We start from the raw sequence: 130,773 nt of genomic DNA on the forward strand, positions 1-130,773 counted from the left end.
CTGTATGCTCTAGGAAGGATTATACATCTTCTAATATGCTTTACACAAGTATATTTTATAGGTGTACATACTTTCTAACAAATAAACCAAAGCCAAATGAGAAATAAAATTTCCTTAGAAAAGTAACATGGGTGCCTATGGTGCAGTCGGTTGAGGGTCCCACTCTTGGTTTCAGCTCAGGTCGTGATCTCCGAGTCGTGGGATTGAGCCCCATGCTTACTGAGGAGTCTGCTTGCGATTCTCTCCCCCTCTGCCCCTCCTGCTCTGCTCTCTCTCTCTCTCCCTCAAATAAATAAATAAATAAATAAATACTAAAAAAAAAAAAACCTCACTCTCCTGTCTGGATCTTAAATGACAATTTCCAGCTTCTAGTTACCAGTTCTAAGATATTCACAGAGTTAATGCTGCCTGATGTAGGGATGAAAGCTATCTCGTGCTGCATGGTGCAGGGAGGGAGGGGCGTGGAGGAGGGCTGAGGATTTATCCAATATTATTTAAAGAGCCCAAAGACAGTCTGAAAAATCTCTTTGATCCTACCACTGTCCTTGTGTCCCTGGGACATCTTTTCTTTTTTAAGAAAAATGAAATACCAATTAACCAGAAATATTTTTTGTCAGCCTAAGCTATAAAAATGTCATGCACAGAAATTGACAAAACAGCGAAAACAACCACCTTACATATTTTAGGCATATTTATTTAATAAATAACTTCAGTAAACAGCATGTAAAAAGTGAACTGTTAAAATTAAAAGGCACTTAACACAAGAATGTGACTAGGATGAAACAAAACGGGCAAATGGGGAGAAGAGAATATACAGTGGTCTGTTACAGCGCAGGATGGACAGGGGACGTGCGTAAGTGAGGGCTGAGGACTCCACATGTTCACTGAAAAGGCAAATTTACAGCTGAAATGTCAAAGAAAAGTACTGGTAAAAAAAAGTCTCACCCCCAATTGCAAACAAATACATTAAATGATTAGAAGAGGTGATAAAAAGCACCAGGCTTTAAACAAAATACAATGAATAAAATAAATTCACTCAAAGGTCCTCAATTCAGCAAATATTATGTAAATTAAGGCCATTACGTAAATGATGCTAAATTAAGAACTTTTTTGCAGAAAATTTCCCGATCCTTTTATCCAAGGCTTGAATTTCTAAAGAGAAGGCAAAGAGTTACCAAGATTAAGTAACTCTTAAAATGGCACACAGGTTTTCAACTATGTTTTCCCTTCCTAACTCTCTTTTTCCCATGGCCTCCCATAGATCAAATATTTCAAAAACTATCTTACACCAGTAATTCCCAATATACTCGATCTTTCAGATATGTCATCAGTCTTGTCTAATAGGCAAAGAGCAAAATAAATTTAAAACAATCCTAAACCTAGCTACGTAGGACATTTACTTGGATTCTGTAAAACTAAAACCTGACATATCTGTAAAGCTAAAAATCAATTTTAATACTTATTAAGAGAAACTCTCAGCATACTTGTTACTTTAACTACTGCCCTTTCAATCATTCTACAAATATCATTCAATCCCCAGTAAGAGCCTGATTTCAATAGTCCAGGAGGAAAAGGTCAAAAAGGCACACGGTGACCTTAGCTGACGAGGATAACCATCCTGTCTCAAGTTTTTTGTCAGTCCCTGGCATTGATTATAACATTATTTTCAAAATAATAAAAAAATTTTTAAATTATACATATTGTACATTTTTAAAAACTGCACACGAGAGAACATGGTGATATTGCCCTAAAGCTACCTTACTGTGACTATGAAAATTACTACTCTGCATTCGGTGTGGTGAATCTGCATGGCAGCGCTCACTTTCCCTCGTACTTCGGATTGACAACCGTTGTCACGGCACTCTTATAAATCGGATTTTCACCCTAAAAAAAAAGTGAGAAAAATTATCACTCTACTAAAATCACACAGTATTACTTTATAAGACAATACTGAAAATGAATGGTCATTTTCAGAAGTTGTTTCCATTCCTATCTGTCTGGACACAGATTCCTATCACACTCAATTTTTTAAAAAGGCATTCATCAAAGTTTACACAGAAATGAAACATGAAAGCTTCGCTCTACAAGTCGAAAGGCGGCCCTGTAGTCTGGCATGATTTCATTCCTGAGTCCTCCCTACATGGCAGGATTAAGAATGTCCTCCACAGCAGAGAATGTGCAGTTATGGCTTCTCTCCTTTCAACCAGTTTGGAATGCCTATCTTAAATAAGAATTAACCCTCCTGCCATTAACTGCCTGATTCTTAGCCCTTTATTGTGGTTAAGAAGGTTCTTGATAATTAATGGGAATCCTTTACTACCATCTCTGTGAGGGAAGCATTCTCCTGAGGCTCCTCCACCACAGAAGTTATTGATACAGAGAGTCCTGGGATAAGGTTGTCATAGGATTGCTGAGGGCACTGTACCTCCACAAGCCGTCACATTGCCAAATTTGCTTAGAATGTTAACAAAAATAATACCATTCTTCATGAAATAATCGTTATTCTTTGATATCATACTGGTAAAATGTTTTATTTTTATTTTATATGGTAAAGAGTACTGAAATCAAGCCCAGCAAATGACTCCAAGCCATAAATAAACACAAGAGCTCTTTCAAGATCCAAAAATATACAGGCATTGATGTTTTAAGCAGGCAAACAACATACACTCCCACACTACCATTTTCTTAAAAAAAAAAAAAAATCTTTTATGCTAAGTGATACATTTAAATATCTACTATAGCATTTTCTTTCTCCTATCCTGACAAACTGAAAGTAGGCTTAAAAGCCAACTGAGAAGTACAGCCAAATAATCCTCTTTCAGAGGAAATTACAGTGAGCACAAATCAATAAATGTTAAATACTAGGGAAAAATTAAGACTTTGAAATGCTGTTTGGTTTTATATGGTACCATTGAACCATTTGTGGTGATTTTTTAAAATATTTATAGAAAGCATCTAAACAGTCATTTTTGTTTTTAAATTTTATTTACACTTCACTGCAGATTATATTTAGAAACAGCTTTTATTGCCACAATTTTTGCCCTCTAGGAGCGTACAGTCTGGTGGATGACAAACATGCAAATAACTTAAGGTACTTTGATACAGTACAAAATAGAACTATGTACACAATATGGGAGCAGTAAAAGAAAAAAGGGACTTTGAGAAGATTAGGGGTATTTTCACAAAGAAACTGACTATAGATAAAATATTAAAAGATAAATAGAAACACATGCAAAGTCAAAGTTCATATGCAACATCAAGGTCTAGGGAAAAGAATTTCTACATTTGTGTAGAAATATATACAGTTTAGAAGTTTTTAAGAGTGTACGTGTGAGTGTGTGTATGTTCTGAGGTGTGAGCAAGGGAGAGGAAACAAGGAAGAAGACAGCGCCAAATCCTGAAGGTCCTGTATGCCATGCTAAAAAGACTGAATTCTATCCCATAGATGGGAAATCATTGAGGAAAAGTATAGCGTGTAAAGCTGGGTGGTCCTGAAACACACCAAATAAACCACTACAGCTTCAGCTCAGCAGATGGTCTGAATTCCTATTAAGACAGGACAATATGCCTTAGCCCGACCCCAACCTCACCCCACAAACTACAACTTGACCAGTCATTTCAGAAACATGGACTCAGGATCCCTCAGAGACAAACATTATGTAATCTGGATGATAAAAAAACATACAGGATATCAATTTCTTATCTCTTATCCAACTGAAGCTAATACATTACTATACAGACATTATAGCAGACATTTCATAAGGAGACAGGAAACTGGATCCTGCCAACTACATTCTTAGCAAGTTATATAGCACAAATAAGTTATACTCTTTATTTCCATCTTCCTATTCAGCATATGAGGCTAGAACTAGATTCTTCCAAATATACTTAGAAAACAAATCACCATTTTTCTTTAAAATAATACATTAGATCAATCTAATATTTCATACTTGAGAATTATAAGGGAGGTAAACACATGCACAAAACCAAAACAAACAAACAAAAACCCAAAAAAAACAAAAAACCCAGAAAACAAAACAAAACAATACCCAAATTATTGATGAGTCCAAAGTACATAAGGCAGAAACTTACCTTTGGAGAAAAGTCTGCCTTTTTATATACACAAACATTTATATATTTATTATTACATCCAAACAAAAGTTTAACATGCAAGGTTAGAGGTAAAATTAAACTATCTGTGTTAGGCATCATTTTAAATGGAGGTACACTAAAATAAACCAGATTAGTTTCCATTGTTCAGAGTGCAACCCCACCCCTATCTTGAGAAAAAAAATCAAAAGCAAATTTAAATCAAGGGAACAGGGTTATATTCAAAAGTGAAGTCCTCTGTACTCAGGAAGTGCTCACACTGGAATGACTGACAGTGGTGGCTACAGAATCATCTCTGTAATATAACATATTAGATATACAATACACAACTGTGAGAGATTAGGAATCTACATTTAAATTTGCATAACAGCAGGGAGGATAGACAATTTTTTAATCCACTTAAAAATTATACAGTTGATAATTTGATTTTTTAAATGTACCTACATCACAGTCTTATGCAGTAAAGTAATTACAGTGCCTGCTCATTGTCTGAAATATGTTAATGACATAATTCATTGATTGGCAAACTCTGGTCCCATATCAGAAAAGTGTTTCACAAGCCATAATTTATTTTCATTTCTTAATGCTCATTAATTTCTAATGTTTATTTCTACTTTAATTTTTCGTGAGAAAACATCTCAGAAAAACCTGTAGCCATTAATTTGCCTGGATTCTACTAATGAATAACAAAATTTTAACCAAACTTTTACTTCTTGAGTTATCCAAAAGGCTTATTTTGGCTGAAGAAGTAAAATTTTAGCCAAAAATTAATGATATAAACATTAAGTTTCACTATTATCAATAATTTCCTTCAAAGTACAATTTAATGTGTAGTAAAGGTGGAAATTACACCTTTTAATAGGATACACAGAAATTTATCTCATTTGAGAAGTAACCATATGGAATTGTCAATATTTGACTGTTTTTGACCTACCAAAAAAAAAGAAAAAAGGAAGAAAGAAAAAATTGAGCAAATCAGTTGCCTTCTAAAAATTCTCTGTGGAAAGGATTAGGAAAAAGAAGAACACACCGAGCCTAGACTAATACAAAAATATACCAGCCTGCCCATATATGAATGTGACTGCAATCTTCTGCCATCAAATTTAATTTTGCCATTGCAAAGGTCTTAAAATCTGCTGAGAAATAAAATAAAAATCTGACAAGTAATGGTTTCTAATGTTCCTGGGCCTTCCTACATCTTAAAAATATTAAGCATTCCTGTATTTTCAGTACACTCTCAGTAAATAAGCAAAAAAACAGTGTTGGTTTCTATGTCATAAAGTGGTATGTCTATTACAATGTTTGTCCAATGCAGTAATGCTACTCTAAGTTACTACAAATGTCAAAAAGCTGTAATTCTCTATAAAGAATGATCTACCTCTTCTGAACCAGGTAACAGTCTCCTGAAGATGAGTGACTGCTGCCTGGACATTGTAGAGGGTAAGAATACAGACCCTGGGGTCCAAACTGCCTGGGTCTGAATCTGAGCTCTTCCACTAACTAGTCATGTGTGAACCTGGTCAAGTTACCTAACCCTTCTGTGCCTCCGTTTTCTAATATGTGAAATAAAAAAAAAAGTCCTTGGGAAAGGAAAGAGGAATTCTAGACCACCAGCCAGGAGAATCTGCTCTTATTATAATGTTTTAAATCAGTTTTAGGGACTTACATGATTATATTAAAATATACTAGAAGCATTTCATGAAAATTCAGATATAAGGAAATCCTGACCACTACTAATAAAAGAAAAAATAATAAGTTTTCATTCAGGTAAAATGTACACTCACCAAAATAGATTACCCTATGTAATCAGTGAATAGGAAAAGCAAGCCTTATTGCAACCTTGAAATTTTCAACTAAATTTTTATTTAAAACTGTAAATAGGACTTTCTCTTTAAAGTCTATGTTGCTGTCTTTTTTTTAAAAAAAGTTCAGGGGCGCCTGGGTGGCTCAGATGGTTAAACGTCTGCCTTCAGCTCAGGTCATGATCCCAGGGTCCTGGGATTGAGCCCCATGTCCGGCTCCTGGCTCAGCAGGGAGCCTGCTTCTCCCTCTCCCTCTCCCCCTGCTCACGCTCTCTCTCTCTCTGTATCTCTGTGTCTCGAATGAATAAATAAAATCTTAAAAATAATAAAACAAAGTAAAAAATAAAAAAAGTTCAATGTTAGATTTGAATATTAGAATCATTCAATAACCAGAAAAAAATATATATAAATAAAAGGTCTTCTGGTTTTTAATGGAATTTCAACTTAACAACTAAAGAATCTCCAAATAGTTCTAGAACCAATAACAATGATACTGTAGTTCCATATTATACAAATGTTTCAGCAGGTTACATTTATTTTTCTGTTTTGCAATTTAGATTTCACTTTTACTTTTCACTATTTCACCCTGAAATCTACATATAGTGATTTATATGTAAGGATAATGCCATCTAAAGCACAGAAGTGTAGTGAAGATTATAAGTGACAGGCTAATACCACAAAATACAGTTCATTAGCCAGACACCCACACCCACACAATAGAGGTTATTAATGGCTCCCTGTTAAAGACGTGACAACTAAGCTCTGAACAGCGAAGTAGCTCAATGCTATTGAAGGGCTGGGATCTGACCCGAGGTCTGTCTGACCACAAAGCACGTCCTCGTCCTTTTTTTACCTCAACCCAGCTGCTGCTTCTGTACCATAAAGCTTGTTTTAAAGCCCTTCGAAACACTAAACACTTCATTAACTCTAAATTAACACACACACCAAAAAAAGCCACAATATAGCCATATAAATAAAGCCAGACTTTAAAAAAAAAAAACAGCAGTAGTGATAAAGCACACTCAGTGCAGTAAAAAAGAATAAAAGTTCACATGCAAAGACAGAAAATGAAAGAAAATACGAACGGCAACTTAGAGACCAGCTTTACGTCCATAGTTTGGATTCTTGAAATTATTAATAGGACTCTTGTAAATCGGATTTTCTTGCTAAAGTAAAAGAAATAGTTTCTAATGATTTCATCAGAAAAAAAAATTGACATGTATAGTGTTTAACCACCATAAGAGAATTTTCACTATTTTATAAATTTTACTTTTACACTTCTGAATATCATTTAAAAAAAAAAAAACCCAAACTGCAGTAAAATGCAAATGACTAAAATTCATTTATAATTTAAAATTACCTAAGATTGCCTTCTTGTGTCAAAAGATAAATACATGAAGGCCAACATTTGGCCACCCCACCCTCGGACTTCATATTTCAAAGCACATTACATGCTAGTACATTTCACTCACTTTCAGCTTTTAAAAATTTTTACAAAGTTTATTGAGTTATAATTTGCAGAAAGTTAAATATACCCCTTTTAAGTAGAGTTGTATATACATACCCACAATCAAGATCATCCCAAGAAGATCCCTCATGCCCTCTTCCCCCCACTCCAGCCTCTGGAAACCACTGATTTAGTTCTGCCCCCATAGTTCTGCCTTTTCCAGAATGTCATATAAGTGGGATCATATAATATGTAGCCTTTTGAGTCTGGCTGCTTTCAATTAAGGTTCTTCTTCGGAAAAAAAGGAGAGAGAGAGAAACTTTCCACTGAATATCTTGCTACACAGATAACATTATTTAGAATTCTATTTTACATGAGATGAAAAGGCAGAAGAACAGATTTAAGATCAAAATTAGGAAATAAAAACACTGACCACGGTATCCAGAAGATACTTTCTTACGTTTTGTTTTAATAGGATATATTTAAGATGTTGTCTGTTTTTCACTAAATGCAAGTTCTCTGAGTGATGAACTTCTGGGGAAATAAAATACTTAAAGAGGACTTTAATAATCAGTTTTAGAGTTAATAGACAAAGTCTTAGAAGTGTTACATTTACTTTGTAAACCTCCTTACATTTTAGATGTTCTGCAACTTACCGTATCCCATTTGGCATTCATTTTTTCCTTTTCGAATTTGGCAAATTCCCTTCTGTCATGAATTATCATTAAAAGCTTCCAAATCAGCAGCAATGCAAGGCCAATAAGAACAATTCCAGCAACCACGCCAGCTACAATTGGAATGATGTCTGGACCGGTGGGGCACTCTGTAAAGTAAAAAGGAAAGAATGAGCACACAAGGGATGTTATATGCAAAGTAGGGCCCAAACTACAAAGACCTGGTTAGTCTCTTATCAAAAACATACAGGAGTAAAAACCCAAGATAAGTCAATGAAAAGAATTCCAAAGAAACTATAAAAAAGATACTAGAACTATTGTTGACATTGCTGCTATGAACTGAGATACCCTTCAACAGACGAATGGATAAAGAAGATGTGGTTCATATACACTATGGAATATTACTCAGCCATCAGAAAGGATGAATACCCAACTTTTACATCCACATGGATGGAACTGGAGGAAATTATGCTAAGTGAAATAAGTCAAGCAGAGAGGTCATTTATCACATGGTTTCACTAATTTGTGGAACATCAGGAATAGCACGGAGGACATTAGGAGAAGGAAGGGAAAAATGAAGGGGGGAAAATCAGAAGGGGAGACGAACCATGAGAGACTATGGACTCTGAGAAACAAACTGAGGGTTTTAGAGGGGAGGGGGGTGGGGGGATGTGTTAGCCCGGTGATGGGTATTAAGGAGGGCACATACTGCATGGAGCACTGGGTGTTATACGAAAACAATGAATCATGGAACACATCAAAAACTAATGATGTACTGTATGGTGACTAACATAACATAATAAAAAAAATTATGAAAAAAAAAGATACTAGAACTAACAATTGACTGGCCATAGGATACATGATCAATAAACAAAAATCATAGGTATTTCTATATATTGTATAGAAGTTTATTTCTACATATTGGAAATTGAAATTTAGAAAATAACATCTTCTACAACAGCATTGAAAATCATGAAGTACTTATGTAAACATCCAACAAAATATGTCCAAGATTTGCATGTGAAAAATTACTAAGCACTGATAAAATCAAACTAAATCAAAGAAGACCTGAATAAATAATGTTAAGATGCCAATTCTCCCCCAATTCAATCTACATAAACTCAATGCAATCCCAATCAAATTCCTGGCAGGAGTTTTGTAGGTATCAGCAAGTTAATTCTACAATGTACAAGGAAGGCAGAGAACTAGGAAAGTGTTTCAAAAACACTTTGGAAAAGAACAAAGTTGGATATCTCACATTACCAGATTGTAAGACTAGCTATAAAGTAACAGTAATTGAGATAGTGTGGTATATTGGCTAAAGGTTGGATGCACAGATTAATGGAGCAGAATAAAGAATTAGAAATAGGCCAACATACATAAGATCATCTGATTTTTCAACAAAGGTAGAGAAGGGTCAGTCTTTCCAACAAATGGTGCGAGAAATACTAGACATCCATATACAAAAAACTGAATCTCACTCCATATACTAAGATTAACTCAAAATGGGTTATAGACCTAAATGGAAAACCAGAAACTATAAACCTTCTATAAGAAAACATAGGAGAAAAATCCTTATGAGCCTGAGTTAGGCAAGGAGTGCTAGATATAATAGTAAAAGCAAGATCCATAAAGAAAAACTTGGCAAATTGTAGTTCATCAAAATTAAAGCTTCTGGTCTTTTTAAAAAACACTATTAAAGAGGAGAAAAGATAAGGAAGCATTAACTGGTAAACAATATTTGCCAAACACATATCTAGAAATGCGAAACAATACAGTTTGGCTATTTCTTACAATGTTAAACATATGCTCACCATATGCCCCCAAATCCATCCCAACTATACATCCAAAAGAAATGAAAACTTACGTTCCCACAAAAACCTGTACACAAATGTAGACAATTTCAAAGAATATACAAAAACGTGCCTATAAAAATCAAAATAAAAAATATTTCATGTTCCTCAGAACATGAACTGAACAAATTCACGTTTTATAATATCCTTTAACAAATTATCTTTCCCGGTAGTACCCAAACCTAAATCAAGCTCAAACTTAAGCATCATCAATAATGATCTAAGTCCTAGTGCGTTCCTGGTTAAATAAGTGTCAGGCCGTATGCTGAGGGTTTTATGTGGATTCACGCATTTAGTCTTCCAACTCCCCCCTCAAAACCCTTAAGACTTGCTTTCTCTTTTCCTTATCTCATATAGTTAACAATCCTATTTTAAAGCTTTGAGATTAAAAATGCCCTAACTTGAACCTAAAATAATCCAGCTGGAGGCCATTACTGTGTGTTAAGGAAAATGCCAAGAGGCCTAAGTAGTAGGAGAAAGAAGACAAAAGAAAATGAAAAGAATTTTGAAATGATCCGATTTTTACCTGGAGTCTCTACAACATGAACAATGGCCTCATTGTTTCCATTCACTGAATATGTGAAATAGAACCAGCAATCATCAACATCCTTCTCCTTACAATGGGACAGGGGATCAACCTGGCCTGGTTGCGGTAATTTGTCCCGATTTTCAACCTTGGTAATGTTGAAATGTGAACATTCCTGTGCGCATGTGTCTTTCTTTTCTCCTTTATTGAAGGCTCTGCACTGAACACACTCTCTGTGAAAATACAAATTATATTAAAAATTTATTTAAAATTTAAAATAAGTATTTGCTTAAAAACCATTTCGTGTGAATAAATGGAGAGGCACAGGACAATTCTAGACGGAAAAACTAAATATAAAGATGCTAGTTTCCCCAGTGAAATTATATAGTACAGTTCAAACTAAAATCCAAGAAGAGAAAAAAGTAGTAAAATAAAACTAGCCTTATCAGACATTATAAATATGTAACACAAAACCAAAATGATTTAAACAATGTGTTGTTGATAAAACAACAGTTCTTCAAAAGGCAAAAACCTTCAATTTTGCTTAGTTTAGTCAAGAGATAGTAATTAAACAACTGGAAATACTAATTCACAAAGGTTACCACGTGGATTTAATTACACAGCCAGTTCAGACCAAAACGATGGCCCCAGCTGCTCTCCTATGACACACTTAAGTATCATGTGACAAACGCCAGCGACTGAGAAAGGATTTTTAAGACTCAGAGTGGGCCACCGTGTGTCAGATACTGTATGTCCAGGGTGCCCGAATATCGGTGCTGTTCTGGTTCAAGCGCTAATACCACACAGTCAGGCCAACTGTTTCCAGCCCCTCGGAAATACCTACTTGTGTTCCGCACAGACGCCGAGGCAGGTCTGACACATCTCACAGGTCGGCCCTTGGAACTTGGGGTCGGTGCACTTACAGGCGCCGCACTCGCACACGCCCCGGCCGTTGCAGATCTGTCCATTCGTGGCCAGGCACGAAGTCGTGTCCAGAGAACAGTCACAGGCACTGCCAGTGTAGTTGGGGTTGCACTCGCACACACGACACTTGCACACGCCATTTCCTGGGATGAAAAATACCATTTCTCGTAACGATGGTAAAGACATCCGAGCCGGCACCGACTCAGAAGGCAACATAAGCAGCAGTGTGGGAGAACACGTAGCTAAGGATGGACTGACCCATCAGTGCTGCCCTTCCTCCACCTATTCACCAAGCAAACTCCTAATGGTTTTTACTGTATGCGACAGAATCACATTTTAGAACCATTTTCAGAACCCCTTTCTCACCTCCACAGATTAAGCCATTGGATCTATCGCAGTTGAAATTATCACACTCGCAAAATTTGCCAGAATAAATTTCATTTGTATTATCCCTCTTCCTACAAACACATTGTCCACAGACACACTCTCCGTTGTTACTACAGATCTCCGAACTGTTTTCTTTCCTGCAGTAAGCATCCATATCTTCACTGTTCACTTCATCTGTGCTACATTCACAATGTCTACCAACACGTCCCTCGTTGCACCTGAAGAAAGAATCCAAAATTTCAATCACATAAAATAAAAATAATTTAAAATAACAAGTCATATTGTGAGAAAGACTGGGAGAGGAAATAAGACTGTGAACAGTATCTTCAAAATACAATTATATTACATGGGAGTGTTCACACCACACATCACAGACAAGTGTACCTAAGTGTTCAAAAGTGTTCATATGGATACACACGTGCGTGTGTGCACCGGCCAAGTGCATATGGAATATAGGCAAGAGCCTAGGGAAAAAAATCTGTCTTCAGGAAAATAACCATTTTGATCAAGATAAAAATATCATCTAGCAGTGAACAGCTAAACAAAACATTTGGAAATACTGGATCAACTTACTTTTAAAGAGTATATTAGTTCTGTTCTCAAATGATATGCTATTATATTTGGTATTATAGATGAAGCATCTCTAAATTTAAAGCAATGGTCCAACTGTTAATCTAAAAAAAGGTACTATAAACACACCCCAAAAAGTGCAGAGAAGTTGAAGAAAAACATATTGAGCATATCATTTAAAAATATACTATTTAAAAATAGGTATATCCTATGGGTCCAGACTTCTCAGACACACTCTATTTTTAGAACACCCAAGGCTTATAGACACTGGAAATACACTAATTCTGTATCTGGTGAATATGTAAAGGGAAGAAAGGCAAAATTTTTTTTTTAAAGATGTATTTATTTATTTGAGAGAGAGAGAGAGCATGCGCACACACCAGCAAGCTGTGGGAGGGGCAGAAGGAGAGGGAGAGGGAGAGAGAGAAAGAGAAAGAATCCTTAAGCAGACTCCCCACTGAGTATGGATCCAACGCCCATGGGGCTCAATCCCACAACCCTGAGATTATGACCAGAGCTGAAATCAAGAGCCGGTCGCTTAACCGACTGAGCCATCCAGCCGTCCCAGGAAGACAAAATATTTTTAAGATCTTTTCAGTTAATGAATTTTACTAAAAATAGATCTACATGACTCAATCAGGATACATACAACATAAATAAGTAAAATATAACATTTAAATTGTTATTTAGAATAGACAACTAGTAACTGATGGTGAAATCCAGCCATTTATTTTTCTCATGATTAAAAACCCTTCAAAGCCTACTCCTTTGGGGCTGACATTTAGATCAAAATACTCTCCCCTTCCTCCTATCTTTCAAGGAGAAAGTTATATTCAGAGTATATTCAATTTTAATTTTTAATTAAAAGGTAACCACCACAGTATAAAAAAATTATAAATCATTCGATTACAGTTTTGTTAAGTAGATTCTATGTTCAGAAAATACTATTTTCTTTTTACTTTCACAAAATATATTTTTTTAAAAAATTATTCCAACAATGCAGAAGTACATGCACAAGGTGAATACCCTTTATTGCTTCCTAGTTCCACTTCCAAGATAAAACCATTATAAGTTTGATACACCTTCCTAAAATGCTTTTCCGTGAATGTATTTTATATAAGCTTATTTAGCTCTAGAAAATTCAGGTTGCTATTATTTGAGGGAAAAACCCAAAAGCTACCTTAACAATTTGTTTAATATATGTCTTAGATGGCTATAAAACCTTTTATTTCAAAGAACATCTCTTAAGCAAAAAAAAAAAAAAAAAAAAGGCAGGGAAGAACTTTCTGTACATACCACACAAGATCATCAAATTGATCTCGGGTGAGCAACAGCAGTTGGAAGAAAGAATTTACTTACTCTAAACAGATTTTTTTCTGGATTTGTCAAAAGAGCCTGCCCAGAACTTTCTAAACCTAATATACCTCTCTGTTATGCTCCAACAACCTCAGCTCACCTGCAAGCTCCACACTCGAACGTCCCATTTCCTTCATGACACTTTGGACTGCTAGGGATGCCTTCACTTTGGCATTCACATTCACAGATGAACTGAAGAATAACTTCTACTTCTTCAGTAAAGCCCAGAGGCTTAATTTTAATGGTTTCAGAATTCTTAGTTGGACATTTATTTGAAGTTATGCTAATTTCAAATTGAACCTTGAAGGAAAAAAACAATTAAATTAACAACTAGCTAAGCAATTTAAATCTGCTAAAAAGTATTTCAAAAAGCTCCTCATTTCTTTTACTGTTTCTCAAACTATAAACTAAATTTGCTTATAAGCAAGCAATTTTTTCTTTTCTTCATAAAATGCTTATATAGCATACCTCATCTCCAATGGAAATATTGGAACATTTTCTTCCATTCTCCCCTGTTCCGTTCACCCCATTCTTACAGTAAGATTTGTAATTTATTGTTACTCCTTCTGGCAATTTGCTGTTTTCCAAAATGACTTCTGAGGAAAGGGACTAAAAGAAAGACTAATCACACACAGGAAAGGCAAACAAAATGCTATTATAAAGTACACCGAATGCATAAAACCAATGGGCAAAATGAACTATTAAGAAAACAGTTATTATTTAAATAAAAGATTTGGAGCCAAATTCTGAGTGGCCAGAAAACACAGACCCCAGAGAAACAGGCTCAAATTAAAATTCTTCAAAATACTGCACATGGGGCGCCTGGGTGGCTCAGTTGGTTAAGCGACTGCCTTCGGCTCAGGTCATGATCCTGGAGTCCCTGGATCGAGTCCCACATCGGGCTCCCTGCTCGGCGGGGAGTCTGCTTCTCCCTCTGACCCTCCCCCCTCTCATGTGCTCTCTCTCATTCTCTCTCTCTCAAAATAAATAAATAAAAATCTTTAAAAAAAAAAAAAACAAAAAAAAAACAAAATACTGCACATGATTAAAAAGATGGGGCACCTGGGTGGCTCAGTCGGTTAAAGGGTCTGCCTTCGGCTCAAGTCATGATCGCAGGGTCCTGGGATTGAGCCCCACATCAGACTCCCTGCTCATCGGGGAGTCTGCTTGTCCCTTTCCCTCTCCCCTCACCCATGCTCGTGGTCTCTCTCTCTCTCACTATGCTCTCTCTCGCTCAAATAAATAAAATCTTTAAAAAAAAAAAAAAAGAGTATTTGTGCTTTAATTATTGATGATCAAAAGTGCAGAAAAGGCCTGATATTAAATATGAGGAGTCCTAAGAACTCAGAACAAACATTTTCTGTCCTCATTGGCAATATGGCTCTCCTCTGGCCCTACCACTTCCAGCCAACTAAGGACTCAGGTAAACAATTGATTATATAGTCTGGGAACAAATCTGCTTAGGAGCCATTATGGACCAGGCCAAAAAAAAAAAAAAAGAAAAAGAAACCAAAAACCAAAAACCCACACACACACACAAAAACAAAAAACAAACAAACAAAAAAACCAACAACAAACAAACCCAAAACTGCAAGTACAAAGGATTCAAAGCCAGTGCATTTTTTTTAGAATATCAGATCGCTTGAGACAAATGGAGAAGGCTCAGTGGCAAGCTGTCTCTTGTTCACACACCTACATGCATGCAATTTAGGAAAATATTACAATGTCCTGTTAGGGTGGAGAACAACTATAGGGAAGACATGGAACAACTGGGAGTCTTGAAAATCTTTGTAATACAAAACCTCTCTCAGTAGGGTCTCTTTGAGTAGGGTCTTTCCAAAACGTTTTGGGAAACCCTGGCATGAGGTAAAAAGTATCTAAAATTCCACCTGTCAAAAGGTTACCACAATGGTTACCATATTACAAATGTCTTCTGACTACTTAAAATGATTATTCACTAATGCTTAACGAGCATCACTAAGCGTACTCTGGATTAGAGCTCTAGACAATTCAACTTCCTTCCATGTGCAGGGGGAAAAAAAACAGCTTTTTAAAACAGCTAAGTCATATATATATTTACATATGTACATGTTTTATGGCACATGTATACCTGAGTGCCTGTGTATCTCTTGAGAATAGAAAAGTACATCTCTGAATACATGGCAAGAGAAGAACTGGCAAAAAAGCTTTTCCAGAATAATTCATCAAAAGAGATGAATCTATAAAAGATACTGGGGGGGGTGGAGATTGAGGTAATCTTGTAAATCTAAATGTAAGTTATGTTTCACCTGTTTTCCAACAAGGAAACCTATTCAATGACATCAGACATTTAAAAACCTTCCCCACATGCCTTTATCATATTTTTGCTCTGTTTAGGTTACTTAAATAATTCTGCTTTTGTAAGAGAATATAAAAGGTTTTTCCTCCAGATACACAAAATATCAGTTTTATGTTGTCCTCTGGGTTGCTAAATTGTGTACAAAGGGAGATTTACTTTCCTTGGGCAAAGTACTCTCAACAGGGTATTGTCTAAAAGAGATCTTATTTAGAATGTACTTACATTGTAGGCATCAATAATCAACTGAATTACGTTGCTGGAATTTGCAGATAATGTTCCTACTGCTGACTTAGGGATCAAATTTTTCAGTTCCTGAAGTTAAAAGATAAAACATGTGAGATACAAATACTATTCATTCAACCAATTAGCATTGACGGAGTATATAAAATACTTAAGTACAAGCACCCTAGCCATTTCCTAAATAACTTAAGGAGTCAAACCTGAAAAAAACTTTTATATGTGATTAAAAATTAATATAAATCACTACTGTAAAATCTAGTCTGTCTGGCTAGTAACACCTTCCCACATTTCAATCAGACATATGATTTTGCTTCTAACGACTAGACACAAAGGGTCTGGAAATTGGTTCCTCTTTTTATCCCATACATATATATTTACCTTGTAAACAGGCTGAAATTCTTCCGTAACTGCAAAAATTGTCTGAATGTTATTTTCACTTAGTTTCTGGACAAGGTGAGCAATAGAAGGATAATCCTAAGAAATTAAATAAAATTTAGTATGTAATTACATCCAATGTATTCCAGTTTTTCAATACTTTTTGAAAATAATGATTTGCACATATAACTGGATTGCTTACACAAGACTGCTTGAAATAACACAAATAATTGCTGAAGTGGGAGGTGTGTACATGTGGGTCTCCAATCTTCTATTTTTCTACATACATATACATATAAACTTCCATAATAAAAAGGTTTTAAAAAGCAAGATCTATGTTTATTAAATGTTAGAACAATGAAATTAAAGAACTGCCAATAACTACAGGTTCTATCATAAATCACCAAAATTCACCCAAGTTTAGATTTCTTCTAGAACTTGAATAATTTGCCAATCTTTGTTTTCAGTAAAAGCAGAGTGCCTACTTCCCAAAATCTTATATAAGCAAGATGAAGAGTATAGGACTATACAAAGCATCTGTTTAGAAACAGTATCAAATTTGCTACGAAATGATGTGTGCAAGGCAGAGGAGACACAAGGGATGGGCTGAGGCACTGAGTGAGGGCGTCCAAGCAGCTCCTTTCACCGACTGAGGTCCTTATCTCCGCAGAGGAAGCAAGCACAAAACCACATCTTCAGACACAGCAATACTAGCTTCCTTGCACATTAGGTTAGGGCCTGTACTTAAAATAACAAACCCACAAACCAGGTACCCACAATACTCTTAGTATTAAACACCACAATTCCACGGGAATCCATTCACTATGTAAGGAATTCAGCACTTACATAATAATGGCTCATTGTGTACACATCATTTTCCAGGTGACACTGTCCATCATTTGGTAAAACAATGCCACCAAGTTTGCCGTCTCCAGCAAAGTGAAACCCAGCATCCGTGGAAAACACCAGCAGCCGTGTGACATTCCTCCAGCCAATCAATGACTTGAAAAGAAAAAGATTTCAATTTATAAATACTATCCACCATCACTGTACATAAAGCTGTCACCCTCACACAGGCTCCCACCGCACTTTTCACCTCATTCTAGACCTTCTCTTTAGCTTGTCTTTTTGCAGTGCTAATACTCCTACTGATACCTACACAGAGTCCACAGCACAAGGCTCCCCGACCCTCCAGGAAAACTGTGTCTTGCCTGGTTGTCCATTTCTCTCAGTATCTTTTAGAATCAATGTCTCCCTCCCCAAGTGGAGGGTAAGCTCAATCCATGTGGGGCAGGGACCACACCTGGTTCTGCTCATCGTCATACCTCCAGGAGCACAGTGCTCGGCACACAGCAGGTGTTCAATGGGTAAATAAAACGTCTCGGCCCGTTCCGTACTTTACCCTACTGCTGCTGTCTGGTTCCCACCCATCCTGCCATCCTGATCTTAGCTTCTAAGGTATATACCTCCTCTATCAAACCTCCACATTAGGGGCCTTCTTTTTTTTATAACTACGGAAGAAATTACCTCCTCCAAAGACCTGCCCTGCTTAATTCCACCCAGTCTACCTCAAGGGTACTATTTATTTGTTCACGTTATTTTATTCTCCTCATTCAACAAGGGATTTAAAGTAGCAATAAAGGGGAACCTGGCTGGCTCAGTTGGTGGAACACGTGACTCTTGATTTGGGGTTGTAAGCCCCACTTTGGGAGTCGAGATTACTTAAAAAATAAAATCTTCAAAAACAGTAATAAAGTAGCAATAAAATCCTCTTCTCTCTATGGTAAATTTGTAATTATATTTGTCTAAATTGACTCAACATATCTGTGTATCTCCCCATAAAACTGTGAACTCCTTGAAGGCAGGGCTTGAGTGTGCTGACGCCGGCCACCCAAGCACAGTACACTGCACCTAGAGAAGAAGGTGGGACAGTCACTCTCGGTCAGCGGGATAAACATGGAAAGACGGCAGTGGCCACGGGGGCTAGGGCTTGCTTTAATCCCACAGACTGAGGCACTGAGGGAGGCAGCCCAGAGAATGTTCTCTCCACACTGAGCTGCTAACAGGATCATGAATCAATAGCTGCAAGAGAAGGGTGGCAGGCTAGGCACTACCTGGGATATTAGTCTTTCTTCCCCTTTAAAAGCAGAGACTACCCTTAAATGACAACCGCCCGCCCCAGGGAGAAATCAAAAGTAACAATAATATAGAACTTAATATTTGCTGAGAGCTTCCTGGCACTCTACATGCATTACTGTATTTAAGCTTCGTAACAATCCTATCAGGTAGATCTAATCCCATCCCTTCTTATGGAGAGGGAAACGGCCCTCTAGCGTGGCTAACTGAGGTGTCCAGACTTGGTGGCGATGGGGCAATGTGAAACAGTGTCCTAACAGTCTGAAGACTGTTGGCTCAACCACTATACCATATTGCTGTCCCACATCATTATCTCGGATATAGTTAAGCATCTTAGCAAAAACTGGTTGAGAAATAACCATTAAGAAGCATCTGGAATCAAGGAAGGTCTTCTAGGGAACAGGGGTACTATAAGGAAAAAAAGGGGGGAAAATGAGACAGAAGTAGGTACTTCAGACAAACCCTATTTACCTCACAGTGCTCTCTAGTTTCAGCTGCAGCCCGGTCCTGAAAAGGTCACCTCACAATCTTCAGCTGCTAAATGGGTCATAAAATTCTATCACTAGTCTAATGGAGATGAGCTTGCCACTACTAAAAATCTTCCAATTAAAATTATTAATATGCTATGACTTCTCAAAATATACGTTCTCATACAGCTTACAAAGTAGGACGTAAAAAGTTCCTGCTTTTTGAGTCACCAAGACGGGGAAGACATCCTCCACAGATGGCAGGCAGAGCATAGGCCACCAAAGGGAAAAGGCATCTGAGACGCCGCTCCAGCTGAGCTCTCTCAACGCTCCTGGTGACACCTCGGCCAAGTGCATTTCCATCTCGGGCACAAGCCAGAGAGTCAGGACACCTGCGCCTCTTCTAAAAACCTAGAACACCAGCTAAAGAAGAGCGACACTGTCCCAGTTTCAAATGGTGAGCAATCTGGCTTTTAAGATCCTGTATAAATGAAGTAGCTGCCCAGTTTAAATAGGGACATAATGATTAAATATGCTTTTGCAAAACACGTGTGTAGCTGGAGGGAACTTAAGGGATCAAATTCTGTACTCCTCTGGGATCATGAAGTAGGATTTGGTAAGTAGGTAGTTTTTCTGTACTAACTGATAGTAAAATCACACTTAAAATTCACACAGGTAATGTCCCTTTGTAGGAAATGAATGCACTTACTCCACAAACCGCAACTTGCATGATTGCATCGAAGCCGCCTTCGGGAGAATCCAAATTTCCAGATATGCGCTGTTTGCCAACAAGTTCATTAAATACTTCCCCTTTATCAGTAAGACTGAGCACATTTTTGTAGCTAAATGGGCTGGTGCAGTTCTGTTCACTTGTGCAAGGGTTCCTGAGCTTAGCTGGTGTTGTACTAATGTAAGGCATCACGGTTTTCTCCACAAATGAGCCAAATCCTATGAAGGAAAAATGCATAGAGAGATGGCTAGATGGATGGACAGACAAACTTGCATTAAAAAGAATAAAGTTATGTTACCACATATAAAGTCAATCTTTCATAAGAAAGAAGATTTTAATAATAAAGTTTGGAAAGAAGATCATTATAATATGAAAAATCCAGGTGTGAAGTGAGATTAGGCTGTACAGACAGGTGTGGTCATATTAATTAGTAATGAAATAGAACTGGACTACTCAACATGCTTATAAAATAATTCAACAAATGAATGAATACATTCCTGTGAAAACAAGCTTGTATTTCCTTATCTCCGTGGTATAATCTGTGTTAAGTAACAGGAGAGCATAAAGTAACAGAGGAACAAGGAGGCACAAAAATTACTAGATATGTGACAGGAATATTAGTTTTCCCTCAGAAAGAAAAGGCTAAAAACTGGCCTATGTATCTCACAAGTATATGGTGAAGAACAGAACTGCCAGGACTTATACAAATGAAAATTATTAATTTTCTCAATAATCTTACCAATTCGGAAGTCTGAAGTAATCCTTCTCATTTCATTCATGAGATCCGTTCCGAGACTTTTAACATTCTCCAAATCATCTTTCATAGAGTAAGAGAGGTCCATAAGGTAGTAGAGATCGATAGGATAGTCTTCAGCTCTCTTGAATTTTAATGTAAATGTCTGTGGCTCCCCTAATTAAACAGAGATTAGAAAATGAAGTAGTTGCCAGCAATCAAAAGCAAATGAGAAAAATCAAGTTTGGATTTACAGAATAAACACTATAAAACGAAATGTATTATTGCCATAATTTTTACAAAACCCTGGGAAGTCCACTGGCTAACTAAATGGGTGTGTACTCAATCTCAACAAACACTCACCACGCCAAACCCTGGGCATGCCGGATGAAAAAGACAATACTCCACAGTGGGCAAGACAAACAGACGGTCGATGCAGAACTATGACCAACGGCCACAAGTAGATGGAAGAGTGTACGTCAGACTGGGGTGGGTAAGGCCGGGCGTGTTACAGCGTACACCTGACTTTTTAGACACTGAAGTTCTAAGACACTCTATTCTCTGTTTATATGTAAGCAAATAATATCATCTGATTTTTACTTTCAAAAACCTGGCCAAAAAGTTTTAAAAAGGAATTACAGACGACCATGAGAGACTATGGACTCTGAGAAACAAACTGAGGGTTCTAGAAGGGAGGCGGGATGGGGGGGTGGGTCAGCCTGGTGATGGGTATTAAAGAGGGCATGTACTGAATGGAGCACTGGGTGTTATATGCAAACAATGAATCATGGAACACTACATCAAAAACTAATGATGTACTGTATGGTAATTAACATAACATAATAAAATTAAAAAAAAAAAAGGAATTACAGAGACAAAGAGACTTGTTGAGAAACTACTGCAAAATCTTAGAGGAAGACAGGAAGATCTGAACCAAAACCATGAGGAATACGAAGGGGAGAGAGACACAAGAGGCGTTAAGGTATAATTCGCTCAGGAAATAGAGGAGAAAGAGAATGTTTGGGTGAAAAATCATTACATGTTAACTTGTAGATATTCTCTATACAGATTTCTAGTAGGCAGCTGGGTAAATGGGCTTGGGGCTTAAGAAAAAAAGGCTTTGTTACAGCACACAGATGGTTTTAAAGCCAGGAGAGAAAAGCCAACATTTAAGCCAACTGCAAAGAGGAAGGAAGTAAAAAGACACCAAAAGGAGACTGGAAAGCAATGTTAAGAGATAAGAAGAAAAACCAGGAGTGACATCGTAGAAGCCAAGAGGGGAGCATTTCAAGAAGTTCAGAGGTGTTACTTGGTACAGAAAGGTTAAAAGGAAAAAAAAAAAAAAGGGCCCTGACACGGGTCCCCTAGGTTTGCTGGTTCAAGGTGAAGGCAGAGCTTTGTCAGAACAGTTTGAGATGCAGGCTGAAAAGTGGTCTAGAGGGGAACTCCTGGAGACAATGAGTGTGCACCATTCTTTTGAGAGAAAAGGGATGGAAACTGGAAAAAGTAGGAAAAGGGCTGTTTTCTTTTCACGACTGTCACAGATTCTTATAAAAGCTTAATATGTTAAAGACATTAAACAAATACAAAGGAAAAACATGGGTTAGAATGGTGTGTTTATATTACATAATTACACCACAGGATGGACACTTTATTTTTAAAACCCATCAAACCTAATACTTTCTCTTTCACAGAATTTCCTTTGGACATTAGGCAACCTTTATTATTTCAAGTATATGTGTCTTACAAATTGTGCTTCCTGCAAAAAATTTCTAAAATTTGACATATTCCACATTTCTGTTTGAGTGCCGGTCCATAGGTGAAAATGAACCCCCGAAGGAAAACTCTAAAGAGGCTTATATAAAGTCATCAAAAAGCTCGAGCTGAAACAAAGGTATTCATACAATTAGATTTCTGTACCTGATCGTAATTGCAAAACCAACTGCTGAGGTTGGATCTGAGTAATATCTTCTGGCTGGAGCTTCTCCGCTGTTCCTTTGCTACGGTTGGTTACATTTTTATTTTTCTTTATATCTTTGGAGCCTCTGGGATTTTCTATGTCATCTGGATGGCAACCTTTCTTTTTTAAAGCTTCTAAATCATCACACCGTGCAGAAGTAGGCATTCCTTCTTGTAAAAATGTCTAAGTGACACACAAAATATAGGTATGAATAATAAGTATAATGGTCAAACATTCTGCGTAATCATAATTGCATATGTGCAATTGAAATGCAAAAATCAAGTGATACAACTAACGTACTTAATTTCTCGTTTTTAAACAAAACACTCCCTTCACCCAAATCATATGCTCTTGTTTAAAAACAAATGAACTCATTCTCTAGAAGAGTAATTCCTTTATAATTACTATATTACTAGTAATGTATTACTTGAGTAATACTTAGGACTGACCTAAGCGTACATTTTATCACCCTCAAAGTATCTAAATCAAAAAAATCTCTTCAGTGAAAATCACATATTCAGCATGCTTAATGGCCACTAATAAGTAATGTATTTACCCAAATACCGGACAAATATTTTTCCCCCAAAACTTCCCTTAAGAAGTCCTATGTAAGTCCCTCGTATTATGTAGCATTCTCCTCACATTATTTTGAACAACTCAACGTTTAGGGAAAACATATTAGCCTGAAGGTGTCTCAATGAATGATGCAATTTTTAAAAAGGAGACCGAGAAATTTAACAGAGTTAGTAAGTATACCTGGAGATATGAAAAAATTTCAAGTATTGGCTATTAAATAAGGCTTTTAAAATTCATTTTGAAAAACAATAATCACAGCGGTGATTACATGACAATACAAAACAATAATCACCGTAAAATCTGATCACGTGACAAGGTCATGAGCATATATTTCCATAGGGTGCATTTTAAAAATATAAAAATAAAAAAGGTCTGAATGGTATATAAATGCTACTTGTGGCTGGAGGTAAAATTTCCAGTAGTGATATGATTTCAAAATGTTTATACATCCAACAACTTGGATGGAAATAAAAATTTTATCAGATGACTGAAGAAGTATCTTAGTGAAAGCAAAAACACTGCTGTTAAGATGTATGTAAATCTGTGAATAAAAGTTTTTCATGAAATGTGAGAGTGGAGAAAAACAATGACATTAGTGTGTGGGTATGTGTCACTTTAAAATGTGTACCTATAATAACCAATTATTATAATAGACATTTGAGTATTTCACATATACTCCTAAAAATTGTATATAGTTAAAATTTTAAGCCAAAGATTCTTTTTTTTTTAAATCTTCACGTTGGGAAAATGAGGAAACGCCTTTTCTTTCAGGTCACTTTACATTCAATTTTATATGGTATTTGTTTCATGGTGTTGCATAAGTGAGGATATTTAAATACACAAAGAATACACAATGGTTTTAATCAGTTATTTTTAAGGGAAACATAACACTAATGAGAGCATTTATGTAATTAGAAAAACAACTGGAAGGGAATACAAAAGGTCAGATAGTTCAAAGCTGAACTACTTTTACGTATCATCAAACCTAAAATACTACCAAAGCACAGGAGCCTAGTGTGGAAACTTTAAGATGGTAACTCAAACAGAATTTCACTGAACACATTGCAAAATCACGCCACAAATTTTAATGGCTAAACTATTAAAAGTACAGTTTGGCAAGTAAGCCCTGCCTGAGACAAACTGAATTCCAGAATACCATTTTTAGGAGAACATAAAGTATCACTAGAAAAATTTTGAAGTAACAAAACAAAACCCTCTGATTTTGTCTTTCATACAGTCAAACCATACGAAGTATCTGTATTTAACCAGTTCAGTCACACCTACAAAACAGACAGCTGAAATGTGCAGAGTCAGATGCCTGAGTAAAAACAAACAATAAACCTTTGACCTTCTGAAATTATTCACTCTATGAATAAATTATATATCCTCAAATGACTTCCCTATACTTCCTGTTCTGACATTCATGCACACATTTATTTATTCATTTAACATTTAGTAGGCTTTGTGAAAGGTATCAAGTTAAGCAATGTACACAGATGACAAAAATGAATAAAATTTAAACCCTAACCTCAATGGGTTTTTATTGGGATGCAAATCAATTCTATATTAGTTCTAACTCAAATATAATTAGGAAGGTTAGCTTATACCTCTCCTGCCAAAAAAAGAGAAAAATCTAGAACAGTCAAATTAAATGGCTAGGGATTTGGGGAAAGCTATTCAATAGAAATATAATGCATGCCACAAAGGTGAGCTATATATGTATTTTAAAATTATCTAGTAGCTACACTAAAAGAAAAAAAATAAACGGGAAATTAATTTTAACAATATATACAAAATATTACCATTTCAACATTATTAATGATTTTTTTTTTTTCTAATCATTAAGTCTTCAAACTTTGGGATGTATCTGAGGCTTATAGCAATTCTCAACTTGGACCAATTTGGAGCATGTTTCAAGTGCTCAACAGTTACATGGGCCTAGCGGCTACTGTATAAAACAGCACACCTCTAGACCATCACATAGTATTAGACACAGAGTTGATACTTATTCAATAAACATTGATTTAAGTGAAAATTCATATCTAACATTTCCCAAGGATACAATATTGGGTCACAGTAAATGACTACAGAGTAAATGGAAAGGCCTTGAGCAATTTTACTTACTGAATTTGTACACCATCCACAATTTGGCCCTGCTTGTATACATTCTCCACATGATTTGGCATTTGCTTTTAAACATCTATTTTCATCTGTCAGAACAAACAAAGAATAGACAACTTTACTTGAAGTTTAGGAGAGAAAATAATGAAAAATGAATACAATGACAAATAATACAACACATATAAACCTTAAATATGAATAACACAACATACAATGTCATATATTGTTACATGTTATATATTACAAATATATATTATATTACATAACATATAACAATTGTTACTACACCGATCCAGACCTACCCCAAAGAGGTGATGTTAGATTACCTTGGCATAGAGAGCCATGAAAAGATAGTTAGCTTTCTTGTCTTCTAATAGCAAAGACTACGTACCAGTACTCTATACATTCATCCTTTTCTTCAAAGGCATAATTTCAGGATCTATTATGTTGGATGGTCATAATTATCAGGAGTTTTCTTACAACTGGGTAAAATACTATTTTTTTTCATTTAGCTCATACTACCACACCCATACCCATAAAAGCATCTGCAAATGCTTTCCCTTCATGTTTAGTATGTTAAATACTTGAAAAACCCATATTCATCCAGTCCACAATCCCATGATTTTTCAGGCTCTCTGTTCAAAGTATGTCTCACATTTCTTTGAATCCACCTAAGGATCAGCATGCCTTTCATGTGGTGAGCACTAACATGGACTGTCTCCAATGTGTCTTCTCCAATTATAAATCTAACATATATTCATAATAGAAAATTTGGAAAATACATAAAAGCATAAAGAACAAACTCAAAATCACCCATAACCCACTAAGAGATAACTACTGTTAACATTTTTGTATATTTCTTTCCAGTCTTTTTTCTATGAAGATAGATAAAAAAAATAGCAAGGAAGCACACATATAGACATTATTTAAATAGAGAATATACATTTGGCATACTACTTTTTATACTTTATCCTAATATATACTTTATCCAAATTCTTTAAAAATATGGCTTTTAATGATTATATTTTATTATATTAATATGACTACTTAATGTTGGACAAATTTAGATTGTTTTCAATTGCATGTGTGCATAGTTTCCACACACTTGCTCACATACACACACGAACCCTCCAAATACATGTACATGTATGTGCGTATATATGCACCCATTCTGAGGACCAGTCTCACAATGTAAAACTCTGATCATTTCCTTAGCACAAATTAAAAAAGAAAATATTGAGTGGGACAGCATTCATGTTTTTAATATTCTCAGTATATACTAATTTCTATCCAGAAGTAATAAGCAAATTTATAATCCTACAAGCAGTATACAAATACCATTTTCACCAGACCTTCAACAAACACCAAGTACTTTTTTAATATAAAAAATCTTTTACTCATTTAACACATATAAATTAGAGTATCAATTCTACTGTCAGTTATTTAAGGTTTCATTTTTATCATATTTTACTGGCCATTTCTTTTGTACATTTTCTGTTTATATCCTTTGCAAATTTTTCTTCTATCATGTTCATCTGTTTTTACTGGATCTCAACACATGCTAATGAAATTAAACCTTTGTTTAGTTTCTCATCTTGTTGATGGTGTTCTGACATCCAGACACTTTGGGTTTTTATGTTGTTGTTGGTTTTAGGTAATCAACTGTATCAATAATTTCCTTTAAGGTTTTTCTTCATTTTTCCATGTAGTAAGTCCTTCCTGTTCTAAGATCAAATAATTGTCCTATGCAATGAATTTTCTGAGATCTGGAGAAGAGAACTGCACATCCATTATTGCGGATGTGGATGCACCATGGTTTGTAAGAGGATTAAATATATTTTTTGCTTTATGTTTCATTCCTCTTCTAGATAATGCCAACATTCTGCAATACTTTTTGATCAAGAGTAAGAACATCTTCTAGAAAGGCGGTTATTCCTGGTTTCATTTTTTCAGATGGTAATAGTTTATTCATAATCCACCATTCTACACATTCACTTTATTTTCTTCTAAATGTATCACACACCTTTGTTTTCTCTATGCTCACTTAAACACTCTATTACAGTCTTAAAAGACCTTGCTGTGGTGTTCTGTATTCCTATCACTTCAGCATTTCCTTAGCCAACCCGCCCTGTCACTGTTCTGGGAGGCAGCAGTGAGGGTCTGGATGATGAAGGGTCTCGCAGGCCACTCTAAGAACCTTTACCCCGAGTGAGATGCGGCCCTTGCACAGCTTTTAGAAGGAGCAGCATGATGTGGTTTAGATTTGCTCAAGAATCTAATTGGTCAAAAAGTAATACAAGACACTGAAATGAAAAGACAACTAGAAAACTTTTTTTTTTTTTTTTTACTTACCTGCTTGACCAAACACACAGCAAATTGAACTGATCAGCCCAATCCAGAAAATCAGTTGTAAATTCATCTGAAATATAAAATGTACATTGCTAAATATTAAGAAAATAACAAAAACAGATAATACATGAAACACAAAACATTCCCACTCACCTTATCTTCTGTTGATTTTATAAACATAATCCCTCTCAAACCATTTCTTCTCCAATCCCTTTTACCCTCCTCCTCCCCTTCCCGGTTACCTCACTGTCACTTACATTAAAATAATGTCCATACCGGATCTCTAGAATCCATTCTCACCTTCCTCCATAAAAAATATATTTTAACATCTAATTAATAATGCTCAACAAAGTGTCAAGTATTCCCAAACACCATAAAAGCCGTAAAAGGCTCAGTTGGTTAAGCAGTCTTTGTTCCATGGAATCTCTACGTCTATCACCTCCTGTGGCCCCTAGGGGGCCACACAGCCATATCCAGATGCTTCAGTTACCTCAGTACGGCAGGTCAGTTTGGAGTGAACTTGTCAAAATCCAGATGGCTCACCCCCTTGCTTACAACTTTTCAATAATGTCTATTTCTCCTCAGACCAAGACCAACATCCTGCACAAGGCCTGATTTAATTTTTAAGGTTGAGCTCCTGTAATTAGTTATCTGTTTTTAATAAAATAACTTCTATGCATGGGATTTGTAAAATATTTAGTTCAATTTCCTGTCATTTCCAGATCTACAAACTAGACCAGAAGAAAAGAAAGAAAGAAAGAAAGAAAGAAAGAAAGAAAGAAAGAAAGAAAGAAAGAAAGAAAGAAAGAAGGAAAGAAGGAAAGAAAAAGAAAGGGAGGGAGGGAGGGAGGGAGGGAGGAAGGAAGGAAGGAAGGAAGGAAGGAAGGAAGGAAGGAAGGAAGGAAAAGTGCAGGAAGGGAGCCTAAAAAGACCTGACAGGGGTTTGAGTGTCTTCCAGAATCGCTAAAGAAAAATTAAGTAATCTCCTGCATATTATTCAGAATTACCCCAACCTGCACCCATCAGGTATAGGACAATTTTCCGTGAATCAGTTTTCACAATATTGATCTATACTTTAGCAGAGTTGGTCAAAGACAGCTCCAGCCACAGCTCACTAACCTTCTCCTTTAACTATTTACTGCCCTTGGACTAGCAGCCAATTATGTATAAATATCTGCCTTTCCCACAAGAATACAAAAAAACAAACAAACAAAAACAAATACGGTAAAGTCCCAAAAAGTTAGCTTTACTAGTTACCAAAGAAGTATGAATTAAAGCAATATTAGGTAAACCAGCAAGAAAAAAAAGGGGGGGGGGAGTTTTAACCCAATAAAGCTATTGCAGATGGCTGAGAGAAACCAGAGATGGCTCTATAAACTGGTATAATTTTTTGGGAAATAATTTAACCTATACCAAAAACCATAAAAAATGTTTCTACCTTCTGACTTAGCAATCTAGCTATTAGATATTCATCCTAAGGAAATAGTTAAAAATATAAAACGTGATACACACACACAACTCGTTTATTTACAATAGGCAAAAACACAAACGTCCTCTACCCAGTAACAAGGAATCAGCTAACTGCGTCAACCAAATGGACTATTAGAGTCATAAAGATAAAATGTAGTAACAACAAAAGGTTTTTAGAATAATTTTGGATGCAAAGTACATATTAAGATGACAAGTATGTAAAAATGACAGTACATGCACGTATAAAGTAACCAAGGAGACCTAGTGATGACAGAGACATATGCGTAATATAAAGACAATGTTGGGGGTGCCTGGGTGGCTCAGTCAGTGAAGAATCTAACTGGATTTCGGCTCAGGTCATGATCTCAGGGTCCTGGGATGGAGCCCTGTGTGGGGCTCTGCACTCAGTGGGGAGTCTGCTTGTCCCTCTCCCTCTGCCCCTCCCCCTTGCTCGCACACGCACTAAATCTTTATTAAAAAAAGACAATGGGTTTGTTTTTAAATTGTCACAGTGTTTTCTTCTTTTCACTTTCTTAATAAAAACAATGATGGCAGAGTAACTGTGTGGGATTTTCTTCTTTCTTGGTACATTTCCTTTAGTAAGAAAAAAATATTTCTTAAAAAAAAAAAACAAAAACAAAACCTGGCTTCAAAAGCTTCCATTCTAAGATGCTAATCCCACAAGTCCCGAAGAGTGCTTCAAAGTTGTGCTCAGAGCACCCCAGATCCCTGTGTCTCTTCTGCTGTTAAATGCTGTTTAAGCTTTCTCTGTTGGCTTCCCAGAGAAGAGCAGTGAGAGTAACTTACGTAACCACACGCTCTACATTGTGCTCAGAAAAGCAAGTCCTGCTATGCGGCGAGCGTACAGTTTTGCTTACACATCACTTATAACTGCATCCAAAAGACTGTAACTGGGGCACCTGGGTGGCTCAGTTGGTTAAGCAGCTGCCTTCCGCTCGGATCATGGTCCCAGGGTCCTGGGATCGAGTCCCGCGTCCAGCTCCCTGATCGGTGGGGAGCCTGCTTCTCCCTCTCCCTCTTGCCCCTCACCATGCTGTGCTCTCTCTCTCTCTCGCTCACTCTCTCTCTCTCAAATAAATAAATAAAATCTAAAAAAAAAAGGCTGTAACTGTGCGGAGTGTCACAGAAGTGGGACATGCCTACAGTTTGCCTTCTATGGCCTCCCCAATAGGTTTATGTGCAATAAATCCATCAGACTAAAATTCTAAGCAATTCAAATAATGTTATCAATTCCAAAGTTATGACAAAAAGGCCCTGGAACATTAAGACTGTGATGAATGGACCATCTGGGCAGTTTCTACACAAAGTCAACAGAATAAATATTTGTTCCATATATGGGCTGATACGTGTTTCTTCAGGATACTCCTCAGGCTACTTCAAGGACCACTAGACTGCTTTGAAAAACGTTTTAAAATACTACACAATTCAGAGAATCACCATGAAGATAAAGTTATGAGGTAACAGAAACACTGTTTTAGGCAGCCTCACATCCTTAGGCTACCCACCTTTAAAATATTACTTTAAATGCCCTGTCCTTCTCCTTCTGTAAACCCTGACAAGTCAAAGATTAGCCTTCTGAAACTCTCTTGCTCTGGAAGAGCTCCAAACCCACAAGCAGGCAAAACAAGGCTTTAGTGTTGAAGAGCAGCTGAGAGAACAGGACAGCAGCTGAGAACAGTTCAAGGATACTTGTCAACTCTCCTGTAACTGGTCAGCGCACTGGCAAGAAACAGAGAGGCACCATCATTGGCTGGGGAACATGTAAAAGGCCAGGCTCTCCCTCAGGAAACAGAGAAGCCCCCAGAGACAGAAGAAGACAGCAAAGAAGACTACAGAGCGGTGAGGAATAGGCTGAGAAGAAACTGGTTTAGCAGTGGCTGAGGAGAGGAGAGCAGGCAGTGCAGAGGACGTGGCACAGAAGACCCAGCAGCCTCTCCGTCAATCTGGACAGTCCTTGAAGGTACTGGATGCTCCTCCAGCATGTGGGGGTGGGAAGGAGGACGCACCAAGAGCTTCCGCAGCATTTCCTCCTAAGGCAGCTCTTTCCAAGTGTGGTCTAGGCAACATCCGCATCAGATTTACCTGGATGCCCACCTGGGCCTAAAACCCACACGCTCACTGGGCGGGGCCTGTGAGTCCCGAGCTAAGGAGTTCCCTACCAAGGGCATTCCTTGCAGAACACTTCATCCTGAGGGGAGGGGCCGGCAGGGAGAGATGCCTCCAGGCATTATCCTGATCCTCTCTTCAAAGATTGTCTACACTGTTGGAGTTGTCTACACTGTTCTCCATTTTATAATCTCCTACTCCCTCCTCAACCGGCTGTTATTGGTGTCCACTTCTTACCATGCATGTGAAACTGCTCTTGCAAAAAAGAGCCTTCCAGGCCTTCTCTTACTCTCTGCATTCATTCATTCATTCATTCATTCATTCATTCAAAATTTCTTGACTGCCTACAATAGGTACTTGGGGAGATACATCCATTTACCACCCACAGATTTTACAGGCAGCACTTAATCCATTTCACCATTCTTTCTTAACCCACTCTGTTCCCTCGGGCTTTACTGGTTTCTCCCCCACCTCTCTGGAAGTTCTTCCTCAGCCAACTTTGTCAGGTTTTGTGCCCTATCTGGAGACACAAAAATCGCTGTCTCAAGGAATTTTCTGTTCAGACAAAAATACAAATGATTACAATATGATGTGATGGTTTCTGTAATGAAAATAAGGACAAAGTGCACTGAGGACACCAAAATCTGCCTGGCCAAGTTCAGCGGCTTCATGGATTTGGCAAAACAGGCAGGCAGATGGGAGAGAAATGTTCCAGGCAAGAGGTTTGTACGTGCAAAGCCGTGGAGTCCTACGAAGAATTACAGTAACTTCTTTCCAATCTCATTTCTAAACATACATGTTTGGGTGACTCCCCCCTCACCACCCAATTGGGACTGTCTCACTCTATCTGTACAGAAAAAAGATTAGAAAAAATATATCCAGGGGCGCCTGGGTAGCTCAGTCGGTTAGGCGTCTGCCTTCGACTCGGGTTGTGATCCCAGGGTCCTGGGATTGCGTCCCATCGGGCTCCCTGCTCAGTGGGGAGCCTGCTTCTCCCTCTGCCCCTCCCCCTGTTTGTGCTCTCTCACTCTCTCCTGTCAAATAAGTAAATAAAATCTTAAAAAATTATATATATATATGTTATTTATAGTTAAATCTGGTCTGTGGGATGAATGATTATTTTGTCCCTGTAATTTTTTACAATAAGTAAAAATTGTTACTATAATCTTAAAATAAATTAAAAAAATCTTAAAATCATAAAAGCCAAAAAGAATCTTAACGTACTTAAGCATTTCTGAGACTTCAAGGCCATCCATGCTCAAAGGGTTTAGATTCTATTCTATGTATAGCAGGGAAACTGGAAAAAAAAAGGGGGCAGGGTAGCATATGACACATACATGGCAAAAAATCCATGAGACAGAGGATGAGCGTCAAGGTGAGAGCTACAAAACCAGCACTGCTTTCACTGCTGGGGCTCAGCAAACATCTGAAGGCACAGAGCAGCACTGGGCAATGATGAGAAGACAACTGTGGGATTAGGAGTAGCACAGTGGGGATCTGCTAGTTGCTTGGAAAAGGAATCACCACTTTCAAACAAAGAAGGCAGAAGGAGAATGACGTCAGAGGAGCAAACCATGCCTTTGTTTTAAAACTGTGGAAGGTGAGATGCCTGAGGGACTTCTAGGGAGGCTACCTACCTACGGGGAAGGCAAGAGACAGGTCTCGATCTCAGGAGATAAGTCAGGGTTAGAGAGGACGGATTACCCCAGAGTGGCTGCCACAGAGGCAGCAACCGAAACTATGAAAATAGGAGGCTGTGGGTGCCTGGGTGGCTCAGTTGGTTAAGCGACTGCCTTCGGCTCAGGTCATGATCCTGGAGTCCCTGGATCGAGTCCCGCATCGGGGTCCCTGCTCGGCAGGGAGTCTGCTTCTCCCTCTGACCCTCACCCCTCTCATGTGCTCTCTCTCTCATTCTCTCTCTCAAATAAATAAGTAAAAAATCTTTAAAAAAAAAAAAAAAAAAAGAAAATAGGAGGCTGTGAAGGAAAGAATACTCAGGAAAAGAGGCAAGTTGACGAGGTGAGGACCCAGGAGAGAATAACTGATGGAGCCCAGCGTCCTTGGAGCAGAGAGGACAGCATCCAGCACACAAGGGAGTGTGCAAGCCTGAAGAGAGGTGCTTCTCAGTCAGCTCAGGGCAAGACAGCCTAGGTTTGCTCTGAAAGCAGAGCAAGGACAACTGCTGGGAGAGGAGGAGGTGGGGCTCAAGGGGGGAGGGTACTAGAACAGGTGGGGCATTACACAGCAGCGCTCAGAGCCCTGACTTAAAAGGCACATCCACTCCTCTCACTCTGAACGACCTGTTCACACCCATCTTTCCTGACGGGTTCCAGGCTCCAAGAAGACAGGGCCTTGGCACGTCTTATTCAACGACAGCAAGCACCAGAACCACTTGGCACAAAGTCAGTGCTCAAAAATTTTTGCTGAACTATATTAAACTTTATGACATTTTCTCTGACATTACTCAGAAGCCCAGGAAAGAAGAGTTTGTCAGAATTAATGTGCAGACTCCCTTTAAATAGAAAACAGTTACTATAGACACCCTAGTAATACCAATTTTCAATTCATTTAGGTATGTACAGCCAACTTAAAGCTAGACGTAAAATGCTTCATGGTCCTGGCTCTTATACATTATGAACCAAGATTAATTTACACATACAAATAAAACTCGGCACCAAAATAATGATGACTCAGCTATAAGGTAGTTGACCAGATAATCCAGATGTTGGTTGCTTATTACTATAATTATTAGCACAAAAGCACAACATTTTTTTACCAATTCTTGTAGCTCAAATCACTGAGACTATCTCGCATGGATCGTCAGACTCCCACTGGAAATCACTGAATTAATCCATTGGTTTCTAGGGCAAGTGCGGGTGGGTGGGGAGGAGGCACTGGCCGTGCTCACAGTTAACAACACAGAAGAGGACAAAGTCAAAGGACTAGAGATCACAAGAGGTAGGTGAGAAGAAAGGGGCTCCTGTACACAGGGGAGGGAAGAGAGCTAGAAAGGAAGGACAGGTTTAACATTTCAAAGACAGGTAGTCTTGGGTAAAAGGTTCTAAGTGGGGATATAGCTACAGGCAATTGTTTGAGCCAGAGTTCCTTCCAAAAGCAGAGGCTGAGACAAAAACAGGATTGCAGGCAATTATTATACAAAGGTGACCCCAGGGAAAGACAGAGATACGGAAGACAGTGAACCAAGACAGCCAATTCAGGAGACTTCTTTGCCATGTGGGTGCCTGGGGGCTTGACCTGGCTGAGAAGTTTTGAGAAGTGTACAGAAAGTCTGTCCAGAGGAGGGTCAATGTGGAGAAGTACATTAATTCCAGTCCCCATAGGTAAAAGTTTGCTCCAAGGAGCATTCACTTCCCCGACACTTCCAAGAACTACGGCGCATCTGCGCAGAAGGCTGCAGCAGCTTCTCGCCCCACAATCACACAAGAGAAGTCCCAGGAGGAACCTGAGGGCAAGATGCAGTCAGCCAAAAGTGAGTCATAACACTGTTCCCAGCAGCAGTGGCTGGAATCAGAGAAGAGGCCAGGAGGAGGTGAGAAGGACAAAAGAGGTCTCTCATACAGTGCGCGAAGGCCACCGGAGTTGAAAAAGTCAAGAAAACTGCCAGACCAGAGTGTGAGAGGTATTACCTGCAGTACTCTTGAAGATCCCAATAACGGCAAGAACTGGGGAGGTGATTTAAGTCAGGTGACTTAAGTCAGATACATAATCAAATATAAACAATCTTTGTTTTAAAAAATTTAGTATTTAAGATACAAGTAGCTCTTACCCATCTACTACAGATGTGTGAAGCTGACTTGTCTTAGGAACTGCCATCTCATCCCTAGAAGTCACTGCTTGGTGTTCTCTCTATATCGAGCATAGTATCTTACTATTTAATAAAGAAACTAAAGATAAAGGTAACTGAAAATATTCTGAGGTATCCAAGAAACAACAAAAACAAAAGCAGTAAGCTTAAGGAGGGCAAGCAGTGTACAATAACACGTGAGCACAGAGTTAAGGGCACCCACTTGGAGCCAGAATACCTGGATGCAAATCTCTGAAGTGACTTAGTTTAAAGGTTTTGATTTTTTTCAATCATAATCATACCAGAAAATTTTGGATTGATCCCCATTAGGGGAGAAATAAGATAAAGAAGAAAGGATATGGGTTAGAAATAAAACAACTGTAAACAAGATTAATGCTCATTGTTACAGCCATTCAGATACTTATTTGGATACAATATCAAAACCTTATTATAGGGACGCCTGGGTGGCTCAGTCGTTAAGGGACTTCCTTCGGCTCAGGTCGTGATCCCAGGGTCCTGGGACCAAGCCCCTCATCGGGCTCCCTGCTAAGTGGGGAGCCTGCTTCTCCCTCTCCCACTCCCCCTGCTTGTGTTCCCTCTCTTGCTGTGTCTCTCTGTCAAATACATAAAATCTTTAAAAAAAAAAACAACCTTATTATACTGTATAACAATGAGGTTTAATCAGATGCTATTATATTAGATACCAATTACATTAATAATATAACTAGACGCATATTTTAGGTTCCACATCTAAGAAGGATTATTCTACTTAATGTGCTTTCTAACAATTAGATTCCTAACCATTTGTATGTAAAAATAATAAGAGCAGCAAAATCTCAGTGTTTTATATTACTACATTAGACAAAATACAGATATTTCTGAACATGAGTATCACAGACTACCTTAAAAAAAGATCAGGGTGGGAGATAACATAACTAATAGAAATACGGGAGAGTGACTCGAGGCTTCTTCTGTCTAGAGGAAGTAAACCCAGGAGAGGCTAAAAGGAAGGCAACTTCTCTGAAAAGACATTTTACTACTAGAAACGTGAATCCCAGTACTGTGTACCAGTGGGATTTCCCGCATGGACTGCTGCCCACTGAAGACTACAAACACAGAGGAAGATTGGTACACCTAAGCATACAGCAGGCACAGACAAAAATAACACACTGAGTTTGGAGGATTTAGGGTAATTTGTAACAAAAAGTCATCGCACTTTTATTTCAACACTTTCAAATGACTGCAATAATGACAATAATGATAAAAATAATAACAGCGATCTCCTCCAAGTACCTCTACGCGGTTGGGAATGATACTATCTTTGGTTTACAGATGAGGAAAGCAAACCACAGAGAGGTAAAATAACCTTTCCAGGGTCACACAGACGGAGTGGAAATCACACTGTCTGAATTACATACCAGCTACCACCACCCGGTCTGCACTTCATTAAACTATAATTTTTTGAAGGCCTACTCAAGTCATTATTAAAAAAAAAGAACACCCTTCCAGTGTGAGAACAGACTCAAAGAAGAGAAGTTGAAAGGATTTATAATGTCCTGTGAGTTTATTTCTTAGTCCTTCAAACTAAGGGGAGGCCAACAAAAGTTAATTTAATTGGCAAATTTCATGAGTGTACCCACGGGTTTTGTGCCTCGATTTCTACAAAGGCATTTTACCCTAGTATTACTTCTTACCATATTCAAGTTTATCTAAGGGGTCACAATTCATTCCTTAAACAATAAATCATCTTAAGCACCTCCTCCAAACAATTTCATTTTAGTGGTTAACACCCTGAATTGTGTGCATTGTTTCCATTGTCAAAAATTGTACATAATTATTTTAATCTCCACTCCAAACTCACCTTTATTCACCAAAGTGTAGTTTTATGTCCTATTCAAAACTCCTAAATACACACGTATTTAATATTTTTATTATTGTCACAAGTAACTCATGTGGTATTTCCTTTTACATTTACAGATAAAATCTTTAGAAACTTTTTAAGTACTATATTTGTAGAAATTGAACAATTATATTTTAGAGAAAAATTACTTAAAAAAATGTGGTGAGTTACATTTCTTTCTTTTTTTTTTTTTTAAAGATTTTATTTATTTTTTCAACAGAGAGAGAGAGAGACAGAGAGAGAGGGAACACAAGCTGGGAGAGTGGGTGAGGGAGAAGCAGGCTTCCTGCTGAGCAGGGAGCCCGATGTGGGACTCGATCCCAGAATCCTGGGATCATGACCCGAGCCGAAGGCAGACGCTTAACGACTGAGCCACCCAGGCGCCCTACATTTATTTCAAATTTTAAAATAAGGTACCGAAAAGTCAACCAGTACCAAAAGAAGTCAACCACAAAAAATTTCTTCCTATCAAATCCTTGCAAAAGCATACATTTTTATTTAACACAACCAATTAAATTCAAGTCAGCAAATATTGATTGCAAATCTACTGTGCAGACAAAGCCAGACTAAGTGACAAAGCTGGGATAGGAACCTAGGCCTGATTCAAAAGCTCAAGCTTTCAATAGAAGCAGGTTTCTAATAAGAAAGGTTAAGGGTTTTTAACTTTCAAATACTCTCTTTTAGACAACAGAATTTGCTTCCTTTTTTATGTCATAACATTTTAAAATCTTTTCACCTTAATAGTAGAAAAGATTAGGATACCTACATTGAGGTATATTATAATCTCTCCTAAAAATATAATACAGCTGTATTCATTCCAAGTCTGTCCCACCAACATTATTTTCTGTATCTGCCTTTAAGAGGGAAAAAATAGTCCTATAAAAGAATAATATTTAAAAATCAATATAGAGTATAAAAACAACAGAGAGCCAAACTGAAAGCCTCAGAGAATTTACATGCAGCTCTTCCCACTTCTCCCCATACAGAGGGCAATCAGATGGGGGAGCCCAAATGGAAGGTGCTCAGAAATCCCACTGATCTCTATTCCATCAAATTTGAGGGTGAGAGTGGGGAGATGCATTCCTCTGGGGCAGGAGCATCTTTCCCCTTCAAGAAGAACAAGTAAAGCTCAACATTTTATTTCCCTCTCTCTGGCAGGAAGAGGTATGTGCTGGTGACCATGAAGGTGTTTATGACCCAAATAAGAAGGCAGAATTAATGATTAACAAAACTTAGCAGAAAGGATGAAGAAGAAAGAAAAAAACAAGAGGAAATAAGAAAGAGAAGAGGCTAAGTACTCCAAGGCAAAGATACAACTAACACTTCACTAGAAGTTCTTTTCCACCTACTGTAGATAAACAGAACAGTAGTCTGAACTAGAAATCTTTCTACAATTCACTACTCCTGCCCAGAAGAAAAAAAAACGTGCTTTTTATGAGCACCGACTCTTTCTTACCCAATGGTGACATCCACCTGAAGCTAATGAGCTCCAACAGCAAAGGTCAGGCTGCTCCAAAGCTACAGGCTCACGACACAATTTGGAATCTGAGAACAGCTCATAACAGGGCTAGATACTTTAAGAAAATAACAGTAACAGACTGCAGCAAAATTCATCACTAGGAACTGGTCTACCCACCTTCTCCAAGGAAATGTGAATATGGAAGATAAATCACCTTCACCCACCACCCAGCCCACAAGTGCACAGGAAAGATAAAGAACGGATATACTGCATGATGGCACATAAAAAGCCTCAAAGATAAATCGGTTGGGGGGGGGCGCCGCACGGAACTTAATCAGGAAAAACTCTTCTACAGAAGAAAAAGTGAAAGGAAGTGAAGAATTTTCTCTGAAAATAGGAGAAAATCTAGATGAATTCATTATGCTCTTGAAGGAATTTAGAAAATCTCAAATAGGTCTCACAGTGATCAGTCAAAAATAAGACCACAAAACTAGAGGAAAAGCGTACAAAACTCAGGGAGGAAATTTAAGTCAAAATCCTTTATAGAATTCATAAATACAAGGAAGAGGATCAACACGACACAAAGAGCATGCTTGGGAAAAACCACACAAAATTCAAAATAAGGCAATTAAAAACATGATGGAGCCAATAGCAATCTAGTAAATGAGTAACTGGTATACTACCTCCACCCCTCAAAAAGGACAGCCTATGTGAAAATGGAAAAAAAAAAAAAATTGGGAGCTTTCGGGATGGTGAATTGTGGAGATTCAGGGAGAGTGGCACTTCCAGAGGCGGCCCTATGCATCTCCTCCATCTGGCTGTTTACGAATTACATCCTTTTATAATAAACTGCTAACCTGGTTAAAAAAAAAAAAAGCATTAAACTAAAAAGATCAGTGAGGGGGCATGTAATAAACTCAAGTCTGAAGAAGGACAGACTTAAAATACAAACAGAAGACACTTGAAACAAATCAAGTCATAATATTAAAGGCTGATCCAAAATGAGAATGGAAAGTTGCCTGAAATTAATTCTTGCAAGCTCCTCCTTGCGTTCAAAAGAAAGGACAGTACCTAGCAACTAGTTTTTTCGAACCAACCTAGTGAGATGTTCCTTCTCTACACCTGCTATGGCTATAGATTTTGCCCTTCCCTGAAAGGAGAAAAGAGTAGGTTAGTAACAGTTTTGTTTGAGAAATTTTACTCTGGGGCAAGTTACAAAGATAATTGTAAATGGAGTTAGCAAAAAATGTTAACCACCCTGGTAATGGTATCAATAAGCACTTGAAAACAACATCTGTTCTACATTATTTTAATTAAGGAGAATTGTAAATTATGTTCCCAGATTGTGTAATTTTATCTACTTTTAAGTGGATCACTCCAAAATTCTCACTTGATCAAAAGTTTAATAACTTTGACGATACCTTTTGCCATAGCTCCTCTCTGCCCTGTAATGGAGTCAAACAAGCACAGTGCTAGGTATATTTTAAATACATAACAAATGTTTTAAAAACTAAACATAGGGAGAAACAAATTTCTCATTGCACTCAGCACTAAGCTGGGAATAATGTCTACCTCAGACTTGCTGCAAAAGTAAAATATGATCATCAATGTAAAAGCTCTTGGCAACACCTATTTTATGGTGATCTGTAGATCACATTTTACTTAATTACTGAATTTTCTTCCTGCTCTCCAACTCATTCACTAGTCATAGGCTTCCAACCATAAGAACCGAAGTGACTACTTAATAAGCGGCTTTCAATCATTTTATACCCATGCTTCTTAAACAAGTACAAATCCATTCCCTGTTGTGTGTTTTTTTGGGTTTTTTCCTAATATAACGAATGTACTTTTTCAAACTACAACCTCCTCCTCCAACAATCAAATATGAACTACCATGACCCTTTCTGAGAAGCACTGAAATCATAATATGAAATAAATCATACATGAACTATAAAATATTGGAGAGCCAATAAATTACTATTCCGAGTTTCACAAAGAGTAAGAAAGCTTAATTACTGATATATTGACTCAGTAAACATTTATACACTGAAATGTGACTTCCATACTTCAAATGGTACATTCCCAATAAATTTTTCATGTAAATACTTTCTTCATCCACTGAAGCTACATTCCCTACAGTAAAATAAAATGCTAACTTTTCTTTCTTTTTTTTTCTTTTTCTTTTTTTTGGCCTTCACTGGCTCTTCATCTCTTCACCAACCACAATAAGCAGAATTAACTACTCCTTTCTTTACGGTCCTAAAACATATTCTTAAGTGTCTAGCATAGTAAATGACAAACCTTCAGTTTCAGTGCTGCTTAGTAACATTATTTTATTCAAACTTCTATGGTAACTAACTGTACTCATGTCTGTGAACCACACCAGACTAGAGGGAAGACAAAATTCAGGCCTTCAACAGATACTCGTGAACACACACGTGCGCTTGCGCACACACACGCAGAGTAGTCAAACAATATTTGCCAAATTACACTGAATTCTGCCTTCTACTTATACTATCTATCATCTGTATCTTTGTTCATACCATTCCAACCTAGCTCCTTTATAAAGCATTCCAAAACCCTTAAGCCAATGCTGATCTTTTTCTCAAAATCTACAGAAAATTATCTGGTATAGCACATAGTGTAAAATATTCTTTGGTATTTGTTATGTTTCCCTAGATTAAACACAACTTGTCCTAACCAGACGACATACTCAACAGCAAAGTCCACGCTTGATCTACAACCACTGAGCACAGCATTTTTCAGGTACCTAGCACTCAATACACTGATGGATTAAAATGAAACATACAACAGAGTTACATCTGTCAAAGAGCTTACAATAATAGATTCAACTGGTCAACACTGGCAGGTTTTTTTAAAGCAATAATTTGGCACAGCACCCATCCTCTCTGGTGAGGACACAAGAAAATGGTTGCTCGTGGGAGAAGAGCTGCACTCCACACCGCCTGGGTTGAGCAGTAGCTATCCTTCAACTCACAGAATGACAGAATGAGGGAAACATACAGACCACTTCTCGATGGTGTAGCTGCAGAAACCAAAGCCCTGGAAGGCGAAGTATTCCAGCAAAGGTCACAGAGGAATTCAGTGGCACAGCTTATGCTGAAACCCAGGTTTACCACCTCCCAATCACAACTGCACTTCTAGTGACGAGTCTAAAATGACTAATCAGTCTTTTTGTCTTTACCTCAAATATGTCAATCACAGGAAAAACTCCTGAAGACCCAAGTCATTCACTAAACTGTCACACAAAGGAATTAGGAATTCAGAGAAGAAACTGGGCAGGAAATGCTTTCCTGGATTCCTTTTCCTCCACCCAGCCCTAGACTGTTTATAAGCGTTCGCAGGCTTTCTGCCTGGCCCCTTCTCACTCTGCATACTCTCCTTTGGTATTCTCAGCGGCAGCCCATAGCTTCAACTAACACTTACAGACTTAAGAATTCCAGAATCTGAATCTCCCAACCAGACTTCTTGTTCTGAGCTCCTAATCTGTGTATTCAACTGAACTCTTAGACATCTCTACCAATGCCAGTTTTAAAAAACACTCGGCGTTATAAATTCATCATTTCCCCTCCCTCGAGTCAACCAATACCACCCCCTTGTGATCATACTGCCTGCCCTGGGAAATGACACCACCTAACCAGAAACCTGTGTCACTCTGGGTTTCTTTCACCTCTCTTACTTTAGACACCAGGTCTCATCAAAATACAGTAGTGCTTGTATCCACACCCAAAGCATCCCCTATACCAATTATCTCCAAAGCTTTTTTTTTTTTTTTTTTTTTTTTTTTTTTTTTTCTCCCCAAAGCTTTTTGATCACTCACTTTTATTACTGAAAAGATTGAGTTAACATATACCCAAAATATGTATTTATTTATAAATTAAAATACATGTACTCCTATAGCAATATAGTAAGATATGAAAAATAATAAAAATTTTAACTTTAAGTAAGGTTAAATATATATGTGTCTGTGTGTGTGTGTGTATATATATGTATATGTGTATGTATATATAATATTAAGCCTCATATTTTCTTCCTTTACCCCAAAAAGTCATTTATACATCCCTGGGGTCCAGGAACCTGCACTTTGGAGACGTATAATGACACTAGTCCAGTAAGTAAAACATATATACGTATATATCTATATGGGTGTGTGTATGTGTTTATTTAGGTATGTAGGATGGATATTCGAAGCCATTTCTTTTTACTCACACACACATATTTCAAGATGATATACACAATTTAGCATATTGCTAAATATAGCTAACCTTACCATCAAAGACCACAAACCAAAAATAAAGTTTAAAGGTAGCTGACTTCCAAAAACCCACCCTATATTATTTTATAAACATAACTCTAAGACTTACAATTAGCCATCTCTGAAAAGAAGAGAAATTCATAAGAATATAGTTTGGCTCCTTTTGCACACGGCTCCTGAGGAAGAGATACCACATTTTTTTCACTTACCCACTGAAATATTCTAAGGTTGCTAACGTTCTGGGTTTTGCGGACTGCACCTCCTTTAAACCAAGTACATACCGTAATATTTTTCAGCTTTCTACATCTATAGATACTGCTACCATTTCAGGATCCTCAAGACTGATGCACTCTTCCTTACTATTATCCCTGTTAACCCATCCCCCTTCCCCAAGACTCTCACTACAACAAAAAAGGACAAAAATCCCACGATATATAACCAAAGTTAGAACAGACCTGCTAATACAAAAGATATTTACATATTTGCACAATACAATCCTCTAGGATTCTACCCACAACCTGACGCATCCTAACTTTCCATGCAGAGTGGGGAAATCTTCTAAAATTTAACAAGAGTCCATATAAATCCTCTGATACATTCAGCTTGTTACACATTCAGAAACTGAAAATCTCAGAACTCAGAAGTTCTGCAACTTTGAACAGGCAGGAGATGTTTCATCTCATCATTCCAGCAGTGTAGTTAAGAGCAGACCAGTGCACCAACCGAATATTAAAGAAAAATATTTTCCTGAGGTAGACTATTACACTACTCCCCCCCATGTTGTAAGCCACAATTTATTTGGCAAGAATCTGAACAATAAAGCCATTATGTGGCAAGCATTCCATTAAAACTAGCACATTAAACTGATTAATTCTATTACAAAGTGACCAGATGTCCCCAGAGAAGCTCCTGGAGTTAGGAGTTTATCGATAACAATACAGAACTCCATATTCATTCAGTGATGGAAATTTGGGCCAGATTTTAATTCTACTGACCAGAAAGTTAAGAAGAAAGCCACATGATTGTTAAAATTACTAAATCTAGCAATTTTAAATATTGTTGATTCCATACTTTTTCATGTACAGATTGTTGAGGATTTTATAAAATAATATAAAATAATCATAATATAGAATTTAGCATTCTTTTAAAAAGAGTCAACAGGGGCGCCTGGGTGGCTCAGTCGTTAAGCATCTGCCTTCAGCTCGGGTCATGATCCCAGGGTCCTGGGATGAAGCCGCATTGGGTTCCCTGCTCAGCGGGAGGCCTGCTTCTCCCTCTCTCACTCCCCCTGCTTGGGTTCCCTCTCTCGTTGTCTCCTCTGTCAGATAAATAAATAAAATCTTTCAAAAAATAAAATAATAAAATAAAATAAAAAGAGTCAACATTACAAAAACTTTAAATTTTAGGTCTGTGAAGTCAACACAGATGCCTTAATTTGGAGTTGATTTCCTTTCTATTTACAGAAGTATTAACCGCATTCCCTGTCTTTTTAGCTAACATTTTAATAACATCTTCCATTTTATACTGAATTTTAGGATAAATTAATGGCTTTTTCCTCAGAGACCTGTCCCCAAAATACTGATTTGTTTCTTGTTTTGTATGTATCACTTCATTATCTTAAGTCATTCATTTAATATTGATCAATGAACTAAAATTATTTAAAAATATGAACACTGTAGTGGAAACTCTTAGGTCCTATCCCCTCTGCATCTAGATGTCCCCAAATGTAGAACAGGTTAACTTCCATCTGAAATTTCTTAATCATTTCTAAAAGTGGTCTATTAATATAACCTAAAGGCTGTACGTTGTTTAAGAAAGATGTCTAATCAAAATTCATTTCACGTTATTTTTGTACCATCAAAACAACAAAAAATAACAACCCAGTAATTCTACCCACATGAATGCGACCCGAAGAAACCTTGCTAATGATGTTATCAATTACAACCTGAGATTTTTTTTAAAAAAAATCTTTTTAATATATCAAGAAGAGATGAAAAGGAGTCCTATTTATTGAACATCTACTCGACTCTAAACTGTTTTACGTACTACATTTGATTTTCACAAGTATACTGTAGTTGTGGAAGGTTACCTGTGGTTCAAACATGGGCTCTGGCGCTAGACTCCATGGGTTCTCCACTCACTAGCTGGGTGATCACAGGCAAATTATTTATGCTTCCTGTGCCTCAGTTTCTTCATTTGTAAAATGGGGATAAAAATGGCGCCTACCTCACTGTACCGGTTCCAGGATAAAATGAGAAAATACAGGTAAAGTGCCTAGAGCTAAGCATGGCCCACACTGTCGTTACTGTAACAGCTACTTTTATTATTAGTGTGGGTATTCTTGTTCCCATTTTACAGATGAGAAAATGGAAGCCTAAAGAGGGTAATTTACTAGTGCTAGATTTTGACTCCAAAGCACAAATCTGGTGAAATAAAAATGACTTAGGCATAAAATACTGGTATTCTTAAAACTACAACTTGTTAGGAAGCACAAGAATTTACACGTAGTAAGACGGCACCAGGCGCAGGTCGGGCACTGAATCTTGCGGAGCGCCCGGGACTCTCACTGCTGAGGGACCCCACACTCCAGTGCGGCCCTCATAAACATTACGTGGAAAAACGTATATATGCCAACACCGCGCTTCTTTTCCTAGCGGCTCCACGGAGCCAACTTTTGTCTGGGCCCAGCCTACAATTCATCCCAGGCTACAGGCCCTGAAGGCTGGGGCCCAACTTCTGGAAGTTGGAAGCGAATTACTCAACTCAACGCTGCTCAAAGGAAAAGCAGCCGGCGACTGGAATGGAAACAAAGGGAAACCGTCAAGGATCGTTCAAAGTCCTAAAGCGTCGAGTCCCGGGGAGGCCTCCACTCGCCTTCTCACCTGCACGCGCCGGAGCCCGGAAACCTGGGCGCCGCGCGGGGTCAGTTCGCGCAACGGAGCCCAGGCCACGAGTCAGGCAAGACTCCCTATGAATGGCAGGTGTCCCGGAGGCCGGTCGCGGGCCCGGGTCCTCCGCCGACCCCCGCCCCGACGTGACAGCGCCCAGGCCGGCGACCCTCCCACTCGCAACGCCCTCCGGCCGCCCGCGCCTGGGGAGGGCAGGAAGGGCCGCGGGAGAAGCCGGGAGCGCGGCCGCCGGCCCGGACTTCCTCTCCGGCCCCAGGGCAGGATTCCGCCCCCACCCTCGCCCCGGCCCGGCGGCCCACCCGGCCCCAAGGTGGTCCCCCCGCCCCACGCGGGGCCCGGCCCGCGGCTGACCGCCCGAGGTCCGGCGGCGCTCAGGAGCCCCGCGGCCGCCGCCCGCCCCGCCCCGCTCCCCAGGGCGCCTACTTTCTCCGGGCGGCGTCCAGGCCCCGGCGCGCTCGGCTCGGGCCTGCTGCTCCGCGGCTCCCGCTCGGTCTCTCCCGTGGGCTGGCGCGGCCTCCCGGCTCTCGGGCGCGGCGGGCGGCGGCGGGCGGCGGTGGCTCCTCCTCCTCGGGAGCGGGAGGAGGAGACTCGGCGGCCCGGAGCCGCCTCCCGGCAGGAAACGACGCCCGCGACACCGCCTCCTCGGCGCGGCCGATCCCGCTCCTCAGGCCGCCACCGCCGAGCTCTCCCTCCGGAAACGCATTCCTCGCTGGCCGCGTCAGCCGCGCCGGAGGCGAGGAGGTGGCGGCGGAGGCGGAGGAGGAGGCCGGAAGACCGCGGCCGGGACAAAGGAGTAGGGCGGGAGCGGGGCCTGGGGGAGTCGCGGAGGGCGGGGCGTGGGACCCGACCAGGCCTTCGCCGTGCCTCAGTTTCCTTTCCTGCCGAGGGAGGGAGGCGTTGGGGTGAGCACCAGTGCCCCGCACGGCCCCGGCGAGCTCTACTGTCCTCCCATGAGAGAAGACTGGATGGGCCGTAGGGAACCGGGGGCTGGACTCCTTTTCGGCCTTACGTTCTACTTCCCCAGAGCCACACCCAGCGGTCCCTTTTGCCCAGGATTGTCCCGGGAGCTCCTTCAGTCCCAGGCAAATGGAGACGGCCACCCACCCGACAGGGCTTCGTGGGGCCCAAAACGTTTGACTTTTGGAAGGGAATTAGCTAAAGCCAATACTGTTTTCTGGAGTGATAATTTGCATGACTTGAGTCGATGAGGGGGTGAAGACAGGAAGGAGGTCGATGCCAAGAAAGATGGGTTTTAGGAAAGCTTTAGAGAAAAAAACTGGTGATTGAGGGATCTGCTTTTGTTAAATTAATCTGGAGGTCCATTTGTGGGGAACAGGGATAGGAGGCAAAATTCCATCCATAAGAATATAGTGTCTGTTTCTCTTCACTTTTTTTTAGTAGGTGGAGATGAGGGCTGGAGACGGAACCTTTGAAAGAGAAGGGAAACATTCATTATGAGCATGGCTGGACACATTTTGATAAGAGGATTGAAACTTGTACCACCCAACGTCATACTGAAACCCAGTAATTCAGAATATGCTGCTGGCAGGCCGCCATCCTGTTAACAGAAAACGTTGTGCCCTGCCACCAGGCCAGCCGCAGCACCCTGTTGGGAATAGAGTTCAAATAAGATTCGTGAAACTGAGAAGTAGTGTTTCACTTGGGGGAGATTAGAAGCTGAGATGCCCACTTGACTGCCCATTTTAATTAAGAGAAAATAAAATAATCCTGCCTGTGGAAAGTTTGCATATTGCTCACCAGCAAAATCAAATCTGTTGGTTAGATAATCTCTAAAGACCTCGAAGAAATGAACATGATTTTTCCCACTTAATGGATGAGGCTAAATGATGTTTCTGTATTAATATACCAATGGTAACGCTGCCACAAGACCTCAACATTCTTGGATTTAAAGAATCTTGGATTCTTGGTTACACCACTGTTCACAATTAGTAGTAAGTGGCCTGGTCTCAATATGAGAGACTGAAGTTCAAAGATAAAGCATAATTGATCTATGCCTGATTTGCACTACATTTCCCAGAATTTTCTTCCCTGTATGTGATTTGAGGAGGCAGTCTTTGCCACCAGAATATTATGAGGTTTAGATTCGTACAACCCTAAGCTAAATTAGTTCAAGGGCAGTTGAATCATCTCTCTAATCCCAGTGTCAAACACTGTTCCAGGACACGTAACAGGGGCTCAGCTAATACTTGATAAATGAATAAATAGGTCCTTTTGCTCCCTTGGGACCAGGTTGGAACATTTGGCTAAACTGAAGTGTGAGTAGCAATTTATGTACAGAAGTCATGAGCCTTGAAAAAGAAACTAAAAATATGTCATCTGAGAAAAGCAGTAATAGGTCAGGAGTATGGCTCTACCTGTGATTTCATATAATTATTAATGGCTAGTTAGCTAACTATAAAATTTATGACTACTTAAAAAAAGAAAAAGGATTCGTCTGTCTTACCATGCTGAACAGGAAGTCCTAGTAAGCAGGAATAGTGTAAGTCACATTGCTAGATCATATCATGATAGGATATCTATTGGTACCTTAACTTTAAAACGAATTATATTGTACCTATACTGTCTCCCAATTATAAGTAGTCTTCTTCCATCTCATAAGTCATTATGTCTGATAATTAAAAGTTGGCTTTAGTTTTGTCACCATACGTTCCTTGAAATGTATCTCTATTCAGGGTGCCTGGGTGGCACAGTTGGATTAAGCATCCGACTTTTGGTTTCAGGTCAGGTCCTGATCTCAGAGTCATGAGATTGAGCCCCATGTCCAGCTCTGCACTCAGCACCAGGTCGGCTTGGGTTTCTCTCTCCCACTCCCTCTCCCCTTACCCACCCTTCTCTAAAATAAATAAATAAATCTTAACAAAAGAAAGAACAAAAGAAATGTATCTTTATTCACCTTCTGTTTTCCAAAGTGAAGTTTCAATGTTGCTCACCCGCAAAGACTTTATTGGATACACAGGTTCCTTTCAATCGGCCTTTAATCCCTACTTCTATGTATAATTAAAGGGTAGGCTTACATAAATGAAAAGAACCACTAATATTTAGTGAGGCACAAAAGAAACTAAAGGTTCTCAGGAACTCGATTATCTCTTTTAAACAGTGGGATCACAGTTTGATTACTGACCTTTAGATCTAGCAGGTTGTACTTAATCCCATGATTATGAAATACAGGATGGGGAGTGAGTCGATTTTGGCTTCAGGAGTGGATAGCTATCTTTCTCTTGCACTTGAGCAGTCTTGGGACCTACCCTCTCAATATTACCCTGTTCAGTAAGGCACAAATTGCCCTGTGATTGCTTGAAGCCTTTTCAATCTTCGACAGTGGAAACAACCTTAAACAGTATAAACCTTTATGGGTAAATAGTTTAGTATTCATTCATTTTCCAAGTGCAATAAGCATCAGAGGATCCTGTGAGGTTAGAACAAAGGATGAATGCCTGCATTGTAAGAATAGAAGTATACCTAAGACCAAATTTTTCTTGGTGTTGGCCATTGATTGGCACACTCTGGCACAATCCATACCAGATCGCTTTTATTTTATTTTTTTTAAGATTTTATTGATTTATTTGATAGAGAAAGAGAGAGAGAGAGCATGAGCAAGGGGAGGGGCAGAGGGAGAAACAGACTCTCTGCTAAGCAGGGAGCCCGACGTGGGGCTCGATCCCAGAACCCTGAGACCATGACCATAGCCGAAGGCAGCCGCTTAACCAACTGAGCCACCCAAGCGCCCGCCCCCCCCATCACTTTTAAATAAGCAGGGAGACTCTGTGTTCTGGTATGCCCAAGATAGCCAGAGCTTGTTGTCCAAGCATAATTATTAATAGCACCCCTTTCATTCCCAAAAGTACATCCAGATATGAATGATAGATTTTATAGTCATCCAATAAATAAGAGTGTCCAGACAATAAGGAATGAGAAATAATTTTAGAAATTCAAAGAGAATGCATAGGGACACATTGAAAATCAAGTTCCAGGTTTATAGGTGAAAACCAATTCTAACATTAATGATAGGGGGAAAATTGTGTGGGGATGAGTGTGCTAAATGAATGCTAAATGAAGGAGTTCCTAATAATGAAAATGCCCTACTAGGAGCTTTAATTGAGGAAAATCTTTGAAAGTAGCCTTGTCGATCAACAAGACTTGTGTTTTAAATACCGTTATAAATGTATGTGATGGCTTCTGAAACAGATTGATTGACAGTGGCTAGGTAAGTCATCAGCTACTTTTCTAAGAACTGTTTCTACAGAGCGACCTAAATATGTTTTCCTCATCTGCCACCTCTAGCCACTTAGAACGTAACTCCTTTTTAAACATTAAAAAAGGGACAAAGATGAACAGACGGGGAGAGAAGGAATAAATGATGTCTTATAATACTAATGTGGAAGTGCTTCTTAATCATAAATAACCCCATTTCTTTTCTTAAGAAACTAAAATCCCTCTATTAAAATGTGAATCTGTGTGCTTTGGTTAAAGAAAAAGAAGCAGCCCTGGGAATTAATTGACTTTTAGAAAAACAATAAAAAGTGAGACAGTCCTTCCAGTTCCTTCTCTTTTTTTTGTCTCCAAATAGACAAATAACATGCAAATAATCATATAATGCAGAGAAACTGGAAGTTCTTTTATTTTGCAACTTGTTTTTTTGGCGTGGGGACTTCGATTTCATGAACAATCCTCAATACCCTAATTGCAGAGCAACCATGAAAAATTCAGTTTGCTACAAGGCAGCTACCAACTCTGTGTACATTGTATGTGTCCATGTATTTGACTAGCCAGTCCTGAGACTTTACTCTTTTGCTTATTTAAAAGTAAGGTGGAAAATGTCAGAACGGTCTGGCCTGATTTGCACTGTATCCCTTAAAACTTAGGCTAAGCTATTAAGTCTTTTCCTTTTCTAGATAACAATTGCTGGATTATAGCTTTAAATATGGGTCACTTATGAGTGAGGCTGCCTCAACTAGTTCTGCTTCCTGTTTTCCATATATAGTGTCCCCATTTTTCTGTTGCTCAGTCCACAGAGTATTGCCTCCACTGGGTGTGAGCCCTCGCCGCCAGCTTTCAGATGCTGAACATTTTTAAGAGCCCAGAGGGAGCAGTGTTTTTAGGCAGCTCTTTTCAGACACTGAGTTTCTTCAGCTGGAGAAGGGAATGTGCTTTCCCAAATAAGAATGAAGAATATGCCAAATATAAGCAGTTGAATAGCACTGGAGTTATTTTTAGGAACCAGGGTCACTCAGTACGGGAAATGATGGTGCTACCAATGAGCTATGGCAAGTGACTATAGCACATCATTTCTTTTTCTCATTTAACTACTTTTGAGTATTGAGAAAATTTGCTAGTTTGAGTTAAGAGTAGCTTGATTTTAGGCCAGATTCATTAGGGAGTGGGAAGGCTAGGTTAGTCAGAAGGTATGTTTGTTTGGTGAGTAAAAGCACCCTCCTCCTCCACATTAATCCCCATAACACACTATCTGAGATAGAGTTGTTGCTGTGTACCTATGTATGGGAAACCACAAATACATGAACCCCTAAAATTGTAGACAGGATTTCACTTATACATATATCTGCATTTTTGCAGGTAATTCTGGTTTTAATGGAATCTTAATCCCCAAACATTAAGAATCAGTATTTTAAGCCCACATATGATCAGTCCCTTTTATAGACCAAGAGCCTAAACAAAAACTTTTTGTTGTTGTCCTGGATTTTTGAGTTGAACACTGATTAGTCTTATCTAAAACATTTTTTTAAACATCAAATAAGTGTCCAAATATTTTGGTATAACAAGATATTCACTGCAGTATTATCTAACCTGTAGGAAGTACAACAGAAAAAGTAAAGTAATTTGTAATCAAACCATACAACTAAAGAGTGTTTGTCTTTAATTTTCAAGGTAAAATAAACTTCAAAGAGAAACTAGAACTTTTTATTTCTTTTTTTTAATTTTAATTTTTAAAAAAGATTTTATTTATTTATTTGAGAGAGAGAGCACAGCAGAGGGAGAGGGTGAAGAATACTCCTCGCTGAGCAGGGAGCCCGATTCAGGGTTCAATCCCTTAATCCCAGAACTCCAGGACCATGACCTGAGTAGAAGGCAGGTGCTTAACCCACTGAGCCACCCAGGCACCCCTAGAACTTTTTTTTTTAAAGATTTTATTTATTTGACAGAGAGAGACACAGCGAGAGAGGGAACACAAGCAGGGGGAGTGGGAGAGGGAGAAGCAGGCCTCCTGCCGAGCAGGGAGGCAGACATGCGGCTGGATCCCAGGACCCTGGGATCATGACCCGAGCCGAAGGCAGACGCCTAACGACTGAACCACCCAGGTGTCCCTAGAACTTTTTATTTCAAATCTCCAATATATATACTGGGATTTAAGTGCCTTCAAATTATATCTAAAAATTTTCCTGATCAAAAATGTACATTTTTAATTAGACTGAGAACAATTCTAAATAAATTTTAGTTATATTTCCTAGGAATATTTTCCATATAGCATTCAGAAGAACAATCCCTGTGGCTTTTCTACGTTAGGATTTCTGCATTGTTGTTGGCTGATGTCATAGGCTTTTCGCTGTACGGTCATAAGAATTCCCTATTTAGAACTGCTATGGCTGCCACATGCCTGAAATGTCAACCAAACTGTTTTTCTTGTATAGTCAGCTCATTGGCTCTGGAAATGAGATACTTCAATTTCACCAGTAGGGAGAAAACATATATAAAAGACATATCTGATAAAGGGCATTTATCCAAAATATATAAAGAACTCTTAAAACATAACAGTAAGAAAACAAGCAACCTGATTAAAAATAGGCCAAAGACCTTAACAGATACCTCACCCAGGGAGATATATAGAAGGCAAATAAGCATATGAAAAGATGTTCCACATCATATGTCATTGGGGAATTGCAAATTACAACAACGAGAACCAACTACACACCTGTTAGAATAGCCAAAATCCCAACGCTGATGACACCAGGTGCTGGCAAGGCTATGGCACCACAGGAACGCTCATTCATTGCTGGTGGGAAGATGGTATGGGCACTCTGGAAAAACAGTTTGGCAGTTTCCTACAAAGCTACACTTACTCTTAGCATATGATCTAGCAATCACACTCCTAGGTATCTGACCAGAGGAGGTAAAAACTTATGTCAAGAGAAAAATCTACACACAAATGTTTATAATAGCCCTATTCATAATTGCTAAAACCTGGAAGCAATGAAGATGTCCTCAGTAGGTGAATGGATAAATAAACTGTGGTACATCCAGATGATGCAATATTATTCAATGCTAAAAAGAAATGAGCTATTAAGCCATGAAAAGACATGGAGGAAATTTAAATGCATATTACTAAGTGAAAGAAGCCAGTCTAAAAAGGTTACATCCTGTATGACTCCAGCTATATGACATTCAGAGAAAGGCAAAATTGATTAAATAAATTCTAATATATCCATGGAATATAACAATCAGCAGCTTTAAAAAATAATGCATTGGACCTGAATTTATGGCTATGGAAAGACATTGGATATATATTATGTATGCCTCATGAACAAGATGCAGAACATATGTGGCACAATCCCCACTATGAAATAATATTAGTATTATCCACATTATATAGGTAAGGAAATGGAATTGAGAGGTCACATTGAAAAACTAGGAAGTTACAGCACCGAGATTGGAACCCGGGCAGTCTGGCTCTAGAATCCAGATGTTTGTTCATTGCACTTTAATATCTCTGATCCCTTGTGTAATTTTATAGATACATTGTCTGCCCTGTTACATCTCCACTGTGACCAGGCAGGTAAGTCTGTAATTAGCCACGTTCACCAACACCAGCATTTTTAATAATACTAAGGTGACATTTTCACCTCCCTCTATGTTACTTCTTGTTTATCTCTTAACTTATATATATAAATATAAATAATTTAATATATATGAATATATTATATTCATATTATATTTATATAAATAATTTAGTACATAATGAATATATATAAATAAATATATCTAAAAGGAAAGGGTGACATGAGATTCCAATTGTTATATACCAATGTAAATAAGCATATAAGCATAGCTAAGACGGTTCAAGCATATAATTCCAAATTTGGTCAGTTACATATTTTTTATTAGAGACCTTATAAGATTCTACCTTTCTTAAGGGTAGTGGGTATATCTTAAGTGTTTATGTGTCTAACACAGAGCTTTACATTTATGATTATATTGCTTCTCTTTACATTTAGGGAAAAAAAACCACCCCTCTTCTTTGACCTTATCTTAAACCATCTCCCCTTTGCCCACCGTACTTTAATCACATTGATCTTCTCTCTGTTCCATGACTTCACCAGGTATGCTCCTCTCTTGGAGTTTTTGTCCTTGTCATTCTCTCTTTGAAATGCTTGCTCTTCATTTGTCTACTTCCTTCTTATCAATCAGATCTCAGCTTAACTATGACTTCTTTAGAAGGCCTTCCCTATCTTCCAATCTAAAATATTTCCCCTCTCTGTCACATTGCCATATTTTAATTCTCTGCAAGGCACCGGTTACTATCTGATATTTTTCTACTCATTTTTTCTTTGATTATTTTCTATCTTCCTCCACTAAAGTGCAAACTCCATGAGAGCAGCTACTTTGTGTGCCCCCCCCCAAGTTCCCAGAAGTACCTGACACATGTAGAGAGCAAACAATAGTTATTGAATGAAAGAGTAAATACGTGTTCACTATTTACTTAACAACAAATATGATGGTTATTTCAATACCTTGTGAAGATTACAAAGTAACATTAAAGTAACACCTTAGAAAGCAATTAGTTAGTGTAACTTTCATTCTTAATCTTGCTCTTTAAAACATTCCATTTAATTCATAAAAACATGCAGCAAACTAGGAATAGAAGGAAATTACCTCAAAATGAAGGCAACAGCCAACATCATACTCAATGGTGAAAGACAAAGCTTTTCCTCTAAGACCACAAGATAAGGATGCCCATTTCCACCACTTCTATTCAACACAGTACTGGAAGTTCTAGACAGAATAATTAAGCAAGAAAAAGAAACAAATGCATCCAAAACAAAAGGAAGAAGTGAAATTATGATTGTTTGAAGAAGATATGATCTGATTTGTAGAAAACTCTATAAAGATTACACACACACACACACACACACACACATAAACACACGCGCGCGCACACACGCAAAACCTGTTAGAACTACAAATAAATTCAGCAAAATTGTGGGATACAAAATCAATACACAAAAATCAGTTGCATGTGCATACATCAATCCATAAAAGGAAATTAAGAAATCAATTCCATTTACGATAGCATTAAAAAGAATGAACTAGGGGTGCCTGGGTGGCTCAGTGGTTAAGCATCTGCCTTCAGCTCAGTTCATGATCCCAGGGTCCTGGGATCGAGCCCCACATCAGGCTCCCTGCTCGGTGGGAAGTCTGCTTCTCCCTCTCCCATTCCTCCTGCTTGTGTTCTCTCTCTCACTGTGTCTCTCTCTGTCGAATAAATAAATAAAATCTTTAAAAATAAAATAAAATAAAAAGAACTACTTAGGAGTAAGCTTAATCTAAGGAGGTGAAAGACTTATACACTGAAAACTATAAAAGATTGCTGAAAGAAATTAAGGAAGACACAAATAAATTTAAAAACATCCCATGTTCATGGATTAGAAGACTTAATATTGTTAGGATGTCAACCCAAAGCAATCTATAGATTCAATGCAATCTCTATCAAAATTCTGATGGCATTTTTTTATAGAAATAGAAAAACTCATCCTAAAATCATATTGAATCTCAAGGGACTCTGAATGGCCTAAACAACCTTGAAAAAGAACAAATTTGGAGGTCTCAAACTTCCTGATTTCAAAGCTGTAGTAATCAAAACAATGTGGTACTGGCATAAAGACAGACATGTAGACCAATGGAACAGACTAGAGAGCCCATAAGTCCTAACATACATGGTCAAATGATTTTTGACAAGGGTGCCAAGACCATTCTTGGAGAATGGAACAGTATCTTCAACAAATAGTATTTGGAAAACTGGATATCCACTTGCAAAAGAATGAAGTTGGATCCTTACTTTACACTATATAAAAAAATAACTCAAGGGGTGCCTGTTGGCTCAGTCAGTTAAGCGTCTGACTCTTGGCTTCAGCTCAGGTCATGATCTCAGGGTCCTAGGATCAAGCCCCATATCAGCCTCTGGGCTCAGTGTGGAGTCTGCTTGTCCTTTTCCCTCACCCTCTGCTCCTCCCCCGCTCACACTCTCTCGCTCAAATAAATAAATAAAATCTTAAAAAAAAAAAACACCTCAAAATGGATCAAAGACCCGTAAACATAAGACCCAAAACCATAAAACTCTTAGAAGAACACATGGGGGTTGCCTGGGTGGCTCAGTCGTTAAGCGTCTGCCTTCGGCTCAGGTCATGATCCCAGGGTCCTGGGATCGAGTCCCACATCGGGCGCCCTGCTCCGCAGGAAGCCTGCTTCTCCCTCTCCCACTCCCCCTGCTTGTGTTCCTGCTCTTGCTACGTCTCTCTCTGTCAAATAAATAAATAAAATCTTTAAAAAAAAAAAAAAAAGAAGAACACATAGGGGGAAATCTTCATGACACTGGATTTGGCAAGTACTGTTTGGACCAAAACAAACAAAAAAACAAAACCACAGGCAACAAGAGTAAAAAAATACATCAATATTAAAAACTGTGCATCAAAGGACACAATCAGCAGGATGAAAGGCAACCTATGGAATGAGAGAAAATATTTGCAAATCATATTATCTGATAAGGGAGTAATATTCAGAATATATAAAGAACTTCCACAACTCAACAACAATAAAAACAAACCAATAAAAAATGGACAAAGAACTCAAACAGACATTTCTCCAAAGAAGTTATACAAATGGCCAATAAACATATGAAAAAATGTTCAACATCATAATCATTAGGGAAATGTAAATCAAAACCACAATGAGATACCACCATATAACCACTAGAATGTCTACTATTAAAAAGGGAAAAGAAAACTATTGGCAAGGATGTGGAGAAATTAGAAACTTTGTGACTATTGACAGGAATGTAAAATGGTACAGCTGCTACAGAAAAAGATGGAAGTTCCTAAAAATATGGAAAAAAGAATTACCATATGATTCAGCAATTCCACTTCTAGGTATACCTCTATACCTAAAGGAACTGAGAGCAGAGTCTCCAAAAGATATTTGTACACCTATGTTAAAAGCAGCATTATCACAACAGGCAAATGGGGAAGCAACCCAACTATCCATTGGTGAATGAATCAATAAACAAAATATGGTACATAATACAATGGAAATATTATTCAGTCTTAAAAAGGAGGGAATTCTGACACATGCTACAACACAGAGAACCTGAGGGACATCATGCTAAGTGAAATAAGACAGTCACAAAAAAGACAACTATTGTGTGATTCCACTTGTTTGATGTACCTAGAGTAGTAAAATTTATGACACAGAAAGGAGAAATGTGGTTGCCAGGGGCTAAGGGTCTGGGAGAATGGGGAGTTGTAAATAACAACAAATGAGTATAGAGTTTCAGTTTTGCAAGATGAAGAGTGTTCCGGAGATTGGTTATGGAGCAATGTGAATGTACTTAATATCGTTTAACTATGCACTTAAAAACAGTTAAAATGACCAATTTTATGTTATGTGTATTTTACCACAATTTTTCTTAAAATGTGTATTTCCTAGTTCAATACACTGGAAAGACCTAGAAATAGTAATAATTTAGAAACAATGAATATTCCTGGTCCAAATTGTGGTCTACTAGAAATTCCCCACCAATTCCCTAATTGGGAAATGATTGGAAAATGACTGATTACAAACCTGAAATAGAAAATATATGAGATGGATTGAGACTGTGTGTGTGTGTGTGTGCATGCACATTCACCAGAAACCAAAGAAACTATCAATGATGAATTTGGTTATATCAAAAGGACATAGCCAGATTGAAAAGATCCTTCAAACTGTCCAAGATGGGACAATTTGAGCCCCTAAAAGGAAAAGTGACTACACTTGATTCAAACACATTGAATTTATAAAAATTTATGAGTTCATTATTTTTAAGAAAGAAAAAAACAGAAAAGTTAAATTTAAAAAATGAGCAAACAACAATTTAAAAAAAGGAAAAGAAAAAAGAAATTGTCTGTTATCACCATTGGAGGAGGCCAGAGAACTAACTTCTTAGTCTGGAAACTGGTAATTAGGAAAGAGTTCAGCATTTATCTTACCTTTCCTGTATAAATTAATTGGCAAAGTATCTAAATTGATGTATTTGATTATGCAAAGCTCTTTTTTAAAGAAGAATTACAGCCAAAAGGAATGATAAAAATAGAAAAGACAAGAAGAATGATAAAAGTAGAAAACTACTATTTGGCAATCTCTAATGAAATAATTGAGTCTTCTAAGAACCATTAGGGTAAAATTCGATGGAGAGCTACACAATAGGAGGACTGATTGCTTTCATCTGAACTCGAGGTCCATCTTAGCATCACTAAAAGTGTATCAACCAGACACATGCTCCTCAGTGTGAGGCACTATGAAGTACAAAACACTATCTGTACAATATTTATGCAAAAAAAAAAAGAAAGAAAAAGAAAACAAAGCAGAATCTAATCACATTTAGATCTTAATTTCAGATAACAGGAAATACAGGGGAGAGAAGAACAATTGAATTGACACCACAAGAAAGCATTGAAAAGCCCAGAATGTGGGATACTCTACAGAACTGACCTGGTTTTTATAAGTGAAGATCTTGGAAAGAAAACCTGAAGAAGAGAAGGGATTTAAGAGATGTACGTATCAAATGCAGAGTGGAACTTATTTGGATCCTGATTTGAACAAACCAAGTATAAAAAGATATTTATGAGATAATTGGGGGAACTTTGACTATGGACTGAGGATTATATTAAGGAATTAATATTTCCTTTGATGGCGTGATACTGGTGTTGTGATTATGTAAGAAAGTATTCTTATTTTTCAGAGAAATATTTCAGAGTGACATGACATGAAAAAATGGTGAAATACAAGGATATCTCAGGGATTTGTTTTAAAATAAAGAAAAAAAAGAAAAAGATGGATGAAGTAAGCATGAGAAAAGATTAGTAATTATTGAACTAAGGTGGTACACATATTATTATTCATAATATTAGGCTCTGCTTTTGTGTCTGTTAATAAATTTGGAGTTAAAATTTTTATGTATTACAAATGCTGTATTGTTAAATCAAAACATAATTACACCATTTCAACAAATGAAATTCCCTTTATTTTCCTGGACTTCCTTCTTCTTTTTTTTTTTTTAAGATTTTATTTGTTTATTTGAGAGAAAGAGAGAGCACAAGCAGGGGGAGCAGGAGAAGGAGAAGGGTCAGCAAGGAGCCTGACATGGGACTCTATCCCAAAACCCTGGGATCATGACCTGAGCTGAAGGCAGACGCTTAACTGAGTGAGCCACCCAGACACCCCTTGGATTTCCTTCTAATCTTATTCTAACTTTATACTTCAAGTAGATTTGTCTACCTCACTTAATCTTTCCTGTTGTTTTTCTTTAAATTGATGGGAACACCAAAAGGTTTTAATTTTAATTTAACCATAATCAGAGTAAATAAACATTAATGAAAATAATAAGGAAAGCAATTTTTATACTTTAAATTTAGTTGTTAAAATTAAATATTAATACAAATATAAATTGATCACTTCATCTCCCCCCCAAAAATATAAACTTTTAATATCAGAAAACATGGGAAATTATTATTGAAAATAATTACCTACTTCAAAATAAATCTCTCTTTTCAAGAGAGTAAATTCTGATATTTCTGGGAAAAAAAGATTATTCTCCCAAATACCCTGGTTTTTAGTGTGAAGCAAATCAATGCAGCACCAATTGTACTCTCCTGGACATTAAATAACATTTAGTGGTTACAGTTACATCCTTATAATATAGGCTTTTTTGAAAAAAAGAGAATATATTCAGTGGTGTATAGACTATGAGACATGTTCATAATTTACTGGAAAATTATCTTTTTAAAAATGTTGAAATCTGGGGGCACCTGGGTGGCTCAGATGGTTCAGTGTCTGCCTTTGGCTCAGGTCATGATCTCAGGGTCCTGGGATAGGGCCCCATGATGGACTCCCAGCTTGGTGAGGAGTCTGCTTCTCCCTCTCTCTCTGCCTCTCTCCCTGCTTGTGCTCTCCTGTCTCTCTCAAATGAATGAATAAAACCTTTAAAAAAATGTTGAAATCTTCCAGTTAAGGAATGAATAAGTCATGGGGATGAAAGATACAGCATAGGGAATATAGTCTGTGGTATTGTAAGAGTGTTGTGTGGTGACAGATGGTAACTACACTGCTGGTGAGCATGGCTTGTAACATGTACTTGTTGAATCACCATCTTGTCCACCTGAAACTAATGTAACATTGCGTGCCAACTATACTTCAATTTAAAAAATGTTGAATTTCCTTCTGTAAGGAGGGGTTCTGAGTCAACTAGACAGATGTAAGTGTTTTTACAAGAGGCAGACCTGGGCAGTACTGAGGGCACTTTAATTTATAGGTAATCTGTGTAGATAGTAGATATTGTGGAAATTGGTATCAGTTGGTATCAAAATCATATTGATGTATTGGAAAGTGAGAGAAAAAAATAATAATAATAAAGGAAAGATAAAGGACATCAGCATAAGATAATTTATATAAACTCAAGACAGAGACCATTTGTCTACAGATTTGATAGAGATGGGCGTATGGTGACAGTGTGGAGCCATTGACAAATGTCCATCTGAAGATGGAGTGCCTAGACACTCCATTAATACAGAAATTGCAGCCAAATCTTCCTATAATCAAGAAGCTTTCTAAGTTTTTTTTTTTTTTTTTAATTTTATTCATTTATTTGAGAGAGAAAGAGAGCACGCACAAGCCAGGGGGAGAGGCAGAGGCAGAGGGAGAGGGAGAAGCAAGCTCCCCACTGAGAAGGGAGCCCGATGCGGGGCTGGATCCCAGGACCCTGGGATCATGGACCCAGCCAAAGGCAGGCGCTCAACTGACTGAGCCACCCAGGCACCCCAAGAAGATTTCAAAGTTTTGAAACTGCATAGACAAGTTATTAATTTGACTGTAGTCTCCTAGAAATCCCATTCATGCATTTCAAAATTATTTTCAAAAATAATTCTACATTGTATCTTTGGTACCATATCAATTTTCTTTTTTCCTTTTCTTATATTTCCATTTCCCTCTATCCACACTCCCAAGTGATACTAAACTGGGAAAGGAGAGGTAAAATAGAAACTTCTGGTTTCTGCAAAGTTATGGGGATTAATATGCCATTTGGATAATTTGAGTAATTTGAGAATTAGCCCCAGTGGGTTGTTTCTGAGGTGGAAAAGTCTTTCCTTACCCACTGCTGTATACAAAACAGCATGATTTGGTATAAGAGCTTGTACTCTGGAGCCAGACAAACCTGGACTCTCATTCTGATTTGTAACACCTTCTCTCTGAGACAGCTTTTTCATCTGTTAAATGGAGGCGGTAATGACCTCCTTCTCAGGGTTCTCATGGACAATAAATTAAATGATATAATATGTGTAATGTAAACATTAAATGAAATACTCCATGTAATGAAAATGGTAATGCTGATACATTTTTAAACTCCCTTCCTTTAAAACATCTTGGAATACCACAAACGTGAGCACCTTGCTTCCAGCCTCACTGGCCTGGTTGGGCAGAGGCAACTACCCTGGGCGTTGCTCTGTACCCCAAACACTCGAGAGGTCTTCGTTCTGTCCTGTCATCATGTGACTGGGCTGCTTGGGTCCTTCCAAGACTGCTATCTATAGCGCTGATCGCTTCGAAGCAGTGGGACCTAGTTAACTTGGTAAAAGTTCAGAAAGGAGCCACGTGGAAGCTTCAAGGACAGGAGACTAAAAACTAAGTGAAAAACAGCAAATGGGATTATTGAACCAGGAGGAGTGAAGGCTGATTACTGATTACAGCTGTCGAGTGCCGCTGGGGTATTATGTAAAGTAGAGCCACTCAACCATTTTGGTACCGTGTAAAATGATTACTGTGCCATGGTGCACCTGGGGACCCACACCCCACAGACCAAAACTGGCACAGGGGGAGCAGACCTTTCAAGAGATTATACTTGAATATAATCAAGAAGCAAAAATTAGGAGAGAGGTGAGAAAAAGAGAATACATTAAATCAGGGGTCTAGTGATAGTCTTTGCTATTTGGAGCTGGTCTCAATTGTGAGGAAAACTTGACTCTAGAGGTATCAGAGTCACTGATTGGTGTTCACAGTTTAACACTAACAATTTTCATTGTTTTTGAGCAACTAGAGTAGAAACTAGAGTAATTGGCACATTTGCTGAGGTGTGATTAGGTTTCCTGTGGGCAAGTGTAGAGGACTGAGTCAGCAGCAACAGCTCAGGACAAGCCTGAATGTTCTTCCTTTTGTCACTGAAAACAGTAACTTGAATAAAAGACCAAAAAACAAAAAAAATTTTTTTTCCACAGAAAACAAAACAAAACAAAACAAAAGTGAGTGCTCCAGCCAGTTAAAATTGCTCAAGTGAGAGATAAAGCTTCAGGGATAGTTGAATGGCTGGTGATTTTACGTGTCCATGCATAGAAAACATTGACACTGGATGAAAATGAAATGCTTCAATGCTACTGGAATACCCAGACCATCTCAGACACACACCTCGTGAATGTCAAGTCTGCTGCAGTGATGTCAAGGCTGATGTCCGGCTCTTCTGCTTCACGGTGGAGAGACTCAGTATAAAACCAGCCCTTGGATTCTGGTTAAAGAAAACAAAGAATTATTGAGTAGTGTTAAAAATAAGGCAAACAAGCAAAATAAGTCAGTCAGAGAAAGACAAATACCATATGATTTCACTCCTATGTGGAATTTAAGAAACAAAACACATGAACATAGGGGAAGGGAAGGAAAAATAAAATAAGATAAAAACAGAGAGGGAGGCAAACCATAGAGACTCTCAGGAGGAAACAAGCTAAGGGTTGCTGGAGGGGATGGGGGGATGGGCTAAACGGGTGATGGGCATTAAGGAGGGCACTTGTTGGGATGAGCAATGGGTGTTATATGTAAATGATGAATCACTAAATTTGACTCCTGAAACTAATACTGTATGTTAACTAATTTGAATTTAAATGAAATCTTGGAATGAATGAATGAATGAATGAATGAATAAATAAATAAAAGAAAACAACAACAAAAAACCCACAAGGCAACAAGACCCCAAATGGAGTCACTTACGCTAAGCCCCACGTCACCCAAAACAAGATTTGACTTAATTACAGTTTTGGCTCTCCCAGAAATGGAATCTTAAACCAGTCAATCAGGAATCCCCAAATCAGCACTAGTTAGGTAATGTGCCTAAGAGACCCTTGTCATCCCCTAAAGAAAGGTGACTTTGCCATAACCAGTCTGCTTTTTTTGTCTAGCATAACTTCCCTGTTCCCGCTCCCTTCTGCCTATAAAAGTCTTTCATTTTGTACAGCTCATTCAAGCTCCTTTCTATCTGTTAGATTGAATGCTGCCTGATTCATGGAATGTTGAATAAAGCCACTAAGATCTTTAAATTCACTCATTTGAATTTTAAGTCACCGAAGTCACTGAAGTTATAAAATAACCACCTCTGGAGATCTTTACAAACAGGCTATCTTCTTATTTACCACTAACTAGTTAATTCATTCTTCAAGATGGAGGCACATGTTGGATGGATTCTTATCTCTCCCTAGACTCTTGGATTTGCACAACTATGGATGCTCTTTCCCTTGGGCTATTACAGAGAAATATTTTGGCTAGCACAAGGCTGGCAAAGCAGAAAGCAGCTTTTTTTCAGATGTTACAAGAAATACTTAATGATTATTTTTGTAAAAGATTACATATATTTGAGCCCACAGCATTATCAACAGGATGACTAATCTGGGACAGGCCTGTAATGTAAATTAGAACTGCTATCTCAAGCATGTGAAAAGGCATGCAGCTGGTAAATCAGGATGTTATGCAAAAATAGGTGGGAAGGAAATGGCTTTTGTTGCTATTCCATTTTGATTAGATTTTGATGTTACCCGTGTCCGGTTAAATACCTGCACTGATACTTTGAAATTTTGAACTTTCTGTAAGTTGCTGGAAAAAATTCCTGTCTCCCTCCATAATCATAACATCGTTTGTAAAATAAGATAGCATTACCTCTATTTAGAGGTAGATTTGTGGTTTGTTTTTGAGCTTGCTACATCGCCAGGTTAGAATTAAAAGAATATTCAACTCCCAATTTCATTGTAAAATATTCTATTGTGGGTGGTATTTTCCTAGTAAATATTGATAAACATTTTCAAACTGTTTCAGCTTATTAATCCACAGCAATTCTAATTATTTGTAAAATTATTAAGATATTTTATGGATATTACTGTGTGTTTGCTTGGAAAGTACAATCTTTCTATCATCTAGTTTTCTTCTGCTTAAGGGACTACTGATAATGTTTTCTTTCATAAACTAAACATATGTACCGATAACTCTTCTTTTTCCCAATTTATGAAACTTGGAAAATTTGAAAGCCAACTATGAAGGGCAGAGAAATTGTCCTTAAAGTAAGGCTGGAGAGGTGGGAAATGAATATGGGGGTGATTCAAAAGGGGGAGAATGAAAGTAACAGGCAAAACCCAAAGCACAAAAGACCTACAGGATGGCTCAAAAGGAAACAATCGGAAGGTGAAAAGCGGTATTTCTACAGGAAAGGACAAAGGAAAAAGTAATGAGCTTTTAAAGAGTTGCTTAGGGACGCCTGGGTGGCTTAGTTGGTTAAGCATCAGACTCCAGCTCTGGTCCTGATCTCAGGGTTGTGAGATCAAGCCCTGTACCAGCTCCATGCTGGGTGCTGGGCGTGGGCCTATTAAAGATTCTCCCTCTCCCTCTGCCTCTGTCCTTTCCTGCCCCCTCCACCCTCCCACCCCCCAGTTCTCATGCTCTCTCTCTATCAAAAAGTAAATAAATAAATAATTAAAAATAAAGAGCTGCTTAGTCTGCTTAGTCTTGAGGTCTGTGGTTATGACTAGAACTATCCTATGGCATCATCATTATGGAGGGGCTGAAAGAGAGGGCTGGGCTAGATTCAGCTTAGAAGCAAACATCACACACACACACACACAAACACACACACACACACACACACGGACCTCTATTCATCCTACTCCTGAAGCCAAATGGATGGTATTACCAATGGAGTCATTACACAGTTATTAAATATGTTACTTTAACAGTGTTTTCTCAATTTAATGTAACTAGGCATTACAGGGAGAAGCTACAACTTCTGAGCCACAACTGAAATCCTGATTATAATGCCTTCACTTTTGCACAGCATATTGATATCCGTACTGCTTGTTTTCAGTGATATTCTAGGGTTATGCTTATACTGAGCAAACAAAAAGGCAGAATCTAAGTTGTTGCTGATGATTCTTTTTCTACAAGGGGACACTGGAATTAACTGAAAGTGTTGAGGGGTTTGTTCTCAGGCCCAGAAGAGGGCTGTCTCCTGAATTTTGAAATCAGAAATTACCCTTAGGATCTCAGCTTTTAATCTCTTCTTTGCATTTTTAAAAATATGTGAATGCATTAAATAAATTTAGTCCAAAAGAATTGATGTATTCTACTTGAAACAAAAAAATACATTTTACCACTCACCCATGTCATTATGAAGTAAATACTTTCAAAATCTTGGTAGGACTTCTCAGAGTACACAAACTTGCTTAGTAATTAGCTAAATTTCCTGATAATATCACAGCTTCTGTAAGGTAGATTTAAAAAATGAAGAGGTTCTAATATTGTAACTTACTGTAAGTTCCAAATCATTACATCATATTCCTCCTGAATAATCTAGAAAAGTGGTATAATCTATCTCTTAAGAAAACAGAAGTGAATATAAATAAATTGTTTTTATTTCCAAAACCCACTTTTTAAAAATAGTGAGAGAACATTGACTGCCTGATGTTTAAGTGCTTGCCATTTAATTAATCATTTACAATTTCAAGTGTATTTAAAGTAGAGCAAAGAGGGCAGTGAGCCTTCATATTCTCATCACCAGAGTTAACAGATACCAAGCATTTACTGCCTCTGTTCCACCCATCCCTGCTTTTCCCTTTTTAGAAGTATTTGGAAGCAAAACTCAGCCATTGAGATCCCATTTCACAATTATGTTCTTCAGTACAATTTTTTTTTTTTTTTAAATATTTTATTTATTTATTTGACAGAGAGAGAGACAGCGAGAGAGGGAACACAAGCAGGGGGAGTGGGAAAGGGAGAAGCAGGCTTCCTGCCGAGCCGGGAGCCCGATGTGGGACTCGATTCCGGGACTCCAGGATCATGACCTGAGCCGAAGGCAGCCGCTTAACCAACTGAGCCACCCAGGCGCCCCTCTTCAGTACAAATTTTTGGGTATTTTCTTACACAGCCATGATGCCACTATCTCCCTCAATAAAATTAACTTTTTTTCCTTAATATCATCTCATATCCAAACCATAAGTACATTTCCCAGTTTGTCTCAAAAAGCACGTACTTTTACAGTTGGTTTATTTCAATTAGAGCCCCCAGATACTCCATATTACCTGTGGTCGCTCTGTTCTGTAAACATTCTACAATTTATAGCGGTAAATCCTCTCCATTTTTTCCCTTCAAGCTACCAGCTTGTTGAAAAAGCTGGGTCAGTTTATGCCTTAAAAATATTCATTTTTTAAGTAATATGGCTTAAAGGCTAAATGGTAATATAGTATCACATAAACTACTTGGTACCTTACTAAATAAATAATTGAGAGGAAAACCAAGAAGTAGACTCTGAATTATGGAGAACAAACTGATGGTTCCCAGAGGGGAGGTGGGGGGTGGGAATGGGTGAAATAGGGGATGGGGATTAAGGAGGACACCTGTTGTGATGAGCACCCAGTGATGTATGGAAGCACTGAATCACTACATAATACACCCGAAACTAATACAACATCACAGTAAGTTAACAAACTGGAAATTTTTTGTTAAATAAAAACTTTAAAAAAAATAAATAATTGAAGCACTAAAGGACTTTACTACCTGACATCAAATTAACCCTTAGAGTATTTCTTACACCCCAATTTATAAATTTGGCAAATTTATTTCCGCTTTCCCCTTATAGTAAGATTTTCCCTTTAAGAGAGCCATACAGATTTAGACCTGAGATATAAATGATATTTTATTATTGCCCTTAGGTTTCAGAAAATATTCATATTTTGGTGGCCTGGCAGATTAAACCGTGGGTGAATTAGCCCCTAAATCACCATTCTTACTTTACCGTTATTGTTATTCTTAACAACGGCTCGCCCTTCTTTAACCCAGAGGGCATCTTAGCAACTTTTCATAGATCCTCTCTCTGTGTTTTCAAGGGAAACACTGTTGAGGCCATTTTATGGAAAGCTTTCAGCCCAGCTTTGCATGGCTGAAGGCTGATACTCCGAAGCCCTTTCAAGCAACCCACCTGCAGGCTGCTCTTTTCCCCCTCTCTTACCCCTTAAAAGTCGTTCCATTAACGTTCCTTTTCCCCTGTTCCACTTGTTTTAGAATCGAGACCTTTTCTTCTTTCCAGCTCTACACCACTCCTTCTATGCACTCTCTGATAAGGACACGGAGCCCCTTAGACAATGCCAAGTCGGCTAGTAGAAAGGGAGCAATTTGACCATATTTTCATTGTTGGAGACTACATGCGCTGGTGTATTGATTTCTCTCCTCACCAACCAGACTGGTTTTGGGCTTTTTATTTGACTTTCACATCTTTTTTCTCCGCCTATTTATTTCTGTTTAAGACTTCATCTGAAGTGTTTTTAAGTGTCTTATTTGACAGAGATATTATCTTCCAGATGCTCTTCCATATTGGAGCTTTCCATGTCAGAGCTGAAAGTTAAAAGAATATTTACATTAGGATTTTTTATGGAAACGGTTTTAAATATAATAAACATGGTTCGATTAAATAATATTTCATATTTATTATTGAATATAGTTTGATATAAACTGAAGTTTGGTATAAATCTGGATTCTGAGAGCTCACTTTTACTCTGATAGTTTAGGCATGCCCCAACTGCTGTTTTCATGAAGCTACTTCGTAATTTTGAGGCTATTACTCAGGCCTAGAGTCATCAGACAAATCTTTGAGATGTTTGTCATCTTCCTTTTTATGGGTTTTTTTCTTGGCTTTCATTACAGCTGTGTCATTTTCAGTTAAGTATCACGAGCAAGGAGACTCTGTCCTATTTTATGTTAGCACCACAATTTAAACACTTAGATACTGACAGAGCCTTTGAATGCTGCCAGGAGGTTGCTGAAAATTGTCACTGTGATTCAGCCTTACTCCCTGATGGCCCTAGTATTGTACATTATACGAATTGTCCTGCTGGGTAGCATTGCAGGGCAGCACCATCTCCTCCCCAGCCCTTGTGGGACCTCTGTTCATCCCACTCCTAAAGTCAAATGGATGATACCACCAATGGAGTAATTACACAGTTATTAAATATGTTACTTCAACAGTGTTTTCTCAATTTAATTTAACTGGGAATTCCAGGGAAAGCTATTTCACTTCGGAGCCACAACTGAAATCCTGATCATAATGCACTTGCTTTTGGACAGCATTTTGATGTCCAAACTGCTTATTTTTAGTGACGTTCTAGGCTTATGCTTTTACTGAGCAACACAGAAGAGCAGGCTGAGAGTTCAGAATGGACAGGCCTTTGGCATGACTCAAGGGCTTAGCCCAGGCTAGTCACTTACCCCTCTTAAAAAAATCACTAGAAAAACCGGATTTGTGGGATGTATCTCCCAAGGAGAGATTCAGTTCCCCAAAGAGATAAGGAGAAAAATTAACTCATGTGGGATTCAGCTATGAATACTTGAGGTGTCTACTTTTTTTTCTTTTTAAAGTAGGCTCTGTGCCCAATGTGGGGCCCAAACTCACAACCCTGAGATTGAGAGTCTCATGCTGTACCAACTGAGCCAGCCAGCCGCCCTCAAGGCGTTTACTTTTTATAGCTCTCTCTTATGTCTCTCCATCCCTGTTTCTGCCATAGGCCGGGAATACGAGCTCTTAGGGGGCTCGTAATTCTTCACTGCTCATCATATGTTAGGCACATATGTGCTAAGCACTTTATCTACATTATTTCCCTTCATTTTTTAGTAACAACCACATGAAATAAATGTTAGGGTCTCCATTTCATAGATTATGAAACAAAAGTTTATTAAAGTAGCATGACTCAGAGTGAGGTCCACAAACTGTTCACGTTCCTCAGTGAAGTTAGGACAGAAATTAGGAGCTGACATTTAAGCATGTTTGTAGCCATTTGACACTGCTAAGGTATTTCTATTGTGTTTTGCAAAAGGATTGGTCCACAACAGATTGGACATTACAAGGAAGGAAGGAGGAAAGGAAGGGAGGAGAGGAAGAAAGGAGAGAGGGAAGGAAAACAAAAAATTGATTCTTTACCAGAAACAGCTTGAGAAATATGGGCTTAGGCATTTCATGATTAGTCCAAAGGTGCTATCAGGTAGGTGTCAGAACCAAGATTTACACCTCAACCTGGCTTCAGAGTCCTGGCTCTTCAGCACGACATTGCTGTCTCCCAGGTGATGATGAGTGAAGAAAGAAACAAACTGGCAATCTGATGACAATTTGTCATTATTCTTAGGAACTCAGACTTCAGAAGTGGGGGGGACCAATTTAAGAAGAGCCTTCTCTCAAAAGGCAAGGCTCTGGCTCCTATGCCGTCACCACCACCACCATCTTTTTGACCATAGTCATCATGGTTAATCTTAATCAAGAGCTAAAAGCCAAGAATTGCTTCATGTGCTTCACATGATTATCCTGTGATCCCCAGGACAACTCAGTGAGACAGGAACTATCTGGCTCTGCGGCAGCAGAACCAGGATGCACAGCAGCTACGCTTGGCCCCAAAGACTGGGCACTTAACCGCTTTGTTGTCCTCTTCCCATTTATAATGCCTGACAGGGTCACAAAGATGTCTGTGGAGGGACTGGAGTTTATTTGTAACAAATGGGGATCTGGGCATCCGACTAACTGGGTTTGAATTTGTTCTAGAGCTGTGTAATCTTAGATGTGTTTCTTACCCCCTCTGTGCTTCAAGTACCATGTCTGCAAAATAGGAAAAGCAAGATTTGTCTTAAAAGCTTATAGTAAGGATTAAATGTTTAAAAATGCATGTTAGCACCGTGTTTGGCCCATACTGTCCTATAAATTGTAGCTACTGGTTATATTATTATAATTATTTACCAGTACATTTTAAGGTTATCACAAAAGTAAAAAAAATGTAGAGTATTACAGTGGATTTTGCTTCTCAGCCTACTAAATTTTGCTTTTCACGACTATGATGTGTAGCTTTAAGGAGTTCTGTCTAACCTGCCTCCAAGAATGAAATTAACCTAATCCGTCCTTCCTGTTTGCCAGCATGCCACAATCTTATTTCAGGTATCCTCATTTCATTAAATTGCTGCCTTTTTAAATATTAAAAGAAGAAGACTTCAAACATCAGGAAGCCCTTACTCTAGGAAAAAGAGTATGAACTTGTTCATTAATTACCAATTAATTACCAAGATAGTTATGATTTCCATTCTGAGAATGCCCAGAACACAGCCTAGTACATGGTAGGTACTCAATAAATATCTTCTGAGGGCACCTGGGTGGCTCAGTTGTTAAGCGTCTGCCTTCGGCTCAGGTCATGATCCCAGGGTCCTGGGATCAAGTCCTGTATCCGGCTCCCTACTCAACGGGGAACCTGCTTCTCCCTCTCCTGTTGCCCCTGCTTGTGTACTCTCTCTCTCTGTGTCAAATAAATAAAATCTTAAAAAAAAATCTTTTGAGTAAATGGCTTTTTTAAAAAAAATGCTTCTTATTGGATAACTCAGTAACATCACCTTATTCTCCTTTCAATCCTCTTTAAGTCTGACTTTTAAAAAATGTATGATTAAAACAATTTGACCGTTGCTGTTTTTCTACTAAAAAAAGCAGCACTGGAGCTGAGGTGGGGACAAGGATTCAACCACATTCTGGGTTTAAATGCATTAGACAGAAAAGGGCAGCCTGGGGCTACTTCAGCTATAGGTGTGTCCCCTAGTCCCGGAGCTTAGTTGAGCCTCCTCTCTTGGTACCGCTTTCTGGGAGTGCTGAGCTGTGAGTTCCATGTGGGGAGTGTCCAGCCACTGAGTCACTGTTACACGGCCATGACTCAGATTCTCTTGGCACCAGACTGATTCATCAGATCCTGCCATCCTATCACGACTCGGTCCCCTTGCAGCGGCCACTGTCCCGCCAGCCCCATCCGCCAGCGTTCTTCCAGCTGCGCAGGTAAGGAGGACTGTGCTCCGGGAGCAGCAACCTTGAGCCCGGATAACCCCCTGCCCTCAGCTGACGGCTTCCTTGGGCGACTCTGCAGAACTCTGGCTCTCCTGCCTTTTCTGCCGCTGCTATTCATTTACGGACCTCTCATCTTTCTACACGGATTCAAAAGACTCCCGTTTCACTGATCTTTTTTGGGGTAACAAACTACAGAAAGTTGATGTTTGAGTAAACAAAATGTGTTATCCTTGTTGCCATAATCTGACTGTGGGACTCTAGCTTAATCTTTGACTCAGAACCTCCTCATCTGTGAAGTGAGCCAATGCTTTTGGCTCGGAGACCCGATGCTCTGAGAATCTGATTCAGTGGCTCAGGGTGCAAATGTCTACATTCTCAGAAACTCCCGAAGTCATTTGGATGATCACGGGTTTGCCCATCATCAGACTAGATAATAATTTCCAAGGACCTCCTAGCTCATGATCTTTTTTTCCCAACCAAGTTGCTTTGAGCCGAAATAGGAATGTATTCATTGCATAGGTTTAGATGGACTACAAAAAGGTACAAAAATTCTTATAACTTTATTTCAGGAAATATGAGATGCTTGTATCTTTCATTCTTTAGCCAAGTTTACCTGGGCCACTGCAGAACTGTTTACATTTAAATTCCCATTTGTAAGGAGGAAATTCTATCCTGAAAAATGCCAAACTGAGCAGAAGTGCCCAGCCAGAGCCTAGTTCTCCGTGACCTCGCCTGACCCAGTATAGCCAGTGTCCCCAGAGAGAACCCGTCACTGGGTCAGCAGGACTCAAGGGCTCCCTTGTCATTCACAGCCTCAGCCAGCAAAATTCAAGGGAGTAGCACTTCCTGCCTTGTTGTGTGGCTACCAACTGCATCAGGAAACACAGCTTGTCAAATTATATTTTCTGGCAGAGCCCTCCACTGAAATAGCTACATTATCTATGACATTAGTGACAAGGCCAAAGGTGAGAAAATACACATGAATTTATTCCCTCAAATATTCAGAAGAAGGCAGGGAGGCCAGATGTTTCCTTTCTAAGTGACAGAGAGCCTGGGAACAAAAGGTAGGAGGAACAATTTTGAAAGATCCACTTGGACTTCTTTCTCAGCACCGAAGGATATTACTAAGTTTAAGGAGGGCATTCTCGGAATCCTAGAACAGGGCCTGGTACATAACAGATAATAAACACTAAACAAATATGTGAATCAGAGAATTCTGATAATCGGAAGATCTTTATCCGCCGAGAGTTGGCCTGGGAAAAACTCACTAAACTAGAAGCTCAGAAAGGCAGATGTTGGATCTTATTCATTTTATGAGGCTTGGCAAAATTATCCGTAAATCTTTGTTGAAACGAATTGGCCAAGAGCTCTTCTAGTTAGGGGCAAAACGTGAGGCAACAGAGCAGCAGCCATGGAGGTTAAAGGAGTCTTGTCTCTCTCTATCACAAATCCAGCCTTTCTTAAACAATCATTTCCTGATTCATCGATGACGTGAGCAAACCTAGAGAAACAGCACTACTTAAGGCAATGGGTTTATGGACATTAATTTGACAGGACTAAACACTGAACGATTTGTAACAGTGAAAAATTGAATTGCCCTAAATATCTAACAATGGGGAACCTGTTAAATAATCTATGATGTTTTCACGCGATTATGTTTCAGTTAAAATCATGTTTTCAAAACCACTTGTTGTCATGGGGAAATTAATGTATGTTAAATCAAAAAAATATGGTAGCAGAAACTGTTGATTTCCTAGCCATACCATTTCCCTGTTTCCTAACGATACAATTTTGTTGAGCTTTCTGTCCGCCTCCGCATTGCTGTGTGCTTCGGGGGAAGCAGGTACCAGCCCCGCCCGAGGGATAGAATCATCAGCTGGGGCCATGAATTCCCCTTGGCAGGGGCTGGTTGAGGCACAGGTAGGTGTGTGGTTCATTGCCGGCCAGTGAGGTGGTTGGAGGGGAGGGAGACTTCTGGAAAGGCTTTCCTCCATCTTGAAAAGAGACCCTATATGACATGTTAGTGAGTCTGCAAATGATGAGAGCACTGTGGCAGGCTCCATTCCCTCGGCCTGGGGCTGAGCCGACGTGCCGGGAGAACGCAGAAAGGTAGGAAGGCTCTAGAGACGGCCGGCGCTGCTGATCTGCTGATCAGTCAACCTTGGAGTCATTAGCTGTAGGTCAGTAGCCAAAAGTCAGCTCTGTGATCAATTTCCTATATGGCCAATTTGCTGAATTTACTCACTTGTTTTAACTCTTTAGATACAGTTGACTGATTTTCATTCTGTCTTTATAATAGCACTTAAGGAATATTAAGTTTGTCCTGGTTCCAGTTCCTTGTTGCTGTATCTTGAGGTGAACTATTGATGGATTGTCCTGCTTAAAAAGTCACCTTATCTCTGGATTTATGTGAGCCAAAAGAAATTTTATTTCTTTAAAACTAATGAATATTGAGTCCACATTTTTTCTGACTTGTAACTAAAAGCATGCTAATACAATGTAGGTTGAAAGGGAGAGTGAGGAGGGAGAGGAATTATCTCTCACTTAATTTCTGGGTTGTAAGAATGGGATATGGCTGACTTGTGCATTTATTATATTCATCTTTGTACTTTTCCACATTTTCCAAATTTTTAATAATGAACATGTATTGCTATTTTGAATAGAGTGGAGAATTATTCTTAAAATACCTGTGTAAGTGCTATAAATGGCGTAAGTGCTAATCTCAGAGGGTTATAAGATCACTGAGAATTGGGAAGAAGGGAGTCCATGGCTCCCGATCTGGTGGAGGAAAACTAGAGGAACACTTTCGTGGTATTTATTGTCTCTTCTCTGACTGAGGCTTTACAAATATGTAATCGCCTTTCATCATTGCCGTGGTCTTGAAAGTCTATATTATTGTCTCTGTTTAGGCTCCTGCAGCTCTGAAAGAAGCGAATTCCCAACGTCAAAGTGGAGCGAGGGTAAAGTCAGTCCAAAAACCCATCCAAATACTTGTGAGAAAGATCGGCATCATTTTGTTTTTTGTTTGCCTTTTACTGTTGTCCTCAGAGAAATCATATTGCTTAAGAAATCTGGACACAGCTACTCCTTCTTTGTTCCCACAGACAGAGGAACCTAACTAACTCCCGCTTCCTGTCGTCCAGCAGTAAAGAACACTGACCACAGGGTGACCCTTCAATGTAAGGCTTTAATTAGCATTAGCTGCAGCCTGGTTTCCAACTCCGTGCAGAATCTTTATATTTTAGAAGCTTCTGATTATACAACTACTGCAAGAAAGGAGAGCACCCATTTTCTTTTTCCTCACTTAGTCCCTAGATCAGGAGTGGGTAAATTTTTTCCTGGATCAAATAGGAAATACTTCCAGGGGCGCCTGGGTGGCTCAGTTGGTTAAGCGTCTGCCTTCGGCTCAGGTCATGATCCCAGAGTCCTGGGATCGAGCCCCGCATCTGGCTCCCTGCTCGGTGGGAAGCCTGCTTCTCCCTCTTCCTCTATCTACTGTTCTGCCTACTTGCGCTCTCTCTGTCAAATAAATAAATAAAACTTAAAAAAAAAAAAAAAAGGAAATTCTTCCGGCTTTGCAAACCATATGGTCTCTGTAGCAACTCCTCGGAGTCACTGTGGTTGAAGTGCAAAGGCAGTTGTGGACAATATGTAAACAAATGAGCATGGCCATGTTCCAATACAATTTTATTTTGAAAAACAGGAAGCAGGCCAGATTTACTTTGCAGGTCTTGGTTTGCCAATCCCTGTCTTGGATCACTGATTTTTCTTTCCCCCCATGACAGAGCAAGAGAATTTCACATTGTATATGGGTGTATTCTATGTTAATTATTTTGATGATTACCTACAGCAATCAGTATGAAAGGGGAATTATTGTTACCCATTTTGTGCTTCTGTTCATTCCATAAAAGGAATAAACTTATCAAGGCATGGAGCTTAAAAATTTTAAGTTAATAAAACTATTTCAATAGAAAAATGATTTAATGTTTTAAAACCTTGCAGTTCAAATGTAAATTTGATTAAGAAAAAGAGCGATGCAATCTGAAGAGTGAGAAAATGGAGAGATCATAAGTTTGAGAAGCCAATAAATTATATTTTCCTGATTGCGGAGGGGAAATTGACAAATGAAATTGATAGAATAGCTGCTATTTTAAACCTCTAGGAATTCTTGGAGCGCCTGGGTGGCTCAGTTGTTAAGCATCTGCCTTCGGCTCAGGTCATGATCCCAGGGTCCTGGGAGAGAGGCACGGGCTCCCTGCTCAGCGGGAGCCCTGCTTCTGCCTCTCCCACTCCCCCTGCTTCTGTTCCTGCTCTCGGTGTCTCTCTCTCTGTCAAATAAATAAATAAAATCTTTAAATAAATAAATAAATAAATAAAAAACCTCTAGGAATTCTTGCCCAATGACAATGTGGCATTCAAAACTTGTTGACAGATTATATTTGACTGGTTTTTCAGGCAGGGAGGGGGCATAAATAGCACTCTATTTCTATAGATTAAAAATACCTGGGCTACTAAAATCTTAACATTTATTAACATACAGGTTTAAATGTACACACCATCTTATTTAAACTCAACTCAGTTTTGGTGATAGCTATTATCACTCAAAATATTATCGAAGAAAATAGAAGCTTAACTCACATGTACATGGACACCTTGGAAGCTAGATGTGTTGTGCATTATTATCCTTACTTTCAGACATAACACAGCATAGAGATCAGAGAGGTTACCTGATTCTTCCTAAGTCACATATCTAGTGATCAGAAGAACTAGAACCAGAATCTAGATTTTTGGGCTCCAAGTTCATACTCTTGTATGGTACCATATTTACCAAACCACCTCATAGACATGTGGACTTTTCCAATTCTCAAGACTTAAAACATTGTGAATAAAACAATGTATTGATTTTAAACAGATTTAAAGATTTATTAAGAACAAACTATTTCAAGTTTTCAGTTGCAACCTAGAACTATTTTTTGAAAATCACAATGAAAAAAATTACGTGTTTTGGGCACAGATCACTTAAATCTCTAGAATGAAGGGGTAGAGGTATATATGGATTTTCAGGCTGTGCTCTGGATTCCTAGAAGCTCAGATGAACCTCGAAAGTCAGGCACATGAATATGCTTAAGTCTTCCATGATGGATGTTATGTCTTTGGCCCAATAATGAAAATTTAGACTATCCCAGAAGGCTATATTTTTAATATTTTATTTTGTCATATTAGTGATCTCTGTAGAACTCTATTTGAAAACAAAATTATTTTGCTAAATAATTTACTAGGTGAGATCATTTTTCTAGCTTTCATATTTTGTGACACTGATTTAAGAACGAAATCTATATCTGAATGTGAAAACCTACGAGGGATTGCATTTTTTTTTTTTTTAAAGATTTTATTTATTTCCTTGACAGAGAGAGACACAGCGAGAGAGGGAACACAAGCAGGGGGAGTGGGAGAGGGAGAAGCAGGCTTCCCACGGAGCAGGGAGCCCGATGTGAGGCTCGATCCCAGGACCCTGAGATCATGACCTGAGCCGAAGGCAGACGCTTAACGACTGAGCCACCCAGGCGCCCGAGGGATTGCATTGTTTTAATAGAAAAACAGTTTTGGTTATTCCCATTCATTGATTTTAATAACATCTATCCTGCATCTGACCCACAACAATAGTTTCCAAGCTCTTCCATAGTTTTAGAGTAACTTAAACTGTTGTATGTGTTGAATAAACACTGGCTGAATGAATGAATGAGCGAGTGAATAATAGAGATTCAAGGTCCTGGAAGGGAAACTACAAAGACCCCAGAGCTAACTGTCATGAAAGAACGCAACCAGATCTGGCTCTGGAAGCCAGGCTTCCATTCCCACTGCCCATGTTCTTTCCTTTCATGAATTTTTTTTTATTATGGCAAAATATGCACGACATAAAATTTGTCATTTTTTGTAAGTGTAGATGTCAGTGGGGTTAAATATATCCACATTGGTGTAACCATCTCCATCCATCACCAGAACTTTGGCTTCTTCCCAAACTGAAACTTTGTACCCATCAAATAATAACGCCACATACCTCCTTTCCCAATGCCTGGGAACCACCATGCTACTTTCTATTCCTGTGAATTTGACTACTCTAGGTGCCTCATACAAATGATGATACATGATACCATGCTTGTCCTTTTGTGTCTGGCTTATTTCCCTCAGCATATGGTCTTCAAGGTGCAGCCATGCTATAGTCTGTGGCAGAATTTTATTTTTTTTCAGGGCTGAATAATATTCCACTGTGTGCCATTATATGCGTATGTCACTCTTTTTGTGTCTCCATTTTGCCATTTCCAGAACGTCATAAAATCGGGATTATATGCCTGTAGCTTTTTCCAACTAGCTTGTTTCACTTAGCAGTATTCATTTAAGTTTCCTCCATGTCTTTTTATGGCTTGACAGCTCATTCTTTTTGTATGGAAATAAGTTTTCAACTCTTCACTACCAAAGAGTGTGATTCCTGGGTTGTACGGTAAGAATATATTTAGTTTGTAAGAAACTTCCACACTGTCTTCCAAACTGGCTGTACTGTTTTGCATGCTACCAGCAAAGAGTGACAGTTCCTGTTCCACAGCCTTACCAGCATTTGGTGGTAGCAGGGTTCTGGATTTTGGCCATTCTAATGTATTGGTATCTCATTATTTTATTTTAATTTTTAATTTATTTTTTATTTTCATTTTTTTATTTAGTAATTCATCACTTACATACAACACCCAGTGTTCATCATCACAAGTGCCCTCCTTAATACCCATCACCCATCTAGCCCATCCCCCACCCACCTCCTTCCATCAACCCTCATTTGTTCTCTATCCTTAAGAGTCTCCTATGATTTGCTTCCCTCTCTTTCTTCACCCTTCCCCTATGTTCATCTGTTTTGTTACTTAAATTCCACACATGAGTGAAATCATATGGTATTTGTCTTTTCCCGATTGACTTATTTTGCTCAGCTCCATCTGCATTGTTGCAAATGGCAAGATTTATTCTTTTTGATGGCTGAGTACTATTTCACTGTATATTTTGGTACCTCATTATTTTAATTTGTGATTCCCTAGTGACATATACATAGATAACCTTTTCATATGCTTATAAGCCTTCTATACATCTTTGGTGAGGCATCTGTTCAGGTTTTTTGCCCACTTTTTAACTGGATTGATTTGTTTTCTTTCTTTTTTTTTTTTTTTTAAAGATTTTATTTATTACAGAGAGAGAGAGAGAGAGTATGAGAGGGGGGAGGGTCAGAGGGAGAAGCAGACTCTCTGTGGAGTAGGGACCCCAATGTGGGACTCGATCCCAGGACCCTGGGGTTCATGACCTGAGCCGAAGGCAGATGCTTAACCGACTGAGCCACCCAGGCGCCCCTGGATTGGTTTGTTTTCTTAATGTTGATTAAGAGTTCTTTGTATATTTTTGATATCAGTCCTTTATCAGATAAGTCTTATGAAATATTTTCTCCCTTATCTTCACAGTGCTTTTCACAGAGCATTCTCAAGATAATTTATTTCTGAAAACTCATTGTCTTTCTGTACCACTGCATTTTGGTCTGGACCAAAATTGGTATTATTACCAAAACCGCTCTTTGTCTTAAAATTCTCTCCCCAGAGACTGTGTTCTTCTTAAACAGATTGAAATACATTGTGCGTAATAATTGGTTTTGAATATCAGCGATCTCAGGCCAACCACGGAAGTCTCTGTTATATCCTGGCCGGTCACATGGGCTGTCCACACACCCTATATTTGCCTAAAATGGTCACATAGGTCACACAGGACAAAGGTCTGATTTAAAAGAAAAATTCCTTATTAAAAAATATAGTGCTGAAACTATTCTGTATGAGACTTAATAGTAGATACAAGTCAGGTATGCCATGTATGTGTATACATGTTAAATGTCTATTATGCATTTGGCAAAACCCATAGACTATACAACACCAAGAGTAAACCCTAATGTAAACTATTGACTTTAGTTAATAACAAATGTATCAATATTGGCTCATCATTTGCAACAAATGTAACACACTAATTTGAGATGTTAATATTAGGGGAAACGTGTGTGTGTGTGTGTGTGTGTGTGTGTGTGTGTGTGTATGTGTTGGAGTGGAGTGATAGATAGGGGTATATGGGAAGTTGTACTTTATGCTGGATTTTCTGTAAATCTAAATTTGATCTAAAAATAAAGCCTATTAATTTAGACAAATATACTGCTTCAAATTTATAAAGTGATTTTATTTACATTTCAGATTAGTTGAAATGTTTGAAGAACATTTTTTAAAAGGTAAAAACAACAACAAAAGTTAAAAACATCAATTCATTAAGGTAGAAAGCTAAGATAATTATCTGGATAATTTAATGTGATGTCAAGCACACACCTTTGACAATCTGCCTTCCCTCCACTCTCTACCACCCAGTTCTTTACAAAAGTGACTCAACTAACATAGAAGGAGAAATGTCATTCCCCCATTGGAAACTGGAATGGATTCTTACATTTCTGAAATTGTGAAGGGCAGAATTTTAGAGGGTTCCCGAAGAGTTCCACCCATGGGTAAGCATGGCTTGGATAATCCCCTCCTTTTGAATGTAGACAGAACCTTTGCATATGATGGATAGGTAGTTGCTCCCTTGATTAAACGATGCCATGTGGCAAATGATGATGGAAGAGTCACTCGCTTGATGCATTACATTCTATAAGGCACTCTTGTAGCAGACTGCAAGGCAATTGGAAGTCAGAGAAATGTGCTTCTGCTGGCTTGGAAAAAATGCAGATAGCCAGATTGTGAACTGCCTTTAGGGGCTATATGACAAGAGACTGCAAGGGGTTTATGAACTGAGAGTGGTTCCCAGCAAGAAAACAGGGACCTTGTTCATACAGCTGCAAGGAACAGAATGCTGCCAAAAACTTGAATAAGCTTGGGGGAGGGACCCAGAGCCCCATATGAGAACTGCAGTCATGGCCAACATCGTAATTGTGGCTTTGTGAGACCTCAGCAGAGGATCCAACTAAGCCATGCCTGGAATCCTGACCCATAGAAACTGTGAGATAATAGGCATGTGTTATTTTAAGCCATTAAGTTTGTGGTAATTTGTTATGTAGTAATAGAAAACTAATACAGAGTTTGCACACGGAAGAGTCAGGTTAAAGAAAGACCATCTGGTTTGGTTCACCTTTCCTATGGGAACCCCTTGGACTCTGCGGTCGGAAGCCTTGTCTCAAGGAGTCCCCTTACTGGCCTAAATCTCTCCAGTTGGCCAGAGGAATAGATCCAGTTCCATTTGTCACCTTGACCCCATTTTCCTGCCTTGATCGAGAGGAATCAGCATCATGCCAGACCAGTTTCCTCTGCGCACTTTGAAGGGAAAACACCTGCAGCATGCCCTTACCACCCATCCATCTAACAGAAGGCTCAATGACTCCGATTTGTCAACTCTCAGACCATTTCCTCCTGGGAAATCCCAGAAGCACATTTCTCTGACTTCCAATCTCCTTCCGATCTGCTACAAGAATTATGTTAAGTACTCACACCAGCTACAAGAATTATGTAAGAGACACCCCGGCTAACAATACTAAATAAGCTGGACAATTAGACCAAATCGCTAACCACATAAAGTACAATCATCCGATCAAAAGGAGAGCACCAAGCTGATTGTTGAAAAAATGAACATGTTGAAACAAGAACCAGGAGAGAGCTTAGAAGAAAACTTCTCATTCATATTCACAACGAAAGCCAGGCTTTTACCAAAAAGAAACACTCTGAAAACAAGAATAATTCTTTGAAAAAAAAATTTAAACCATAACTGACAAAAGTCTGAATGACAGTGAAGAATATAATAGATAATTCTAAGAGCCATATGATGTTGATAGAGCACACACAAAAGAAGGAGAAAGATCATGAGAAAAGAGCATCTTGGAGAACAGATTTGGAAGTCTAAAAATAATCAGTTCTAAATGCAAGAAAAGGAAGCAAGGGAGAATGAATAATTAATGAACTGATAGAATATAATTCTTCAGAACTGGAGAAAGGACTGTGTTTGCAGATTGAAAATGTTCACAACCAAAGAAGGAATTGTTTTTCAAAAGCCCATTTCTAATATCAACAACTATGAAGGATGTGAGGTTTTTTTTTTTTTTTTTTTTTTTTTAAAGATTTTATTTGACAGCGAGAGACATAGAGAGGGAACACAAGCAGGGGGAGTGGGAGAGGGAGAAGCAGGCTTCCTGCCGAGCAGGGAGCCTGATGCGGGGCTCGATCCCAGGACCCTGGGATCATGACCTGAGCCGAAGGCAGACGCTTAACGACTGAGCCACCCAGGAGCCCCTGAAGGATGTGAGGTTTTACCAGAGCTACAAGTTAACAAGGAAGAGGATTATAATTTGAGAGATTCAGAATGGAATAGTAGACCAACAAGGTACACTTTTTGGATAATTACTTGTGAAAATACTTCAGGTAAATAAAAACAGAATTGCAATAAAGATCTCAAGAAAGACAAAGATAATGTACAAGAAAGGGCAGCAATAGTACAAATTCAATAAAACTCAAAGTTAAATGTAAATAAATTTGGATAACTGAAGTATGATGCAATTAAAAGTGATCTTGACAAAGAAGTCATATTCTAAGAAAAATCTGAAAAACTGGGCTCATTATTCAGTAAAGCCTGGGAAAGGAAAGTGTAAGGGAGGGAGGGAAAAGTGAAAGCTTGCAAAATGTCCCGACTGAGGTCTCTCAGTAGGAGAGAACATAATTCTCTGACGTGATATTAGACTCTGATAGAAAATGTGGACCCACATTTCTCTGTTAGAATATAATAATGACTACTAGTAGAATTAAAATAATATGTAGAACTGCCTAGCCAATAAAGAGAAAAAAAAGAACACATGAAAACTGACCTATAAATCAAGAGAGGAGGAAGCAACATTAGGGGAGGGGTCATTTCTGCAATGCTCCCTCATGCTGACCTGCCTTCAACCCGGCCCTTCCTAGCTTCCTCTCCAGAAGAGTTGTCTGTGCCAAATGTACTTGTGGACAGAAGGAAGCACTGGGTGTTAAAAGAGATGAACTCATGGTTGACTTCATCTCATCCACGTTATCTTTTTCCTGCATCTGGTGGGGAAACTGACTCCAGGCCTGAGGAGGCCCTGCCAACCCTCTCTCTCTCTCTCTCTCTCTCTCTCTCTGCATGCTCATTATGGCTTCAGAAAGTCAGAAAGCAGGTGGGAATCGCACCATTCAGATTTGGGAACGAGGGGGAGTGGGAGCCACCTGCTGGACCTCATGTCTAAACCACATTCTGGATACCAGCTTTTCCAGATCTCTGTGTTTAGGTGTTTGTGTAGCAAATAGTAGAGGGAACACTGTTTCCCATTTGCCTGCTGGGAAAAACCCACGGCAAGGGAACTGATTGGCTGGATCAGATGAGACATTTGGGGAGGGGTCTTTGATCAGAATAACATAATGTCAAACGGGTAAAACTTCAAACGTACCTTAACAAGAATGGCTCCAGCTGCAGAAACAACAGCTACAGAAAGGGGACACTCAGACAATGTAGGAGGTGGGTACATGGAGTACTTTTGAGGGGAAGAAGAGCAATTGAAACTCTAACAACATTTTTATTTTTTTATTTTTTATTTTAAAGATTTTATTTATTCATTTGAGACACAGAGATACAGAGAGAGAGAGAGCATGAGCAGTGGGAGAGGCAGAGGGAGAGGAAGAAGCAGACTCCCCGCTGAGTCAGGAGCCCGATGTGGGGCTCGATCCCAGGACCCTGGGTTCATGACCTGAGCCAAAGGCAGACACTTAACCATCTGAGCCACCCAGGCGCCCCTCTAACAACATTTTTAAAGTGTATAAACTTTGACCCAGAGATTCCTCTTATGTAATTTACCTTTGCAGGAATACTTGGTCATGGGCATGCAAAAATTCAAAGATGTTCAGGGCAGCATTTCCTTCAATAGGTAAACCACTGAGGGAAACCCTAAGATTTCATCAAAAGGAAACAGATTAAATACATTGTGGTGTATCCAGTCAATGGCTGCAGCCAGTAAAAAGAATGGGGTTGCAGGGCGCCTGCGTAGCTCAGTCGGTTAAGCATCTGCCTTCCGCTCAGGTCATGATCCCAGGGTCCTGGGATGGAGCCCCGCATCAGGCTCACCCCCGCCCCACCCTGCTTGCCCAAGGGTCTGCTTCTCCCTCTCCCTCTGCTCCTCCCCCCTGCTCATGCTCTCTCTCTCAAATAAATAAATAAATAAGTTTAAAAAAAAAATGGTGTTGATCTATACATATTAGTCTATAAAGTTATATAAAATTCATTGTGGAACATTATCTTACAATCACATGGACCTGTGCATGCATGCGTGTGGGCGTGTGGGTGTGTCTATCCTTAGAAAGAGGTTTGGCAGCATATTATCTCTCTGGTCTTTGGGGAGAGTGGAACTATAAAATGGTATTCACATTTTTCTTTTTGCATTTCTGTATTGTTTGAATTTTCCACAGTGAGAATGTTAACTCCTATTAAAAAAAAAAAGATAGTCTATTTAGTGGAAAAATATTGTTTTGGAGGAAAAGATTGTTTTTTTTCTCCCTATTTCATGCAAAGAAATGCTCACTGGGTAATTATTTGGTCTCCTATGTCACCTTGCTCATTTAGTCTTAGCAGTGGTTTAGAAGTATTTTTCTAGTTGATTTGCACAGAATACTCTTTTTGTGTGTGTGCCAGTTTTATGGAATCCAAGAATAAGCCCATGGGCTCATTCTGGTTATTTAGTAATGTTTAAACTTCCCATGTGACAGACTTATTATAACCTGATAATCAATATAACCATATATATACATATATGCTAAACTATATATTATTACTTGATAATACAACCATATGTAAGTTTTAAAAATGAGAATGTATTGCTTCCAAGGGGTTCAAAAAGCTTTATGGGCATAATCACAGAAGATTTTAAGAGAGTACTAAACACTAAGTAGAGACAGAGGCTACAACCATTTTATGAGTGGAAAGTGAGGTAGTGTGAGCTATGCACATGCTGGCCAAATGTAAGAGTCTGGAAGAGCCATAAAAGCTTTCCATCCTTTTCCAAACATTCATCCAGAAGTCCTTTGCCTCCTCTTGAAACCATTCTGGTCAAAATTCTTGGTGGTTGTAGTTTTTGGTCTGCCAGTAATTATCACCTCACAAACATCGAAGCCATTACTATCCGTATTTACCCATACTTACAATAAAGTATCCAATACTATCCATATTACTATCCATATTTATAATCCATATTTATCCATATTTACTATCCATATTTATAATCCTCACAAACAGCAAAGCCATTACTAACCATATTTAGACTTGTCAGCAAGGTTGTCTTATGTCTATATTTGCATTATTTTTAAGTATAGCAATGCTTCAAAGGCACAGAGGTTTTTGTCCTAGAGCATAAGCTGGACTGCTTCCATTTAGAATATTTCTTGTTTTCTTTAAAAAAATAAGCAGGGGCGCCTGGGTGGCTCATTCGCTGGGCATCTGCCTTCGCCTCGGGTCATGATCCCGGGGTCCTGGGATCGAGCCCCGCATCGGGCTCCCTGCTCCGTGGGAGGCCTGCTTCTCCCTCTCCCGCTCCCCCTGCTTGTGTTCCCTCTCTCGCTGTCAGATAAATAAGTAAAATCTTAAAAAAAAAAAAAAAAAGCAAATGTAGCAATCAAGGTTGTAACAATTATTTTATTTATTTATTTATTATTATTATTATTATTATTATTATTATTATTTATTTGACAGAGAGAGACACAGCGAGAGAGGGAACACAAGCAGGAGGAGTGGGAGAGGGAGAAGCGGGCCTCCCGCGTAGCAGGGAGGCGGATGCGGGGCTCCATCCCAGGACCCTGGGATCATGACCTGAGCCGAAGGCAGACGCTTAACCGACCGAGCCACCCAGGTGCCCCAACAATTATTTTTTTAAATGAAGGTTGAGAAAAGTCTGTCTTTCAAGTTCTCCAGAATTTTAATAACTTTAATTGACTGTGCAGTAACTCCTGCGAGTTCCCTGAGTGCGCTGGCATTTGCAACACTTCCTTTTTCCGATCTGTCTTTTGAATCATCTGCAGACTTAACACGGTTAGTAATCGCGTCTGCTGAAGGGCACATTTCGTCTTGACCCTCCCAACAGTCACTCCCACCCAAGGCCACTGACTCAGGCTTCTCCTGGGTTCCTTTTTTCACCAGGCACTTCGTCTCTATATATGGTAATAGTGCTCACACGGATCAGCCGCTCGCCTTGCTAGGAAAGCCGGCAAGTGAAATCACGCGGAGAAAAGCTGACACTACCGTGGGCCAGGGTCGTTTGTCTTCCGGTAACGGTGAGTCAGTTACCAAGGCAGCCGCGTCTTGGCGGAGCCGCCGATGCCCAGTACCCCTGGGCAGCCGCGCGTGTCCCGGGGCAGCTCCGGCGCGCTCCCGTGCGGCCGCGCTCCCGGGCAGGGAGCGCGGACGGCGGGCGGCGGGGGCGCGGCCGAGCCGCCCGCGCGCAGGCCGGCCGCACGCCCGGAAGCCAGCCTGCTCCTGGGGCTGGGCAGCGCGCCCGATCCTAGCCGGGCGCGCGCGCTCCCAAACGCCGCCGCGGGCGGGGCGGTCCTCGGCGCTGTCCTCTGTCACTCCACTTAAAATAGAGCACAAAGGGGAAGTTCAAGGGAGGGCGAGAGCAAGCCTATGGAAGGCCCGCTGTGTGGAGGCATACCTCGAAATAAGCTGTATGTTTTTTCCCTAGTAGAGCTGGTCAGGAAAAAGCTCAGGTTATTCACAACGACCGGAGATTTTAGGAAATGTGTAGAAATAAGAAGTCTTGAATATGAGCTTGTTATTAGCTTTAAATAGCTGTCTCTTCCTTGATTTTTTGGAGGGGGAAAAACAAACCTATCTTCAAGCTGGCTATCTAAAAATATTAGACTTCACCAGGCACTTCGTCTCTATATATGTAGAGTTTTCAACCGAATTTCATACTAAATAAAATATTTATTTTACTTTCTAGATATAATTAGAAAACATGTAGGAGGATATTGAATGTTGCCAAAATATTAAAAAATGCGTAGATGTCTCACAGGCTTCTCTGCAATGGAAAGGTAGGATTCACTGTATAGTGTGTTGCACAAAATAGACACAAAGGATGTTGACCAAAACCATCTTTACAAAGGATGCTGACTAAAGCCACTTTTCCAAGCAATTCCATATTAGAGTTGGGTTTGAAGTCCACTGTCAGCTTCTTTCTATTAAGTGATTAAGGATAGTTGTATCCAGAAGCAGAAGGATAAACTGAATGTCTCCTTAAAGTAACTTTTGGTAATGTATCTCAGCCCTGGGCTGTCCGGGCACATCACTTTGGTGATGACCGTGTATGGCTTTTGGGAATAATCTCATTGCTATTCATCCTGACCATACCTTCCACCTATAAATTCCCTTCCCACCTGAACGGCCCCAACCCTGCCCTGCAAAAATGAATGAATGAATGAATGAATGAATGAATAATGCATTATAATCAGTATGGTCTCATTCATAATGTCATCATTACCACTTTCATTATTTGTCCCCTCCATCATTTCCTACCTGGGTTGAACAAAATAAAGTCAATTCAACAAAAAACTTCAAAAAAACAAAATACCCCCAAAAAGCAAAGTATGCATATTCAGGTCTGAATAGACTGAAAATCCGTCTCTCTCTTTTCAGTGGAATGTAGATAGATGTTAGGTATAAAAGTTGTGTTTTCTTAGATGAGCTTAAAGGGCAAACAGAAATGTGTGAGCCATAGTTCTTCGTTTTTCCACACTGTGGCTTTCATTTTTTTTTTGAATGGGATGGAGAGAATGTAGTTATTGTCTGCCATCTAGTGCACTAAGTTGGAATTGTGTCTTGTCATTAAGATCCAGTAACTAAAATTCATAAAAATAGTGTACTGATTCAAACAAAGAAGGATAGATTCTACAAACAATTGTGCTTTCAAGCTTCGGAGATCCACTCTTTAGAGAAGACCAATGACAAGGACACAATACTGAACATTTATTGCAAAATTGGAGAGCGGGAGTTGATGTTAGATCAAGGTGGAAAGAATCAAGAACACCCACTTACAGAACCATGTAATGAATAGCTGTTCGTGGTGAGGAAATACTGTTGTAATTGATGAATTGACTGCATTCAGAATGCTCTGTGGAACAATGACTTGAAATGATCCCCCAATAAAGTAAAGCACGAAAAAATAGTGTCAGTATATACTGTCTTTCAAAGTCTCAAACACTTGCATGAACTCCAGCCCTTGTTTCCAGTCATCCAGTCTTTCCAGTTTTTTCCTTCAAAATGTTTCCTCTCTCTCTCTCTATTTTTTCTATTACCACTATTAAGAGTGGGTAATAGACTTTTTTCCATATTACTTTCCATCTTCTTAGCTCTGACCAGCGTACATACTAATGACCTTACAATCTTCCTTATACACTGGTCACTGTTGCTTGAAAAACCCCTGGACCTCTATTTCCCTTTCTTCGTCCATACGTCCTCACCCTGGTTTCATTGTAGCTTTAATCAGGTCTCATCCTCCCTGCACAACTCCATTTCCTTACTCTTACTTTTTTTTATTATGTTCAATTAGCCCAACATATAGTACATCATTAGTCTCTGATGTAGTGTTCAATGATTCATTAGTTGTGCATAACACCCAGTGCTCATCACCATGTGTACCCTCCTTAATACCCATCACCTGGTTACCCCATCCCCTCACCTCTCTCCTGTCTGTAACCCTCAGTTTTGTTCCCAGAGTCCATAGTCTCTCATGGTTTGTCTCCCTCTCTGATTTCTTCCCATTCAGTTTTCCCTTCCTTCCCCTGTGGTCCTCCATGCTATTCCTTAGGTTCCACATATGAGTGAAACTATATGATAATTGTCTTTCTCTGCTTGACTTATTTCACTTAGCATTTCCCTACTCTTCTTGAACGTTTTGCCAATTGCCTCATGGTCCCTTGAACGACCCAGCTCATTGCTCCCTTCAAGTCTTCATTGGTGCAGTACCTCTCATGAGGAACGCCTGTCCTTCCTTCCTTTGCCCAGCCAACTCTGCTTCATCTTTCAGGATCCAGCCCAGCTGTGGCCCCTCCCTGGATACCCCCCTTGCCTGTGAAGCCTTAGGGGAATTACAGGTTATATTCAGTAACCGAGCACTTGTGCAAATATGGTCCAGTGGTTTACCATTATTTCACAGGTTTTTAGTCCCGAGTCCTCCAAAATCTATTGTGAAATACTGCAGGCCAGATATTATTTCTTAACCCTTTTTAAGCCCCCCTCAGGGTCTACACTTCTGGGAGCACTGGGAGCTTGTGGATACTTGTGGACTGGTTTTCTTTATCCTCAGCACAATTCTGCGAGGAAGAATGGAGCTGGTACTGTTATTTCCATTTTACGAACGAGGATGGCAAGGCCCAGAGCCCTTGCAAGACTTGCTCTTGTCCACGACAGTGCCAGGACTGGGGCTCTGGGGGCTCCTCTTGTTGAGAACTTCTCTTGGAACACTTTGCTGCCATTGGACTGGTGATGATAGATGAAGCAATGCCCTAAGCCCTCCTTTATTTTTAGCTACGTACGTTATGTTCTTATAGGTAACTGTCATGAGCTCATGTTGTAGGAAGCAGCCAGGCAACAGATTATAATCAGGGCGTGTAGCTACGTCTCCCGCTTGGCAATTTCGGTTCTTTCTTGCTGGTTATGCCACATTTTCAGCCCACACCCATCTGTCCTGTTTGAAAACCACAAACTGGTTCCCTGGGCAGATATGACATTCTTCAGCACGGCCCTCGGACTAAACGATCTGTTGGGACCTTTAAACAACTATGGGTCTGTCTCCTGACCTTCCTCACCTGCTGAAAGGAATCCTGTTGCACCCAGGCTCACACTGCTGCTTATTAGTTACGAACCACCAGTGCCAGGCTGTCTTAGCCAGAGTTGTTAAGGGAGTCCGGGAGGATTTCCAGGTAGTTCCAACTCTGGCCACAGGATGGATTCATTTTCCATCCTGTGTACACCTTGGGTGACTTGCCAGCACAGCAGATGGTGCTTCCATTCCCAGACTTATAGCAAGGGGTCCATCCACGGACGCATTGGCTCTCTCCGGCCTGGTTAGTTTGCGGGGAGGACTCAGTAGCAAAATGAAAATGTCCTATCCACATGCAGCTAGGCAGTTCAGAGGGATGGCATTGCCGGAATTTGTCCTATTAAATATCTGGAAAATAGATACTAACAAGACTGTTAAACTATTCTACTAGTTTAAAATAACTACGTGTATTAATTGAACAAAAGGCAATAGAAAAAGGCTTAGATTGTTTAAAGAAAATCTAAGCATAGTTGTAACCAGCAACTTTTTTTTTTTTTTTTTTTAACCAGCAACTTTTATAACTGCGTGTCTGAGGAAATGATCAGAACGAATCTAAAAGTGTCACGAAATGAACTATTATTACCTTTATTTTATGATAATACTGTTAAGACATAAAAAAGATTGGTTTCCAACTGAGCTATAAAAAATTTTCGTGATAGTACTGGCAGGAAATTTTAACCTAAAAATTAGACGAAGAAGTTTCAATTTTACACGATGAATCAGTCATAGAGATCTACTGTCAAGTGTAGAGCCTATAGTTAATACTGTATTGTGTACTTTAAAAATTTTTGCTAAGATTTTATGTTAAGTATTCTTATCACACACACGTAGATAAATAAAGCAGGCAGGGCAAAACTTTGGGAGGTGATTAATATGTTTACTACATATATTGTGGTGATGGTATCATGGGTGTATACTTATCTCCAAACTCATCAAGTTAGATACATTAAATATGCACAGCTTTTTGTATGTCAATCATACCAATAAAGTGTTATTTTTTTAAAAGAATTCGATCCAACTAAGAAACTGTCATATGAAGTGTTAGATGCAGAGTACTCATGAAGAGCCAGAATTACTACACCAATTACTACCTGAACAATGACATCCCTTCTTAAGCATACAAAATATAAGCACAAACTTCACTGCCATCAGTCCTCCCAGGAGGCCCGAGAAAAGGTGGACTAGCTATTCTGATCCCTGTTTTGCAGGCTTAGAAAGTTAAATGGCCTCCAGGCCTTACATGCCTCATACTGTGGTGGCTGTGGTGGTACCATGGGGCTATGACCTGAAGCCAGGCTTCTGGACTTCACATCCATTAACTACTCATTCACCAGTGTGTTAAGATACAAACTCCATCATGATGTAATATTGACTATTCAGTCCCTGGAATATGTTTGCAAAGAAAACTATTTTTCCAGTCTTGTGAAAATTTGAATGTTCCTCGAGCAAATTTCTAATGTGGCACTTTGGAAAAAAATCCTTACAAAATGTCTTGTACTATCAATGCGACTGTGTGAGTCACCTAGATTTTATGAATCTTCCTATCATTTCACACAAAACTTTGTTAATGAAGAGGACAGAGGACTGAAATCAGACCAATGGTTTCTGACCCTTTTTTTGGCCAGTGACACCTGCAAAGCTACTTGCTATCATCAGTAACTAGGATCAGGACCCCTATGGCCGAGAATATCTCATCAGTTAACTTTGGACACACTCCTCACAAAGCAATATAACCCAAGATGTGAGGTTGGGCACACTGGGGGCTATTTCTTATCTTTGATTCTTCTCAAATTTATCAGAAACTCTATTCCTGAAGTTCCAGATGCAAACCACATCATTTCCATTTAATGTGACAGATCTGCACTGATAGATGGTGTTGACATCCCGTGATATATTGGAACATCAGATTTCCTACTGACAAAATCCTGGGTCGGTTTGTAGGAGCAAGTCAACTTAGTAGAAAATACCATATTGACTTTTCATGTACTAAGGCTCTAGTTTCTGAATTCTTGAGTGCCTAGGGAAGGTTATTGCCATTGGAAATGAAAGCTTGATTGATTAGGACAGAGATGTGCCTTTTAAAAGATTGAATTGCTGGCCTTAAAGGATCAAATTCAACTCTCAAGAGGGAGGCTGCCCTTATAATTCTCTTTTCTCCCTAGGCAGTTGTGATTCTTTTTTTTCCCCCATGCCTTGAAACAGTGAATTGTGGAAGATCATACTGTGTGAATAGTCTTGTGTAAATTGTCCCTCAGGTCTAGGTCTGAAGATTATAATCTATTAGTAGAAACCTGAAAAAATCCACAAAATACAGGCAAAGAAAGAAATGTTTTCTCATTTTGAATGATGTCTGCAGGAGGGTGCTCTCAGTGGGAATGGACATTCCATTATAAAGGTTAAAAAATGTAGAGTACTTAATAATGGCTTCACAGATTGTCCTGGCATGCCCCTGGACACACCATACATCTAACTATAGCTGTGACTTCAGTCCGATTTAACTCCGTTTCCTCGTATCTGATCAGCATGCCGCAAATGCTGGGCATTCTCTACCCTTCTGTTGAAGTAGACCTTAGGCTGCTGGTCTGGACCATTTCTATCTGGATGATGGTGCTGCCTGTGTTCAGGTCCCTTCTAAGGCTAGCTCTAAGTGGCTTCGAGGCAAAGTCTTATCTTTGAATGGCACACAGGAGCAAACTGGATGGTCAGAGATGTTCTAGGCAGGGAATTATGTTGATGCCCAACCTATTATAAATTGGCACTTGCATAACAAGGTCAACCAGTTTGGTTTTTGCCTTTTATAAGTTACTAATCTATATGGTTTTGGTTAGACAGAGTCTGCACACAGCACAGTTCAGGAAGCGTGGGGGGTACCTGGTGAAGGGTCACTCTTCTTGCCTTCATCCTCCACTGACCCAATTTCCCTCTCTCGTGACATCTATTTTTACCCATTTCTTTGTTCTTCCAAAGACAGTATGTGCCTACATTCATCCACACATACACGGATATGTGTATACGTGCATATGTTTTTCATACAAATGATTGTGTATTCTATACCTTGTTTTTAAACCTAACAGTATGATTTGAAGCTGCGTCAATCTTTTTTGACTGCCATATAGTATTCCATTTTGTGGCTCTGTTATAATCTATGCAATCAGTTGCTGTTAATAAACTTGTAAATCATTGCCAGGCTTTTGCTGTTACAAACAACTCTGCAGTTGACATCTTTGTACATCCATCATTCACATATATATGAATATATCTGAAGGATAAATTTCTTGAAGTGGATGTGACAGAACTTATTTTTGTCATAATTAATGATATACTTCTGGTTCTTATTGATGCTTTTATTTCTGTCTTTTACTATGTGGTCTGTGTTTTATCTTTCTTTTTGCTGATAATATGAAAGATTTAAATACTTAGTGGTTTATTTTTATAAGAATGTAGTATACTTAAGACCACTATTTCTTTGGGGCACCTGGGTGGCTCAGTCGTTAAGCGTCTGCCTTTGGCTCAGGTCGTGATCCCAGGGTCCTGGGATCGGGCCTGCGTCGGGCTCCCTGCTCGGCGGGAGGCCTGCTTCTCCCTCCCCCACTCCCCCTGCTTGTGTTCCCTCTCTCGCTGTGTCTCTCTCCGTCAAATAAATAAACCTTAAAAAAAAAAAAAGACCACTATTTCTTTGATTAACATTCTTTGACTCCTTACTGTATATATAAATGGTGAAATCAGCAATTGCCATTTCTTCTCCCCAGTATTCCTTCTAGTAGCTGATTTTGACTTTTATATTTTTCTTAATGTTTCTATTTGTATATTTTAAAAAGTCATATTAAATGATGTTTATCAGCTTCGATGCCTGGGTGTGAAAGTTAAGGAACTCTCTACACCTACACTACCTTCCTTTTTATCCTCTTTTTCCTTTGAATTATGTTATTTATATAATGTTTCCATTGTAAGGAAATCTTTCTTTATCTTGGATATCCAGGACTTTACTAGGATATGTCTCAGTGTTGATGGTCTGATGTGAGTTTTTTCCCCTTGAATAAGAAGTGCCATTTAGAATTTAGATTCCAGTCTCATTAATTCTGGAGCTCATGAATGTTTCTTCTTTATTGATCATTCATCGCCCATCCCTTCCAGCTCTTGTTTATTGCCATTTCACTTTCTCATGCTTGTTGTCCACCTTCCTTATGTGCTCTCAGCAGTGTCTATTCTCCTTCGTGCTGCTTCCAAAGTTACCCTCATATTTCCTTGAGGGTTTGTTTCATCTATTTTTTCCCTTTCGCTTCCCAGGGCCATCATAACCCAACGTGAAACTTTTATTTCATCAATCAATCAATAACTTCATTTCCCTTCGTGAATTCATGGTGATATACATTCTTGATGCCAATTTCTGCCTGGTCTGTAGTACACATTTCTGGTGATGCTTTTTAATTTGTCACCATTGTCCCCTAGCCCCCACACTCTGTTTCATTCCATCTTTTCTCTTGTAGTGTCTTTATACTCCATCCCATGATGATCCCACCTGGCTCTCACCCATCCTCACCAGGATACGCATTCTGGACCAGCAATTTAGTGCCTGTGACGTAGGGACAGAGCTTTCTAAGTCATTGGGAAGTTCCTCCCAGCAGAGTCATGTATAAGAGTGAGCTCTTTCAGACTTCTTCTTCGTGTCCAACAGAGACTGGCAGCACTGTCTGCCATGCACAGTCTCTCACCTCCACCTTGCCTCATGGATGGATGGGATAACTGTGGTTCATCATTCAGTTCTGCTTCTCATGTTTCTGCAGGACAGAGGTAAGGGACAGCTACATCTGTATTCTGCCATTTAAATACTGGAAGTCAACTGGTACTATTTAATTGAGGTTTAATAATAGATAAAGGAGCAATGGTCCTGAGGCAAAATGAGCCACCTCTGCCACTTGCTGGCTATGCAACTTTGGGCAAGTCTTCCAACCTCTCTGAGCCTGTATTTTGTTATCTGTTAAACAGATGAAAATAAAGCCTGTGTAGCTTGACTCGTGGGGTTGATGTGGAGAATCGTGGCAGAAAGGATGTAAAAGTACTTCAAATTGAACTCACAGTGTAAATGTAGGTGATGCCATGATAAATAATGATTATTTTGAAAAAAGAAAAATCTACCCTTAACATCCATCTTAGTGCTGACTTAAAGCTTTGCAGGCCTCAGAACGAGGGAGGTTCAAGATAGTATTTCACTGACTCTGGGACATCCTTTTTTTTTCCAAGGGGACATTTCAAATTTTATAAAGATGTGCCCTTCCAAGGTGTCATCTTAATATTAAAGGGCCCCAAATAAATCCCTCATAATTTTTATTATCCACTTTTAGCACCCTTCTTCCCTTGTTACTACAGCTTTAAAGTGAGCTATTATTTGTAGGAACCTTTTAAGGTGCAAAAATGAATGACCTTAAAACTTATCAACTATATCTCCAAAAGTCAACTTGGGGCAACAGTCTAAAAATCTCAGAGAGAGGGGCGCCTGGGTGGCTCAGTCGTTAGGCGTCTGCCTTTGGCTCGGGTAGTGATCCCAGGGTCCTGGGATCGAGCCCCACATCGGGCTCCCTGCTCAGCGGGAAGCCTGCTTCTCCCTCTCCCACTCCCCCTGCTTGTGTTCCCTCTCTTGCTGTGTCTCTCTCTGTCAAATAAATAAAAAATTTTAAAAAAATCTTAAAAATCTCAGAAGGAATGTTGTTATGTCCTTGCTCTGCAATGGTGTTCTCAAAAAGCCCCATTAACAAGAATTTGAGTCTTATTCAGGTTTGCTGAGTATTTGGTACCAAGAGAACTGATGACGAGTTTCTTATAGTTCCAGAACTCTCATACTAGAAAACTTGACTCTCCTCTTTCAGAAGAGCAAAAAATATTGACCCAAAATATTTATTGGTAGTTTTAAAAATTATCATTCATATCATATGCTTCCTCAGTCCAGGTATTTCAAAGATCAAGCAACTATGTCCCTTACAATTTACTGGGTGTCCCATTAGATTTCTAAGGACTGGCAAAGTGATTCTCTATTTTATTCACCTTATTTAACTTTAGAAAGGGTATACATTTCAATAATTCATCTTCAATCATTCCACAAATATTGAAGAATGCCAATTCTGTCTCTAGAGCTGTTACGGGTGAGTGGAGATAGAGAGATGACACCAACGACAGAATTTAACATTTATTTTGAATTTAGGATGTGCCAGCCATTGCATGAAGCATGAATTATCACATAAAATCCTCAAGATATTCTCATGTCTTAACTTTTGTTGTTGTAATACACAACTTCAATATCTTGGTGGATTACAACAATAAATACGGATTTCAGGATCATATTACATTGGGGCTGGGGGTCAGCTGCAGCATTGCGGGCCTGTGCTGAGTTCTACATGCGTTCTCATTCTGAAAACCCGGTTAAAGATGCTTTCTGAGACAGCAAAAAGGCTGGTGGAAACTTGCGATGCTTCTGAAATCATCTTTTCAGTCATGACAAACATAGTCTTTTGTGTCTTTTTAGCCAAAGCAAGTCACATAGCCACACCCAAAGCCAGTGGAGCAAACAAGGATAATCCATTTACCTAGAAGGCTGGTAACGGCCATGAGAAGACAAATAATCATACACAAAAAATGCAATCTGCCCCAATTTGCTCTTCTGACCACAAGATGCTCTCACCTCTTCCCAAGATACTTAAAACTACCAGGCACTGGGCTCAGAAGTCCAGAATCTCGTAAATATATATTATATCTCCTTGCTGCTCTTCTTGATTAGAGACCCATGAACTAAAGTGAAAAGTTGTCTGTCTTCTTCCTCCCCCAAAACTAATATAATACAATAGTGGAGTAGGGACACCTTATTAAAAGATTGCAAGAATGGGAGGTACATACCAGTCACTGGTTAATAGCAGTTCTGATGTTCCACTGAGCAAAAGTTGCAAGCTTGTCCACCCTGATGGTAGGGAATGTTCCTTGATTTATTCCAGTTACATTTTCTGGGAGTCATTTCTAGCCTGTTGTTCTCCATGAGGTTTGACTGGACAGCTCTTCCTTCTCCATTATCCTCCTTGGCCTCTTCTGAAGTGAGTATTGGAAAAGATGCCATTTGTGACTGAGAAGCTATCTCAGATTGCTTCGCCCCTATAGAAGATTAGAGACCAAAGGGTTATTTTATGATTTGAATACTTATAGTCTCTTCTAATCTAGGTTGGGAGTGCTTTGGCAATAGATTTCTCTATAAAACTGTTTTTCTTTTTAATCAGTTTGATTCCAGTAAGTTCCATGTAAGTCAATAGCCATACCCATTACTTTTTAAGAAATACCTTCATAGGTACTTTGATCTTATCAAGCTTCAGACGGACTGCACCCTAATTTCTTTTCCCTGAGCCATTTGTCTAACTGAGATAATTTACTAGAGCCATATTAATCTAATCAGTAGACTTGACAATGGGTGTGTTGGATCTGTGAGCAATCTTCATCTTAATTTGAGACTCTTTAACCCGTTAGAAATGAGAAAGTTTCAATTTTCAACCCTAAAAGTTCTGGAATTTCTGGATATTTGCAGCTCTGCTGGACTCATCTTGGCTCTGCTCCTTGTGTCTTCTCATTCCAGAACCCAGGATGAAGAAGTAGCCACTGCATGAAACTTGATGGTCTCAGGGTGAAGGTTTGAACATCGTGGGAACATGCAATGCCTCTGAAAACCTCAGCTCAGGTGAGGCAAATGGCTCATCTATTTATGGCCCATCTTGGCAAGTCACAAGGTCCACATCCCCAATCAGTGGGATGAGGATGTCTACAGGGAAAACTGGAAAAGAGGAAAAGGAAATGGATAATTGTGAATAAATGATACAATTTCCATGCCTTATGAGGCAGATACTGATATGAATCTCTTGGTAGAGAAAGAACTTGAGGTACAGAGAGAAAATTGAGGCACAGAGAGGTTGAGAACCTTGTCCAAAGTCCTACGGCATCTTATTGGTAGAGCCAAGATTTCATCCTGGGGAGTCTGACTCCATGGTGTTGAATCATTTTCTAGATTCTTCCTCTGGGAACTCTCATTTTTGTGGAATAACCCATATCATCTTGTCTAAATTTTCAGCAGGCTTTAATAAAAATAATTTTAAAAAGAAGACTCAAATATGGCAATAATAAAGCTTTGTAAAATGCTGTTACAGATTTCTTTGAGAAATAATTCATTAAATTGATGCCAGTTGTAACTTGTGAGATCATAAAGCTCAGTGCAGGAATACTGAAAACATGAAGGTAACCTTATCACAGCATGTTCAATAATTGGATCCCTTCAGAGGAGTTCTGAGCTTCCTCTCAGAATTGCTATGCTACACTTCCACCCAGAATCAGAGAATATAAAAACTTAAGGTATCAGATAGTGAAATGAGTTCAAATTACTGAGTGTTACATTCAATTAAGGAAATCTTTTAGGACAAATCTTAAAAGATTAGCCTAAGTCTCTGGATTAAAAAACTCCTTTTAAACAACAGGTCAGAAAACAGTGATTCAAGCCATGTTACAAGCCCATCACAACAAGTGTTAGAATTCCAAGTGAGGTGTTCTCATCCTTGACTTTTCATCCTTTTCCTACTCTCACTTCTTCAGAACTGGCTCAGATTTTCCTGGAAGAATTTCCTGTAAATTTCATTCAGGCTTATCTCCAGAGAGGCATGGAGATTAGACCTATTATAGGCTGCAGCTCCCAAACACTCCTTATATTTATATACAGATTAAATCAAATCAAAATAAAATCAAGAGTGGTCTTGAGGAAAGGGTCTCCTAAAACACAATTGATACCCTGCATGATGTGTACAGGCCGAGAGTAGCAAGGGGAGAGGTGACTTGGTTTTATGGTACTGGCTCTGCATGGCCTTATGGAGATGGTCAATCAGGGCTAGAAGAATGAGGGAACCACCACAAACCTATTGTAAGTTAGAGTCAGAGAGAATCTGAGGCTAGACATATGCACTGGCAGTCCTGCTGGAGAAAAGTGAGCCGGCGCCACTGATATTTATCCATACACTGGGATATATCATGTGCAAGCAGCTACTTTTCCCCTGAGAATTTCTTCAGCCACTGAATTAGGATAGGCTGACTACCAGAATGGACCATCTCCAACTCCTTGTAGCTTTAATGGCGTAGAAAGTTTATTTCTCACTGAAGTCAGAGTCTTGAGTATTTGATGAATGACCTCCCATGCAGCATGCTGGCACCCCCGATCCTTCCATCTGGTGACTCTGCCATCTTTGGAGTCTCAGAGTTCTTCACCAGAGTTTTCCGGAAGTGGCATCTATTGCATTTGCCCACATTACATTGGCTAGAACTCAATCACATGGCTCCATATACCTGTGTGAGAAGCTGTGAAATGTAGTCTTCCTGGAAGGTTAAGAGGGAAGTGAATGGACTTGAAGAACGCGTTACCAAGCCTTGGGGAGGGGAAACCCCTATAGGTAAAAATCAAGGGATGTCTATGCACTGAAGAAGAATGCAGCTGTTAAGTCAAGGGGGTTCTCTGCTCTTTTGCTAAAAGAAGTTTTGAGTCCTTGGCATCTGGTACAGAGCTTTTCACGGTTCAGTTGCCACCTACTTCTCTGGTTTCATCTCTTGCTACTCACTGCCCAGCCCCCCACCTTCTCTACCCCATGTGCTTAACACTCTGGCCAGATCAGACTACTGACTATTCTTTGAATGTGTCACATATCTTCACACCTTTGGGCCTTTGCAAATGTTGTTTCCTGTTTGAAATACCAACTTACCCTCCACCACAAGAACCAGCTCAGACATCTTTTTTTCTGTGAGACGTTCCCTGAACTCCCTCTGGCAGGCCGAATTAATTACCACCTTCCTCACACTCCCACAACATCCTATGTATTACTTTCTTATAATTTTGCTATGTGGCATCTTTGTTATTTGCTTACCTATATGTCTTTGCACTGTACCTATATGTCTCTGTACTGTAAACTGTGGGGGAATAACTGAATGAGATCCACACCTGGGTCCTGAAGGCTATTCAGTGTCTCACTGGAGAAACTCTTAGAGAACATAAGTCGAGAATCAGCCAGAAATTTGGAATACAATAAAAAGACTGAGTTTTATTTAAGAAAAGTTGCAAGCTGTTTGGAAATGTGTTCTAGATGCATTATTCATCTCTGGAGAAATGGAAAAACTGTAAGTGTAGTAATGCATTTCTGAGGCCAAGAGAATCATGATGTTGTGTTCTTTGCACTGTTCACCACAATGCTGGTTTAGGTGCGTGGAAAAGAATAAAACTGAGCTCAGTGAGAGTCTCTGATGAAATGCATTCTTCCTCATGGAGGAAGCCTCAAGTTTTGGAGAAGTGCAGAAAAAAAACATTTCATTGTGTGATCCCTGCAAAGGGTGCCCTTCTGTGGGGGACTGTGCAAAGCTCTGGTCTGAGTCCTGCTGAGACTTACTCAGAATCCTTTCCCAATCAATGGGCCTGAATTTCCACTTTACCAAAGTCAACACAGACAGCTACAGTTCAAAAGAAAAATTTCCATTACCATAACGGATTGTAATACAAAGCATTAGCTGAGCCTCTTCCTCTTTATCTTGGCATTTATGACTCTAGGCTTAGTAACTTTCAGGGTAAAATGAGTTCACCTTTTATTCAGATTTTTTATTTTCTGCACTCCTCATTTCATGTGGTTGTGTTTGAACAAGCTCACAATCTCTTTCCTTCTCTCCCCTGGCTCTGATTCCTCAATGCTTCAGGCCAGCTTCTAAGACAGACTTTCCTAGCAGTCAATGCCATGGTTATTGTTCCCAGTTCTGTTAAAAATAGACCCTGTTCTGTGTCTTCAATCCTTAAAGAATAAGAGGTGAGGTCATTTTCTGCTTGGAGAGTTGGAGAGTGGATCCAGACTGTGAGTGATTGGCACTAGCACATTCAGCTGCCGAAGGAACAGGTGTTAAAGTGACTTCTCCCATCCTATTAAATATCCTTTTCATACATTGATTCACAGACATGTTTCCATTCTCATGACTGAACAGACAACCCTGTAATTTGTCCACTCCATCCATTTTTTCCCACCCCCTGGCAACAGTTTCTCTTCAAGCATCTGCCTAGATTATCTATTGTCTCTGTAAGTTCCTGCCCAAGGTGACTGGTAGAGGGATGATCTTATGAAATTAAACAGCAAAACGGAACAGGCATGTAATTTATGAGGACCAGCAGGCACTGGGTAATGGGGTTCCTCCTCCTGCTTTTCACCTGCTTTCTGATAAGAGCTTAAAGTTAACTAAACCTTCAAGTCTCAGAAATGACTCCTCCACAAAACTGGGGGCAAAGCAGGGGGATGTATAGAAAGAGACAGAATTCTTAAATGAATGTACCAAACACTAGAAATAAGGAAAGTATCAATTAGATTTCTTTCAAGTCTTTCAGCTGTTGTAGAATATATTACACATAGGATGTGTGGAAACCACAAAACATGTTTACACTTGAGCAGGATAGCTGTTTGCAAAACCTCCAGTACAAAAATCAGGGTTAAGAAGACAACTTCAGCTTATAAGCCCCAAGGGAGGGCAAGTGAGGACAGAATGGAAAAAAAGGTAGATTTTAGAGAGACCTGGGAACTAATGCCAGCTTTAATATTGAACATATACCTGACTTTGAACAAATTATATCATTTCCTGAGACCTCAGTTTCTTCATGTGCAAATTGAGGAAATAAAATTAGATGACCTCCAAGGTCACTTCTGGTTCTAATGTTCTGTGCATGCCATATCTGTATTTCATATCGTCTGGAAAATCAATTCCGTAGAGTTACTGCCCCAATTTACGTCACTAGAAAATGGCCACAACTGTGAAATTGATCTCTTGTTGGTTTGTCTTAATATTTTCAATTTAGAAAGAGTCTCTGTGTGTGTGTGTGTGTGTGTGTATGCATCTGTCTGGGGTATGTATTTGTGTTGGGTGTTATATGCAGATTTGAAATCCTTAAAGTAACCAGGTAAAGCCGTTGTAGTTAGGAGACTGAAAACCAGAGGGTAAGCCATAGGAAAACATAGTACTTTTTTCTCTCTCTCTCTTTTTTTTAAATTTTTTTTTTAATTTTCTTCAAATGACCCTTTACTTTTTCTTGTTTCTCTTTCAGAATCTGAGGAGGACTCCTGCAGGCCAGGGCACTGCTGCATGAGAGGCCTCTAGCAGGTTCCATCACTGCCTCTCAGGATCGCTCTCATCCTCTCAGGGAAGGTTAGGAAGAGTTAACAGAACAACCATAGTGTACCAGACTGGGGATGAGGCTCACCGGGACCAGGGACAGCTAATGATGATACCAAAATCACGAGGGGGCCATGTTGAATTCTCAGGACTTTGTGTAGATTCAGAAGTACCTTAAGCGGGGCGCCTGGGTGGCTCAGTTGGTTAAGCGTCTGCCTTCGGCTCAGGTCATGATCCCAGGGTCCTGGGATCGAGCCCCGCATCGAGCCCCGCATCGAGCCCCGCATCAGGCTCCCTGCTCGGCGGGAGGCCTGCTTCTCCCTCTCCCACTCCCCCTGCTTGTGTTCCCTCTCTCGCTGTCTCTCTCTCTATCTGTCAAATAAATAAAATCTTTTTTAAAAAAAAAAGGACCTTAAGCAAGATTCTTTCATGCCTTCTCAGTCTAGGGTTGGAAGTACTTTGGTGTTGTCTGGCTAAAGGGCATAAAGCAAAATCAGTTTTTCTCTGAACATGTGCTTTCGCCAAGCTTAGTCTTCCCCAGCCTGGTTATTTGGACTTGTGCTATAAATTCCTCTGTATGCATGTTTCAAATAACAGACATTATTCTCCTTTATTCATATTTTATAAAATGGTAGACAAGAGGGGCGCCTGGGTGGCACAGTTGGTTAAGCATCTGACTCTTGGTTTTGGCTCAGGTCATGAGGTGGAGCCCCATAGCAGGCTCTATGCTCTGCCTAAGTCTGTCTAAGACATTCTCTTCCTCTCCCTCTGCCGCCCCCCCTTCTCTCTCTCAAATAAATAAATAAACCTTAAAAAAGATAAACAATAGATAAACAATTTCAAAACAGGAATTAAAAACATAAAATTCCATGGTACAGATTCAACATAATGCTCCGAATTATTTTATTTATACAACTGGACCAAGATAATTGGTCTACTGATCTTTAGCTGGTTTTTATGTGTGTATCCAGCAGTGTGCTATTAAAGAAGGTAAAGCAGATTCTAGCTTGCTGCTAAGCGGATGCTAGTGCTGGAAATGAGAGCTGGCTGGTGAGCTGGGAGGGGCCTCATTAGGAGTCTGCTTGCTGGAGGTACTGAGGCAACCAGCCTACGGAAAAAGGGTCCAGACTTCACCGGGGAATAAAGCCTTATTACAAGTTGGATGAGGGGCTTCTGAATATTTCACCCTGCTTTTTTCCTGGCAGCTTTCCAATAAATTCATATCCCAGGGAAAATATGTTTCCCTAAATAAGGACTGTTTTCCTAAAAATTCTCATAAGACGCTGGGGGCACAAGGAGCGGGACTCCAGGGCCGAAGTGTGATGAGCTGATGATCAGTGGACATGACAGCCTGCAGGGAGGGTAGCCAGTGTGCTCAGCAGACATGATGTGGATGACGATGAGGACAGTAGAAATGCTTCAGGGAGGTAGCCCGGGAACGTACCGATGAGGCTGTCTTGGACAAGTATTACTGTACTCAACAAATGCTGGACACCACACAAGGGAAATAGTAATGAACCCGGAGACACATTCTGAAGGTCCTCAGAAATACTTGGGGCAAGGGGACACTGAATACAGGGAACCAGGCAAGGCCAAGAAGCAGCAAAAATATTAGTGACAGAGGGCAAACTCTTAGTTTGCCCTCCTGGAACTTATGATCTAGTGGGGAAGACAAGACCCTCACTCCTGAAAAACTAAGAAATGATAAGAATAGGAAGTGATCAAGCACTACTGCATTTTGAGATCGTAAATCACAGCGGTCTTTGTGAATGAAATGGGATCTGACATGGCCTTAAAGACAGAGTGGGAATTGAGGAGGCAAAAAGTGGTAACCGCTGTAGTCGAGGAACAAAGCCTTCTTACAAGGGCCTTGAGCCCTTGCCACATACCATGGAACACACTAGGAATTTTATGCAATATGTGACTAATCCTCATAAAAACTTGTAAGGAAGATTTTACTTTCATCATTGTATGGAGGTGAAACACGGAGGCTCGGCTAGATTAAGCGACCTTCCTAAACTTGCAGTTAGCAATCGGGAGAACTGAGTCGAGCAGATCACAGATCCACCTGTTCCCTAAGAACAGTGAGAACAAGAATGTGGCACAACAGCGAGGAAACCTTGAGAGCCAAGCCAAGCCACACCAAGGTTTGTGGGCTGTTCTGTAAGGAAAGGGGAAGTCAGTGGTGATGTCGGGGGAGGGGCAGAGAAGCCCACCGCAATATTCATCATGGTTGGGCTAATTAGGAATTAGGAAGAGCCTGAAAACAAAGGCAATCTATATAAGATGCACTAAGTGCACCTATATAAATAAAGGTGCATTTAGCAATCTAGACCCTACAGAATTAAGAGGAATGGTGAATTGAACAACATTTGAAAGGAAGAAAGTACAGGCTTTGGTGACTTGTTCTTAATAAGGACCATAAAGCCTAAAGAGACTTGGAAAACTCTCAGGAAATGCTGCCGTCTATTTGGTGGCAAAGCTGGGCCAGACCATAAGTCCAGGCCAGAACCAGAGGCCAGGGATCCTCAGACTCATGAAACATCAACTGAAATTCAAGGTCAGGAATTGGTTGTAAGAATGGGCCCAGAAGCAGGCATTGGGCAGGATCAAAAAGGCTAGTGGTAAGGAACTCTCTGGCTTCCCAGAGTTCTTATCAGATCCAATCAAGGGTGCAGGCAAAATAAGAGATTTCTGTAGACTGAAACCAGGGCCCCGCAGAGTATAAGAAGCACAGAACTGAGATGAAATCAGGAATTTCATTTGTCCTTGCTCCAAGCAAGGAGACCAAGGGAAGCAATCAGCTACCAGCCTCTTAGAATTATAGTTTTAACTGAACTGTATTTTAGTGAAGTCTCAATCTTGTTCTCCTTTACATACATGATATTCCTCAGCTGGAATAGTTAGTAAGTTATAGTGCCCTAATTCTCATCCTGGACTGTGTGTGTGTGTGTGTGTGTGTGTAAAATTATCTAATGTTAAAATGTATCATTAATTTATTTTCTAGTGTCTAGGTTAGAATATAACTATGTGATATATATCAAATGAATTTCATGGCTACAGTCCAAATGTAACAAATGAATCATTTAAAACTATCCGCATATTGGTGATGCCAAATTTTTCATTTTCTTCCATTTTATTAATGCATCATATCTCAGCTCAAAATCAATCTATTAACCTTGAAAACATTTTGAGCTGGAATGAGAGCTAGCAGTGAACTTTGTGACCTTCCATGTGATATTAGTCATATTTAGCAATTATTATTGGCTTTGAGTAATGAGGAGCCAGTTGAGACAGGAACAGTAACATGGCGGTTACCAATGAACTAAACTTCAGAGACCACAGGGAAAATGAAGAACATGAAAAATCAGGCTTTTTAAACCTCAATCTTGTCTTCCATAAAGCTCCTGCCTTTAAAAAAAAAATTGAACATCTTGGCAGCTATTCTGATAAATTACACATAAATACTCTAGTAAAATCTTTGTTATGAGATAAGGAATTCTGTTCAGTGAATTTGAAAGGCAACTGAATATTAAAAAAATGATGTGTCTGCCTTCTAAACCTCCAGTCGGATGAGTCTGATGGATTTCCCAGGTGCTAGGACTGTTGACTCTGCCATGAGCCTGGAGGAACGATACAGGTGGAAACTGAGCAGCATTATTTAAAAAATTAAAGTCCAAGTAAGTGCTTCAACTAAAAATGCCTTAGGAATACATAAATATATTATCCTCTGGATGAATTTTATATTACGTTATATTGATTTTAACACAATATAAAATATAATATAGATACTTTTGGATTCACAACATGAAAGTAACAGTTAATGATTTGCCCATATGGGACATATGAAAATACCTCTCTTAAAGTCTTTTGCCATGTTTTATGGATTTTCCTACTTTCATACTACTAACAGTTTGGAAACTTGTTATCATAAATGGAACATTTTTCATCTCTATTACTTGATAGACATCAAATAAAATAGTGTCATCTTTACTGTAGAAGAGCCCAACTTCACGGATTTTGAAAGTATTCTAGTTGTATTATTTTCTTAATTTAAGAATATTTTACATATAAACAACCTCAGTTCATCTGCAGTCCCTAAAATATATATACAGAATTTTATAACGTTACTCATGGAAGAAAAGAAACACCAGATTTACCTCTAATACCAAATATTGAGTAACTTCTACTTCCAAATTGAATTAAGTTTTTAAAAAGTTAGTTTCTTAGAATCTTTGCTTATGTTAACATAAAGAAAAAAACATTTATTCACACTGATTAAAAAATTAATATAAAAATATAGCCAAACCACACTGTAAGCTGTGAAATCTAGAAATTTGGGACTAAAGATGAACCATCTCTGTAAGAAAAATGGGTAATGGAAAGTCACTTTCTGTAAATATACTCAGTGACTCTTCCTGAGAAAGAAATTAACAATGGCCTGCTGACTTCAGAAATTCTTCCAAGCAACCTAGAATTATGAAAATTTATTCAGTTGAGTTGGGAGAGATAGTCCAATTATACTGGAAACCAGAAATTTTGCAACCAATTTTTTGGGAGATTTTAACCAAGTTTTTTTTTTTTCCCTTGTCTTTTGGTTTTGCTCACTATTGCATCGTATTAGCTGAAAATGTTCTGAATAGCTATACCAAAAAGAATGAGTGGGCCCACCTGATATACTTTCAGTATACCCACTGAACATTTACTACATCACTAGGTTCATTGTCAGTGCTCAGTTGCTCTTGTGTTAAAAATCCCAAGTCAGTGAATAACTCAGAAAATGGGAGGAGGCTTCCCTTCCAGAAAAGATCCAAATAAAGATCTTTGGGGGTAATTACAGGAATAAGCAATGGATCTGACCTACTGAGGTTCCCAAATACATTGATTCCTGTCTATGAAAAGGATCCAGAGGCCAGGGTAAATAAAATAATTTGCAAATAGCTTTGAGTCTTATTGTACAAGAGAATTGATTAATCCTGAGGTACACTAGTAGGGGACTAGGGCTGATACGGGTTTTATTCCCACAATTCTCAGACAACAATAGAGGATTAAATCACAAACTTGTTTTGAGGTTAGTGTTTTTACCAGGAACATGTTTAGAAAGAAATATTAGAATTTACTTTTAGTCTTCCTTTGTGGCAAGTAACAATGTATGTGTTTTGTTTAACCTCTTCAGATGTTTTGAAATGTTTTGGTTTAACTAGCTTGTACTTTATTAATGGCAGTTCATCTCATAGATCTCTTAATGACTTGGCTTAAGAACAAAATTAAACTTCCTGAATCTGAATTCTCTAAAACATATCCACCAAATGCAATTGCCCTTTCTGTCAAATAAGCCCTTGCTGGTTTGTAAGTCTGAAGTGATTTTTTTTTCCTCCCTCATTATGGTTGTTCCAAGACTCTTGACATTCTCTAAATCATCTTTCGCTGAGTACAAGAGGTCCATGAGGAAGTCAAGATCGATGATAGACTTCATCTCTCTTGAATTTTAATGCAAATGTCTGTTCCCCTAATCAAACAAAGGTTAAAAAAGGAAATCAAATTAGCTTATTACAAAAGCCAGCATAACTGAACTGACAAGAAAAATGCTTTCTGTATGAAAAGCCTTTAATCAATATCTTAAATAAGAATGTCACTGGAAAGAAGGGTTCATATGTGGTCAGTTATAATCTGCAAATCAATATGCTCTTTTTAATAAATATTTGACCACCGTAGCTCAATAGACATTGCCCATAGAGCTTCTTTCTTTAAACCAAAATGAAACAAAATTACAGCATAAATGTAGTGTTCAGGGCATAACTGAAACTGTGAGGGAATTCAAGGTTAGGGCTATTTCACCTTTTAATCATTGGGTATTAAATGCTGGAGAGATTTTCTTTAGTGCCTTGTCTCATATATAGGTCCCCTATGCAGTCTATCTGTTCAAAAGTAAAATGATGTCAGAAAAGAGATTACTTATCAGAGATAGATCTAGGTGCAATTTTTCTATTCTAGATTTAGTTTGATTATCTGAAACTATTTGATCAAATATTCTACACGCACTAAACCCTTAATTTTGACAGGTTTTTAACTCAAGTCTATAGAAATGCCCCCCTGTGACAGGTGACTTCTTATAAATAAGTATACTTCCATTGTATTCCGTCAAAACCATAATCAATTAATATCTGATCAGCACTTTCTTCATGCATAGTAGCATGTTGGCAGGCTGTTTGCATTGTTACCAACATGACTTGGAATCTTCCACTTATTGGATGTGTGATCTTAGGCATATCGCTTAATTTTCCATACTAGAAAGTATGTTAACATAGCGTCTGTCTCATTATAAATGATAAATTGTAACTCTTACTATGAATTATTATTATTTGAATTGTGATGGTGGACATATAATGAAACATAATTTAACACACAGTTCTGGTTTGAACAGCTCAATAACATCCAGTAGAATTCAATAAACTATACCTCGGACCAACCCATTAGACCATTGGAGATACTTAACCGTGGTCTATAATTTTACCTTATGTCTTTGATTTGCTTTCTTTCTCTTTTGACATCAAATGAGAGAGTGGAAACTGTTTTTTTTTTTTAATTCTTTTTATCAAATAGTAATTTAGAAAGACCTCATAGTGGCTTCTTAGAGAAGTCCAAATCATCAAAATATGCAAAGGAAATAGAACTGTTCCTAAGTTTCTGTGTATAAAGCTACTCTAACCACTGAATACATAACTTTTGTTCTTTTATTCCCTTCTTTGAGATATAATTTTTTTATTCTTTCATAGGAATTGCTTTCTTAAGGAAATTTTTACAAAGCAGGTTCCCTAGAAAACCTTGGATTGCCTAGCCTTGCTATGCATGATTAATGAAGATGCAAAATTTATTTCCTCCTCCACTTGAAAAAATATATACCATTCTCACCTTTCTGAGATAATTTTGAAGTGGTTTCTGTGTAGAGTAAGAGGTCTTTCTTTAAGTATCAGTGAACCTGACAAGGAAAGCCTAGAGTAAATTGACACATCAAAAGCCTGCTACTTGGCAACATGAGGAGGCCTCTTGTTGCTGATCATTTATTTAATTATTCTTAGATGACCATGTCAAGATTTCCAGACAATATCCCTGGGAGCTAAGCGCTTTGAATGTTTGAACTATGTTAGTAAATGGAAAACCAGTGTCCTTGAGTATTAGGGACAGTGCTCTGATGAATTATAAAGTGTGTTAATTAAAATACATGTTTTTTAATGGGACTCTTTGCTGATCTATTAGGGCACCTAATTTAGGGTCCCGCATACATTGACCTTATGACTTTTTAAATGAAGAAAGGTGGTGATGGTGACCAACATATGGACAATAATTTCTAGTTTACAAAGTGCTCTATTTAATCATTTCCACATCTATTATTTAATTTATCTCTCCCAGCTATCCTGTGAGATAGGCATTATTATTCACATTTTACAGAAGAGGAAAATAGATCTTTGAGCGTTTAAGTATATGTCCCAAGTTATACAGCTAGAAAATTATCAGACCAAGATTTTAATCTAGGCCCTTTAGCTCTGAATGTTTCCTTCTTTCCCATTACATAACACTGATGAAAATTTCCCAACTTTTCCTCCTTTGTATTTGAGAAGGCTGAACATAACAGAGGTCCAAGATGGAAATGGTTAATGCAATTGTGTGTTTACGATTTTTCAAGTAATCATATTTTAAACTCTCACATATATGGTTTTGCAGTCAAATCCATGGTTCAAAGTATTGGCATTTGAGGCCCATAAAGTTGCAGATGTTCTATTTCGACTTTGAAACTGCAGGGATCAGGATTGTAAATAGAAAAGTTCAAGTTGCTCAGGAGTAAACTTCCTATAATAAAGTATTTTGTGAGTAATCATGATGTTCAGGACTTCAGCATTTCCAATTGTCTTGTAAATTTAAGATGCTCCCAAGTAATGAAGGGTGACCTATTGAAGCTGGCAGATTAGATATCAAGTAATTAGATTTGTTCAAGAGCTTATCTACTACTGAGCAAAAATTGCAAGCTTAGTCTCATCTGGGATGAGTCCTATTTGCTTCCTGGCTGCTAATTTGGATAAGACAAGGTCATTTCACTCAGTCTACCTTCTTTAAAACACATCCACCTTCCAGAAGGGCACTGCTTTCTTTAGCACAAGACACAACAAATGAATTATTATTATTTGGGGCTCTCATTATGAGATGCCAGAGAGAAGGCATTACTTATCCATAGATCTGGATAGAAGTGAAGCTGTTCTGATGTCAAGGATAGAATTATAGAGTGCTTCAAGCATCTTGGTGGTGGGCATAATGCTGAGAGAGCAGAGAGAAAATAAATGATCTGACCTCTATCTGGCCTATGGGCTTCCAAATTATGGTGACTTGTGGAATTTGTTGAAGGCCTCCATCAATCAATAAATGATAAATAACTGTTGATTCCCTCGTATGTGCATAACATCATGTTCAAGACTGGGGGAGATATACATGAGAAGACAAAAACTCCTACCTTCTAGGAATGCATAATCTAATTGAGGACATTTCAAAATATTAGAGAGCAGCCAATGATATGTCCCAAATTAATGGTGTTTGAATTCTTGCTTTAGGAGCTCAAGGGTCAGAAAGAGCAATCCCAGTGGGGGAGAATCAGGCAACCATTTATTGAACCAGGTTGGGTGGCATGTGGGTAAGAGGTAGAAAAAAGGATAGTCCTGAGGAGGAAATCCACAGTGGAAGGAAAATTATATGAGTTTGTTCTGGGGGACTAGAGAAATAAGAGCCTGGGATTTTGGGATGAGACCCAATGGTGAAGGGCCTGAAATGATAGCCAAAAAAATCTGCTGTTCATGACATAGACAACAAAGTGCCATTTTTGAGAGGCAGCCGTTTTTGAAGGGCAGATGCCCAGCTGGAGGTGATGTATCAGAATGGCTAAGCTGGTGGTATCTAGCATGGAAAGGTAGGTGAGTGGGGCCAGTGACTGGAGGTAAGGAAACCTTCCAGAAGGGGCAACAACTATTCAAGACCATCTTTGCATTGTTCACATTAATGAAGCTAGAGCCTTGAGATGTATCCAAGGAATCTCAGCACAAATTATGCTATGGGCAAGTGATCAAACCATCAAGAAACTTGTAGAGAGAAATGATGTTTGAGTCCTGTGTAGGAAGAATGGCAGGTGCATGAAAGGTGGCCCAGGGTGGGAGAGGGCATAGCTATGAACGGGGGAGGGGCTGGGAACAACTTCCTAGTTGTACCTCCTTTCCTTCTCTGGAGGGATCACGGTCAACCCCAGTGCTACCATGTGGCAAGACAGCCAGTCTGAAGCTGCAAAGTCAGTTACACCAGGGTAGCTCAGGAGCCCAGCTGGGAGGGGAAGTCAGTAGATGGGTACAGGAGATTGGCAGGCTTGGGAATTTCCCCACTTACCCCAAGGGCAAGGTCATTATCACAGAAACAGAAGATGACACACTACAAATCAGGGTCGCACAGAGCAAACCCTTGGTTGAGTAACCGTGAGATTTCTCCAAAGGAATGGTAGGATGCCTGAGGAGAAGAGGGGCTGTCTGAGCTGAAATTACAACTCTAAAGGCTCTTTAGACCTTTAGACCTGAGCCCATTCTCCGTGGGACAGGAACTAGATCCTGGGTTTTCTTCTCTGGGTAGACAATACTAGCTAAAGCAATTGTTAGTCCTAAGAGGATAAAAGATAAAGCCATAAGGGAAATTGCCAGGGATTTGAGGAGTGCAAGAAAAATGAAAACAAACAAACAAAGGCAACAAAATGGGCAGATCTCTCCCAGAGGAAGCAGAATTAAAAATCCTCTTTCCCTCTCAGCCACCATAGTGAGAGGAGCTTCCACCATGTCCACCCACCTGCAATGGATGGTCTTGTGCGAAACTGCTTGGGCTTCCTGATCAAGGGGAACAAGCAGGCACATAGCACCTACCCCAATCATCCCACAGATTGCAACTCCTTCGCTACAACTGGTCCATTCACTGCAAGTCTGTGGGCGTGGAATTTGCAACAATGTGGATGGAACTAGAGGGTATGATGCTAAGAGAACTAAGTCAGTCAGAGAAAGACAAGTCTCATGATTTCACTCCTCTGTGGAATTTAAGAAATAGAACTGATGAACATAGGGGAAGGGAAGGAAAAATAAAGTAAGATAAAAACAGAGAGGGAGGCAAACCATAAAAGACTCTTAACTGCAGAGAACAAACTGAGGGTTGCTGGAGGGGAGGTAGGTGGAGGGGATGGGGTAACTGGGTGATGGGCGTTAAGGAGGGCACTTGTTGGGATGAGCACTGGGTATTATATGTAAGTGATGAATCACTAAATTTTACTCCTGAAGCCAATACTACACTATATGTTAACTAATTTGAATTAAAAAAAAAAAAAGGACTGTGAGCAGGGAGCCAGGGCTACGGCACAGATGTAGTGTTGGTCATGAAGTGGAGATCTGGCCAACGAAAACCCACCACCTCCTGGTGCGAACCACCATCAACAGGAATGCCTGGGCCACACCCAGCAGCAGTGGGCCCATGATCCGCAAGAACAGGTATCACCCAGATCTGCCCTTGGCCACCACCCACAGAGCGAGCGCCATCCTGCGCAGCCAGAAGCCTGTGATGGTGAAGAGGAAGCAGCCCGCCCCCCCAACAGCTCCTGAGCACCTGCCCCCCACCTCCAAAGCAATAAAGATGTCAGCCACCTCAAAAACAGATAAAATCGATGAAGAATGTAAAATAAGTACAGTTCACATCACCAGCGAGAGATGGGAGACTCCTGAAAAATGCCCCAGGAACAAGCAATTATAAAGAAGCAGCAATTTGAAATCTTAACTTTGAACATATAATTGTTGAAATAAGGGATTTAGTGAATGGTTGAATAACAGAGTTGATACAGCTGAATAAATAAGATGAAAGATTGGATCAAAAAAATTTGAAAAACATCCGGACGGGATAAAAAGATAGATTGAGAGAGAAGCGAAGCTATAGGGAAGTAGAAGCAGAAATATCAGCACCCATGTGAAAAGAGACCCAAGAAATAGTGAAAAGGCAAATAGAGGAAGCGAACTATTTGAAGGCATACTGACAAAAATTTTTCCAAAGTTAAAATGGTCAGTCTGGGATTAAAACCCAGGAAGCCTACCTCTAGTATTTGGGCTTTTGGCTACTCGCTTTCTGCTTTGGTGATCACTGGGCAAACTTTGAACTGGATAAGAATTCAGCAAGGCTCTGGATAGAAGATGGACAGTGTTGCACCATACCTGTGCTAATCAACTACATCGCGTAGGAGAAAATAAGACATTATTCATAATGGTAACACAAATTATATCTTAAAATTAACCAGAAGGGGAAAAAATTGACTATTACAGAACACAAAGCAAGAACTACTTCTTCAAAGGTTTGGCCTGGAAGTGGTGCACAGTCATTTCCACGGGGCTTTGTCTTGAAAGAGGTTGAACACATTTGCCAAAATACGTGAAAAAACCAGCCAACAATGGTTGTCTGAATAAAATCAAACATCCAGCCATTTCCAAACAGCTGTCTGAATTATGTTATTGGTGTATTGTTTCTTTCATTGTCTCTCTTCATCTGGAAAATGGGCATGCATGTGGATTTGTTTTAGTGGCGTTTGTTAAGGTGTGGAGATCAGAACTAGCAGGCATACCTTGGGCCCCTTCCAGGAATGTTTAGTCACTGAAATCCGCCAAAGACAGCCTGTCCTCTAAGGCAGTCATTGGTGATGTCCTAGTGTATTAATTTACTGCATGAGAGTGTGTAGGGGAAAATATGGCCAAGTACCTAATGCAAAATGCATAACTGTGTGTGTGTATGCAGATAATGTGCAGACGTACTTAGAACTTTATTTTATTCTTTTAGATTATTTATTTATTTATTTACTTATTATTTGAGAGAGAGAGAGCATAAGTGAGGGGTGAGGGAGAGGGAGAAACAGACTTCCTGCTGAGCAGGGATCTCAATGTGGGGCTCGATCCCACGACCCTGAGATCATGACCTGAGCTGAAGCAGATTCTTAACCAACTGAGCCACCCAGGTGCCCCATACCTAGAGCTTTAATCAAACTGTGATGGAACTCAAATACAATTGACTAGAGGTTCCTGCATGTGGACGCCTGGCAGGATGCCTAAGGGAGACCTAATCCCTCTGGCTTCTGTTTTCTGTTGTATTATGGACTATGCATCCATGGAAATGCCCGGCACTCAGATAGTAAGTAATAAAGCCATATTTATATTCATCACTTCTTTCATGGTCTTAGCAGTCCCGGACATGATTTATTTTACATTAAAACTCAGAGGTGTAGGGTTTCACAGTTGGGAGGAACCTCAGAGATCCTAGAATAGTCCTCCCATTCTGTGAGTGAGAAAAGAGTCCCAGAAGAGGGACTTGTCACTTTTCTGAGTCCACAAGTGAAGGTGGTCGTTGAGAACTGGGGATGACTTGCCATTACAGGGGTTCTTGAACGCTCTCCAGAAGCGATGGGAAAATGCAGCTGTGGCCTTCGAGGTGCAGAGCTCCAACCAGCTTTGCAGAGTTGTGGTAGGAAATGAAGGGCTTTGTGAAATTTCAGAGGCTCCTGTCCCAGGGGAACCCCTGTTAAAGACAGGAATTCCTGCTGGGGCTCTGAAGGGAATGAGAGCCAGAGCCATTGGTCAGCTTCTGGTTTCCGGAGTGGTGGGCAGGGGGTTCTACCTTCTCCTCACTTCCATTCCCAAGAAAGCCTTGGGACGAAGCCCAGGCCAAGCTTACCAGAAACAGGATTTAAGGGCAATCTGAGTCTCTCTTTCCCAGTCTCGAGGCCCCCTGCTAAGGGTGAGTCTGAAGGCTCTCAGATTCATTACCAGGGTCTCCTCTCTCAGCATCTTGCATAGCACCTCAGAACATGGTTAGTGGGAGGCCAGATTTCCATCCCATTTCCTCCACTCTTGTGCTGGGGTAAGCAAGCAAGAATCGTCTTTGTACCCTGTTTTATATAGTGTTATGCATAACAAATGGAGACATTTTTATGGTGTTGGAAAAAAAATATAAATGGTAGTTGTGCCACTTCATTCAGCAGAGAGAACTAAATAAATATGTTTAATTTTTTTTTTCAGTGAACTATTCCCATGAACTATTTTTCTGACTGCAAAACATCCAACATTGTTAAGGAATTATATATAGCATGTGAATCAATCTATGGCATTCCCTTACATAGGCTCTTGAAATCTTAGTAATGATTTAATATGTAAACATGCTCAGTGCACCTGCCTCAATGAAATGCAGTGATTTCCCCTGCTGAGCGGTGTGTGATTCCTTCCCTCTGTTCCAAATGGTCTGTGCTTTCTTTCTTTCTTTTTTTTCTGTCCTTGTTTCTGTTCCTACACATCTTTCCAGTAGCTTATGTTTATCTTGTGCATTAGATATGCCTCCAAGTGATTTTCTCTTCTGCTTTATTTTTCTGGGGTGGTGTCTGCAAATGTGATTAGGCAAAGGATGAACAGCCTCACAGAAATGTCCTTCTTTCCAACTGAGCTCGGGTAGGGGGATCTCACGGGCTTCCTTTATGAATAAAACACAGGGCCAGTTTTGCTACTAAAGCATAATTCAGAACTGAAGTTATAATGGAGAAATAATTTGTATCTGGTGAATAAAAATCGTGACTGGACTGGACTCCACATATTTTTTTCTCCCTCCTTATTCTTTGTGTTAAAAGGCAGAAAGCAGGGGAAAAAATCTTTTAAGAGCAAGCACAGAAACTGCAGGTTTGCTCACTGGGTGGGCTGCCATGGGATGCCAGGTTTGGGTGATTAGGTACAGAAGGTTTGCACTTTGTTCAGGTTTTGTCTTTAGAATTGGTTTAGAAACTATTTTAACCAAGTCAATTGAGATGAGCATGGTTAGGGAAGTGATTCATGAGTAAACAAAATATCCAAGCCTAAGCAGTCTATGAATATATGATGTGGTTAGATTTCCTTTATTACCAAGGGAAGTTGCCTGGGCCTCCACTTACGCATGAAGAACCTCTGGCCCTCCCAAGACCAAGACTGTTGTCCCCTGGTGCTGTCTGGTGTGTGCTCTCAAAGAAATCCTCCTGTTCTCAGGCATGGCCTTCCCTCAGAACCACTGTACCACCGCCTCAATTGTTCCAGGCTCTTGCTCTGGGCACAGTGATTCTTCATGACCTACACCTGTGTGAGCTCTGTCGTGGCCCCAGAAGAGACCCTCCATGTATTACTGGTAGGACAGTTGATGCCAGGCTATTAAGCACAGGGAGAGAAGAAGCATTTTGCTGGTGGCTCAGTCTAAGTACCAATCCCAAGTTCTTGGTTCCTGTCCCAGAATTCACTTCTTTTTCATTTTGTAATTAACAAGAGAAATATCCACTTCCCTTGGAGAGATCCCATGCCTATGCTCAGGATGAGTAAAGATTTGATATGAGTATATTCTGGGCTATTTATTCATTAATAATATCATTTATGAGAGTCGCTACTCGGGTCCAAGTTGGACTGTGTCAGGCTCAGTTTGGGTACTTTCCATGGATTCTGTTCTGATAAGAAAAATGTTTTGTTGGGAAGCGTATTTCCTTTCTATCTTCTGCTAGTTCTCTGCTCTAGATTTTTCACAATCTCCAGAGTACAAGCAGCAACGTGCACAATGCCTTCTAAAGTTACACAGAGCTAAGAAACATTCCCAGTACCCTTCCCTCAAACCCCTCAAAAGAGGCAAGAAATTCTTAAATGGCTGTAGCTTAGCTAAATCTACCTATGATTCAATACTTCAAACAAATCGTCTCTCAATGTGGAACACTGCGTTCAGGTCAATGGTTACTTCGAAGCACCAGGAACAATAATAGAGTACTTTCTTTCAGATCCACGCAGTTAAAGGGCCACTTAAAGATTTTCCCAAAACAAAGGTCAGTCTTTAAAAAGGTGAGTGCATAGGACACCTGGGTGGCTCAGTTGGATAAGTGTTAGACTCTTGATTTTGGCTCAGGTCATGATCTCAGGATTGTGAGATTGAGCCCTGCACTGGGGTCTGCACTTAGCAAGGAGTCTGCATAAGATTCTCTCTCTCCCTCTCTGCCTCTTCCCCAGCTCTCTCTCTCTCTCTCTCAAATAAATAAATCTTTAAAAAAGGTGAATTCACATCTCCAAACTCTTTCATAGTATAGGTAGAAACTCTTTGTATCTTAGAATAGTTCCTTCTTCTAGATTCTAACCATGAATTTCCCAAACCAAATAATAATACAAACTTTAATTGGTAAATCACTATGCAATGAAATTAATAGGAGAAAAAGAAATCCCATGTAGGTTGTTAAACATTTTTTTTCTACTTGGTTTACTTGAGGAATCAGAATTAAAATAAAAGCCAAGGGGTTAGTGTGCAGGGATGAGTTGAGAGGAAAACCTAAACATGTATTGAGCATCTACTACGTTCAGTGCTGGGTGAAATAATTTACATATGATGTTTTATTATACTCCTCAACTATCACGTGATTTAGCCATTATTATAGCCACCTACTGGATGGGAATAAAATATAGACTCAGAGATATTAAATATCTCGTGCAAGGTCACATAGCAGGTTTGTAAATATGGAGTTAGAGTCAACCAGGTCTGAAAGATGCTAAATCTGTTCTTTTTTCCATGGCTGCTATAAGCTTAGGGGGTATGTTCATTAAGCTGTGGAAGCCTAGTGGGATCCCCTGTCCATCCTAGTCCTTTACATACACTTTGTTGGACAAAACAAGTGTGACCCTGTACCTTGGCCAGTTAAGACTTAAGTAATTCATTCCTTTGAGTCCTAACAATGTGCCAGACCCTGGGGGAATTATAGACCACAGAAGACAGTGCTGGTGGGATAGTCATTGCAGCATTTCTAACTTTGCCCAAATCACCCTTCATCCCTGCTGCCCATCCCTCTTCTCCACCAACTGTCCCGAGGAAAGACATAGGATCACAGCCTTGGATCATTTGGGACATTAAGAGAGTTTGAAGAACCAGAAAACTCACTCCCATGATTCTTTGCTGTTTCCCACATTCTTGTCATCCCTCTGTAACTCTGTGTAATTGACTGTGGATTTTTAATTGTTAAGAGAGTAAATTTTTAATCAGGAGAAAATAGTCATGGGTAAAAGTAGGTGAAGAAAGAGATTTATGAGGCTTTCAGGAAACTTACAAGAAAATCCCCTAAAAAGTCATCATTTGTTATTCTTCATATTGACTTGTTAAAAGCGAATCTCATTACCTTTGTTTTATCTGGTATATTTATGGAATATGTTTATTTATTAATGAATTTTTCTAAAGCAAATGCAACAGACGCATCAGGGCATTCTCATGATCACTTCACTCTATGGCTGCGTATATTTATTACTAGCCTCTAGAGACCGTTCAGAAATGGAGAGTTCTGGGAAAGCAACAAAAAGCATTCAATTCCTTAAAATGCACGCATTCTATGAATCATTTATCCAAAGGATTAAGAAGCAAATATATTTCTGAGTTTGTCTGTGATCACAAATAATCCTCCTCAACACCCTTCCCAGAATTGTTCAGAACAATTTTCTTTTCCTTCCAGGAGACAGCCGTGGCTCTGAGGCCATGGTACAAAGAGGTGGGCGTACCTGACAGGGGTTTCCTATAGAAATTGCTCTCCAGATCTGGTCAAGTGAGAATGTGTAGGAAGCTGACTACGATCTCCTGCCTTGGATTTTTGCACTCACTCTCCATTGCTTCCACTCTGGCAGATGTTGGTGGGCATCACAGAAGCCCATAAGTGACACCTGAAGCAACAGGAGGCATCCCTTCCGAGGCAGTCATATAAACAGAGACTGTCACATCAGGGCGGGATCTGCAAGCCATTTCATCACCAGCTTCGGTATTCTACAGCTCTGGAAACTGAGGCCCCGGAAGGGTCACTGACCTGTCCCTGGTCACCTGATAGTTACCGGAAGAGTTGAGGCTCCAACCTGGGGCTTTCCTCCATTCCGTACTGAGGTGTGAGATTTCATCTAATCTAAATTTCCATCCCCTTAAGTCTACACCTGACAGTAGCAACCACATACCGAGCCTGAAAATCTGAGAGTGCGCCAGACACCAAGAGGGGTGGGTCAGTAACACTTTGTTAGCAGAAATCCGAGGGAGTGAAGAGCACGTGTTTGAATAAAGTACATCCATAGACGGTAAGCCAGCATGTGCACATTCATAATGAAGATAGTGTATCGCAACACGTTCTAAGCAGAGTTTCTTATTTAATACAGTAGTTCCCCCTGATTCACAGTTTCAGTTACTCATGGCCACTGGTGACGTGGAAACAGAATCATCAGGAGGTCAATAGTAGCCTAAGGTTATGTCACAGTATCCGTGCCTCTCACCTCACTTCACCACGTTACGGAGGCATTTTATCACCTCACATCATTACAAGAAGGGTGAGTACAGTACAGTAAGATATGTTGAGAAAGAGAGACCACCTTCTCATACTTGTTATTACAGTTTTTTTAAGTTGAAGCATAGTTGACACACAATGTTACATTCGTTGCGGGTGTCCAATGTAGTGATTCCAGAGAAGTCTATACATTACGCTGTGCTCACGACAGGTGGAATTGCCATCTGTCCCCACACAACACTATTGCAATATCATTGACTGTATTCCTTATGCTGTGTTGTTCGTTCATCCCCGTGACTCATTCGTTCCATAGCTGGAAGCCTGTACCTCCCTCTCCTCTTCACCCCTTTTGCTACTCCCCCCACTCCCCTCCCCCGGGGGCAACCATCAGTTTGTTCTCTGTATTTATGGGTCTGCTTCTGCTTTTATTGTTTGTTCTTTTTTTTACATTCTGAATAAGTGAAATCTTAGGGTATTTGTCTTTCTCTTTCTGACTTATTTCACTTAGTGTAATATTGTTTTAATTACTTTATTATTGTTGTTGCTAATCTCTTACTGTGCCTAATTTATAAAATAAACGTTATCATAGGTATGCATGTACAACACCACACAGTACATATAGGTTTCAGTACTATATGCAGTTTCTTGGAACGTTATCCCTTGTGGATAAGGGGGAGGGTCACTGGATTTGCAGGTTGAAGACTTAAGTAGAGTTCTAGTATCCACAATTGTCCTTGGTCCCTGCTTCATTTAGCAACAAACACCTCACAAAAAGACGGCTGTGTTTTCTGGATGCTGGGGTCTGACAGTAGGCCCAGCCTGCTCCAAGATGTCATGGTTCTGTTCTCAATTCTTTCTTTCTTTCTTTCTTTCTTTCTTTCTTTCTTTCTTTCTTTCTTTCTTTTTCTTTCTTTCTTTCTTTCTTTCTGGATGGGGCTGACGGGATATTCTTACTAGGCTGTGTGTTTCTATGTGTGTGTGTGTTTCTAAAACTACACTTCTCTTCCTCCCTTTTCAAGCTCTGATAAGCTAGCAGTTCAAGTACTTCTGTTATCCACCTCCTGCTGCCCTGGGAACTAAGGAAGACTAAAGAGGAGGCCCCAAAATAAGAATCTTGGGCTGAATTTGACTGGCAGACATATTCTGTTGGCTCAAACAGTATTTAAAGCAATTTGAGGCAATATTTACAAACTGGTGCCCTCATATGAAAACCTGGATTTTGGGTGTGTCTTTAAATAAAAAATCAGAAAAACTGCCCACACATGGAGCCCAAATTCCTCATGGCAGAATGAATTGTCAGGGTCTGTGCCTTGCCGACCAGCCATGCATTCTCTTACTGAGCCTCCCGCACTGCAGGCATCTGGGTTTGCAACCTGTATTAAAGAGGAAATAATTAAAGCCTTTAAATCGCATCTCCACCAGAATTCATTTATTCTTTTATTCACCACTCACAAAATTTATTGAACCCTGACTCTATGCCAGAGCCTATTCTAGTATTAGGGATAGCACAGTGAATTATAGACAAGATCCCTGCCTTGGAACTTACAGTCTCGGAGGGGAAAACATGAAACAAATAGTAATCACATAGGAGAAGCCCAGGACACCGACCCGTGCTATGCAGAGAATTAGGGCAGGGTGATCTGATCGTGGCTTCAGGTGGGGCACCCAGGAAGGCTTCTCAGAGGGCTGGTGTGTAAGCTGAGGTCGGAGTGCGGAAGAAGGGTTAACCATGCAGTCATCAGGGAGAAGGGGGTTCCAGGCTGAAGACAGCTGGGCTCTAAGACTCATTCAAGGCTCTGAAAGAAGGCCCAGGTAGCTGGAGAGAGGGCACATGCCGGGAGCCACGTGGTACTTTGCAGCCCAGTGAGGAGATCAGATTTTATTCTAAGATGGATGCAAACCCCTGGAGGATTTTATACAGGGGAGTAATGTTACCTGCTTCAGATAACTACTTCTGAATGTGTACGTTTCCATCTCAAAACAGAGAAATTAAATCCTAGAGGTCTGAAAGATGTAAGCACTTCTCAAGATGCTTCGGTTTTGCTAAAGGAATGACTTACTCGGTGTAAAAGTATATTCGTTTCCTGCGGCTGCCGTAACAAATTACCACAGTTTGGTGGCTTTAAACAACAGCAATGTATTCTCTCACAGTTCTGGAGGTTAGAAGCTCAACATCTGCTTCACTGAGTGTAAATCAAGGTGGCAGCAGGGCTGGGTTCCCTCCAGAGGCTCTAGGGAAGCCTTGTTTCTTCCGGCTTCTGGTGGCTGCAGGTATGCGTGCTTTGTGGCCTCAGAAGCAGACCCCGAGAAAAAGATTCGATGCAGGTAGTTTTACTTGGGAGGTGATTCTAGAAAGCGCTGCTAGGGGAGTGGGGAAGTGAGACAGGGAAGGGAAGGAAGCCAGCAAACGTGTGTTTTTGAGCAGATTACCATCACGGGCAGCCAAGGCTCCACATTACTGTGGAATGCTGGAAGACTTACGTAGAATGGACTTTGGGGTTATCTCATCCCAGAGGTGAGGGGCTTGGCTATTTATCCTAATTCCCATCAGCCATGGGTGGTCTGGCAGGTCTGCGCTGCCTGCAAGTCGGTGGCCAGAGAAAGCCTTCAGCAAATAGTGGGAGGGGTTTGCATTTAGGGGCTGTAAGGTTGGCATGTGCAGGGGGGGCGGGGAACACAAAGGTGCATTTATCTGTGAAAACAGAGAACATTGCATTTAAAATCTATTAGTAGTTTGACTAGTAAGTGCATGTAAGCAGGCAGCTAGTAGGTTCTTTTTTTTTTTAAAGATTTTATTTATTTGACAGAGAGAGAACCTAAGTAGGGAGAGTGGGTGCGGGGGAGGCAGGCTTCCCTGCCGAGCAGGGATCCCGAGGCGGGGCTCGATCCCAGGACCCCGGGATCATCATCTGAGCCCAAGGCAGACACTTAATGACTGAGCCAGCCAGGTGCCCCGGCAGCTAGTAGGTTCTTACCAGGTAGATGCACCTGAGCAGGCACCTGTTAGGTGTTAGGTGATGTGAGCACGTAAAAGAGAAGATTTGGCCTCCTTGCTCAAGGAGCTTATCATCTGGTTGGCAAGACAGAGTTGCATAAATGATTTTCGTAATGGCCTTCATAGTACAGATTCGTGAAACAACACTCATTGTTTCATTCATGAAATATGCATCATGTTAGATTATTTCAGTTACTGATGATTTCAGGTACTGAGGATTCGGGGGGAAGCAGAGCAACAGAGGGCCCTGCTCTCCCGGAACTCACATTTTTACCTGGGATTCCTCAGCATGATAGTTCAGGTTCACTCACACTGTCTCTCCTTCCTCATTTCCTGCCACTTCCTCTGAGGTTCCGATGCCGAAACAACATGGACAATTCATGAATTGTTTGGTCCGAGCTTCCAGAGCTGGTGAACAGCAGAGCCAGGTCGACTGGAGCCGACATGATCCTTGTGCCCACGCTCTGTGTTCTCACAGCCACACTCGCCGAAGGTGGACAAGATGAGGTCAATGGACAGCAATGTTTTCCGTGAAAATGAAATATTTTCAGTGGCTTGTTTGCCACATTTCCTTTTTTTTTTTTTTTTTTTTTTTTTGCCAGCACAGTAGGTTGCATACCACCTTCTACCCAGATATGTATAATCGAATCCCTGGGACTGGGAATATGTTAACTTCTATGGCAAAAGGAATTTTGCAGATGTGACTAAGTTAAGAGATGGAGAGATGGTCCTGGATGATCTGTCTGGGCTCCATAGCATCACAAAGGTCTTTACGAGAGTGGGGCAGGAAGATCAGGGGGACAGAAGCTGCTATGCTATTGACTTTAGTGATGAAGGAGGCAGACAAGAGCCAAAGGACGCGGGCAGCCTCTGGAAGCTAGAAAGGGAAAGGAAAGGAATTCCCCCCAGAACTTCTTCTTCTTCTTTTTTTTTAAGATTTTATTTATTTATTTGAGAGAGAGAGCACAAGAGGGAGTAGGGTCAGAGGGAGAAGCAGACTACCTGGTGAGCAGGGAGCCCGATGAGGGGACTCGATCCTGGGATTCCAGGATCATGACCTGAGCCGAAGGCAGTCGCTTAACTGACTGAGCCATCCAGGCACCCTCTTCTAAAAGGAATCCCGCACTCTGTCCCTATTGTAGACTTCTGACCTCCAGAGCTATAAGATAATAAGACCATGTTGTTTTTAACTCACTAAGTCTGTGGTCATGTGTTACAGCGGCAAGAGGAAGTGAACGCAGAACGGCTTCTTCATCTTCGAAACCAATGCTTTGGACCTGTTTATCCCCGAGGCTCTTTCTGGTCTGTGGTCGAAGCCCACCAGGTCTGGACTTTCGGCAGGGGACAGACAGGGTCACTCCAGGTCCACGGTCCTGCCTGGGCACATGTGGAGTTTGAGCGCTCAGTCTGCACTAGGAACACAGGAGTTAATCTAAAGCACAGACGCTTGCAGTGATCAGTCTAAAATGCAAGCGGCATTTTACTGGCAGCCTCTTAAAAGCACATGACTCATTCAGAACTACAACATTTGGTCGATGCCAATGTCAGACTTTCAGGTAAATTTAATCAATGGACAACCACCATTTTATTTTTCTCCAAACCAGAATTTCATATTGCATTTCATTCCATTAGCCTTGATATAAAGTGGCAGTTGATAGCAAAGCCATATTGACAGGCCCTCCTGGGCATAATCTAGTAGTCACCTTAAATCACTTATTCACTGCATGATTCATGGCACGCAGAAGAGCCACTGAACATTTCAATATAAAGCTAAAATAACAGAATACCCAGAATCTTCTATTTGGGTTATTTAATCCACCTTAATTAATCAGGAGGCATTTGACTGCCTCCCAGCATCTCAGTCCTAACACATGCAATGTGCGTTCTTACTGTGATAAAGGGCCGTGGAGGTGGATGGGGTGACAGTGTCTGGCTTTCAAAGTTGCCGTCCCCAGGAGCTAGCCCCTGCAGTGGGCTCCTGCGTGGGACAGCTGTCTTTCTTTGATGCGACGGATGATGAATATCATTCTAGATCACAAAGTTTCTTGATCGCCTAGTAAATGTCAGCTAGTCACTAGGGGTTTAAAGATGAATAAAGCTCAGATCCTACCCTGGAGGGTCCTCAGTCTCAGAAGGAAGAACAGAAGTCCTAACTCAGGGAGTTTTTCTGAAGTTTTGGAATTATTTCCCACTGATGAATTATTTTGGATCAGTGATACTGGTTAGGAGAAAGCTAAGAGTAACTTAAGAAGCTAGTTTCTCGTAGCTCTTTACTTGCAGAAGGCTAACATAACAGGTCTTGAGGTTGGAGAAGGAAGCAGACCCAGAGGTCCCTCCTGGTCACTGGAAAGCCCCAGAGTGAGACGCTTGGTATAGAGGGCAGAGATGTCACCTGGGAATAGGTGACATCACTAGGAGAATAGTTTGGGGAGCTCTCTGCACAGTATTGGATTACTGTTGGACACCATTTAGCTCACGACAACTTTGCACTTTGAGAATCTGAGAAGGAATTAAATCAGACCAACAGAAAGTCCAGCTATGAACAAAAAATTCCGTAGTGGGCACACAGTGGGAGTGAAATGTGAATCGTCAGAAAGGAAGACAAAGCAGACCTCTGCCAGCAACAGAATGAAGAGGGTGGTTGAGTCCCACCCCACCCCCCCACCCTGGGGGGATTTCTGCTTTAAAGAAGCATGTGATGCCACAAACAAATCAGCCCAATCTGATTCTTCTAGGATGTGATCTCTTTGGGTTGGTCACATGAGTATTCTGCCCACGAGGTAGACGTGCAGTAATAGCGAAAACCCGGAGATGTGAAAAGATTAAATCCCACCTCCCCGCGCCCCCCCCCCCCCCCCCCCCGGCCCGCTGCCACTGCATCTTTTGTGCTGCCAGGGTTTGTTAGAATTACAGAGCCATGGCCCGGCCACAGCCTGCGGTGGGGAGAGCAGCATCCACCAAGGACAGGGTTCTGTGTGTGAGCCGTAGTCCTCGGTGTTGAGGGGTTGGTGAGGGACAAAGGCAGGCTCTGCCATAGAAGAGTTTACCATCCCTTTGGGGAGACTGGTCATATCAATGCAAAAATAACCACCCAAGAGTTTCAAAGTGAAATAGCCATCAAAGGTTACAGGGTGTCCTGCAAGAATTGAGAGCAAAGGGTTTAGCCTTTTTGGAAATAGTGGGCCTTCGGCTGGATTTGGAAAAGACAAACCAGAAGGCCTTGGGCTGATCACTAAGAGAAACCCACGCACCTCTTTTTGCATGTGATTTGTACACTAGCTCTTCCCTGGTGAGCTAGGATGGTGTGTGGGAAGAGTCCAGAGTCTGGCAGTAAGACAGACCTGGATCTCAGTCACCACTCCCAGCTCTGTCTGCCCTTTTCTACCTTGGCGGGTGAGGCACTATGAATGTCTCCGAGCCTCAGTGTTGCTTTTTATAAAACAGATTAAGACTTATCTCAACATGTTTTTAAAAAGGTTACATAAAGATTATGTAAGATGCCAAACTCTAGCCTTTTATTTTTTTCCTTCATGAACTTTTGCGTATTCTATCTCTTGCCTTTCCCTCCAAAATAAATGACAGGCTGCACTCTGCTGGTGCAACACGAGGCAGAAGCTCCCAGTTACTCAAACGAGTGACCCAGGAAAGGGAGTAAGACAGCTAGAGACTGATTTGTGCTGTAAATTGTAACCAGGCAACATATTTTAAGCGGTTAATGGGAAACTTTAAAATGATGAGAAAGATTCATTTTTGCTAGTAAAATAAATGACTCTGGTGGATCGACTTTAACATACGACACCTAATCTCAGTCTTGCACGGTATCAGTGACCAGAGCTGACCAGTCTAGGCCCCTTAGCTTATGTGAGGTCAATAGTTTGAGTCAGCCAGGCTCCCCCGGACACAGACAGGAGATGGTCAGGCCGCCTGTCCCAAGGTAGAGAACGATCCTTTCCCTCCTTTCCCACCAGCAGTATGAATGCAGAAAATGTGAGAGAGGAGAAAAGCCATGTTTGCATAGCTGGCCTGGCCCCCGAGCATCAGGCTCTCCCAAGTGAGACCAGCCTCCCCCTCAGGTTAGTAAGAGTGTGGGGAAGGCTCTAACGCGTGGCCAGGAATTGGCTTCTCTGCAGACCAAGTCTGAAATGGGATGTTGGGGGTAAAAGACTGACCTTCTCTTTGCTGCTCTTCTTCCCCTCCCTTTCCCCTTCCATTTCCTTCTTCCTTCCTTCCCTTCCTATTTCTTCCTTTTCAAAAGTCAATTACAAATTCTTCATGAAAACCAACCTTAAGACAAAGTCAAGGAAGCCACACTGTTCGTACGTCTCTTTTTCCTTATGTTCTGATAGGAGCCCCTCATTCTGACACTGACACACTTTCTGATACAGCACCTGGTATTGAGCTGAGCACATAGTAGGAGCTTCGATGTGGCACAAGGCCAGAGGCAGGGTTCAAGGGTGCACTTCCCAGATGGATATAGGCTCTGCCGAGAGAAAGTAGTTACCTTCTGGGGGGAATACTGAATGCACCTACCTGTCCCATGGCTCCCCTGGCTTTGACCACAGACACACGCTCAGAGGGTTTCCTTCATCTGACCTCCCTGGCTCTGGCCTTTCACTGGGTTGCCGTGTCTGACAGCGATCACAGCCCTGATTCCAACCCCGCTGCATCCTCCCTACAATAAAACACTTTTACCTCCTATCCCTGCCCGCTTAGCCTCTGGATTTGGCTTGATATTTACATCTCTGGCCTGAGAGCTGGTCTGGTCTTCCCTGGCTACAGGGTGGAAATAGGACACTTATGAGCAACTGATATGAGGGTGCTATCTCTCCTTAAGACCAAGGATGGTGCAGTAGTTTGCTAGAGCTGCAAACTGGGTGGCGTAAACAACCGAAATTTATCATCTCACAGTTCTGAGACCAGAAGTCTAAGATCAAGGTGGTAGCAGGGTTGGTTACTTCCCAGGACTATAGGGGAGGATCCGTTCCATGCTTCTCTCCTATCTTCTGGTGCTTGGCTGGCAGTCTTCAGTAGAGATGACCCACCTGACCTCTGCCTTCGTGTTCACATGGCATTCTCTGCGTGTGTGTGCCTGTGTCCAAATGCCCCCCCACCATTGTTTAAAAACGCTTTTTATTTATTTATTTATTTTAGAGAGAGAGAGAACAAGAAGGGCAGAGGGAGGGGGAGAGAGAATCTGAGTGCGGAGCCCGACCTGGGGCTTGATACCACAACTCAGATCACGACCTGAGCCAAAACCAAGAGTCAGACACTTAACCGGCTGCGCCACCCAGGCACCCCTAAAACTCCCCCTTTTTATAAGGACACCAGTCATACTGGATTAGGGGGCCACTCTATTCCAGTATGATCTCATCTTAACTAATTACATCTGTAACGACCCTATTTCCAAATAAGGTCACCTTGTGGGGTACTAGGGGTTAGGGCTTCAACATCTCTGTGGGGGACACAACTCAACCCCTAGACATGCTGACTTTCTCTGCACGAGTACCTAGTAGGGCTCCTGACCAGACTAGAGGGAAGAGTGAGACACTCCTATGGAGTGCTAAATTTAGGGGGCACGAAATAGCTCAGCAGTCAAGATAAATATTATGATGATATATTTTTAAAAATAAAAAATTACTAAAACAGCCCAAGATGAACAAAATATCAAAATTTTAAATAAAAGCAGTGTCTGACCCCACTGTCCTCCACAGGGAGAGGCCTTTGTCTTTCTTTACTCTTGAATATGATTCCGTGAAATTTAGAACACCACTGAAGACACTGTTTTGGTTTTTAGAATTCAGAAGGCTCATTTAACACTAGGAGTGAACTTTATTAATTTCCTACCTCAGTAATTCTCTGCCAAGTACTTTACACTTCTTTCAAACTATGTGTTTAATTAGAATACCTTGATTTCCCAGACTCACTTAAACACTTCCTGGAGGGGGGTCTCTCTGCTTCAGTTTGATGTCATTTGGCCCTGTCATTTGTTCCCTAGTCTTTGGTGTTTTGTTTTGTTTTCCTTAAATACCAAATGACGGTGCACTTGATTGAGCAGGGCTCTCTCTGCGCTCCCCTCCCTCCTGGCCTCTTCTGGGGGTGGACTGGATCTCTCTGGATGCTTCTTCCTCCTCATTGCGAGGGTAAGGGTAAGGGCAAATCCTGGGTGTGATGATGAAGTAGCAATTTCCACAAGACTCGTTAAACGCACCCACACAATTCTAGAGAAACCACCTCAATTCCTGAGAGATTAGCATTAAGGTTTTTTTTCAGGGGCCGCCTGGAGCTATTTTGCCAAAGTAGCAGAGAGAAAAAGGTAACAAGAGCAGGTAGGACAAAATGCTAACAGGGAACAATGACCCCAGAAAAATACACAATAAACAAATCAGAAGAGACCCAAAACTGGGGGAAAAGAAAGGGAAAGAAAGAGAAAAGAAAAAAAAAAAAAAGAAAAGAAGGATAGGATCAAATATGATCAAGCTGGTGGATAGATCAGTGCCACACACTAGATTTTGGGCATATTTTGGTCTGTTAGAAGAAACTGCCTCCCAAAATTTTAAAGAAAGAAAAACTTATATGTGTACAAAAATAAGGGTAAATATGATGAAGGGATGGAATATGACTGTAAAGATGAAAATTACAAAAGATTTTATAAAAGGAATTAATAAGTTAAGAAGTTGGTTGAAAAAAGAAAGAAGAGAAATTAAAAAAAAAAAGAGAGAGAATGTGATCAGGCAGGAGACTAGAACAAAGCCATACACTAGAGATTTAGGGTATATTTTGGTCTGTTAGAAGAAACTGTATCCCAAAATTTTAAAGAGAGAACAACTTATATATATATATCCACCAAAAATAAGGTTAACTACTATGACGGGATAGAATATGACTCTAAAAATGAAAAATAAAAAAGTTTTTAAAAAAAGAGATTGATAAGATGTTGGTTGTAAAAGGGAAAAAGAAAAATTCAAAAAAAAATAGAAAAAGAAAAAAAGAAAATTAAAAAAATTAACTTTGAAAGACTAAAGAATCATGGGGAAAAAAGCCATGGATTCTATGTGCAGTATTCCCATAGCGCTGGAGTTCTGCCGTTTTCATTGATCGGTAAACTTGGTCTTGGCGGCCGTTCTTCCTGATCTTCTGGAGTAGGGGCCTGTTGCAGTGATTCTCAAATGTCTTTGCCTGAGGCAGAATTGCACAGCACTTGCTGAGGAGTGCTGTGAATTGTGTAAGACTGATGAATCACAGAGCTGTACCTCTGAAACAAATAATACATTATATGTTAAAAAAAAAAAAAAGAGAAGATAGTAGGAAGGGAAAAATGAAGGGGGTGAAAATCAGAGGGGGAGATGAACCATGAGAGACTATGGACTCTGAGAAACAAACTGAGGATTCTAGAGGGGCGTGGGGTAGGGGGATGGGTTAGCCTGGGGATGGGTATTAAGGAGGCACGTATTGAATGGAGCACTGGGTGTTATACGCAAACAATGAATCATGGAACACTACATCAAAATAAATAAATAAATAAATAGAAAAAAAAAAAGAGCAGGTAGGGAGGTTAGAACCGGGCCTTTTGAGTTCTGGTGAGCAGCACAACCCTTTTCCAAACTACATAGTTTGCAGCTCGTCTTTCTCCATGGCAGTCAGGGCGGATGGGTGACTGGACGTGTGGCCGTTCGTTATCTCTGTTCCTAGGCTCTTCCAGCTCCCTCCTGGAAGGACGTTTTTCTTTCCATCACCTGTCAGACCCCCCAACTTCATTCTAACTCAACTTTCCATAACACGCATACACATCCAGCCCGTGCATTTCTACACCTACACCAAATTCATTTGCCCGCCACCGAATTCAATAGCAGAGAATATTTCTTTAAGCCCTTGATTTCTTTTGTGAACTGCAAATATTGACCAGGCTAGTTTCCATGGTTATACTGAGGGGGACGATGGTCTCTGCAGTGGATTTGTTTTATCAATGTTCTGATCTTTTTTCTATGCTGTTCACTAATCCCCTAAATTTCATAGCTTTGAGCAAAACAATGGCTCTCTCACTGTGTTAATGTGCACAAGACTGCACAGTCCTTGGCACCCAGCTGGAGTCTAATAAATCATAGCTCTAATTATATATCCAATAAAGAAAATCTAGGAATCATTTTGTTTAAGAGTAAGGACATTTTACAGGGCTAGCATTTAGGCAAAAGTGCTGTATTTCTTTCTTCTTTTTTTTTTTTAAGATTTCATTTATTTGAGAGACAGAGAGAGAGCAGAGTGAGAGAGAGAACGGGAGCTGGGGGGGGGTGGGGCAAAGGGGAAGCAGACTCCCCGCGGAGCAGGGAGCCCCATGCGGGGCTCGATCCCAGGACCCCGGGATCATGACCCGAGCCGAAGGCAGACGCTTAACCGACTGAGCCAGCCGGCCGCCCCCTGTGCCATATTTCAGTATCCAGAAGACCAACATCTTAGGAGGCTGCAGAGAGCAGGGGCGACAGCTGTAGACTGGCAGTCAGCCTTGCGGAGAGCTAACTGCAGCTCTGCTGCTGGTGGGGGGGACTAGTTAGCAAGTAACCTCTTTCCTGGTGTGTAAAATGAGAGCATTAGCACATACGGTGGCGAAGAACCCTTCCGGTTCTAAGTCTGTGACACGTTGATGGCTCCTGTTCCCGGATGAAGGGACACGCCCGGAGGAAGCGCCTGCTGCGCCCGTCAGCAAACGGGAATGGGAGCCCTTTGAGTCTCTGTAAAGGTCGGTGCTGCCGTCGGTCACAATTCTTGTGAACTCAATAAACTGCGCGATATTCTGGAAACAGCTGCCTCTCAGGAACGGTGTGCAAGTCATCCAGTTGGGAGAACAGAGAACAAGAAATCATCGTAAAATGCTCTCAGGGAGACAGAAGATGCTCGAAATAGAAGCCGTGCTCTTTACAGAAAGAATCAAAAGCCGTTGCACAACTATTTGTGTGACTTGTGCCTAAAATGAATATTTTTAGTTTTTAGGCTTTGCTTTTTTTTTCCCTTAAAGAGCCAGGGAAATTGGAAAGGGAGCTATTTCTTCAGAAGTCGAAGAGAAAGAAAGGGAAAGACACGGGAAAGCCAGCGAGTGGAGGGGGCCGTGTGTCTGTGCTGCTGTCTTCGCCCGGAGCGCGCCGCGACCCAACCTGGAAGCTCTCGCAGGCTTGGCGGCCAGACCCGCGCGCTGTCTCTTCCCATTTCAGCGGGGCGGGCTGGGAGACCTTGGTTCAGTAGTGCCCCGGTAGTTAGGCTACACAA

The 130,773-nt window shown here is 39.9% G+C and overlaps 1 protein-coding gene, 3 long non-coding RNA genes and 1 pseudogene across 5 annotated transcripts; 4 read left to right on the plus strand and 1 right to left on the minus strand.

Moving 5' to 3' along the window:
• Positions 1-673: 673 nt before the first annotated feature.
• Positions 674-46,272, minus strand: ITGB1 (integrin subunit beta 1). Its single transcript, XM_036118605.2, has 16 exons — positions 46,044-46,272; positions 27,678-27,744; positions 25,329-25,414; positions 22,589-22,811; positions 20,675-20,845; positions 19,915-20,153; positions 17,449-17,604; positions 16,606-16,701; positions 16,210-16,299; positions 14,118-14,258; positions 13,750-13,949; positions 11,703-11,941; positions 11,257-11,479; positions 10,413-10,645; positions 8,016-8,182; positions 674-1,884 (listed from the first exon to the last, which is right to left on the minus strand). Exons 2-16 carry the CDS (start codon positions 27,742-27,744, stop codon positions 1,819-1,821), a joined length of 2,397 nt encoding a protein of 798 aa, XP_035974498.1. The 5' UTR covers positions 46,044-46,272; the 3' UTR covers positions 674-1,818.
• A 6-nt stretch (positions 46,273-46,278) lies between these two features.
• Positions 46,279-47,361, plus strand: LOC118552267 (uncharacterized). Of its 2 annotated transcripts, none has more exons than XR_004925449.2 (2): positions 46,279-46,522; positions 47,019-47,361. It is a non-coding gene; the product is annotated as an uncharacterized LOC118552267 (long non-coding RNA). The 2 variants fall into 2 exon arrangements; XR_013449045.1 differs by having other exon boundaries at positions 46,279-46,413.
• Positions 47,362-70,952: 23,591 nt separating this feature from the next.
• On the plus strand, positions 70,953-74,219 carry LOC144382104 (uncharacterized). The gene is made up of 4 exons (XR_013448514.1): positions 70,953-71,037; positions 73,346-73,455; positions 73,956-74,006; positions 74,151-74,219. It is a non-coding gene; the product is annotated as an uncharacterized LOC144382104 (long non-coding RNA).
• Positions 74,220-85,146: 10,927 nt separating this feature from the next.
• On the plus strand, positions 85,147-101,547 carry LOC144382105 (uncharacterized). Its single transcript, XR_013448515.1, has 3 exons — positions 85,147-85,409; positions 96,561-96,662; positions 101,079-101,547. It is a non-coding gene; the product is annotated as an uncharacterized LOC144382105 (long non-coding RNA).
• A 9,454-nt stretch (positions 101,548-111,001) lies between these two features.
• On the plus strand, positions 111,002-111,958 carry LOC118552284 (large ribosomal subunit protein eL28 pseudogene; annotated as a pseudogene).
• The last annotated feature ends 18,815 nt before the right edge of the window (positions 111,959-130,773 follow it).

Source organism: Halichoerus grypus, chromosome 6 (genome assembly GCF_964656455.1).
Source record: "Halichoerus grypus chromosome 6, mHalGry1.hap1.1, whole genome shotgun sequence".
NCBI classification, from domain to species: Eukaryota; Metazoa; Chordata; class Mammalia; order Carnivora; family Phocidae; genus Halichoerus; species Halichoerus grypus.

Excerpts from the sequence above, each read along its gene's own strand:
- ITGB1 (XM_036118605.2), bottom strand. The coding sequence starts at position 27,744 with ATGAATTTACAACTGATTTTCTGGATTGGGCTGATCAGTTCAATTTGC. Across the intron at positions 20,154-20,674 it reads TACTTCAGACTTCCGAATTG|GATTTGGCTCATTTGTGGAG; the intron begins GTAAGATTATTG and ends TTTCCTTCATAG. Across the intron at positions 16,300-16,605 it reads AATTTCAGCCTGTTTACAAG|GAACTGAAAAATTTGATCCC; the intron begins GTAAATATATAT and ends TTTTAACTTCAG.